This window comes from Cygnus atratus, chromosome 1 (genome assembly GCF_013377495.2).
Source record: "Cygnus atratus isolate AKBS03 ecotype Queensland, Australia chromosome 1, CAtr_DNAZoo_HiC_assembly, whole genome shotgun sequence".
Taxonomy (NCBI): Eukaryota; Metazoa; Chordata; class Aves; order Anseriformes; family Anatidae; genus Cygnus; species Cygnus atratus.
In genome coordinates, this window is record NC_066362.1 from 119,137,142 (window position 1) to 119,242,818 (window position 105,677).

At 37.8% G+C, this 105,677-nt stretch overlaps 2 protein-coding genes across 2 annotated transcripts; one reads left to right on the forward strand and one right to left on the reverse strand.

Annotated features, from left to right (window-relative positions):
• Window positions 1-2,702: 2,702 nt before the first annotated feature.
• Window positions 2,703-32,306, reverse strand: OTC (ornithine transcarbamylase). The gene is made up of 10 exons (XM_035542211.2): window positions 32,230-32,306; window positions 26,358-26,496; window positions 25,688-25,769; window positions 19,331-19,418; window positions 13,841-13,994; window positions 7,003-7,125; window positions 6,616-6,669; window positions 6,357-6,506; window positions 5,138-5,275; window positions 2,703-3,107 (listed from the first exon to the last, which is right to left on the reverse strand). The coding sequence occupies exons 1-10, from the start codon at window positions 32,304-32,306 to the stop codon at window positions 3,048-3,050; spliced, it is 1,065 nt and encodes a 354-aa protein (XP_035398104.1). The 3' UTR covers window positions 2,703-3,047.
• A 2,674-nt stretch (window positions 32,307-34,980) lies between these two features.
• RPGR (retinitis pigmentosa GTPase regulator) lies at window positions 34,981-80,717 on the forward strand. The gene is made up of 15 exons (XM_050716537.1): window positions 34,981-35,106; window positions 36,801-36,926; window positions 43,546-43,638; window positions 45,827-45,889; window positions 47,471-47,629; window positions 49,121-49,270; window positions 58,054-58,212; window positions 70,562-70,717; window positions 71,248-71,372; window positions 72,956-73,138; window positions 74,074-74,239; window positions 75,541-75,644; window positions 77,261-77,326; window positions 77,960-78,028; window positions 78,369-80,717. The coding sequence occupies exons 1-15, from the start codon at window positions 35,031-35,033 to the stop codon at window positions 80,715-80,717; spliced, it is 4,044 nt and encodes a 1,347-aa protein (XP_050572494.1). The 5' UTR covers window positions 34,981-35,030.
• The last annotated feature ends 24,960 nt before the right edge of the window (window positions 80,718-105,677 follow it).

A 105,677-nucleotide genomic window follows, 5' to 3' on the forward strand; every position in this document is an offset into this window, starting at 1 on the left:
CAAGTGCCAAAGCATAATACTCTAGGGCCATTTGAGGTGCTGTAGGTTGTCTTTGCTGGCCACCAGCTCCTGCTCTAAGTGCCCCACCAGACTGTGCCACATCTGCCAGGCCTGTGCTCGTGTCTCCGAGGCCCTTAGATGTCTGAGAAGGCCGCAGCTGGGATCAGGCTTACCCTGGTCACCTCAAAGCCAGGTTTAGTACCAGCCTTGGAGCTGTGGTTAGTCTTTGGACACCAAAGTCAGTGTGGGACACGGCACACCCGCACTGCCGGTCCATGTGTGGGGTCTGACCCGGGACGGTTGTCCAGGTCAAACAGAAGGGTTTTTGGGGAAGGAAGGTTTTGACTACCAGGAACCAGGCATGAGCCTCTGTGTAAAAAGATGGAGAAAAAAAAAAAAGAAAAAGCCTATTCTTCAAGTGCACTCATCAATGAAAACAGCACTTCTACTGATTAAAGCATAATAAATGTAACGAAAAACACTGTAAGCTATTAGTGACTGCTACCTGTTATGCATTTGTTTTAAGCCTTTTGAATGCTGATAACTTTTTTTTTTTCCCTACAAAATATTTCCACATTATTGCTGTTTCCTTTACACACTGCATTTGCAATCATCTCTTGTAAATTCGAGTAGTGAATTCAGAAGTCTGGACGGCATAATAATGGTGCCTTGCGCGCTACCACGCTGCAGTCCCACAACGATTAACCTGCACAGGTGGATTAAGCCTCACAGAGCTGTTCTGATGCCAGGGAAGCGGTGCACGTCCCTTCAGGCAGAACAAGAAGCCTTAAGGGCACCGTATTTCTGGGTCCCCGCAGCAGAAACGTACATGCCTATTTGGTACCAACCCAACGCCTCCAGGAAGTGTCAGATCTGCTCAGCATGCACTGTGCAGACAGCCTGCACATGTTCAGTAAACCTGACCTGCAGGGGTGTGCCTGGCTCCCAGCACCCAGACCGTATATTGCACGTGCAGAAATGTCTAGTAAGCTCAATGCTTCTACAAAAAGCTCAGTTGTTCTGCATGTGTGTGCTAAGTCCACCCAGTATTTCCAAAAAGTATCAGGACAGCTGATGGTGTGAGTAGTTTGTCCAAGACAGATCAAGGACTGTAAGGACTATCATCCTTTCCTGCAGATCGTCACAGAGGAATAGAATCACATGAAATTAACCCACTGGAAATGCTGGATTCCATTGCTCATGTGCTATGCAGCAGATCTATCCATGTGTTTTAAAAATGTCAAGGGGATTCAGATGTCTGGCATCCTGCTCGGATTCCTAAGTATAAAAAGAGTCTGTGATAACCCAGATGCATATTAGCTCTAATCAGAGCACAGAGAAGTGAAAGAGTAGAAGATAATTCTTAATCTGCTCACTGAGAAACAAGTAACAAAACAATTCTGTTATTTTAAATCGGCCAGACTTCACTGATAGCATATTAGTCAACATAATTAAACTGATATTAATATCTTTTTGTGAGAGGACTAGCCAAATGAGTTGTCTTGCTTTCAGCACTAAATTCAGGTTAGTAAGGATATTGACAACCTAAGCACTTAGCATAGTTCAACGGTTCCAAAAGGACCAAACACAGTTTTAAGTGTCTTGCTGAACTGGAACCCAGTTCACAAAGCAGGATCTAATACAGCCAGATATATATTGTATTGCATGCATTTTTCTACATATGATAAATTGTAAAGTAAAATATTGATTTCTAGAAATTACCCTACTCCTCCATTCGTTCTGCAGCTAGAGTTCTGCTGAGGTGTCAGTGATCACTGACTTGTTGAAACACTTGTAGTGTACTGATGGAAAATGTTAATTTTAACAAGAGACACACAAATGCTTGCAAAAACCATGAATCAATTATAAGATAAACAAATGTACTTTTATTTTCATTTTGGTGTTATGTGTGGCCCAGCAGGGAATTCCAATTTTGAAATTAATTAAATAACGTTTTGCAGCTGATCAGAAAATGGAAACCAATTTGCAGATTTTTAAAAAATCACAGACATTGTTCAAGTATTACCGTAGGAAACACACTGACATATTCTTGAAACTAACTAGCGATAACAAAGAAGGTGTTTTTTAATAGTGCACAAAGCTTTAGCTGACATACACACACATCCAGCCATCATAAAAACTACAAATGTCATGAATCTATTCACTGCTGAGAGGGATTAGCTGAAATGTACACCAAGTTACAGCACCAGATGAAATGAAACAAATTCTTTCCACAAAGGAGCTGTACACAATGCCATCATATGCCCCTTGTTTTTCCTTAGAAAAATAGAGTTAGAAAACTTGCTTCTTTAGCCAAAATTCTGTTTAGGGAGTGAAGATCTAGGGGAGATGGACAAAGAATGAACTGATTCCTTCCAGCCGCATCTCTCTGCATCCAGCTCTGTGGAAGCTGCTCTGTTCCAGTTCTGCAGCAGTATTCTCCCGTGCCAGCCCACAGGAATGTCACGGAGGAAGATAATGCTCTCAGGGTCTCTATATTTCCAGTGTCAAAGAGTAGAGGGATTTGGAGGTTAGCTGGAGGACAGAAACAGCAGCCAAGGCACCCACGAAGCATGGGCAACCAAGGCCAACAGTAAAGCATCGCTGGTCTGCTCACCCTCCCTGAGATCAGCAATTAAGTGGATCAGTTTTGAGAGAAGTTTATGTCTGTCATACTACACAATGCTAGTTCTAACAGAGCTACAAAGTAAATAGAAAAAGAAAGAATGAAAAAAAAAAAACAGACTGTAATATGCCTCTGATGCTGGTAAAGCCAATCATTAAAGAACAGCATTGGAAATTTTTCAGTGATGCTGATCATTAGAAAAGGTACACAGCTTAGAGGCTCTAGACGAGAAGCAGCTTTTGGAATGGCATTTATTGTCTCAAACATTTTCACAAATGTAATGCAATATTACATACTTCAGCAGAGCTAACCACACAGTTTTATTAAAGAATCATTCATTGCCTCAATCCTTTCTGAAGAAGGTAGACGATTTGTGGACCAGAATATTCTGCCATTTTTTCTTTTGGCTGGAATCCAAGCATCAAAATGTAGGTTTTTGTAGCTGTGGTGAGTAATCCGTCAGCAGGGAAACCATGACAGCCTAGAGGAGTAAGAAAAGAAAAAATCCAATCACATTGGAAACAGATACTCCATAAAAATAAATAAGGGGAAAATATTTTCTAGCTCTAAGTCTTGTGTTGAGAGTTATTGGCCTGACAAAAAGTGCACGCTTAGATTTATTTGCTAGAATTTCTGATGATGAATCAGGAAAGACCTGAAAATCACTTAGGATGTTCTGTATCACAGCTGGTAGGTTTTTTCAGTGCAGACAAAATATATTAATGGACAGCCTAGCAGAAATTCAGACAAAGCACATTTAGACCAAAAGCTGAGGCCTTTTTGGTGTGTTATACTGTATCCTCAGCTACTCCTAGGAAATGCTGTAGGTACCAAAACGGCAGGTGGGCTTGCTTGCAGATTTCAGTAGAACTGCCATTAGCATCAGCAACAGTCATACTTGAATAAGGGCTTCAAAATTTATCCCAGCTTAGCTATACTTTCTGTGGTAAAACATGGAAAATACTCACTGAGGTTAATCGTGTGTCATGTACCCCTCCTGCTTCCCCCCTAGTATTTGATACACGCTCCAACAAACCCTTGGTATGGCCATGAACTGAGAAACGGTAATGTCAGCTAAATAAAATAGTGCTGAAGCAGCTTTGCTGTCCTCCCCGCACCTGCACGCACAACGAGCCCCTGTGCTTGCTCAGTTTTGAGAAGGTATTACCTGGTTCACACTGTCGTGGTTTCCCAGCAATTTCTGACTGTGCATTGTTCTTCTGGACCAGGATTTACAGGGGCTGTGCTCTGGCTGCCTGTCTTTCCTTTCCCCACAGCACCGCTCAGTGTGGCAGGTAGACCCAGGCACACGGTGGGGACTGAACACGCAGCTGTGCAGCCCCCCACTGCTGCCCATTTCAGAGCTATGCTCAGCCCTGTTCGGAATTACAGCTGAGCAAATAATTTATTTTTCAGTTTGCTAGCTGAGCTGAAAGGGTTAGAAAATAAGGTATAAAAAAAGCCCATGCATTCTTTATTCTTTAGCTTGATAAAATACTAGTATGACACTTTTCTTACCCAAACAAAATGTATAGTTTGAACCCAAAGTAAAGGTGTTTTTTATTTGTTTGTTTTAGAGTCATTAAACAGTGTAAAAATAAAATAAAAAATATGAGCACTTTTCAGAAGTTTAAGGCCTAAACTGTGCACTGAATTTAATACAAATATGTTAATAATTTTCACTGTGTCCAAAATCTCATGTTTTTGTACATACAATACTCAGCCACTTACTAATTTAAAGCACATCTAGAGTTCATCTGAGAGCTATGTTAATGCCATTTCTGTTTTGTTTTTCATCTCAAAGTTTTCGCTAGCTTTTGTCAACATGATGGTTCTAAAGCCACCAATAAATAATAGGCTACTGAGATCTGGCAGCAATTTTCTGAAATTCTAGGAATGCTGAGAGGAGTTATGGTTTACATTAAGTGCCAAGCGTCCTCTCATGGTTCCCATGGATCACATAGTATCACACACACCATAACTTTTCAGGGTCCTTCAAAGTTTTGCTCTTGCGGTGCTTTCTCAGGGAAAGTTCCCATTGGTTTCAACGGCAGCTTTTCTTGAGAAAAAAATGCAGAATATCTAGCACCATCTGCTTTAAGTGTTTGGGAAATTGTAGTTTGTAAGACCAGTCCCTGGGACCTCAGCATTTAACATGTTTTAAAATGGAGCAGCAAAGTTAATCATTACTGTAAACCTAGTGATTTAAATGAAAAAAATAAAATAAAATTACAGTTTATACTTTAGGTTTCACTTAGTGATAAAAACTGTGTCAGGCAACTGCAGACTATTATCAAAATAGGTCACATTTGTGTCCAGAAGTATTTAAGCTACAAATATATGTTGCCTACAGTCAAAACCGTGATGTGCAGCGGGGTGCATTTGAAACGTGTATTAATATTTATGATTTATTGAGAGACCATACTGAATCCAAGCCTGTACAGTAAGGCAGGACAGAAGGTGACCTAACCTCTAAATCATGTTATCTTCCTTTATTATTTTTTTTTTTACCATAATTGTCCATTTTCTGTTTTCTGCCTCCTGGAAAACCAATGATCTTGGAGAATAAAATACTTCATCATCAACTTCTTCAGGTTTTCTGGGTAAACAATGTAAAAATGTCCAGTTGGGAGCAGCAGATTTCACAGTCTGTAGATCAAAAAGAATAAAAAAATCAAGATATATGCTATTACATTAATGAAATCTTTAACTGGTAAAAAGGTTAGCAAATTTTACATTAGCTCCCATTCTAGTGACTTTGATGATGAACTCAGAAGAATTCCACTGACATCAAAAGAATTGCACATCAGTGAATACGGTGGGAATATCCCCATTCAAGTCAGCAAGAGTTCGGTGCTGCTTTCACAAAATCCATTTTTTTACTTCTATTTCTCTGGCTTTAGAAGGAAGTAAAAACTCTAGTGACTTAGTGGATCGATAAACTGCAATCTGTATTTGAATGTCACACAATAATATAATACTAATGATAATTTCAACAAGAACACATTAAACCATGATTTAAAAGGCTGTGATTTTTTTTTTCCTTTTGATATCGTCACTCATAATATATTGATCTAATATCAATAAACAACGAAGCTTCAAGCCAATTCGGAGACATACCCATTAATAGTATTTTATGAACTTACGTTAAAATACAGTCAATTAAATCAGTAATTCTATCAGCAAGGAAAACGTCCTTTTTATCTTGAACAATTAATGGTTTATGACTTCACATTATGTCTGTTTTTATTCTGATATGCACTTCAACTAGATGATTTTTAAAGACATTTATTCTGTGCTTTATACATTGACAGATAGACACAAAATTGCCCCCGATTATGCCCAGACTATGAACTTTAATAGTTAACCTGTGAGCTGCTCATTTTAAATAAAATGTAAGGGATCTCTTCTGATGGCAAAAAAAAAGAAATTCAAGGTTAGGAATAGTTTTTTTTTTTATATATATAAAAAAGTAAAGGATTAGCTCTCCTGCACTGGTTATGTTCTGGATTTAGATCTCATTGGGAGGCTCTGAGAGAGGCCAAGCCATGTGAAGTGTACATATTAACCCAAACCTTGTTATTTTTGTGAGTTTTCAAGCTGGAGTAAGGTTTGCATTTTTTTTCCATAGCTCCACTCAAAAACACACCAAACCCATGCTTTATTGATGTTGATTCTTACAAATGCAATCTGTAAAAGGATCAGCCGAAAATGAAATCTGAATTTTTACCTGCATTGTAATCTGATAACCTTGAAATGCCTTTAGTCTTCTTTCCTTTTCCTCTTCTCGCCCCATGCTTATCCATGTATCTGTAACTAAGACATTGGCACCATTTGCAGCCTCCAACGGATCTGTTGTGAGAAGCAACTTGGTACCATACTAATGTGAATAAAATAAGGAAGATCAGGAAATCACAAAACTTCAACTTCATTTATAGCAAAAATAAACTATTCAAACTACTATGATAGGTTGTTCCTTGGGCTCATACCTCTTTGGAGTATTGTTCAGTTATTTTCGTTATTCTCAGATCTGGTTCAAAGCCCTGCCAAAAGAGATGATAGATAACATGATGGAACATACATAAGATCTTTAATGATTATTAACTCTGCTTAGAAAAATACTGACTGAACCATTTTCCTTTGGAAATGCCACGTTATTCAGCACTGTAAAGCTTCAGGACATTACTTTGATTTTGTTGAAAGTTTATTTTGGGGATAAACTGGTAGAAAGTATTCCAATAAGGTAAGGAAAATGTATTTCAACAGTTACAGAATGAAATACCGATACATCATTTAATTCTTTGTTCTAAATTGATTCTTGTATCTTGTAAAATCAAAGGTTTGCCCTTCTTTCTCCATGCCCACAGCTTTCTTACCTTGGGCGTTGCAATACGGAGATGCATTCCTAGCTTTGCAGCGCTCGTCATGATGGAGTGGAGGACGTTGTTTCCATCCCCGATCCAGGTGATGGTGAGTCCGTTCAGACCACCGTAGTGCTCCTGCCAAATGAATCACACGGCCCTGGGGTTACGCTCCAGGAGAATGGAGCAAGATGATGACGTAGGGAGGGGTGGTTGGTTAGATTGGTCTGGTGCAAACAAAGACTGGCTGCCTTCAAATACTAGCTGCTGTCAACGTGGGATTATAGCTGTATGGAGACAGTTCTGATGCCAGAGATAGCACTCCTTCCAGCCTTTCCCCAAATTGGGAAAATATCCCTATATTCAGGCTTGCTCCAGCTTCTCTGTCTCCACACAACGTTCCCTGCAGTGGCCATGCTCTTAGAGTGCATTTTAACTGATCTAAGAATTGCAAAGAGCAATTCTTTAAAAGCAGCTGTGGCCTACAGGATTTGCTCTCATGTGCAGAGCCAAAGAATGCAGTGGTTTTATTAGAGTGTGGATTACCATAACCTGGAAAAGCACTACAGTGCTAACTGTAGCTTTACCTGATTGCACTCACAGCCTGTACATGTGCAGCTACTCTGGCCCTTAGACACCAACAGATAAGGTCTAAGGAGGAACAAGAGGACCAGCAGCACACGTTTCCAAATCATGACAATTTGAAGCCCGTCAGCAAGGCTTGTTTTAAATAGGCATGTTTATAGGTACTTGAGTTGAGACCAGAAAATGTGTAAAGATATAACCAAGTACTTCTATATGCCTGCTCTGTACTACTCCACCTCATGACTCGAAAGGCTGACGGCACAATGCAGAGCCTTTTAATCTTAGTTCAAAACTGGGCCTTGATGCTATTGCCTTGTATTAGCTGGAAGCCAGACAGTGTTTCAACACTTTGTATGACATGGTTCAATGCTTGTCAGAGAGGATAAGCACCCACATTGCAGAGCTGTACTGACAGGATACCTCGCAGACAGGCTCAGCAAAGATGCCAAAAGGCTGAACAGGAGAAGGGCTGGAACTGCACCCCCCTCTCCTGGCAGCAGCTTTTCCTAAACAAATAATTGCAAAGTTGTTGCAGAACAAACGTACTGTCATTTCTGCTAGTGAGCACGATTTTGAGTCAAAAATAGTAGCATCTGAATGATATTAAAATGCAGTTGAAATCTAAATCTGAGTCCTAGGCTGCCTACAGTTTAAAAGCTAAAATTATCATATCATGAAACTATAGCTTTTTGATTTGTAGACAACCATAGGCTCATGGGCAGAGCTGTGATGCGAGGGCATTTATGGGAGAGCAAAGCAGGACCTTGTGGACATGGAAGTTATTTTAGTAGAACAGCTCTGCAAGTCTCTAAGCGTTGTTCAAAATCCTTCCACATCTCCTAGCAATGATGTTCCTAGGAGAAGGCCAAACTGAGGCATTTCTTTAAGGAGTCGTTTCCAGCTAGGGGTTAGCAATAGCTGAGACACAAACCCACAGCTAGGAGCAAATGAGACAACCCTCAGTTCTTTTGATCTCACTATTTAAAAATAGACATCACAGCCTGTAATGCTCAAAGCCCTGACTAGTGAGTCACAAATACACTGCTATGTTAAATAACCTCCACCTTATTACCAGCTGCTACTCTGCATTAAAAGAAGCACAATGCATATTAAATACTTTTCTCTGTTTTCCCTAGCTACTAGCTGTTATGGATAAAATACAAAATACTGGAGATGTCTGTATAATAACCCTCATAATCTGCACTGCAAATTGCAAAGCCACCTCTGCCGTGACTGCTGCATAGAGTGGACATAGCTGAGCTAATCTTAATGAAGACGTTCAGCTAATGGAAGAAGTCATAGTCAAGGCAGAATCAAGCTGTGTGCATGCCAGTGGAGCCTATTTTACGTCGTGTGCTAAGCTTTGTGCTGCTGCTGGTACACTACTGCTGCAGTTCCTACCTCTTCACTTAAAGCCAGCTCACATGACTGTGGCTGTGGTGCTTACCCTCAGCGCACGCATGCTGTAGGGCATCCTGTATTGATACATCCTCAGCGTGCAAGAACGTGAGAAAGGTGAGAGGGTTGCATCAGTCATAACCAATTAACGCAATACAAAAACTACTGTATATGAAAATGCATTTTGTTTTTCTATTTTATAGCACATGCTTGACCAACTACACAGAGGAAAACCTGCAAAAAGTGTTTTCCTATGACTGTAATTATCAAGGTTAAACCAGAATATTTTCACCTGGCCCTCTGAAGATACTTTTCCCCTTGTATCACTCCCCAGTTTTTCCAAACTCTGTTATATTAATGTAGGCATTTTACTTGATTGGCTGTTCTGCAGTTTCTCTTTATATTTGGGACCTGACTTCAAAATATTTAGACTTCTGGTAAAACCACAAAACAATATTTAGAAAATCTAGAGTCCTTCTCCCTTACGAGTGACTCTTTGGCAAGCTGACTGCTGTTTCAGTGAAACAAAACTCGGTTTTGCTATTCTCACGAAAAATCCCTGCTAAATAATTAATGCCAATTTTACAGTCAACTTTCTCACCCTCATGCTTCTTCTGCTATGTTTCATTCTGTTCTTCTCCGTGGTTGCAGTGTATCAGTGCACCAAACCACGGGGAAAAAATAAGCATGCTCAACAGTATAGCGCTGTTGTATTTTTAGAGATGACTAACTAATTAATTAATTAGGGGCTTTCATGTCTGACTCTACGTGGAACTGCTTCCAGCAAGGCAGAAACTCTGACACCATTATAAGTTCCTTCTGAAACATTCGGCCTCAACGGTCATAACAGCCCTCACTTAAAGCAAGCTTTTGAATGATGAATCAATATTCTGTCAAAATTTTAAATGGAAAGCAGAGGATAGTCAAAGCTTTAGTCCTTTGGGAGACAGCGTGATCTGGTAAATAAAAACCAGGGCAATCTTGGAAGGCACGTGCTGCACCAGTTATTTTACTCCTACCTTGGTGTTTGGCATGGTCATTGAAACAGAGTGTGTTCCAGAGGATCAGTCTGGATCTTAGCTGGGATTTCTAATTGTTAGAATAATGTTGATGATGGTGGTGATGAATTTGAAGATTATAATAATTTGAGCTCTTTTGGTTACAGTTTGAGGAAAGATTGAGAATACACAGCAGCTCTCCAAACAGGGCGATGCTGTTATTTGTTGCACTATTTGAAAAGGAACCCCTGATGCATTTGTTATGCTAAACATTTCTTTATGCCAACCATTTCTTTCTGAAAAAGAAATTTCCCTTCAGACCAGTGACATAAAAGCTAGTGGCATATGGATCCACTCTAATTACCAGTCTGGCCATCCTGCAGTCAGCTACAAACTAGCTGATTTGGCCAGTGGCATTAATATCAATTGAATCAATGTCAATACCTGGTCTGTCCCCAGAATACAAATTGTGTGATGCTGCCTGCCAGCCAAGCTTCGCAGAACAGAAATTGAGAGCCACAGCTTCTGCCCAGGAGACTGAGAGGCAGTGGGTGGGCTCAGGACGTGGCTGTTGTGCCTCTTCAGCACAGAGAGGGACTTAAAACGGCTCTCCATGTGCACAGCAGCAGCACACCAACTTGTAGTCTTTAAAGGCCAAATCCCCATGCTCTCCAAATCAGCTTGCAAAATGTTTACAACCATTTCGAGTGGGTTATAAGTCGAGAGAAAACTCAGCACAAATGAATTTTTTAGAAAGAATGCAACAGGTATGGTAAGAAAAACAAACCTGTTGGCATAATAGAGGACATCAATACTGACCACAGCATTAACGGGGAGAGCCCACGTAGATGGAAAACCCATGAGGGGCTCCAGGTTGCTCAGGAAGAAGGCACTGGGCAAGAGGATGTTGAACCTGAAGGATCTCACCCCAATACTCATGACAGTTTGCATCCTGACAAGAGCACCCTCAATACAGAATGAGAAGGAGACAGCCCCAGTAATAAACCCGCTGCATTGTCTGGGGAATGGGCTAGAATATACTAAAAAACAAACACACCACTAAAATGCACCTGTGAAAAAGGAATCAGAAGCCATAAGCAGGAAGACAACCTGACAAAACAAACCGGGAAACTAGGCAGAGGAAGTGCTTGAAGAGGATTCAAGAAAGAATCTGGAAAAATTAACAGGATTTAGAAAATGGAGGAATAAAGATGTGCTAAACATGAAGAGGGCCAGTATGTGTGTAGAGCTCCAGTGGCAAACACCAGGGGAGAATAAAGAAGAGAAAAAAAGTACATTTTGGGTGTGTACTGACAGCAGGGAGAGGCCAAATACAGGCAGGAAAGTATTTACAGAGATAAGGAAGAGACGTTTTTAGGAGAAATCAGCTGCATAAATTCTGTAGTTATATGTAAATATAAGGCTATCAGTCTGTGTCACTATTGTATTTTGCATGCATGCATAAATCAAATAAATTGCTTTTGCATTGCAGAAAAGCAGTCTGAATGTTATATATGAACTTCTAACTGATTTAAAGAATCAGTGGTGCTATTCAACATCCCCATATTAATCTTCTTGCAGGGAGTGCTCAGATAACATCTTCTTACCCTGCAGAGAATCCCATGAGAAATTTGATTGTGGTAACAACTAGACCCTGTGGCTCCCACTTCTTCAAGTGTTAATGCTACTTCTGTGAACTGGTAAAATTCATTATACGAGTGAAACGCTGTTTTATTAGGTGCTGTAAGACCAGCCTTCTTCACCTCGGCATACAGTGCGGAAAAGAACAAAGGCAGCAGAAGGGCAGAAAGGAAAAGAGCACACAGTGCCAACACCTGCAGTGCGCTGTGGGGAGCTCCCTCCCTGCCTGCCCCCTGCCTCCTGGGTAAGAAAGCAAGAGTGTAAAGTGCAGCATGCCCTCCGCAAAGTGGGCAACCATCCAGCTGCCCTCTAGAGATCTCCTGACAAACTCTGAGCTAAAGAACATGCTGGAAAGGCCAGGGGAGAGATGGGAATGGTTGGAGGAAACAGTGCTCTGCTATCAGGTTGACTGGGAAAGTGTTGTAAATTTTAAAATGCTTCCATGGCTGTCCAAAAGCAAAGTCACTCCTGGAGATCTCAGTGGGTGCTCGGTTTATCACGATACCACTTCATATTGGATGTTTCTTTTGCACGAGCATCAGCTGTCACAGCCCTGTTTCCTCATCATGTCAAATGGGCAGGGACACTCACTCCAAAAACCCCCTCCCTCCCCAGTGCTTGATGTAACAAGGGCAGCGACTGCTGCTGCTGCTGTCCTGAGTATTCAAACCAAGGGAAAGCCCACCCTGTTTGGACATGTTCTACCATGGCTGCCCTATTCAGGGACACGATAAAGGAGAAGCTAAGGATGATCAACAGGGCATCTACTCATTCTGCCAATCTCAACAGGTTTCTCCTGAAATCAGTGGAGAAAGAGACACAACTCTAGAGGATAACTGAGATGCTCAGCAGCCTCCCTTCAGTGACTAGGGATGGAGTACAGAGCAACAACACCGATGTTTGGTGCCGCAGTCAGTGGCATGAACTATGCAGGATGAAACAAGATTTTTTGGCAGAGATGCCAACAGTTATGGAGACTAGGAGTCATGATTACTGGTGAAACTTGCTATTCTCAATTGTTAAAATGCTAATAACCAAGGTGTTTGGAAGACAGAACCCCCCCCCCCCAAAACACAGTGATAATATACATCAGTTTTACAACTGCACAGTGTTTAAATAAAAAGATGATGTATAGTGTTTGATGACGTTCTCATTATGACTTACCATCTTACATAATTTTAACAGCTCAGTGTAGCTGGCTCAAAGTAATCTCCCACATGTAGCATATCCTGAGGTATGCAAAGCATTTTAATCTCAGTTTCACTTTTCTTATTTTTTTTTTTGCTAGTCTCTTCAATCTTAGTATTGGAAATTGTAAGAAAAATAGTAATCAAAGTAACAAAGAAGTATTTTCACTAAACATATGAATGGTTCAGTATTTAAAGTTTAAGGCATGAATAATTTGTTATTTCTCTCACTAGATCTTTTCCATATACCAAACATCCTGTAGTTTGAAACACAGCTGAATGAATCAGGAAATTATTCTAACCCTCCTTTTTTCAAGCAGTGTGATTTTTATTCATTCAGAAAGCAAACAAGGTCAGAAGAGTTCATCAGCGTTGTCAACCAGCCCTGCAGTACACCAATATTTTTTAATAAGCTAGTTCCTCAATTGATTGTAAAACAGCATAGTCCTTCTGTTCACAGATAAACATCTGGCATTCTATGTGTAAAATGTCATCCAGCTGTCAAACCAAATATTTCATTAGATTAGAGCTACAAAATATGATCTTTGTTAACTGTTCTTTGATGTGAGCAAAGTTTAAATAGGTTTATGAGCCTGAACATTGGGGATTTGCACTGGTAGCATTAACTGGCTTTTCAAAGTAAACTTGAAGCAATTTCCCAATATATGGATAATGACTCCTCTTACATTGTTCATGGGTTAGGGCAGCATCAAGAGTGAACTACTGAGTCTTTCAAAGTCAGTAGCAAAACTTCCATTAGCGTTGGTTAAGCCAACATCTCACCTTTACCTTAGTATGTAACCCTCCCTGCACATTTTTTAAATCGCAGCCTAATTCCAATTAAGTACTTAATTTTATGCTTAACTTCAGTACCACTACAGCGGGTAGGACTAAGTAATTGTTTTAAATTAAAAAGATTCTTAATTATATTCCTGAAAAAAGATCTCTTAAATAACGAGTGTCATGTAATTACCACTTAGAAAAACCTAGGACTAAACAGTTTGAACCTTTCCCAATATTATTAAGCAGGGATTATATTGTTACCTGAAGAGTTAGGTAATCAGCTAAAATCTGTAGAGGATGATATAAATCGGACAATCCATTGATTACTGGGATTGTGGCTTCTTTCGTCATTAGGTCCAGATCATTATGTTTATAAACGCGAGCCAGGATTGCATTTGTCATACTGGACAGCACCCTAGGGGACAGCAGAAGATATCCAAGTCAAACATAATAAATACATCCCTTTTGCACCCTTCAATGTGCAGTGCATAAATATTAATGAGAAGTGGTAATGAATCAATTTTTTTCAGCTGTCTGAATAATGTATGATGCCTGCATAAAGCACTTAAATGCAGATATTTAACAAGCTGCTAATAAGCAAGCAGTTTTACTTATTAACAGACTATAGCAAGTAAATGAAAACTACTGCTGTTTCTCTTCAGCTTTTGATTGTAGCTACAGATAGAGCATCAATAAATGTTAGGTTACGTTAATAAATGAACTAAGATAAGAAATTGCACAACAATGTAATACTTGAAGAATTCGATAACTTTGGAAGAGATAAGATTTCTTGAGTCTTTCATCGAAGAACAAATGTAGTATTGACTGGATATTACAGTGCCTCTGTATGGTATCTTGACCTTTGTGAGGATCAGGACTACAGATCTGTCTTAGATCACCACAGTCGTTTACTGGTTTTAACAAACATGGGAACAGGAGGCCAACAATACCAGCCTGTTCTTCCTCCTATCTATATATCTGTCTATTGACACTCATGATATCAGCACTAAAGTAATGTCCAAGTTGGAAACTCATTATATGGTTAGGGGCATGCAGGATTCACTGTGCCACTCCGGCTTTAGCCTCGTTTGCCAAAGTGTGAAAGACTCAGAGATTAGCATGGTGGATTAGCATAGCATACTCTGTGTGCTCTGAATTCTTTAGATAAATTAAACATGGATTGTGGCTCTGCGTTTCTGTTTTAATCAAGCCCTGAAGCATGACTTTGAAGTAGCATTTTGTGTGCTTTAATGTTATCTTTAATAGGACCTTAAAACAACAAAAAAAAGAAGAGACTAGAGAGAAGACTATGAAAAACTGTTGCAGTATTTCTTTCTGATTAGCCAGAAAGGATTCTGATACCTCCTCAGGTGGAAATATAGCTGTTAATCGCATGGCCTTTACACAGACAAATTTCCTGATGAAGTCAGTAACAATTTTTTTTCTACTGACATCAGAGATTCCTTACACAAGCAAAACTCTTATAAAATGTTACAAGATTCCCAGTAGAGCTCTCTCTGAAGGAAAGGCTGCTGATAGCAGCCACAAGTGTAAAGGAGGAACCGAACAAACTATTTACTGATTGTAAGCTATTGGAATACCATGTGACTATTTCTTCCTGGCTCATGATTTCTATTATTTTGTTTGTCTGTTTTTTTTTTTTTTTTTTTAATTCTAGCTTGGAGTATGTGACTTCAGAAAACCTGTTCTGAACTAGCCATCAGAGATATGATGCATGACCTCTGTTGTTAGCCATCTAATAGGTGTCCACCCTAAACAAGAAATATCTAGTTCCACTTCAGACAAGGAAAAAAGGCAATCACATTGAAAAATTGCCCATTTATCTTGGACATTTTATAGGATACTAGGTCAGCTGACCTAACTGCTCCTACCTCACATGACAGATAAAGCATTTCAAGAAGATGGTTCCTTTACAGGGTATGGCAGTAGAGGAAAATCAGACATAATCAATGACAAACTAGTGAATATTGCTGCATTTCCATCTCTACCCCGTTGAAAGTAGGTACTAGAATTATTGGGCTCTTACCAGGAAGACATCAGACAGTTCTTTTTCCAGCATTTCTAGATATCATATCTTATAGGAGGAAGTCCAAGTGGAAACTGGGATAATCTTTCATGCAATCAAAACCAAATTTAATTCAGCCAAAAATCTAGACCTCTTCTGAGGAAATGAAGTCTCTTGTAAGCAAAACAATGTAAAGGAAACCATGTAAGTCTGGAATTGCATAGTAAAAAACATCTGGTTAGAAAAGAGTCTTTAGTGAAGATGAAGTTTTGGAAGGTGAGGGGGAGTAAGCATAGGTTTATCAGGTGATTTTGCATTTGATGGAATTATCAAGGTTCCTATGCTATCACCAGCTAAAAGTTTTTGTTTGTTTGTTCATTTGTTTTTGTTTAAGACTGTGAGCCTATAAACTTAACCTTCAAAATCCCAAAGCTTGTAAATATGTGAGTACATTGGAATGCTACTTATGAATCTTTTCAAAATAAGTTTATTTCTACCTAGAAAAGCTGTGAAGTTTTGCTCAGCTGTATCCCCTATGGAATTCAAAAATAAACACAAATAAAAATATGTCTTTTGATGTTATCTCTGAACTTTTTAACCCAACGTTGTGATTTTAGAGCATTTGTGTACTTTGGGGGTAAAATATTCTTATCCAGAGTTTGGAGTATTCTATGTATTTTTTGAAAGTATGTATCAATTCAAAAGGTTTAATTTCCTGAGAAGACTACTTCATTGTCATTGATAGTAGTAAAGAGGCATGTTGTAGACTTGTTCTTAGTAAGAAGTAAACCCATCCACCATAGATGGAGAGATTCATCCCCTGATAATGCCAATGGACTTGTAGAACCGTCCTAGGAGCTCTTTATTACTGCCACTGAATGTTATGGCTACTGAGTTATAGCGGTGCACAACGGAACTTTTCTACACTGGAAAATACAGACGCAATACTTATATTTCATTTCACGTAGTGTATCAGACATGCTAAACACTGAAAGGCTTAGAGCTCCTTAATGGGTAGTAACTTTTTGCTACTGTGTCAGTGTAAATGTAAATGTGTTGTGAAGCATGGAAGAACTGTATTATAACCAAGCAATAAGTCACTAAAAATATGTTCACAGCAGAAATGCTTTCAACCCTTACCTTCAGCAATTATAATAAAAAACGTGGACTTTTATAACTCGGTGTCCCCTTTGCTTTAAGTCTCAATCTTAAGTATTTCTAAGGCCTTCAGAGCCCTAGACACAAAGCTGTAAATATTTTAAATACCCTCTGGGTTTACTACAAGCATTGTTTTTTTATTCTCACTTTAACTGAATGAGGTTGGCATGTCATCCTTCATTCACAAGATATGCCAAGGAATTTATAATCATGTTGTTCTTTTGGGTAAACTACTCAGTCTTGATTATGCAAAGTCAATAATAATTCCACTAATGAGAGCAGGACTGAAGCAGAGCACTTGGGGCTCCGTAGTGACTTGGGAAAGCCTTCTCTCCACTGTCATAGGCAAGTGCTGTGACTCAGCAGAGCAGAAAAATCCCCAGGTCAGGGTCTTGAATAGCATTTTGACCTGGAAGAGGGGAGCAGTGACAGAGAAAAGGTGGGGTGAGAGCTTGCACAGGAAGTGGGAGCTTTCTCTACCAAATGGGGACTCCTCTGGAATGGCTGGAAGATTTGCTTCTTTCCACCTTTTGCCTTATTTCTTGTAGTCTGTCCATCTTTCCTTTTCCATTTTGCTTGTGCAAGCAAAGGTCATTCAATATACTGCAAACCAAAGATCTAATGGCCCTTTATCACCCTATTTGGGAAGAAGAAAAAAAAATAGTCTACAGAAGACATGTCCTTTTGTGGATTAGAACAGGACTGGATTTGCTGTAGGGCTGGTGCGTGAACGACAGAGAAGTTCCAGACAATGGCCCTGCGTGTCTGGTGGGATGGTGCTTGGAGAGGTTGTTGCAGAGGATCACTCTATAAGGGCCCTGACCACATCCTTCTCCTTCCTGGAGGTTGAAACGAAGAAGAGGGGAAATCCTTGGAGAATAATACTTCCACCACTTAGGGGGAACTATCTTTGATATGTCTTCCATTCACATTTAACATGACATAGTAATTAAACTGGGGCAATGTGCCATGATGTATGAAGAATTTCTTTTGAGGGGACGTGTTTGAATCCCCTGGCAGTGCAGGAGCTCTACTGAACTGGCCAGGTGGATGCAGTGAGGTGGATACCTCAGACTTGACTGTTAACTCTCAGATTAATTTGGTCCCTTTGTAGGCTCATGAGTTTCCACAATTTTTGAATCATTTAAACTCATAGTTACTAAAGCAAGGACAGTTTCACTGAAACATCGAAATGCTATAGCTGCAGCTTCTTGTGATATTGGCAGTTATATACCTAGCAGGAAGTCAGCATTTTCACGCCTCAAGAGACTGAAATTTTGACTTTCTACTATCAACACCCATCTGTCCTCCACTTCAGCAGCTAAAGGCAGGAAATGAAAATTTTAAACATTCTAATGTTTCATATTTTTCTTACATTTTCCTTGGGTTTTCTCATATAGAGAACAGCCACACAGTTCTCAGTCTCTCCCACTAGACCGTGAAGACTGTAATATACAGCGGGGCAATGGAACCTCCGCTGGCTGATGGCATTTTGACTTGAGCCTGACAAACTTGACACTGCATATCTTTCACCAGAACAAAAAGGATCTTTCAGATGCTACTAACATTTCAACAGCTGAGCCTGAGAGAATCAACCCCAGGCTGCAAAAGGGCGTCCTAGAAAGAAGCACAATACTGAGGCTGGGTGAGTCTTTAATACATGGAGGGCTCTGAAAAACCGCAAGGGCATCTGCAGAAGGTAACCTCATGTTCTGCCTACTTTGAGCTAAGTTCTTTCCTGCTAGGGCAATGGGGATAGACTGCTAGCTACCCATTCCTGTATGCATGTGGGACTTAGCATGATTAAGATCTTCCACAGGTGCTGGTAAGAGAGTGATGCCATAGCCCAGCCTCCAAGCAGTCCTGACAGTGAGTATGGCAGTGGAGGAAGGCACATGGCATCAAAAATTTGCTGCAAAGTGTTGGCCAAGATCGGTGCTGCTGAAAGAGGGGGATCAGAGTGGCCTTCAGTGCTCCCCCGCAGGTAAACTAAGGTTCACCAGCAGCTACTATAACTAGGATAAATAAAGTCTTTGTTTTCTGATTTTGTTTTTTTTGATTTACCAGTCAGCTGTACTTCTATCTCCATGAGGAGCAACAGAACAAGAAGGTTCTAGTCTTATCTGAATATATGTGCCTTTATCAGTGGAGCTGGCCTATGAAAGTTTGTAATATGTTTCTGTTTGTGTGACTGTCACTCTCGTTATCACTCCATAACCAAAATTCAATAAAATTATTTCTTGTTGTGAGATGTTTTGGAGAGCTAGAATGGTTGGACTGATCGTGTACAGAACTATAGTTTCTGTGAGCTGACCTGTAAATACTTAAGAATTTGGAGTGCCTTCTGACGTTTTCCATAAAGAAAATATTAACTTATTAACTTTGAAAAACCTGCAAGACAGGTTTCAGCCTGATCAACTACTTCCTTAAACATTAATGGTGGAATTTGGCAGTGCTAGGTTAAAGGTTGGACTAGATGATCTTAGAGGTCCTTTCCAACATAAATGATTCTATTATTCTGTGATCTACCAGATATATAGTGATCAGTCAAGTGACATCTTACCAACCTTGCTGTATCTGTGAGACTCTCGTTAGTGCCCAGATGAATGTCTTGTGTTGTAAGGAAAGATGGATGTCCTCCAAGGAGAGCAAATCCTACAATGAGGACAAATAAAAAAAAAAAAAAAAAGAAATTAAACACCAGCACCTCATACTTACAACCAAGATTTCATGCAAAAGGTATTCACAGCAATGAAACAAAAAGTCAGCAGGGCATCCAAATGTTTGAAATGCTTAAAGTTGGGCACCACAAGATGCAAATAAGTGTGTTAGAATAAAACTCCTCAAATATGATGCTTTGCTAAAATTCCTGGGCATGAGATCTGATCTGTTTTCACAGGATCAGTCATTCAAGCTGCAAGGCTACATATTGTTGAAATATGTGGCTTCCTGTTAAGAGTTAAGTAACCCATTCATCATGCTGAATTTCTACGACGTCTACTTCAAGAGACTTTGCATCATAGAACTAGAAAGGACCATCTGAGTCATTAGGTCTAAGTCCACATCCTTGCAAGAAGTTGCAAGGATATTCACTCAGATAGAAGACCTTAAGTCTCCTCATATACCATTATAAACTTAAGCTTGGTCACAAATAACCAAGTGTCTTAAAAACAGTGATGTGACAGGGACAGAAGGAAAGATCTCGGGCACTGTCAGTATCTCTGCACCCTGCAATAGTAATGAATTTACAAGGTGAGCCAAAGAACCAGATGGATTAGGTCTGAAGAATGAAATACATTCCCAAACAGGAAATCAGGGAAAGACTTGAGCATCATTTAAGAATATAAAACACTTTGGGAAACTGGACACTATTTTAGACTGACAAATTTCACACTAAGGGTAAATCTCAGGTTCCATCATGCCTTATTTCCATTGCACCACCAGAAGAAAGCTATCACAAGCAATCTGCTGACACAAACATAGAAAGAAACTGCTTTTTTTTTCACCATGCTCAAGCCTCCCTGCCTTCACCTGGTTTAAGTGCAAAGACTCCTTACACTGAATCTCTGTGTAAAGTCCATCATGGCCATGATGGCCATCGTCCATGGGGAGGATGGGCTCTGAGGGGGGTTGTTTTATAAACTTTCACAAATGGTTTAGCACAGGCCTAGCACAGGACACAGCGTCCTACCACTGGGAAAGTATGAAGCAGAGGATTTGAACTGGTCTGTAGGTAGCCCTGTAAGACATTTACTGTGCAGTGGGAATGATTTTCCACGTAAAAACAACTCCCTGCTAGTAGAGAAACTGTCAGGGAGGTCTTGCCTTGTCTCTAATACCCACGATGGAGGAAATTCTGGAGAATCCTGATGTGGACACACCAACCTTGTTGAGACAACCCCTCAGAGGAGTGAGCCTCTACGGTGACAAAAAGCTAGACAAAAGCCCAGATTATTTTTATTGTTGTGAAGAGAAAGGCTGCACACAGCACAGAAGAGCAGAGACCCCCTTCTCTACCCTAATGTGATCTCTTGGAAGTGCTAACATTTTCTACTGTTATTAAAATAAATAAATAAATTAAGAAGCAAAAAGATTAAAAGCTGCTTGGGCTGGTTGTAGCCATTAGATGGCACTGCAGACATCGTCAGGACTGCAGCCTCAACACGATGTTTGTAAAGGCACGTCAAAGATTAAAAAATTGACCCCACAGCTACTCTTCAAAAATGATCAAACCAGGAATGAACACTGAAACCTTTCACAGCTAAAACCAAGCAATGAGGTTCAGGCTGCAGGTGTGGGCCCCACAGCTGGGCCCCTAGCACAGAGAAGCCCTTATTAAATTCCGTCCCATGCGGGAAGCAGGGTTGAGGTGAGGTCCTCCAATTCGGATCAGTTCAGCCAGTCTTTAGACTTCAAAATGAAACCTTGCCTTTTGACTGCCTCAATTTCCCTAAAAGTAGTATTAAAAACAATGATGCTCCAGATCCCACCTGCAGGGCAACTCTCTGCTCCATCCATCCAGTGTATATTCACTTTTGCTAATGGGCCTGATTTTACTTTCCCTTTGTCGTTATTAAGAATTGCTCCAAATCACAGTGAGACTGGATTCAGACCCAGCAAACTTTTAAGAACGAAGCATCACTTATTCTACTGTTACTATTTGCTATTAGAGAAACATTATCAATATGTTTGTTGCTTCACCCTTCTTTCTTAGTTATTCAGTAGCCTTTTTGTATTAAGGCAGGAAAAATGTTTAGGTTTCCCCAGATCCTTTCACCTCCTCTCTGCTTAGCCACAAACACTGTATTTATGGGAACGTGCATGCAAACTGGTGCCTAGACATTACAGCCTGTTTATTCAATGCTGATTTTTAAGTCAAGATCTCTTGGATGAAAAGTCATATGTAGTAACTTTTCCTGACAGATTTCTTGTTTGTTTGTTTAAAGTTATATATGATTATGTCAGTGATTTTTCCAGGAAGTTCCACACAATATAACAGCTCTGCACTTCAGGCTTCTAAATGAGGAACTACACTTTGGTAGATGTTTCACAGTCCAGGCAGGCTCCCATGGACACGTTCTGTTTTCTGTAAGTGATGCCCAAGTAGATAAAGAGGAATCTGGCCATTTATTCAGAATTGCCAGGCGTCAGGCAGCCTAGTCAGATCCACCACCTGGAGTCTGTGTACATAGCAGAGTCCTAATGTGTTGGGTTTCTGCTCATGAACTGGCCATCTGTGCAGGGCCTGGGAACATATTTCCATCCAAAACTTTCCATCTGTAAATATAGGAGCTCTGTGCTCTAGCTGCTGTGTAGTTGCAGGGGAAGTATCCATGCTTTAGATTCTTCCATCCAGACTACTGGCAGGAAAAATAACACAAAACAAAACAAAACTTTTGAAGATATTCAGCAAAAAGCACACTCCAGAGTGCTATGTTAAACTGGAAGATCTAATCCTCTTTGTTGTTGCAATCTGGTTCTATCCAAAGCCAATTGCTAAGTGTTTATATGGATCTCGGTATCTTCAACAAACCACAGTAAATGTTCATACTGGAGAGACAGAATACATTATTATCTCATTACCAAACTTCTTACTACTGTTAGTTTTTAAATAATGGACAGTTTTATACCTCAGGCTGTGGTATTATTGATTCCACTTATGCAAATGCTTTTACTTAGCACGAGTTCTGGTGGTTGTACAGACCTGGGTTAAATTTCCATTCCAGCCTGTCGCTGCTACATTGGGTAAGTGGGCCAAAAAGAATCCTCTTGTTCACACATTGGATACACATTTATGGGGCTGCCTTGCCATCACCAGGAGCCATATACCCCCATCTTCTCAAACTCAAAGGAAGGATCCTGTTTTATATTTCAAGACATCTAGATTTGGATTTGTTAGTTTCCTCACTGCCAGGATGCCTGCCTCTCTGCAGGATGTACAATCTACCAAGTATCTTTCAGTTTAGACTGATAACAAAGAATGTTTCTAGCTAACAATTACAGAAGCATTCCTACAGCAGAAGCCTGCAACCTGATAATCATTTTTAAAGTGACCCCTCTAACTGGAGAGTGAGCTAAAAGAGTGCTCTTGCCCGCTTTGTAATGTAGCCAAGCTAAATAACACTAGCCACTCTAATGAAAAAGCATACTGTATATTCCTGCCGTGTAATATCATCCCCACTACATTAGAACATGCGAAGTGATGCAATTATTTCTGTGACAGTATGTAGTAGCCTTCAGGCATGGGCTTCATCTTCCCCTCACCCCCATGGTAGGAGGAGTGAGTGAGCTGGGAGTAATTCCGATGAAGCCAGTGGCAGCAAACCTCTATAAACCTGTCAGAACCTTCTGTATTTCAGTACAGAGGGAAAGAAGGTACACAGGGATTTTCTGCCTGCATTGTTCCAACTCTATTTTTTCCTTCTGACATACTGTCTGCATTCAGTGTCTGTGAAATGATGGGATTTATTTATAATTTGTTAGCTAAAATGTAACTTAAGCTGTTTATTTTAAGAGTACTAGTGACAAACAGAATATTTTACAACAAAGCTATAACACAAACAGGGCATTCAGCTTTATGCCATACCTGAGGATGTTTATTTTACAAGTAATATACGACCATGTGGAATACTTTTGTTTTCAAAAAGTATGCAAGATTTTATACAGAATGGGTATGAGATTCTGACTGCAAACAAATGACATTTACCAGTATAATAGCACAGATGTCACATTTCCCAATATAATAGCCAGTGGTAGCAATAAATATAGTAGGTGTTGTAAAACTGGATTTACTTTACCAATAGCCTATGGAAGTTATTTGTAGTTCTTCATCAAACTTACAAGACCACTACTATTCTGAAAATGGTAAAATAATATGGGTTTCAGAAATATGCGTTAGGACAAGATTACATTTGTTCAACAGGGTAAAGGGACCATGGATTATGCCACAGGGACCTATACATTATTCAGTACAGTCCCAATGCCGTAAGAATAAAATATTTTAGAGACACAGTATATTGGAAAAGCAACTTCAGCTGTTCTGTTCTATTATAAATTCACGTTTATTTGTTTTTCAAGAATGGAGTTCTTCAGGGGCATAGAGACAGCAGGACTTTTGAAAAGACTTCCACAGTGTTCATATATGGCAGCAATCTTCTAGACACTGCATAGAGCAGATATTGCAACCAGCATTTTCCAAGTTTCTACTCCTTTAAACCGAAACACATTGATTTTTATCTAATTGTTCCTGAAAGTTGCAAAGTTTGTTCAGATCAATCTGATCACCAGAACTTTGTCCCACAAGTGACCTCTTTCAACATCTTGAAGGTGCAGCTTTTGGGAAAAGCTATTTAAGATGACTCCTCTATTTTATAAGCAAACATTCCAATCCACTTCAATGTACACTCCCACTGGACATAAGAAAATTGGCAAGAAATTAGCTTATTCAGTGATAAGGAACGCATGTGACCCCACATTGTTTTCAGCTATAAATTACAAGGGACAATTTGTGTATGTCAAAAAGTAGCTGAAATATATAGTTTCCATAGACAGAAAAAACTCGAGTCTGCCTTTGAAACAAAGTCTTAGGCTTAGTGGACTTAAGACCAAGTAACTGAAGGTGTGAAGATAATTCACAGAAGTTAAACTGCATTAAACTCCCTTGTGGAAACTCTCACTCAGAAACAATTTGGTTTTATTTCATTGGAGCTTAATCCCCCGTGGATGATTTTATATGCATTAGCTCCCATCCTTAAGTTAATTCATCTGAACTTTCCTGAGCTTCCTTCTTCCATAAGCCTTTCAAAGCCAAGGACTAAATAGTGCTTCCCTCTGAATACAGAAGCAAGAAGGATAAACAGATTCAGAGAATTCACGATTACCTGCCATTATAAGTACGGCAGGCAACAAGAAAAAGGCCTAAAAACTCCAGTATTAAAAGGCAGGTTGCCCTTACAAAGAGGGAACGCAAGTTAGAAACACATTCATAACCCCTGCTTCATCTAGAGAAAACAGAAAGGAACAAGTCTACATAAAGACCAGGATGAGCAGGTAAAGGGCTGTGCTAGACGATATGAAGGCAAACTTAGAAATGCTTGCAGATGACCTGTCTTCTTCCTCCTTACATTATTTTTACCTTCTCCTTTACATCTTGTAAAGAAATGTGAATACTCAACAAGTTTTCTGACCCTTAACCTATGAGAAGCTTCTCCTTCCCCGATGAGTAAAAATGTACCCATAAGACAACCACCAATTCACAGTTATTCCTGGTTTTCTTGGTACCATGCAAACACATGAATAAACTATTTCAGTAGTCCCACTGACTTCAGAGCAACTACCATGTAAATAAAGATATGCGTTTCAGTGTTTGCTTTAGTGTTTTTTAGGACTGTATCCTAAAAGAATAGTGTTCCAGTGCCTTGTCTTATTAGCCTAATACCATGGAGTCTCCATCAAGTTATCTTCCCATGTAGGTAATCATGTTAAATTTCTTTTTTTCCTAACACATATCAAGGCATTACTGTGATTCCCCATCTAAACACATACTCTGAAATGTGACAATGGTAATTCATAACACATTAGAAAGATATTTATTAGAGCTTGCACAAGATGTAATTTGTGATGCTTACTAAAATTTATGTTGGGAAATATGCATATTGGTGGGAACTTACATCGGAAACGTTCACTTTGACCTGTTGCTTTATTTCTGGTCTATCATGTTTTGGAATGATCTGGTGAAATTTCAGTGGCCGTTAATATGCAAGGTGAAACACCATTAGCTATCATTCTTTTCCTATTTTTGCTTTAAAATATTAGGTGTCTCTTAATTAAAAAATGCTAGATACGAAATTATGTAGTGCTTTTCAGTGCATACTCACAGTAGAAAATTTCAAATAAAAGGTGACTGTGCCATTGCTCTGATATACCTGTTTCTGCAGATAATCTTGTTCTTGTACTTCTCTTCTCAAAAATCATGGCCAAAGCTTTTCCTTGCATCAAAGGTAAGTACTGGAAAACAGGAGTTGAAGGCATTTCAATTTTATAGTCATTATCAATTTTCCACTGTGAAAATACTTCTTGCACATTTTAATTCAGCATTAGAAAATTAAAACTTTTTTATTTTTTTTAACCATAACTTTATTCCTCTGCCCTTCAAGTACATCTAGCAACAGAAAAGGTTAAAGAGAAAGATCTAATTCTAGGGGCACAAAGACACTGCATTTGGCACCCAAACTGATTTCCCATTAAGGAGAACTGTTACTAATTTTATTCCCATGCAATACAGGGAACTGTCTTCTATTTCCTACATTTAGTGCTGCATATACACCATGTGTACATGGATAGGGCTGGCCAATAACGGCCAGCTATGCAACACTGCTTAACTTTTTCATTTGCAAAGTCCTCTGCAGTATTTAAAGAATATCTCTGAACATTTTAGCGGAACATTCTTTGATCTGTAGTATGTGGTTCACGGTATTAAAGAGCTTAGGTGATGATGTTTAGGACAAGCCAGCTAAATTGCTGGTTCCCGATATCTTTCAAAACAATATTTATTTCAACATCTGAGTGACCTAAATGTCATTTGGAGGATTTTACCTCTCCTTTGTGCTTTATCCTTTGTTTCAAATCTGAAGCCATCCACAGCAAATGCTTCAGTTCATCAGCTGTGTAGTTCTGTAGAGTAAGGAGGTCGCGACCTTTCAGGCTTACATTCATTTGAGCTGGTGGCCCACGCCTGTGTCAAAAGAACAAAAAAATATGCTTTTGTCATTTGACACAGAATTGTACTCGTGTTAAAGCCAACGAACAAGTAGCTGAAATCTCTCTTGCTCCCCTCATTTGACCCAGCTGGATCATCTTGATGGAGTGCCTTAACTGGTTTCAATAACTTCTGTCATGCTGGCACAACATGCCACAGTGCAGTATACTGATCACCACAGTAACAGCATCTCAAATTGTACTATACACCGTACATTAGATGTAGGTTCTTTTGCCTTCTGATATGTGTATGACTTGACTGTGTGCTGCCTAATCAAATAAAGCCAAACGCGTCGCCACAATGGCTTACGAGGAGAATGTAAAGCAGCTCTTTGGAGCACAGAACATTGAGGAACTGGTCTTGGTGTTCTCTTTCCCTCCTGCATGTTTTGTGGTTGGGTAAGACACCTGCCATCCTCCACCCCCATATATACATATTATGGCATTTTTATATATGTCTTTTAAGTACTCATGGCACTGGGGATGAGGGTAACCAAACTGAAAACCAACAAAATAGCCATGTGCTCTGGCCCTTCTCCTACCACACCAGACATTCAGAACACGTATAGTTTATTTACTTAGGAAGGGTACAGTACCTCCAGCCAGATTTATGAGTTTTGAATCACGTGGAATGGGATGTTTATAATCACCCACAGAAGTTTCACAATATAATTTCTGTTATTTTAGGTGAGGTGTATTAATGAAACAGTTGAGTCTAAGCCTGTGTTTCCTCTGGTTTAAGATTAAGAATAGAGTGACAGATTATCTCCTTTTCTGGCACTGTATCTACAGCCCTCCTTAGTGTAACACAGATTGCACCGTACTCTTGCTGAAGTTTTGGATGGGTGCAAGCTAAACATATATTTCTTTTTAACAAAAGGCAGCATTTTTAAACCGATCTGATGGAATGGAGTACAAAGCAATGCAAACAGCTGCTTCTGCAGCTACGGGCTTTGTATTTCCAAGTAGGTTCCCCTTGAGCTCACCTCCGAGGCCAGGCTTAGCTACACCACCTGCCCATTGTCATGCTTCTGAGCCCACAGTTAGGAAAATTCAGGAAAATATACTGTAATTTCTGTTCATTCTTCTGTTAATCCCGATGAATAAAAGCTCAGGTAGTGGATAGGCCTATGTGGCTTCTAAAGATTTTGGTGTTGGTTAAATCTGAAGGAATGGACTTTTTCTGCAGAATTCTGTTGTACAGGCTCAAATTGAAAGAGAACAGAGAAGACGGCATCTCTTAAACTAATAGTACCAAACATTATTACTGTTAATTTGACAACGCAGTTAAAATTGCATGACTTTTCAAATCATGTAGCAGATTTTTTTCCTTTAATTGATTGTTGTGTCTTTTCTTTCTGGAGACCCTTAAGAGTTCTTTAGATAGACATTAAACCACCACCATTATTAAGAAGACATTTTTCCACAGTGAAAAGGATTATGTGTAACAGCAGAAACGTGGAGAATATTTGAAGAAGTAGCACACGAAATACAGATGCCCTGGAGATTAATTTTGCTGGAGCTCAGTACATGCTGTCATATATCAGGGTAATGTGCTCCAGAGATCATACAGACGGCCAGAGGATCCACCACTAAGCTAGCTGAGCATAAAGCACCACAGAGGTTCCCATCAATGTCTACAATCAGTCTCTGCACAGGTCCTCAAATTGCAGAAGGGCTGGACTTCTATGAAGCACTGTTCAGATTAGTGAATGGATTTCTTGCTTTCTAAGTTTAGAGTGATGTTGCCCATGTATTTTCTTACAGTGATACTGAAAAGTGATTCTTAAGTGAAATGCAATCTGAATTGTATGCATGACTTCATTAATACATATTTGTCAGTAACATTTAAAATAATAACGCACATTTCCAAGACATAAAGACTAGTGTTCACACCACTACAATCATTAGTAAAATAAAGTTACATATTTTTCTCTAAGTGTTATCCTTCTGTCTCTATGCCTGCCTCCAAACTGAAGTAAACAACTGAGAAACAGTTAGCAAGTGCCAAATGCCACGTTTTTGAAACTGAAGTGGGTATTACAGAGCTAGCATAATGCTTTCCTGTACTTCTGTATTTGATAGGTGCAGAATAGAATATACCTGGCATTAGAAGAAAGGTTGGGCATTTATGCACCAGGTAGCTTCCACCATTGCTTGAAAAACAGCCTGCCAAGGTATGCTATTGAAATCCATTTCTGTGAATACCAAGGCTCTAGCTTGATATTCAAGCGATTGGATATGACTTCAATATGTGCATTCTGAAGGAAATGTAGTTTAATGAATGTGACCTTTTAAAAAATATTTTTTAAGAAGAGGGATTTGCTGCTCTGTCAATTTTTGGGGAATGAAAAAATACTCATCCTGTTTTAACATCTATGCACTTGCTTGCTGTTTGGTCATTCTATTCTCCTTCACTGCATCATTTCCAGTCACAGAACATGCCAAGTTGGAAGGATCTCAAAAGGATCATCAGGTCCACAAAGGACCACTCAAAAATCAAACTCAGTATCCGAGAACCTCGTCCAAACATTGCTTGTATTCTGGCAGGCTTGGTGCCATGACCTACAGAGCCTATCCCAGTGCCCGACCACCCTCTGGATGCAGAACCTTTCCTAACACCCAGCCTGACCCTCCCCTGTCCCAGCTCCATGCTGTTCCCTCGGGTCCTGTCGCTGTCCCCAGAGAGCAGAGATCAGCGCCTGCCCCTCTGCTCCCCTCGTGAGGGAGCTGCAGGCCGCCATGAGGCCTCCCCTCAGCCTGCTCTGCTCTGGGCTGAACAAACCAAGGGACCTCAGCCGCTCCTCATACATCCTGCCCTCTAGACCATCATTTTCGTAGTCCTCCTTTGGACACTCCCTAATAATTTTATATCCTTTTTATACCGTGGTGCCCCAGACTGCACATAGTACATGACGTGAGGCCGCACCAGCACAGAGCAGACCAGGACAATCCCTTCCCTTGACCAGCTCGCAGTGCTATGCCTGACGCACCCCAGGGGATGGTTGGCCCTCCTGGCTGCCAGGACACACTGCTGGCTCATGTTGCTGTCAACCAGAACCCCCAGATCCATTTCCACAGGGCTGTGCTCCAGCCTCTTGTTCCCCAGTCTGTGCATACATCCAGGATTGCTTCATCACGGGTGCAGAATCCTGTTCTTGATCTTGTTAAATTTCATACAGTTGGTGATTGCCCAGCCCCTTCATTTATCAAGATCTCTCTGCAAGGTCTCTCTGCCCTCCAGGGAGTCAAGGCTCCTCCTAATTTAGTGTCATCTGCAAACTTACTTAGTAAACTTTTGAGTCCTATGTCCAGGTCATTTATGAAAACAATAAAGACAACTGCCCCTAAAATGGAGACCTGGGGTATGCCACTAGTGACTGGCTGCCTCATTTAAATGTAATCTCATTTACTATAGCCATTTGAGCCCAACCTGCCAGCCAATTGTTCACACATCATATTATGTATGTCTCTAGCTGTATGCTGTATGTTCTGTCCAGGACACTGTGAGAGACATTATTGAAAGTTTTGCTGAAATTCAAAAAGATTACATCAAATGGCTTCCCTTGGTCAACTAGGAAGGTAATAAAATAAAATAAAATAAGATAAAATTAGTTAAACAGGACTTTCCCTTTGTGAACCTGTGATGGCTATAACCAATGACTGCACTGCCATTCAAGTGTTTTTCAATAACTCGCAGAATAATCTTCATAATATTACTAGGCACGGAACTGAGACTCACAGGCCTGTAATTACCAGCATCTCCTTTCTTGCCATTCTTGAAAATCAGGACAACATTTGCCAGCTTCCAGTCAACTGGGACCTCTCCAGATTCCCAAGACTATAGAAAAATAATTGAGACAGGTCTCGTGATGATACCAAACATCTCTTTGAGTACCCTGGGATGAATCCCATCAGTCCCCATAGACTTATATGTATCCAGATGGATGGATGCTTTTGTTTCCAGTCTTCAGTGCTGCTGCTCCCTGAGTTTCTAATGGCAACCTACAATTGCTTGAAGGGAGTTACAGAAATTGCCTAGTCATAACCTCCCAAGCAGCAACATCTGTTCACAGGTCTTGTTTTACCACTTGGCACCACTGAGAAGTGTATTGAGTAGTATCTACCGCTAACTTCTGCACGAGTAGACAGTGAAACGCTAAAATTGTTTATCCAAAAAGGATTTGGAATTACCATCCTTGGAGATTTTCAAGACTTGGCTAAGCAAAGATAGCTGACCTGATCTGCTATTGTCATACTACAAGAAAGTTGGACTATGGATCCTTTCCTGATCAATGTGTTCCCATCATGATTCTGCTTTATTGCTATGACCTTCAGAAATGTGTTCTCTTCCCTTGTCCCCAACCTCAGAAACAAAGGCAGAAGTGGTCAAATGAATTGCAGTTAAGGGGCATGAGACAACAAACCAGAGTTAAAATATAACAGGCAGAAATGCAAGGTCAAGCAGTTGCATATTTCCTTCTGAGCAGGGATAGAAATTACTTTGGATTACTAGCATATCGATTGATATATATTACGTTATCTTGTGATATCAGCCATGGTGTGCTTAACTTGTAATGTTCATAAGACAGTGGTGACTGATAGTTTATGCCAATGTTATGATATAGTGTAAAAAAATATATATGACAACATTATACAGGGAGCTTAATAAATTTGATGATTTTTGAAAACCAGGTTTACTGGGTTTACTGCAGTTGTTTTCCACACCTGCTTTTCTATCATCGCTGCTAAACAGAGAAAGTTCCCACTGATTACCAGCAGTGAAAATCCATAAATCCATTGAAGAAATTATCACCCAGGCTTCAGGACCACTCTAAAACTGTCACAAATAAACCAAAGAACTCAGAAAATGTTTGTGTTTCATTTGATGTAATGTAGAAATTACACATAAAAATGCCATTGCGTACTGGGATTTCTGTTTATATGAAATTCCTGTATATTGCTTTCTAACACTAATCATTTGTTACAAATGCTGCTAATATTATTCATATTGACACCAACACAAAAACAGATAGATGTGGCATTAAGTTTCAGGTCTTTAATTTTAACTTGATTCTTGAGATGTGACAAGCATTAGAAACAGCTTACTGAAACAGTGTCATAGAGGTACTTTTCTGAAGCCATAGGGGAGGGGAAAGTTGATGTGGTTGAAGAAAGAATCCAAGTGAGGTTATGCAGATGGGTCACCTTGGTTAATTTTGAATCCCGTATCACATAATGCTTTTCCTACGTGCCTTAAGTGTGCACAGAAATAATAATAACAAAAAAACCCCACACCATCTCTGAAGCTGATTCACCTTGCAGCTTCAAGGAGATAATCCACACTCCCCCTTCCCCTCCCAGTACTGATCATGATAATTGTCTAAATACATAAGGATTTCCCATGCTTTATTTAGATATTTATCAATTACTGTACCTGCAGAGCACACTGAACTCAAGAAGAAACATTTTTTCTTGGTTTTGAAGCTAAATCCCATGGAAAGAATTAACAAGATTTCACAAACATAAAAAGGAAAAATCCTCCAGTCTCATAAAGACTCAAAGCTTGCTGCCTCAGAAGGCAAAAGGGCACTAAAAATGCTAGCAGAAGCTTATATCTTTCACTCCTCCACAGAATTCAATTGCTTTTGTCTCCAGTTTTCTGATTAAATGTCACTGAATGCCAGACAAAAGAAAAGGATTAACTTACCAAACATGTCGCAGCAGATGCTTGTTGTTCCATGTTAATTTTTTAATATGGAAAAAGCTCCTCAAATTAAAAAGCATCTTCCTTTCACAGTAGATTTCTCTCAGTCCTAAAAGCAAAGTTAACAGAAATGAAGTTGTGTGAAGCAGCCACTGTGCAAACGAGGATACTATGAAGAACAGACAATCTTATCTTCGATTTTTCCAGTCTGGGCCAGGCCTGGTCAGGGCTCATATTGAATCTTTTCCTTGGTTAGATAAAATTCTACAGATAAAGACTTTTCACAGGGTCCATTGCACAACTCACAGTTTGTGCTCTTCTGTCTGGGACCATCATATTACACCTTCTGTCAATAGCATATCGTAGCAATTTCATGTTTGTCAAATATCTGTGCAGGAACATGTCCTAACAGAGGAAAAAAAAAAAAAAAAGCAAAAGAAGAATTGTTATGGCACAGCAAGAACAGGGCGGCTTGGGGCTGGGGGCCAGGCCTATAGGGCTCCCGATGGGGTTTAGCAGGGCAGGGCCTGGCAGCCAAGGCCCATCCCACTGCCCCACCAGGAACAAGGTAGCTGGTGGCAAGGGGACAGCCCCAGCCCTGGCACCAGGCACCTCTGGAGTGGCCAACTCCATGGGGCTACTTGCACACAAGGTGAGCCTCCCGCATCCTGCTGAGAGGTGGCTGGTGGTGGCTGCTCATCGTGGCGCGAGTGCTGATCTCCTCTCCAGAAGGGACAAAGTGAGATCTGCATACCCAAGGGGTGGCAGGTCTGTGCCTCAGGTTAGGAGGGCATGAGCAGGCTGATAAAGAACGATTACTGAAAGCCTCTCTCCTCTTTGAGCTGGCAGGAGACTGACCCTTGACACCTCCTTTCTTGAGAGGCAGCAGCATTCAGCTTCTGAGTACATGGTCAGTAGAGGAGCAGGGTCCAAACTGCCTTTTTTGTTGTTTTGTTTTGCTACTAACAGTTCTTTTTTTTCAGAGAAAATCAGCACATACACGTACATTTGTTAAATATCGAAGATTCACACTCAAGCTGTGATGCCTGATTACAACACATTTCTCACGGTACAATCACAGCTTACCACGTTTAGTCAGTCATGACCAATGTAATTAATATAAACTAGGAGCTCTCCTGAGTTTTCAAGGATTCCATGGGGTTTACCTTCACAAAGGGGTTGCCTTTCAGACCTTAAAATTAACGTATTCCCTCAACAAAGTACAACAATACGGCAAAGTTATATTAATAATATCATGGAGTGAAAGGGACAGATTTCTTCATTGCTCCTCAAATGTGAAAATAAAAGCAATATTCATGAGCTGAATGTGTTACCACTTACTAACTAGCACCACTAAAAAGGCATCTGAGGGACTTTGCCATAAAAACCTTCAGTGCTGAATAATTTGAGGAATATTGTTAGCTATTAGGGTGTTAGGGTGTGCAGGGGGAACATCATTGCTTTAAACTCTGTCTTTGGTTTAAGACCATTTTAGCTGATGATTTTAAGCGTTAAGAACTGAGAAAGGAAAAAAAGAGAAAGCAACACATTCAATCCAATTACAGCAATTGAAATTCCAGTGGTATTCACAAGGTGCAGTCTTGAAAAAGTCACAGAAGACATATAGCTTAATAGACCAGTCAGGTTCATATTCATATTGGATGACAATATCAATATAACTCCTTTATCCTAAGCTACTTTTCTGTCTATCAATACAGATTTACACTACACTATTTTATCTACACCAGTATGTTTCAACCCATATACTCTTATTGTTGCATTTTAAATGCCAGGGCCTGGAATACAGAATTCCCAAACCAATGCCCTTGCTGTCTGCTTCAGATTACAACTGCAGTCCTTTGTGCCATGTGGTGGGCACTACAGCCAAGAAGTGTCTCATTTGTGCCCTGGAGAGGGGCTGGGTAGGTGCTTGACAGGAAGGACACTGCAGTTGCTCCCTACAAAACAGGAATACTACAGTAAAGGAATGGGCAGACCTTTTCCCACAAACCTCAGAGACAGACAGTGCAAAGGGAGAAGAGTCCGCAGCACAGCTGTTATTATCTAATTATCACTGGCTGAATGGAAGATTGAATGTCTGCTTGCGTACCCAGTCAGAAAACTTCAGAGGGACAGCTCGGTGAAGCCACACAAGCCATCAAACAGAAAAGAGTTCTTTCTTAGGACAGCAGCATCCTAGTGGTGGCAAAATAAAGATTCTGAATTATATTCTGTTTATGTTGCCGAGGGATGCCAGCTCAGGAGACTCAGCAAAGGCAGTGAGTTTATTAGGGGACAGGTTTGGCTAAGCTGGGAGCTCAAGGCAGAGTCCCCACACAGATAGATGTCTGCTTCACGAGCGAGTCGCAGGGACAGGCCACAGGAGGAAGACCAAAATGTCCCTGAAGGGAGGGTGCAAAGAGGACGGAGCCAGGCTCTTCAGTGGTGCCCAGTGCCAGGACAAGAGGCAGTGGGCACAACCGGGAGCCCAGGAGGCTCCCTCTGAGCACCGGGCAGCCCTTCTGTGCTGTGCGGGTGAGGAGCCCTGGCACAGGCTGCCCAGAGAGCGGTGGGATCTCCTCCTTGGGGATCTCCAAAAGCCGCCTGGGCACGGCCCTGGGCAGCCTGCTCTGGGTGGCCCTGCTCGGGGGGAGCGGCGGGACCGGAGCCACCTCCCCACCGCCAGCCGTCAGGGGGCGCCCCCCGTCCTCCATCCCGGCGGCAGCCCCGGGGCGGGCGGTGCGGGGCGGCGCCGCTCTCTATGTCCGTTGCCCGTGGCAGGCCCGCTGTTTACTTCCGTCCGCATGGGGCGCGGGGCCGAGCGCCGTCCGCCCGCCGCCATGGCCGAGCCCGCCGGGGAGCCCGAGCTGACGGTGCCCGGTGAGTGCCGCCGGGCGGTGGGCGGGTGGGCGGACACACAGACACAGCCGCTTCCCTTCGGCCCGCTGCCGGCAGGGGGGACCTCGCCCTCCTGCTGCTCCGGCCCCGAAATATATATATTCATATATATTCCTATTAATGTTGCTAAAAGGAAAATGAGCTGGGGAGCTCTGCTTTGGCGTTAGCGCCTAACAGATCGCAGTATGCGTGCCTCGATATACAGCTCGGCTGGCTGGCTGGGGATTAAAACCCGAAACAAAAATCACATTTTCAGATACCTGCTGTTGGCATGTCTGTGAGTGTAGGCTTATCTGCGTGAAAAAAGGCACGAAACAGAACGTTAAAGCCTTGAGTTTGTTTGCAGAAAGGTGTGTTTTCAATAAAAGTCAAGCAGCTGAAGGGGCAGTAAATACAATTCTGTAAATGGTTGATGAATGTGGTGCATAAAATCACATCTCACCAGTAATATCGGAAACTTTTATGTTAATCATTTCAAAAGGAGTGTCAGATTTACAGTTCAAGAGAGAGCTTTGGGTTTTGGAGCTGGGGTGCAGACCATTGATGCAAATGAAACATTTCAGTGTATATATTTTCAGCAAAAGCAATGGTATTATTAAATTATATATACTTCTACAGAACCAGCCTAGTGTTCCTCTGTGTGTTACCATAGCCTATCAGTTAAAAAAAAAAAAAAGTCTGCAAAGAATAGTTGTGTGTGTCCTTCCCCCCCCGCCCCCCCCCCCAAGTGTTTAAAGCGCAAGGTTTGACATCTTTAAATAGGAGGCCTAATTTTGCTTTACTGCGCTGCATGGCAGTTTGGCAAATGATTTAACTTGTAAGTTCATTTATTCCCCATAGGATGAATGTTTTCTGTGTCGAGCCAAATGCTTGACAAAATGCTTGACCAAAGGGTGAATGAATAGTTAACGTTGTGCGTTTTAAAACAATGGTGCTGGCACTTTTAAAAATGGAAAGAATTGAGCAAACCGATTACAAGGGAGGAAGAGCTGTTTGGGTTTCATTGTGGGGTGGGGTTTTTTTGGGCTTTTTTATATCGTAGTCTTATGAACAAGGACAGTTGTGGCAACCCATGTTTTGAAGGCTGAGGGTTTTGATTTTAGGGGGCCATTTTTAGAGCACATGTATCTTTTCAGATGGGTGAGGAGGAGTGGTCAGTTTGGAGCCTGTCACCTCTTTACAGTGTGTCTCTCTCTCTCTCTAATCCAATTTGGAAAACCTGTTTGAATTCAAGTATAAACGTAAGTGAGAATTCTTTGTCTCGACCTGCTTTCAGGATGAGCTTTTGATTGTACTTTTTGGGGGCAGTTTGTCAGAGTTCTTTTTTCTTTATGCATCTAGTAATTTTTCTTAGGGGGTAGTGATAAAGTACATTGTACTTTCAAATAAGTTTGTGTCTTCAGAATACAGTGTATCATCAGCAGTATCTGTTCTTCTAGGAAATTCACGGAAGCTAGGAAGTATCAGAAGGACTAAAATCTGAGCCTGAAAATCAGATAGTCTTGATGAAACAGAATGGAAAAAAAATACTTCAGCCACTATTTTATTTTTTTATTTTTTAAGGAAAAAGATGGGTAACTAAAATGTGCAATTGGATTAATAGGAAATGACTATTTTAAAATGTCTGAGGAAAAATTTATATCCACTAAAATTGACATTTTTTTTTTATGTTTTAGAATCAGGTGCTGTTTTCACGTTTGGAAAAAGCAGCTTTGCAGAAAATGTTCCTAGCAAATTCTGGTTCAAAAATGACAAGCCTGTACATATATCATGTGGAGATGAACATACTGCTATTGTTACAGGTCAGTATTGGAAGTGGTGTGTATGATAAAAGGTTATACATTTGGACAACTTGGATTCTTATTTAAATTCTGAGGTAATACTTGAAATGTGGAGAGGAGAGGGAACTGTTCACACTGGGTCTGTTGGATGCCTTTGAAGTTAACAGGAGTCAATGAAGGTTTTCACAAGACATGCCCAGGAACTGTCATGAGTGAATCTGTAATAACTGAATGTATCATGTTGGATTTAAAATAAGCATGACCTTGTTCAGCTTAAATGTTTCTTGTAAATCTGATCGTGTCCAGTAGACAGTCTTCAGTATATAGGTTTGTATTGTGAAGTAAACACGTGTGTAAGTAAACAGTATCTGTTGAACTCAGTCAACGAGTTCACTGGGAATCTGCCTGAAATGATAGATAAAATTGTATCTCTGAAAGGAGGTTCTGCATTATCAGTTAACTGTCAACTGAAAACAACCCTTGAAAGAACAAGTCAAAGAACTTTAGAAAATCCTACTAAAATCAGAAATAAATTGCAAAAGCATTCAGAGAAGCTCAGAAGCAATACGCTGAACCGTCATTATTGATGTCCCTTTTCATTTCTTTGAAATGCTGGAAGCAATACTCATCGGAGAGTTCATTCAGTTTCTTATGTGAAAGAGACTGCTCCTTTGTGATGAAAACATGTGTTAATTATGTTGACAACCACCTTCAGATAGATAATCAGACTTTTTTATCATGAAATTCCTCCTATGCATATTTTCAGGATGTTTTTTATCGAAGTACATTTATTCCTCATCAGGACCCAGTGTTGTATCTTTGTCAATGCTCATTAAATAATTTCTCAAGTTTTCTTTTTCCCCGCTATGTCCCCAAGCAAAGTTGAAAATGCTGGATTTTTTAGAATGAACAGTTTCAAGCATGGTAGAAGAAGATTATAGATTTCATGGACTGCAGAACAATTTGAAGTAAAATTATACAATGAATTTTTCAAGCCTAACTTCATAGAAGATGAATTATGCATGAATAGATTATGTTTTGAACAAAACTTCACACTTTTTTGTGATTGAACCCATTCTATTAAATTGCCTGTTGCATAAAATTAATCAGAACATAACCTAGGGCACTGTGAAATTTTCCTCTTGACTTTTTTTAGTATATCCCTTCATATGCCCACACCCAGTTTGAAATAACACTAGTATTATTCTCAGTTTCAGAGTGGTCAATTTAAATTGCCTCCTTTAACTCCCTCAGCATGTGCTTGTGCCAGCACTGTTACACTAATCAGCAACAATCCACTAATTCCAGTGTCCCTGTGATAGTGGCCACTTGAATAAAGCTTTTGAAGAAGTCAACTTGCATGGGGTTGCACGTAGCGCCATTTCTGTACATCTCTTTCCCCTCCTCCCTGATATTTTAACATATACTGCATATTTTAAAAATGGTCTCCCTAGCTGGCCTTTGCTGTGGTAGTGTGCAGATAAGTCATGTGGGGTACTTCTAGATAAGATCATCATTTTCTCAAAGCTTTTGTAGAGAGGGAACTGTAGAAACATGAATTAAAAAAAAATAAATCTTTGATATCAAAAGTTTTTTTGGGACATGATAAAGTAGAAGCAAAAGTGAGGGAAAAATAGTGACCAACACTGAACAAAGGGATTGAAACTGCAGGAGTCATACAAATGGTAAAAAAGGAAAAGAGAAAATCTTTGTCCCTCATTTTTTCTTCACACGTGCATGCACATGTGCACCACACATTTCTGCCATTAGATGGAGTTGGATGATACAGTGGAATTAAAGCCCTTGGTGAATGACATTGAACTGCAATAACACCTGGAATAAAAGAGCCACAGAAGTGCATGGTGGTAATGAATTTACTGAGAAGGATGCGGACCGTGTAGAAAAGCGGGAGTTCCTTGAAATCCATCTAAACCTGACCTGGAAGAAAGAAAAGACAAACATCGCTGAGGAAGGGAAGGTGTCTCAAGCAGGTGTGTACTGCATGCTTCATACTACTTTCAGTCTTTACTGGTCACAGTGTTTCACACTCCTTTATTTTCCACCCCCTGGAAGAGTAGAGGGAACTATGTATTTAGGGGACAGTGGGAATATGAGGTAGATTCAAATCTGATAGAAATGCATCAGATTTATATTAAAATGTGTCAACAATCAAAACTGTCACGCAAACTGACTCAAAACATGCCTTACAGCTGGTTTTGGGCAGGAAAGACAGCGACATCTAGTACTGAATGTTGGCTAAATGCAAATGAAGAAAATGTACAGGAAGTAATATTCAGCATTCAGACAAAATATTCAGAACATTTCAAATACTTCTTTCATCTAATCCAACATCAGTATTTCCATATGACTTCTGGGGAGAAAAGTGTAAAGTGAATATAAAAAAAACTATTCTTTGCTTTCTAAGTTAGGATTTTGAGTCCAAAATAAATTGCATTTACATACCATGGCTGTATGTTGGAATCTAAAGAATCAGCGATAGTTTCTTGCTGACGTTGAGTTGGCTTGTTGAGCTAGTCAGGGAAACACTTCTTCCTCTACTTTTGGAATTTGGGATTGAATTTTTGTATTTCCTTCCTCATTTTCTTTCTGCCTTAAGCACAATCTTGACTAAAATGTTCAAGCAGTTTTTTTAAGCAGTTGTCTGAACGGTTTGCTTCCGGCATCCCTTGTAATATGTTTAACAAAATTTCTTGCCCCATTCCTATATTTTTTGGCCCAAGAACAGTTCACTGACAGTTCACTCCCTGCATCTTTTGTAACTGTAGGCTTTGTGAAGGAATATATTCATCCTCTTGGGAGCTAGTATGAAGTAAGTGACATTAACCATATTTTAAGGATCTCTTCCCAGTACCTTTCTATTAATAATTTTATTTTCTACAAACCTCTTAAAGTTAACAGCTGTCTTATTGTTTATTGGCCTTAATTAGAGTATCCTAGGCAGATTGCCCACATTTGATCGAAGAGACCGATCCAGTTCACAAGGGGGAAATGGTGATGGCGGAAAACGTATCTTCTGGACTCAGAGCTCTGGAGAGAATTGAAGCCCCCGGTGCAAGAGGGTAAAAGGAAAGAAAGAAGTATGAAAAGGAAAAACAGGAGTTCAAGGAGGTTCACGCAGAAGCACAACAAGATAGTATGCATATAATTTCAAGTTAGGTAAAGCATTAAATATTCAACAGTTTACACAAAAGAGACATTGGAATCTCTCCAGGTCTTTGGACTTAAAACTCCATCTATTCTTTCTGCCTGCTGGCAGGCCATCAGAACATGACTCCTGTGTCTTTTGCACTCAGCTGTAAGGGGAAAATGAGGAAGATTACTACATGTTTGTGTTAGTTTTTTGATATGTGTAGGAGCAAGCAACATACTGTCCTGTTTGTGTTTGTATGACGCTAAATATCCTAAGCATGACTGTTCTTACTGCTCAATAAAACTTTTGAGAATATTGTGACTTGCCTAAGAAAATCAATGTCATTCCCATTTTCATGAGATGTATTTGAATTGTATACGAATTTCAAACGACGTGTTAAGAGTTTATTAACAAAATAGCACAAATAAATACAAAAAAAAAATCGTGACGCCTGGCATATGATACTCTGTCCAAAATACTCAATATAGCCTCTTAACAGAATCTCATAATGTTCAAAGTCTGTATGTACTCTCCCCATTTTATCTCTGTTCCACACTAATACCATGTAGAAAGCAAGGGGTAAAATGCCTAAAACGTAGGTGATAGGGATGGATGGATGGCTGTTAATATTATGAAGCATGTAGAGTATTTCAGCTTGTACTCCCCAGCTGCTGAATAATGCCTATAGCCAGGCTTCATGAACCAGGGCTGCACATGACAAATGGGGTTCTAAGGAATCACAATGATAGTAGCAGCCACCATATGGGAAATCTCCTGGTTAGTACCCTCTTCCTGAAGTCTCTTACAAAATCTGCTGTTTCAAAAGATGTAAACATCTTGTTGCTTTTGTTAATAGCTCGGAGTTGGTGTAACATTGGTGATGTGCCAATGCATAAATACTTTGGAGAAATAGCCTAGTCTTGCATCAGGAGGAGGGTGAAGACTGATGTTTGGTGTATGTTTTCATCACCAAAACAGTCCGAGTAGTCCCTTTCTTAATACCCTGTCGTATCCCTTCTTTTGCCCAGAATCGTAATCTTACTGTGCTGGACCAGTCTTCTGTCTGCTATTCCATATGGCATATGGCCTTGGGCTGCATGTATCTGCACCAAAATGGATACAAAAAGACAAGTGCAATCAGAGTTTTAAAGGTTTCGAAATGATCCTTACCTATTTGCCTGCTGTGAAAGTAGTTCTCACTTCAGTGGATCTGTGGTGATGACTAGAGATTACTCGGTACACAGTTACAAAAATAGGGCATTTTGCATGCAAAATTCTGTAGTGTCTCCTGGCCAGTTTTGATGCCGTGTTATGCCCATTCTAAAACCTGGTCTGGTATAGGGACCCAGAAATGTTGCTTCATTACAGGCATTTGATATGGCTTCTTTGTAGTGCCTTAGTTTTTATTCACTGTCTGAATTACATACGTCTCAGTTTTCTTATTTTCTGTTACACTAAGTCTTGGAAGCCTGAAATTATAAAAGGCTGTCACTCAGCTGGTAAAGAATATATGTATAAAAAAATCTTCTCATCTGTTAAGCTTCTTGATTTATAACGCAATGTCTGAGAACTTAAAGATTGATACAAGAAAGAGCAGATTATAGGATTAAAAGCATGACCTGCTGGAATTCTGAATAGATAAAAAAGGATGTGATTAAACTCAATTATGGTGACTTGGCATCGTGTTCCCACAAGTACTACCATCCTCACAGGCATTTAAAAAGTATAAAGTAGGGATACAAAGTAGGATGCCATTTGCTAATAAAATTTTCTCTGTCATGGTGTGTTTTGCCTTCAGTGACACACCTCTGCATGTGTTTTGGTATGGTTGCATTACCAAAATTGGGATGGTGTTATAAATGCTATTAGTAAAACTTGGTAAGCGTTGCCTTTACCTCAGAATTTTTTCCCTTTCAACTTATTGGAAAGATGTAATATTGACACACAGCCCAATATTCCATAAATTGTGAAATCTGACAATTGGATTGAGACTTTGGTTACTAGTTATGTTTCATTTTGAATATTTTTTTTAATTTGTGGTTATATTTGAGAAAATAATTGGATTTTTGTAACAGTATTCTTGTATTTTAAAAATCTCCAAATCATATATCAAAGTCTCTGTAAATCACATTCAGAACCTTCACAAGGAACCTGTGCTACTGAAGTACAAACAGCCATAATATTTTGGCATTGCGATGTGGAAATGTGTTGTGCTCATGTGATAATTGATGGCCAGGGTAACTGGGAGTTTATTTACATGACAGCTCCGTGATGGAATCTAACTTACAAAGACCTGTAGAGCTGGAGCAAAAGTAAACAATCTTGTTTTAACAGTTGTAAAAGGGATTTTTGGTTTTTGTGTTTGTGGTGTTGGGTTGTTTTTGACAAATCAGATTCTATTGTTTGCAAAGACTTATGTTGAAGGAGGGGTTTTATCTTTGGATGTGAACTTCAGAGCTTTACACAAGGTAATAGTTTAAAAAATTAAATGAAATGGGATTAATTCATTTTAAGGTATTGCTAGTAGTGAGATTCGGCAGTCTGATCTGCATGGCTGATGAAAAAAATTTTATCTGTTCATTTACCATCCTCTTAAAACAATGGACTGTTCTGAATTGCAACAGTTCACTGTTGGTAATGGTCAAATCTGCAAATTCAATGATATGTCATAACAGTTTCGGAAATAAAATTTTAGCATTATACCTGTTGAAGATTTCTAATCTAATGTTTTCATTTAGGCAAACAAAACTCCCTGACTTCATGGTGTTTTTATACATTTCTTCTTTATATACAGAGTACTTTGTTAATCCATGATGGAAGATGCAGAGAAGCAAAAAGGCTCTTGTAGTAGGCCTAATATGTCCAAAACCCATACAACTTGTGCACCTATTTGAAAATGTATCATAAACTATGTTCTATAGAAGCGCAAATTTGTAAATCATTTTAAGAGAAGAAATTTAGCAGTAAAAAAAACAAACAACCACCATTCCTCCCCAATAGAATATTGAATATTAGAATTGAATGAATATTAGAATTTTGTGTTTGTGTTAGTTATATAGCTGCATTATTCATCCCTGTCTCTGAGGTAAAAAGTGTGCGTGCTCAGATAAATGTATTGTTGTTTTACAAGTAGCCCTATAGTGACTGTGCTTCCTGTGCTTCCAGGGTCTGTCCAAGAGTACACTTTTTTTATTTTATGATGAGTGCTTTATCCGTGCTGTAGTTAAAGGAGAGGATGTCTGTTCTGCTTTTTTGTCCCGTCTTCTGGCAGGGGTTTTCTTACTGGATACGTACACAATGCAATTACTACTCTTATGTTGAAAAATCACAAGGATAGTAATTATTGCTTACACTTAGGTATGGAAGTGCCTAATTTTGAATCTTCCGTTATAAAGGATAAAATAAATAGCATAGTGTGTGAATGACCATCTCATCTTGTGTGAGATATTCAAACACTCATATGAATTCTAACCGTTCCTTTTCTTTCAGGGAATGGTAAACTTTACATGTTTGGCAGTAACAACTGGGGCCAATTAGGACTAGGATCAAAGAATACTGTCAGCAAACCAACATGTGTTAAAGGTTTGTTTAATTTTTCTTTTGTCCTTTTGAAAGGTTACCCTTGTGAAAATGTGCTTTATAAGATGCAGTTCCAGAGTAACAGACTCTGATTTCTTTACTCATCATGTGTAGCATATTACTGCATAAGCTCATAAAGATAGTTTAAAAGGAAACCTGGCTACTTTTCCTTCAGTTCCAGATTCTGGGTCCTTTTGTGTCTGAAAATAACTTCAGATACATAGAATCCAATCTTTTTTCATCTTTTTAGCAAGTGTAAGATGTGCCTGAGGAGGCATAAATGGAAATATATTTGTATGAAGTGTAGAAAAACAATAAAATGAACGTCCATATTCCTTCATATGCTGTAAAATGTTTTCTTTGCATTCTTTTATCTTCTGAATCTTTCCTAGCCAGTTCTATCTTGTCAAGCAAAACTAATACTTTCTTCCCTATCCCCTTACTTATGTCAAATCAGATCTATCCCATTAACACATTCCTTTTCACATTTAAATGTTTATCCTCATCCTTTCTGTGAGCAGATCGATCTGTTAGTTTATTGCTTGAAAACAAATTACTGTGTTTGTTCAAGCTGTTTTCTTCCTAATTTAGTTTATTCCAGTATTCTTTATCTGCTCCTCTCTCTATTTCACTACAGAGGGAGAAAGCAACTACTCTTGGGTTCACATCTTCTGTCAGCCATGTGAGAGATTGATTCTTACCTTGGCTTGAATGGATTGGGTATCAAGTTTTGTTTTATTGTCAGATTGCAATGGAGAATAGAACAAACAAACAAACAAAAAACAGAGAGATGACAGCAATTCAAAAGAGACCTGGTTACCATTGAAAAAAGTCACAAGGGGGTATCTTTCCTCTCTTGGCAGTAGGCAGCAGGAGAAAGACCTGGAGCTTTTCTCACTAGCTTTCAGACATCGGTTGGCTCTGGGAATGGGGTTGCAAAAACACATTTCAGTTTCTGCTCAGGGCCAAGTAGTTGTGGCTGCTCATTTTCTGACAAAATAGTTCTGGAGTTTAACTGGAGACTAATGGAATTGGTTATGAAAAACTGCCAGCAATGTTGTCAATATTGCATGGCTCATTGGATGTGATTGATTAGCATAAGTGGGAGGTTAGGGAGCATGGGCTTCTGCTGAGCTTATCAGGCTGATGTAGGAGTCAGTGGTGGGATATAAAGCAGCAAATTAAATTTTAGGAAGAAACTAATATTGGAAATACTATGGTTCTAAACTGGTAGTAACAGTAGATGTCAGGTAGGATAAGTAGGATTCTGAGTTTGCACAATTTTTGTTTGTGTCTATATGATACACCAGAGGGAGTTCAGGCTTAAGTAGGTAGATTTATTCAGTATGAAGGAGAAGGGAGTTAAATTTGAATGTTACAATGCTGATGAAGGTTGATTTGGAAGGACTGAAAAGGTTTTTGTGAAAGGGATGATGGTTGTTGCCTTTCTCATGGACCAGTGCAGTGGAAAAAAATACATTATGTAAAAATAATGTTGTTTTAAGAGCATCATGAGTATCGTATAAGGTAAACTGGTGTGGCCTGACTGCATAGAAGATATGCATGGGTGGGTGGTAATTGAGCTGATATTAAGTCAGGATGTTATATGCAAAATCTGTTATTTTAGGCAGTAGTCCAGGTAAGATTGCCCTTACCAGTTGTGAGTTTAGTGATTAATAAAAGGTCAGTACAGAGCAAAAGTCTAGCAAGAAAGTAGCTGTGCATTGTGAGGGAAGGTATGTTTGACGGGACAAAAAAAAAAGGTATGATTTTAAAGATTTAAAATAGTGGAAGAAGTGAAGGAGTGAATTAAGAACAGTATTATTAATGAAAACTGAAGAAAGCTCTAAGCATGCATTTTGTACTGCAAGTTGATGTATTCTTTGAGGCGTATCCTGTAAATGGTAAATTTTGTGGAATGTGGCATTTGGATACAGTAGTCATCATCAAGTTATCCTGAGTATAGCAGCTATAAGTTTTTAAGATACGTTTGCTTTCTTCTCTTAGGAGAATCCTGTTTTAATAAGTCATGTGCTAAGATCAAATGGCCAACTAACCTTGTAATCATTCTCTAGGTAAAAATAAGAAAACAACACATAGCTTTCTCTAGAGCATAGAACATTTTGTTGTTAAACCAACTATCAGACTGTTCGTAACTTTTTCTCTCCTCTTCTTTGCCTTTACTTAATAGCTTTAAAGCCAGAAAAAACAAAACTTGCTGTTTGTGGAAGAAACCACACTTTAGTTTACACAGGTATGTAACATACTATGTACATATTGAAGGTAGATTATTTCTTTCGTTTTAATGCCAAATTACATTGGTAGCCCCATGAGTGTTCAGGAAAGAAAAAAAAAAAAGCTAAGTGAGCTGTTAAAACTTGTTTCTTGATATCCAATTCTTTGAATACTTGAATTATTCTGTGCAATGAATTTAAAAATAATGTTGTATAGGAGTTCACTAATAGTATAGAGATGAAAAAATTTGTTGCCTGCATTTGAGGTGTGGCTAACAATTACCAATATTAAATTTAAGTCCCTTATAGGTATGTTTTTATATATCTGTGCTCAAATTTACCTTTAACAAGGTACGTATCTTTATTAGTGTGAAGTTTTGTATTTCAGTAAAGATAGTAGAACATTACGTTTTGAGGCCTTCAAAGTTTGTTGCATTTTAGTTAGACAAGGTAGTCTGCAATTTCACTGACAAGTTACTTTACTAAGATATAAATAAATAAACTTTAAATTTAAATTGAAAACAAATACATTTTTAGGGAGAGAGTATACAGGGAATTGATGCAAATTACTGTCACGGTTCTAAAAGTTGTGTAATGGAATAGCCATCTTTGTGGTAGCAATGCTGTAGCTTGCAGTAATGTGATAAAGAGGTTTGCTTGTTTATTAGGGAGTTTACATATGTGGAAACGGTGAGCATTGTAAATAGGCCTATTAGAATAAAACAGAACATTTTAATAACAGTTGAGTATGCAAGACTGCACAAGCATAAATATTAGTCACTTTTAGTGTACACTCTGGCTAAATAATTTGTGACCTTTTATATAGCATGGACCATTTGTAAATTGTATGTTAGTTGCTTATCACATTTGTGTCTGGATTTGTGTTATTAATGAGCCTTGGCTTTTTCATCGTAGATAAGCACTTCAAAAACGAAACATACTAAAATTAAAAATATAAATTTTGAAGTTCTTTTAAGTTAAAGATATCAATCATCAGCTTTAACTTCAATTTTAAGATTCTAAAACAAAATAAAAGCTAGTTAATGAAAGTGATTTGAATATTAAAATGAGTAAAAGATTTCTAATAAAAATGTAAGTAAAAATGTATTTCATTCCTACTGTTCCAAACTATCAAGTTTTGTATCTCTTGAATTTATGTGCTAATATGACTTTAATTTTCTTGCCTGTGACATCATTCTCCATTTTCCCCATGTTTTATCTTAATTAAACTATAAATTCTTTAGTGAAGGAGCTGCTTCCAGCTGTTAGGGCCACAGGTAGTAATTTTATGAGGACTCTTGCAGAACTTCAGGTAATATTTGCTTTTCAGATCAGCCTCCAAAATGATTGGGAACACACTCAGTTCACAGACATGTAAGGCCTATCGACTATTCCGATCTAAATGTGTGCAGGAAAACCTCCCTGCTAATTACAACAGGAACATCTGGCGTCAACTGTAGAATATTTCAGGGGTGTAGACCCCGACTTCTCTGTAATGTTTTTCTATAGAAAATTAAATTACTTGCTGCAGTTTCTCTGACTTCTTGCCACTGCTGAGAATATCCTCATTCTGTGTATTACATGTGCATTTCTGTATGCAGAAAAAGGAAATGTGTATGCTGCTGGAGGTAACAGTGAAGGTCAGTTGGGATTAGGTGACACAGAGGAAAGGACCACGTTTCATTTAATTAGTTTTTTTACCAACCAGCACAAGATCAAACAGCTAGCAGCTGGATCATACACTTCAGCAGCAGTAACTGGTAAGAGCAACAGCTAATAAAATCTATTTATGTGTGTTCGAGCCTGGTGTTCCAGGGAAACATTTATTCCCTCTCTCTGTCTGCATGTATGTGTATATTTTCTATGCCTCCCTGTCTTCTTTCCCCAGTAAACCTCTTTCCTTTTTTTATTTTTTTATTTTTTTTTATAGACAATTGCCTATTTCACACAATGTGGTAAAGGGTGGCTGCTGAATAACTTGTTAAAATTTTTGTGAGAATGGAACTTTTCCATGGGCAATGGCCTGCAACGGGTCTCATTCTGTACTAGTTAAAGAATCTGTACAAAGGAAGGACAGTATGAATACTCTCAAATGGGAAAAACTCCAATTAATTTCCGGGGAAGCCAGCTGCAAAACATGAATCTAACAGAAACGAAGTTTCTCTAATTCTACTTCTCACTAAAGTTATTTTGGTCTGCTGGTACAGGCTACACAACAGTGTAATTACTAATTCTGAGAGTGGCCTAACCTATGACTCCAATGTGAAATTACATGATCATGACTTGATGAAGTCTACACAGTTATAATATATTCAGCCATAGTCCTTTATTACCCTGTAATTTCTCAAGACTTGTTGCAAAGCAACTGTTCTGTACCTGTTTAGGATAAATTATTGAGGCTATGATTTCAGAAAGGGACAGAGCAGAGGAGTATTTAAGAAAGATGTTAGCCTGCTTTTCTTTGGTTTGTATTTTTTGTGACAATTGCGAACATTCTCATAAGATTTGTAAATGAACTTTGAATGGTTTTAGTGCCAAGCAGCATCTCAGTAGCTGTGTGTATGATAGTTGTTTTATTCACAGCTTATTTCCCACCAATAAGAAAAATGCAGACAGAAGGCCTTATCTCTTCTAGAAAACTCTTGAGATTTTTCACGTTGTTCACTACCTGTTTTTGCTTCTTATTGCTGCCATTGGTCTTTGTGTCACCAGAGGCTGGTCTTAATAAAACTGGAACAGCTATTGTGATAGTTGAAGTAAAACAAGATGAAGCTGGGCAATATAATAACCTGTGAAGAGAACTGAAAGATAAGGAAAGAATAAGGGAGATGAGTACCAAAGTCAGAATAGAGAATACGTTTGGAAGAACAGGAAGGTGGTGACGTGCTACTAGAAATGAGAATATGCCTCCAATTCACCATGATGTTTCGATGCTGACCTCTGGCAACTGAATTGTCTTACACTCTCAGTCTTCCTCTTTTTGAAGGAATGTTCTTGTACTGGTGCTATTTATGGTCTAATATCAGTGGATCACTAAGTGTTTTGAGTCACTCTTGAAAAGATTAGGGAATACCCTCATACTTCAGACTGTTTTGTTGCATTGTGTTAAATATCACTTTATGTCCCTGAGATAATGACGTTTAGTGGTGTTGTACACAGAGCTTATGAAATGCTTCTTAAATAGGTAAATTAACCTTTTATTAGTGTAGTTTTGCTTTGAAATCTGTTAACTTTCCGTGTCTTCATTTTAGAGGATGGGCAGCTCTTTGTCTGGGGTGATAATTCAGAAGGTCAGATTGGCTTGGCCGATAAAGCTTATGTCTGTGTCCCTTGTCAAGTGGATGTTGGAAAACCCGTTTTGTCTGTATCCTGTGGGTATTATCATTCTGCCTTGATAACAGGTAAGAGGATGAGATAATGGTTAGCAGAGACAAATTACTGGTTCTCAGATTGTTTTATTGGTAAAGGTAGTTAATAAGACATTCATTACTTTTGAAACTATACAGGCCATAGTTGTTACGAACTGTTCTGTGAAAGAGAAAGTCATCTGTGTGGTTTTGTATCACACTGGGAGATTTTATTGGTGAGAGGTTCTCTAAAACGTGGTACCGTTTCACTTATTTGGAAAACTTATATATAATCTACTCTGTAATTGTTTATTATTATTGATTTAACAGTCCCATGAGAAAAAATTGCAGTAAATGTTCTGCATATACACAATGAAGGATATTAGGAAGAATGACTGTCATACATAATTTTATTTTCATGAAGGTTATGACAAATGTAGATTAATACTATGGTTTCAATAATCCAGTTTTTCTTGAAATTACACTTGCTTGTGTGATGATCATCTAGAAAATGCAAATATTGAATAGACTTACTATGTTTTGAGGTAAAATTAATCTCATTTACTAGCAGTGCAACATTGTCGTCAAAGTTTGATGTTATGTCTTATTCTTAAGTTTTTAAGTCAGTTAGGCAATATACATTGCGAGGAGAAGCATCCCTACAATGAGTTGGTGTCTGTTCTCCAAGCCATCTCTACATATTCCCACCTCTTTTTTTCTTAACAAAGTGGTGATACCACTCATTTTTTAACAATGCCCATGTGGTTGAATTTATCAATCAGTATGGATAGTGTTAAGCGTGAGCAGCTATGAATTCCTCTCAGCCATATATTAACATTATTAAGCTTCACAGTATAGCAAATTAGAGTAAGAGTAATTAAAGATTTTGAAGGATCAATAGTTTTGATTGTAAAGCCTTTAATAGGTACCCAGTAACTACTCCATCAACTTGATAAATATTACTTTTCCACATAGAATATCTACACAGCTCTCTTGAGAACATGCTGTTAACAGAATGAGAGCTTCCTACGGTGTCGAGGTATTAATTAAGTGTTATGCTGGTAGCATGCAACTTTTACTACAGATGCCTTATTACAATAAATGAACAAAATACCTCTGACTGATCAGGAGCTCTTTACCTGTTGGGAAGTCTACATCTTCCTGAACTTGAAATAAATGAAAAAAAAAAAGACCCTTAATTCAAGGATATAGTAAGAAGGTCTATATTTCTGCCTTAGAGCCAAGAGCTGAAGTTCTGACAAGATCACGATGGGATCTGACAAAGCTCTCATTAAAAGGTGGGCTGAGGGCAAGCATCTAACAGCAAGGAGATAATAGTGTGTGCCAGGTTCTCTGAGGAAGTGGAAATTGTTAATGGAGGGGCATAAAGAAAAGGAATTAGGGTAACAACTGAGTGAGAGAAATGGATCCACTTAAAATATTAATAGGAAGATAAGCTGGTTATCACAAGTGAAAATGAGGACTTGTTGAACCCATTACTGCTTAAACAAGCCTGATTGTGGGACGGGAGATCTTAATTTTTAGCCTCTAGTATCTGGAAATCCTGCAAAAGTTGAGCCTGACTCTACCTTCCTGAAACTACTGGCACACAGATGACCTTTTTATGGTGAAATGAGAAATATTTTTTGATTATTTTCCTTTGGGAAAAAAAGAAATTTGCAGAAAAATTATTTTCCTTTGGGCCCTTGCAGTTTTCTTTGACTGATATTGTAAGTAGCATAGAAGTTTAGTGTTGGGCTTTTTAGTGAAAAAATCTTCTGTTGCACAGAGTTTAAAAACAGCTCTACACATTTAATTTAAGCGGACCGTAGTCACACATTTTTGTAGTCCTGATGCTAGCCATTAATTCCTAAGAATCTGGAAGTTCTGCAAGCTGAGCCTAAGTACAAATATAGCTACCTTCTTTTTCTTACAGCCTACTTAAGAAGGCACTATGCTGTTACAAGGTTTTGTGTAAAAAAAAAAAAAAAAAGGTGATACTTTTATTACTGGTAGGATTCTTTTATTCCTTATGGAAGAGACTTGCTTGTAGTACTTGCTAGACTGGCTCAGAACAGTGGTTCATATCCTCAGTAGTCTGCCTCTGAGGGGTAGTAGAACATAGCAAACCAGATAATTATGGAGTATCTGGAATATTCTTATAGAAGAGAGATATGAGGTTTTTTTCTCTAAATTGCCATTTAGTCATTGAATTATGCTTTAAATTATGTTTAAAAGTTTGTCTAGCACAGGGGGCTTTCCATATGTTTTGATTGTATGATTTTATCATGTACACTAGAATTTAAAGTTGTTAGTGGTGTTTTTGATACATAATTTTGGAGGAAATATCTGGAAAAAAACAGTGATTCTGTATTTCTAGGAATTAAATTTGAATAGTTCAGGTGGGTGTATAATCAATATTAATTCCCTCAACACAATACAAAGGAATGTTTTAGACTGTGATTGCTATTACTATGAAGGAAATGGAAGAAACTGTCACTAGCAAACTTTCAACACCTGTTTTGCCAGTTATTACAGTACTGTATAATTACCACATTTTGTCTTTTTAAACATGACTTGTTGTTTAAAGAGCATCAAATAGTATACTATCTTTAATAATAAAACATGGTTGCAGGATGTAGGACTTGATATATGTAGCAGGGTTGAACTGATGACCTTGTCACCATATGGTTCCCTTTCTTAATATATTTGCAATTGACATAAAATGTATATTGGCTAAGTGGGCTGGTAGGATCACAGACATGTTTGGGTTAAAACATACGAGGTGGTTAATGAGGACACACTAGAATACATAGCATGGTCACAGAGTGCCCTCTCCAGGTCAGGATGTTCATTAATAAGAGACAACCGAGGAAAAAAAAGTTATATTGTATAGATTTGAGCTTTTTTTTTTTTTTCCTTTTTAAATTAAAGATGTTATTTCTTTGAAACAGCTTTTGTTTAAGAAGATTGTTTAAGTAGGTTCAGTAGGAATACGTTTTAAAGTTCTTAACTACCAGAAAAGTACTATGAAGTACAGTAGCAGTCAATGAAGAGTGTAATCTTGATGCAAACCTTTTAGTAAATAGAAATATGTTTTTATAGAAATTGTGGTATTTGATCATCTGAATTTGTAATTCAATTGTACCAGAAAACTCCAAAGTTTTTCTTATCTACTAAGTCTTTTTGTGGACATAGGACATTAGCTCCCTGTATTAGCAGTATCTCTCAGAGAAAGTAACAGAGAAAGAAGTAGCTGAAAGAGTGTAGCAACACTTTTTGAGTCCATTTACAGATCTTTACTTGACTAGTCTTTGGCCACACTCACTCAAGAGGGAACAATTTTTCGGAAAGTGCTAAGCTTGGCAAGTGTCTATAGCGTCATCTGTCCGCTGAAGGAGACGTAGGGCAGGAAACCCAGATATATATAACCACTACTGTGGTGTCTAAAGCAGAGTCACATTCTTGGAAACAGAAAGGAATTGAACATATTAGACGTCTTCTGATGCTTCTCCTGCCAGAACTGTTAACTATAAGCAAGGTCAAAGTAAATTCTCCTTGAGAAGATACCTTCTCATAGAGAGATTTATGGGTTCCCCAAATTCCTTCCTTATATGTAATTTACAGTTGTTTTTAAGGACCAATTTTAAAGGTCATCCATTCCAAAGACTTCCATGCTTAGAATTTCAGTCTGTGAGGAGGTGTCAACCAATTTAATCTTGGAAAAAATACTTCATTTTTTTCTTTATTTATTCAAGAGATCATACAGTGATTCAATTCTTTTGTCTCCTGCCATCAGCCAGATCTCATCTCTTCTGTCTTATACAGTACTCACTATCTTTGAGGAGCAATGATAATTTTCTATTTCCTTGTTGCTTGTTCATTTCCTTGACATGCTCCTGTGACCTGTGTTTAGTGATACCAAAAACATACCACACTAGGAAAGTTTAATATGTGAGAAGACTCGTTTGAGAGGAAAAAAAATGAATAGCCAGGTTCCATGGACTTATTTTGAACAGAATGTCCTTAAAATGCAGATGCGCTGCACACGTATAATTGTACTGAAAATTTATCTGAGTTTGACTGGATCCTATTTACGTTTTATCGGTATTCTTCATAATTTTTAGACTACAGTTTGCCTTAAAGGGTTGTGTAATGTATTCAAAAATTGCTTTAGTAAATGGGTTTATCTTTGTTAGCTGGATTATTAAGTTTAAAAAATGTAATAAACTTGATTAGTTTGGGAAGTCAATGGAAGCTTGACCATTTGAATCTCTAATCCTATTAATTAGATTGTGATTGGATTAATATTTACTGTGCAGTAGTGTTTTTAAAAAAATGCTGTGGTGTCTTCAAAGAGAATTGCATTAGTAGTTAACCCCTAAGTGCTTTTTGGGGTTTATGAATTTGTTTCAAGAAATACATGGCAGATCTGAGAATATTAAGACGTTAATACTTACCTTCCAAAAAATGTAAGTTTTGTTGTTGTTTTTTCTTCTTGCAGTCCCTAATAAAATCTTCCAGTGGGAGCATTGACACCTCTTGTTGTCAATGGAATGGTTTGATTATAGAAACTCTGACACTACAATTAATTCTTTTTTTTTTTTTTGCTGTTACTTAGGCTAGTATTTCAGAATTTAAAAAAATGCTGCTGCACATAACTGCAAAGTATCTGTTACTGAGGCCTGTTCAGAGTGTTTCTGCACATAGGAATAAAGATCAGAATTAAAATAGAAAATCAAACTGAACAGAGAAGTCTAAACACATTACATAGTTTAGAAATGAAATACACTTCTCAGCAGCTGAGATCGTCTGCCGTTTCTTTAAAAAACACATTGAAGTGACTATGAAACACCTCTTAGAAGAGTGTGGAAGCATGCAACAGAAACATTTCTGCACAGATATGTGCAAATAAATGAAGTGTTGTAACATTATTGGTGTTATTTTAAATGGTTTGTGTGAAAATGTCATTAATGAAAGAAAAGAGAAAATGTCAGGAATGAATGATAAAATAAGGACAGGCAGGAGGATGTGGTTACACCTCTGATGATGGTAGGTAGGAAATACAGCTGCTAACCTGATTCATTACCTTGCCAACGATAATGTGGCTCTGTGAATACATTGTGGTGGTTACTCTTAATAACCAGACTCCTGTGAAACCCTGCAAGAAACTTGACATTGAGTGTGGTTGTATTATTGTTATTTCCTGATTGCATCTGTGGTCAGGTAGAGCATTCAGAAAAGACAATTAGTCCAGTTGCTGGCCTTAGCAGCCTAGAAGCATGGTACTTGGAGACTCCATACCATAGTGAGAGGCAGATGTAATCTTGAAAAACTAAGAACCCATATAAAACAATATAAAATAGTTTGGGTGTTTTTTTTTTGACTAAGGCAGAGGCCAAATTGGGTAGGTCTTGTGAGCTTTAGATATAAATATTGTGCCGTCAAAGTTAGGTTCTAAATTTTTGGTGCAAGTGCTGGGTTGCAGCTTTGCACTGAGAATTGGGACCAGTTTCCATTTAAAGCAGGAATTTGGCTTTTATGAAAAATGGCCTTTTCACAGTCGTTGTGCTTTGAGTATGGGATACATTTTTTTTCCCCCAGAATTTTTAAGTTGATTGATTGATTTATGAATTTAAATAGATTTGAAGCTTAGGTATCTTAAAAAATGCATAACTTTTTTTTTTTTTTAATTTTTTGTCCAGAATGAACATTACTATAAAATATGAGACATGCTTCAGATTCTCCCTATAAGTAAAATTCATTGAAAACCTATCCTCAGGCTTCATTTGAAGAAAATACTTCATAATTTAGATCTCTTTTTTTTTCTTTTCGTAGACTACTGGTAACAAAGGTAGCATACATCTTAGATCAGCATGACGGCTCCAGAATTACTTCCTGTGAGAGGATGTGAGGAGAAGCGCTGTTTCATTAAAAGACATGGTAGTTTAAGGGTTTTCTGAATGCATCAGAACCCTTCTTGACTTCATTGCTCTCCACAGCTTCCTGAGGAGGGGAAATGGAGAGGGAGGCATCAGTCTCTTCTCACTGGTAGCTGGTGACAGGACGTGGGAATGCCACAAAGCTGTGCCAAGGGAGGTTCAGACCAGATATTAGGAAAAATTTCTTTACAGTGAGGGTGGTCAAACACTGGAAAAGGTTTCAGTGAAGTGGTTGATGCCCCGTGCCTGTTCATGTTTGAGGCATTTATTTGGATAAGGTCATCAATAATATGCTTTAACTTTTGATTAGCCAAACAGTTGGACTCAATGATCTTTGTAGGTCCCTTCCAACTAAACTAAACCTACTCTACTCTACTCTACTCTACTCTACTCTACTCTACTCTACTCTACTCTACTCTACTCTACTCTACTCTACTCCATTCCATTCCATTCCATTCCATTCCATTCCATTCCATTTTTATGGAAGGTCCTGGCAACGGCGGTCTCAGTGCTGCTCTGTGTGTGCACCAACTGCTGTAGTCACTGTTCAGCACAAATAGTTGACTCATGCGCCACAGAGGAAAAAAGAAAAAGTGTCACTGGCAAAGACTTTGCCAGGAAAAACACTTTGAATCTAGTTTATCTATTGGAATATGTCAGACAGCTTAAATGAAAACATGTTAGTAACTAGTCATCCCATAGCTACACGTAGTGAAGCTGTAGTTGTGCTACTTGAAATTCTTGCTCAGTTTTTATGCATGCAAAAGGAAGTTTTAAATGAGTGTGTTGCCAGAGTAAAAGTCAGGAAAAATGAATAAAAAAGACCCATTTCTAACTGACACCAGTTTTGACTTTCTTATCCTCAGAATTAAAAATTCAAAAAAAAATCCTTTCCTGCCTTGGCTTGTAACACTCAAGTTTTAATAAACCTCAGTTCATTTTGAATTATATTCTTCCATTTTTATTAACTTGATTTTGATCATTTAGCTAATCTCATTCACTTTTTAGAAAGCATATATAGCTTCATTTTTTCTACTTTACATTTTGATGCATTAGTTTAATTTTAGATCATATTTTCTATTTCTATGTAATCTTATTTTTCTGGTCATTGTCACTAACCTTAAATTCCCAAATTTTAAGTTTTGGCTGACAAAGTGGAATGAAAAGTAACAAACATAGCAGCTATGCTAAGAAAAAAGGCTAACATAAAACTAGTAGTAAGTTTGTTTTCTTATTCCCTGCTTATGTTCAGTGGAGAGAGTGGGACTTCTCTAATGAACAGTTCTGAACACATAAATAAGGCTTCAGCTTTGAAACACTGCGAGCACATCTATTTTCAGTGTCATTGGGGAAAAAACAGCATTTCTAAAGTTAATTCAACTTTAATATTGGCAATGAATTTAGAGCTTTTGCATACGAATCTCTCAAACATTTGTTGTGCATAGTACAATAGTAATGCCTCTGAATTCTGTAAAAGCAAATTTGTGAGCACTAAATGTATCTCTCTAAAAGCAAAAGTACATTTTGTACAGAAACATAAATATACACGTTTCCAAAAGTATTGTAAATGTGTGCTTCTGATAACTGAGCATTAGTAATGGAATGTAAGTATGTGGTTTGTTATTATGTGGATTATGTAAGTGTAGCTATGTCTTCAAATTTTCCTTGAGCAGACAGCTCCTACATTAGTCTAAATGTTTAATTGTCTTGGACTAGCTCCATGTGAGAATTCTGCTTATCCATGTGCAAATTAGATTAAAAATTAACCAAATTAGATTAAACAAAATAGTGTGTGTTGATTTTTGCAGGGTAAATATTTTCACATGTAAACTTTGGGCCATGATTTGCTAAGAAGATATTATTCCATAGAACTCATTTTTCTCTGGAGTGGAGAACACTCAGCTATTAATTTAAAGCCATTCATGACAGTAAGGAAACATTTCCCAACAAAACCTCAGTCTGACCTATTAGAATAGTGGGAGGCCCATTAGCACAGAAAATCAGAAATGTAGGTAAAGGTAGGAAGTAGATAAATTGTAAATATAGCAATGGAAAATACATTTTACATGTTAGTTCTTTAACTACTGTAGAAGGATGCTATACTGAATAGTACTTTAGGAGAATGGTGCTTTAGGATCTATATTGAATGGTACTTTAGACTTCCATAGTAGTGAAAAATCAAAAGAGGTAATTGGAAAGATGAAGCAAAGGAAACTTTGAAAGTCAAATAAGTTACCAAAACTTTGGATTGAAGAGATTTTGAACTGAATTTGTAAAAAGTCTGGGTAAATGAGAAAGCTCTTCTGGTATCATTTTCTGGCAGATCAGAAAGAGGCTGCAGGAATGTATTTGAAACAGTTTTGTCTCAGTATTTTTTCTGAACTTATTTCTGGTGGAGTTATTGCTATGGAACCACTGTTGTTGATCTATAACTCTTCTTGTCTGGACTTCATGCAATTTCATATCATTTACTCAGCTTTTTTATTTTTTCTCTGTATCTCACAAGAAGAAAAGTGTGTATTTTCCATCAAGATTTTCTGTTTTAATTGAGACTATTATGAGCAACTTCAGTTGACATGAATACTGATTACAGAAGGAATAATAACCTCTCTGACATGGGATGTTTATTGTTTTGTTTTTCCCTGGCTATATTCCTTGCAGGCAATGGTTCTTACCTTGTGAAGAAGGTGGTGTTAAAGTTTAGCTCCTCCAAGTCCCAGCAAGGCATACTAATGCACATACACAGCTATATGGACATCATACAAATATGTTCAGTTGTCCTGTAAGGTTCATATACTTTTCTGTTTTACTGACTTGGGTCTGCAGCTGTCTAGATGATCCAGACTTGTTTCTGAGTGCTTTGTGTGAATCCTCTTCTCTTCTGCATTTTCACAGGAGATGGTGAGCTCTATACTTTTGGAGAACCTGAGAACGGGAAACTGGGATTATTGCCTGAACAGCTGAAGAACAATAGAGTCCCACAGCCTGTACTGGGAATTATGGAAAAGGTTAATAAGGTTGCTTGTGGTGGAGAACACACAGTAGTGCTTACAGGTAAGGTATTTAATTGCCTTTTTACAGCCCTATAACTTAGTAATCTCAATTTGTTTTAAATAGTTTACATCCCGCTGTAAAGTAAGGTTCTGTAGTGATGCTAACCAGAAGACCATTGTATATAAGGGAGGTAGAAATTCACATGATGGTTAACCTGAGTAAGTGCAGGCTTGCGCTGTGCTGTGCTATCCCTTTGCTGGAGGATAAACTTTGCAAGCTAATTGTGACAGAAGAGCTTACAGGCAGCGCCTACTCAGTACCAATGGTTATCTCACCTGCATGCTCTTGCCTTTATCTAAAACTTCACATTCCCATGTGAATGTCATTTTTATTTGACATTGAAAATGATGAATTGATTTTTTTTTTCTTGTAAGAAAACCCTGTAATAGCTCAACTGACCAAAACAGGGTAACCTTTCTGTGGATGGAATCTGTGTGGCATACTGTGCATGGTCGGAGGCACATTCAATTCCATGTAGCTCAGGTTTCCCAGCATATGAAGGGATGTAAGATTATTTGTACTAATCTCTTTTTTTATTTATAGTGTTATCCCCAATAAATAGAGTTTTAAGAGATACTTTACAAAGTCTGAGTGCCTTTCTTACTGGGATCCTAACAAGCTAACACCTCCTAGCGCAAAACCTATGATCAATGTTTCTTTCTTCTGATGAGCTTGAAATTAGTGTTGGGAGTGTGGGGAGGAAGTCTTAGATGAAGTCTTCCAATCTGTAGTAAATTTAAATGACCCAGAATATGCGGTGTTTAGAAAGTCACTTTTCAATTAGCTGTTGAAATAGCAAAGAAGTTGCACAATCTAATGGATGCCTAGACGGATTAAATATCTCTTGTAATACAGGCAACACCTGTGACTTCAGGTGAATTCTGTATTAAGGTGAGCAGAATCTTTCACATGCATATAAAACTAGTACAGATAGAGCATATTAAACATATCATACAAGTATATAAAAATCATTGAATAAAACTGTGATATAGTAGTTCACAGGATTGAAATTATAGTACTTGGAAGATGAAATATGGTCTATATTACTGTTTTAGAAATCTTTTTTAGCACATTTTGAAATATCTCAATCAGCTGATTTGAATGGGAAGTTTTCTCAGTGATTAGAGCTGTTTCCACCAGTTACAGAGGGTGTCAGTGGGTGGCATAAAATGGCATGTCTCACAACTTTGAGGTGATGCCCGGTACGGTAAGTACCAGAGAAAATGATAGTTAACTACTTTTTTGTGCATATAAGAAATAATTTTTAAAATTTTGGATGAGTGAGTGAGTAAAGGAAATAGGATGCTATACAGCACTTAAAACACACCAAGAATGGTAGTGTATTTCTAGAAATTTGAATGAGAAACTCAAAAAAAATATTATTTTTAGTATATATTTGTTTGTCATAATTTTATTTGTTGAAATGCATTCATTGGCTGACTGTGCCATTGGCTGATGGATTCACAGTACGCAAAATAATGTTATGGTTTTAGGAGGTAGGAATTTAGGAGGTTCATAGCCGTTGTCAGAACAAAAATTCCTACCATTTGGCCTCAAAATAGCTAAGTGTTTATTTTAAGTGTTATTTTATGTGTTTTAATTTTATTTTATTTTTCGTCAATATGGAGGACTGTTTTAAACAGAAAAAAAATTATAAGTAATAAGAGAGAAAAGCAATGTCTTTTGTAATCAGCTGTAATACACAAATAGTAAAATGGAAATTTGGAAAGAACAGAGAAATAAGTTAGATCCTTATTATTACATTGAATGTTTCCAAACAGTCTGGACCTAATGAAAATTCAACCTGAACAACTTCAAGAATTGAGACTCTTAGAAATATGCAAGGTTTTCTTGAAAATTTCAGAAGGATGGATGAGGGGTTTAAAGACCCTGAAAATTACAGATCAGTCACTGTAACTTCTTTAGCTGTGTAGAAGTGTTGAGACAATTAAACAGCCTGTTCATAAACAACTGGAAGATAATTCAGACAAGTAAGACCAATACAATTTCCTTCTATCAGAAGGTAATAGCCACTATATCTTATTATCTTTTGAATTTCATGAGGCTTTTCAATAGCTTTTAATGGATTCTCTGGAATCAGGTATGGAACTATAGAGGACTGCACATTGCAAAGAAGATGGCCATATAGTGCTGTTAGTAGTAACATTGTAGATATGTAAAAAGAAGTTGCCTGTTGTGGTGGTTTTGCTCAGCTGGGCAGCTGAGTTCCACCACAGCCACTGTCACTCCCTCTCCTCAAAGGGCAAGGGGGAGAAAGTACGATCAAAAGGGCTCAGGGGTTGAGATTAACAGGGAGCTCACTAAACAATTACCATCATGGGCAAAACAGACTCAGTGTAGGGAGATGAATATAATTTATTACCTATCATCCACCCTCTTCTATGTCCTCACCCTGAGCAGTGCAGGGGAGTGGGGAATGGGGGCTGCGGTCAGCCCCTGACGCTTCGTCTCCGCCGCTCCCTCACGGTCACTCCCTGCCCCTGCTCCACGTGGGTCCATTCCACGGGATGCCGTCCTTCCCGAACTGAGCCTGTGGGGGCTGCCCACAGGCAGCAGCTCTTCAAGAACTGCTCCCACACGGCTCCATACCACGGGGTCCATCCATCCCCCAGGAGCAAACTGCTCCAGCACGGGTCCCCCACGGGCGGGCGGCAGCTCCCCCCAGACCCCCTGCTCCTGCGGGGGCTCCTCTCCACGGGCTGCAGCTCCGGCCCGGGGCCTGCTCCTGCGGGGGCTCTCCATGGGCCGCAGCCTCCTCCAGGCCACATCCACCTGCTCCCCGTGGGCTCCTCCACGGGGGGGCTGCAGCGTGGAGATCTGCTCCGTGTGGGACCCATGGGCTGCAGGGGGACAGCCTGCTCCACCAGGGGCCTCTCCCTGCACAGGCCGCAGGGGAACTGCTGCTGCCTGCCTGGAGCACCTCCTGCCCTCCTGCTGCACTCACCTTGGGGGCTGCAGGGCTGGGTCTCACTCCTTGCTCTCCCAGCCGCTGTGGAACAGCAGAGTTTTTTCCCTGTCTTAAATCTGCTGTCCCAGAGGCGCAAACATCACTTACTGGCTCGGCTCTGGGCAGCAGTGAGTCCCTTTGGAGCCTGCTGAAACTGGCTCTAATCTAACATGGGACAGCTTCTGAACTCTTTTCACAGAGGCCACCCCTGCAGCCCCCCTGCTGCCAAAACCTTGCCATATAAACCCAATACATGTGCAAAACCACCAAGTTTACATTCCACTGCGTGAAGGACTTTTATGAGTTCTGCTGGAACAGTGTGTACATTTTGATCATTGCATTTTTGAAAAGGCATAAAATGATTTGGAGATTCCATAGTGAAACAACAGGGATATCAAAGGTTAAGAAAACATACCCTGAGAGGAAAGTTTTAAAAAAGGGAACTGATTAAACTAAGAAAGAGAAAACTAAGGAGAGACATGGTACCACTTTTCACTGGCATAAATTCCTCCTTAGAAGGAAGGTAATCAGTTGTTCTCTTTGTGGGATCTCAGAGTAGGAATCTGGTTGCAACACAGGTTAAGTTAGACGTTAAGTAGAATTTTCCATCATAAGGATGGACACATTTAAAAAACTGGGGCATCTCAGTGATTGTGGTATCTCTGTGATCAAAGAAAAAGTAGTAGGATGCAGGGAAATATGGAACAGTCAGTCTGCCTTCTCCTTCAGAAAGCGCGTTATGTTTTTCTGTAATCTGCTGGCATAGTTCTTTCCATGTTCCCATTACAGCCTTTCTTGTGGCTGTCTTGTTTTAATCTATTCATGTATCTTATTCCTGGGAGCCTCTGGGAGCTTCAGTAATTCAAACAGAAGATTCTTTCCTTCTTCTTCACCTTTCCTGACCATCCTGTTTGAGTTGCCGTCTGCCTGTCAAAATTTCTATTCATTGGATTTAATAATTGTAAAATACTATAGAAGCAGGAAAGGGGTGTTTGACTTTGCCCACAGATGATTTCAAAATTATCAGTTTTAGCTTTTATGAATTCCACAACTGTATAGCATGCCTGTAATTAATCTTGTATCAAAATGCAAAAGCTATGAAAACAAGTAGGTTTTGTAAGTCCTTAAATCTGTATTTTGGAAATGCTAAGTAGTCATCTGTTGTCAATCTGGCAGAGTGCCTTCAAGGTTATGAAATCAAAGTTTCTAAAATATAAACTGAAAATCTATCTGGGGGGGATTTTAAGTAATTTGATGTGATATTGTACTGCAAGTCACTGGAGAGAATAAAGGTGGAAGTGATGTGCTGGAAATAGTTATGTGTAATGATGAGACAAGCTGCAAGATTCTGGGTAAATCAAAACTCCTTTGGGAAGAGTATGAAGAGGAAACAACAGTAGCCAATCCAGGAAATAATGCAAGCATTTGTCTACATTTCAAAGGCTTTGTCTCTGTTCTTTCACCAACATACAGTCTCACCCTGGCAGTATTCTGTCATAAAATAAATTTCTTTACATGAAATCAGATTATCATTATTAGGAAAAAAATTACCATAAATTTAAAGCTAGCAAATATATAAATCCTAGCATTATTTTATGGGTTATAAAGTGAAGTTCAGCAGAAAGAATTAGATTATCATTATTGATTTTTTTGACCATAAATCTCAAACCAACCAAAAGATATTTTGTTTTAATGGTATTTCATGTGATAAAATTTCATTAAAACAAATTACTTCTACAGAGATTTTGTAGGAAGATGTAGACCTGGATGATATTTGCATTATAGTTAAATCTTACAGGAGATAAAAGTAGAACGCAGAGGCAAACTATAAATGCCAAAAAAAATGAAGAAAACACCATAGTAAATCAGTGTCTGGCTATGTAAGATTTATTTGCCTATGGAAATAGATGATATAATAGAAGACACATAAGAAATTCAGTGCTGGCTTAGCTGTCAGTTGATGATCAAAGTGCTGAGTGCCAGTACTTCCAGTTGGGTCAAGAGAAGAAGAAAACAATATCCTCTGACAAAAATGCGTAAAGATTGATAGTTGCTGTAATAAGAGTGAAAGGTCAGATAGAAGATTTTAAATGTAATTCAGCTATTATTATTCAGTGCCTAGTAATGTTATGGAGGCGATTATTCTGGGAGTTACTGAAAAACACTTGAATGACAAGACAGTCATTGGTCATAGCCAACACAGGTTCACAAGGGGAAAGTCCTGTTTAACTAACTCAATTTCATTTTGTGACAAGGTTACCCACCTAGTTGACCAAGGGAAACCAGTTGATGTAATCTTTTTTAGATTTTAGCAAAGCTTTCAATACTGTCTCTCACAGTATCCTTATAGAATCATAGAATCATTAAGGTCGGAAAAGACCTCCAAGATTGTCTGGTCCAACCATTCCCCTACCACCAATACCACTAGTATCATCCACCACTAAACCACATCCCTAAGCACCAGGTCCAACCTTTCCTTAAACACCCCCAGGGATAGTGACTCTACCACCTCCCTGGGCAACCCATTCCAATGCCTGACTACTCTTTCTGAGAAGAAATGTCTTCTGATTTCCAACCTAAACCTTGTGTGGTGGAACTTGAGGCCATTTCCTCTTGTTCTAACTCTAGTTATTTGCAAGAAGAGGACAACCCCCAGCTCCCCACAATGTCCTTTCAGGTAGTTGGAGAGAGCAGTAAGGTCTCCCCTGAGCCTCCTTTTCTCCAGACTTAAAAAAAACAGTTCCCCCAGCCGCTCCTCACAGGACTTGTGCTCCAGGCCCCTCACCAGCTTCATAGCCCTTCTCTGGACACATTCCAGGGCCTTGATATCTTTCTTGTAGTGAGGGGCCTTGTGGACAAAACATCCAGCATACAGCTAGACAAGCATATAATACGGTGGGCAAACAATTGGCTGACAGTTGGAACTCAAAGGCCTATAATAACTGAGGTTACATTTAAATGGGGGCAGACAGTCACTAGTGGGGTTCCCAAATACTCCGTTTTAGGGGCAGTTCTCTTCAGTGTTTTCATTAATCATTTGGACACGGGACTCAAATAACTAATACTAAACATGCTAAGTAAGTTTGCAGATGATACTAAATTAGGTGTTGACTACCTCAACAGGGGAGAGTAGAGGGGCCTTGCGGAGAGATTTTGACAAGTGAGAGGGCTGGGCAATCACCAACTGTATGAAATTTAACAAGACCAAGAACAGGATTCTGCACCCGGGTTGAGGTACAGACTGGGGGATGAGAGGCTGGAGCACAGCCATGGAGAGGGATCTGGGGCTTCTGGTTGACAGCAAGTTGAATACAAGTCAACAGTGTCCCCTGACAGGCAGGAGGGCCAACCATCCCCTGGGGTGCATCAGGCACAGCACTGCTAGCTGGTCGAGGGAAAGGATTTGCCTGGTCTCCTCTGTGCTGGTTCGACCTCACCTTAAGTACTGTGTGCAGTCTGGGGCACCACGGTATAAAAAGGATATAAAACTATTAGAGAGTGTCCAAAGGAGGACTATGAAAATGATGGTCTAGAGGGCAGGATGTATGAGGAGCGGCTGAGGTCCCTTGGTTTGTTCAGCCCAGAGCAGAGCAGGCTGAGGGGAGGCCTCATGGCGGCCTGCAGCTCCCTCACGAGGGGAGCAGAGGGGCAGGCGCTGAGCTCTGCTCTCTGGGGACAGCGACAGGACCCAAGGGAACAGCATGGAGCTGTGTCAGGGGAGGTTCAGGGTGGATGTTAGGAAAAGGTTCTTCAGTGACAGGGTGATTGGGAACTGGTGCAGGCTCTATTCGGTCATGGCACCGAGCCTACTGGAGTTCAAGAAGCATTTGAACAACGCTCTCAGGCATACAGTTTAATTTTAGGTAGTCCTTTGTGGAGCCACGAGTTGGGCTTGATCATCCTTCCAGTTCAGGGTATTCTATAGATCTATGATTCTATCATTAAATAGGCTACAGCTATGAAATTCTGCCTCAGACACTTTGAACAAAAGAGTAAAGTTAATAGAAATATCTCAAGTGAAGGGTGCATTGTCAGTGGTGTTGACATACAGAAATTTTTCTGACTCAAACTTATGAAAAGTATTTGGGAAACAAGCTATATTGGGCCACTGTAATCATTTAAAAAGTGAGTGTAGCATACATGCATTTTAGGCTTTACACCATAAAGTCAACTTGGAATACATACTGGAGCATATGTTGCATCCTGAGATGAAGTGGTGTGACCACAAATTCAAAATTCTGAAGAGAGGTATAGCTTAAAGAGCCTGAGAAACATTTATATGTCTTTTAAGCTTAGTTTCTTAAATTTGTAAATTCCTAAACAATTTTGAAGAAATCCTGAATTTCATGTCATGTACAAATGGGTACTATTTGGCTTGAATAACACCATGTATGCTGATACAGTTTTCATATTACCAGGGTCTTTCCAGTTTTTCAGGGTGTGTCATTTCAGTCTTAAACAATAAGGAGTGAGTATCTGGTTATTGTATATTCTTCTGTTTCATCTATCTCATTTAACATAGGAATAAGATAGGAGCAAATGTCATAGGGAGAAACTGTTGTACATCTTTGTTCATTTCTTGTCATCAGTTCTACTTAGGGATCATCAAATTAGAAGAAAGCATAATCCAGTTATCTTATTGAGTATGAGAGAAGTTTCTTCCTGACTCTCATGCATAATTAGTCTATTCCAAAGCACTTCATTTGATTTCTTTCTTATGACTGTCTTATCTACTCTATTGGTAATTTTGCAGGGTAAGAACCATTGTTATCTGGGTTATTAAATCAAACTGCTGTTTGGAATCTCTCCAGCAATGTATTGGAGTAAATGGTAGAATCTAGAATGGAAAATAATTAATGTTGTGGTCTGAAATTCCAAAATGGGAAACTTTTTTTTTTCTAGAGAACAAAAAATTAAATATCACTATTAACTGATAACAGTAATAAGGGGGAAAAAAGGAAAAGAAAATTAAAAAAAAAAAACACAAACACTTTTTAAATATACAAGGTTTTAGAGATTTTGAATATGGGATTGGAAACCATCTTCTCTACAACTCTTACTGTTACTTCTTCCTTTAATATTTGCATTCGTTCTAGAGAATAAATAGAAGAACAGTTGCTGCAAAAGTTTTCTCTCTTTGTAGCAGCACAAACTTACTCATTTCATAACAGCCTTAGCAGCCAGTTCATGAAGATCATATCCTCATTTCAGGTGATTTATTTCATTCAGACTAAAAAAACTGTTATCGATGATTCTTTCAAAAGCTTTCTACCAAAAATGAAAGCTGTTGGTACCATCACCTTCAAAAGAAACGAGAGCGCAACAATCCCGAGTTGTGTACTTTTTCAATAAAGCCTTTTAAAAAGTAGCATGAAAGCAACTTGTGAATCTAGAAGTTGGAGAAGAAACATGATTGGGAGTGGCCTCAGTATCTTTTTTTTTTTTTTTCAAATGATGACAGATCCTCTGGGAATAATCCGCTCTATAAAAGGATGTATTACCTCCTTTTATTCTCTGAAGGGAGGGAAAGCAAAGATATCTCTTCAAAGGAAAGAAGTAAAGCAGTTCTTGGAGAATGGGTCACTTGACATTACAATACAACACATTAGTGTGTTAGCATATAAAATGATGGATTTTTTATCTTCTGTTTCAAGGTCTTTTAAAAAGAAAAGGAAGTCAAGATACCCTTTTGAAAGAGAATGAGAAGGATGAAAAAGCTATACCTTTTTGTGACAGAACTGAGAGACTGTTCAAACTGTATAGGATTATCTAGATTTTTCAAATAATTCTTAAGTCTGCATACTACTGATACTGAAATCTCCAAATCCAATTAGGAGCTGTGGTAAAACTGAGTATTATGTCAACAGCTGATTTTTACAGTAACATTTTTCTGTGTAAGCTGTTCAAAAATAAAGCTATAGTAAGACTGAATAGCCTATTGACAGAGTAGTAGTAATAATGTTCAAGGGAAATGAAGACATATGGAGATTCTGTGAGCATAACCATTTCTGTTATTCTTCTGCAGGTTTTTAACTTTGTATGTAGCCTTAAATATGTAGCGAAGAATGCATGGATCTTGGAGACTCTTGGAGCTCCCTCAGTTCTTTCAGCAAATAGCGTGTGTTAAAAAAAAATCTGAAAACTATACATTTTTTGCCTAGGACTATTATATTTATAGTGACAACTGTCATTGAGTTTGGAGAGCTGTTATGTACTCCAGAAGAAGCTTGTAGAGGTGGTTGGTGTCCTTTTGAACACAGTGGGAAATATCCCTGTTCTTCCAAAATAAGAGATACAGGAAGTAAAGGAGAAGCAATCCCAGCACCCAAGAGGCCAAGACAGGACTTGGGCTCTTTCCCCTGCGTGCTGTTAACAAAGCTGAGCCATCCTCATGCTTCAGTAAAGCATTGGAGGAAAAGGTGCTCCCTGCATGCTGTTGCGGCCCTGTGTCTTTCCTCTCCACTTATACCACTCCGGTACTGTCTTGACCATTCCACAGGAAACCACATGAGTTAAAAAGCAAAAAAGCAACAACCTGGCTTACTGAGCTGAGCTGTCTTACTGTGTAGCCAGGTGGACAGAGGATACAGTGCAAGCAAGAGAGAAGAATGGGGAAGTGACATCTGCCCTTTTGGTGGTGTTTCATCTAATCATATCATTGTTTTATCTAATCATATCATTGTTGGGACTGAGGACCGTAAGACGTCAGCAACCATGGGACTGTATCCCCTTTTGTATTCATGTTGTCAGCAATTTCATTTGCAAATTCAAGTTCAGAATGGAGTTCAGCTCTGTCATTTTCTCACCAAGTCTGTGTGTGAGATTGCTTTGCCACAGACTTCTGCTTATCCCCATTTCTGCTAAGTGGAATTATTACTGAGGTTAGGCCTCGCTTATGCACAAGAGATGAATCATTTAAGAATGGTGCAAGGTTTTTGTCTTTCTGTACCTTGATAAATGACTAATAAGCAAATTTTAGGAGGAGCTAAATTTAGGTGCCTGTGGTATTTAGAGGTAGAAGAGAAATTCATTCTTCTTATGAAGGTACTCTAAACTGGTTTTGGATTGATCTCTTCTCCTCATTGTCAGTAGCAATGCGGGAAGAAAATAGTATCCTGTACTTTTGAAGTTAACATCTCTAAACACAAATGCCTTTAGAGGTCTCGCCTGTTCTATGAAAAAGGCATTGCATATTGCAACCCAAGATTAAAGATAATATGAAAAAACTCCAGCTTCACTCAAAATAATTATGTGAATCAGATAGAGCTGTATATTTTGAAAATTACAAGATCTTCTGTTTTTCAAAGAAGAAAGTCAAATGACATGCTTTTAAATAGGATTTATGGAATCAGCCATCCTGAGAAAGCCATTTCCTAAAACGAAGGTAAGACTTCTCCACTTCACTTAGAGTGAGGTATCTTTCAGGAATCATTTATTGAATCTTATCCAGAAAGTCAAAATGTCACAGAAAAATTCAGATTTTTTTTAAAGATCCCCAAAGATGTTCAGTGCTTTCTTGCACTGAAATTTCCAGTAGAGGGAGCTTTACTATTACATTTAGTAGAAAAATGACTTTACTGAGTATTTTGCATCTCCAATCTAAAATAGTGAGAGACCTTTTTTTTTTTTATGATGTAAATTCATGACATCTTTATATGGAACAATTTTGAAAGGGGCAGAAAGGTCAAACTGTTTTCTAAAAAGAAAATTTCCATATTTAGTGTTACAGTATTTCATCATGGTTCCTTTGAAATTGAAGTTTTGTATAAAGCGGTAAGTGTGCTACTATGGTGGTAATATCAAATCTGGTCCATTGTCTGCTTTCTCTTTCCTTGAAGGTAGTGAAAGATTAGTTTGGAGTGAATGGTAACATAATTTGTTTTTAATATTTCTGTGGTTTGTTGCTGGTCCAAGAGCAACAGCAAAACAGTTGCACAGAATAAATTACTTCTGTGGCACTGACACTTACTTGGCTATTCCAGTGGCCTTCTGTCCTTGACTCCAAGAAGTGCTCAAAAAGGAAAGATTCTCCTTCGATTCTTTTTTTTACACATTCAGATGTAAATGCCTATACCTGCCTTGTTCTTGAAGATGCTGAGGTTTTTGGTGGGATGGCATCCGTGTGGCAAGAGCAGGCATGCTCTGCACTGTGTTCATAATAATGATGTAAGGATATATTGCTCCCAAGTCACAGTTCTTTTTGCTTGACGTAGGATTTTTTTTTGTCCTTCCCAATCCTTCACAGATTTTCATTAAGTTTTCACAAGTTTTAATTACTATTTTTCTAGCTTTTCCTTTGTTGCCTACATGCAGAAAAACAACAACAACAAAACAGAACAAAACAAACAACTAAATAAAAACAAACAAACAAGCAAAACCACCCAGGAAGTAAAATTCCAAGAAAATGTCTTCCCAAAAATACATAGTCTTTGAATTTCTCTTTTCATGCATCACCTCATCAAGATTTCTAAGCTTCACAGTCATCTCCTGTTGTGATGGAGTGCAAGGGATGGACACACCAACAATCTTTATTGTCTTGGAGAACATCACATTTTTTTTCCTGGCACAGACAGTCCATTAAATGGAAAAAATATAAATGTGGAAAGATTATTATTCTGTAACAAGATAACACAGTTATAATGTTCTCTGTATTTAATGCAGGGTTGATTCGGTAGCCAAAGACAATACTGAAACCTCTTCTGTTATTGTTCCAGGATCTTCTTCCACACATATCAGTTGTGTTTTAAAGAGGTCTATTCTATTACATTTGGGGTCATACAGTATATATGTAGGTAACCAGAAATTAAGATTAGACTATTGTACTTGAAAATGCACTAAACATTGTGGTCTTGAGATAATTGTGGTGCATAAACTCCCATAACATTTTGCATTGGCTAATATTTTGTGTACATGTGGTCTGTGGATTATTTGCAGTTACGTTAGAAATATTAAATACTGAACCATTCAAAATTATATTCTGCATGTTGTTGCCTCTTTTCTATTTTATTTTGTAATTAACTGATAAATTTAATTGTTTAAATGGTATTTTTTTTAATTGATGAAACAGTGCTTTTTGATGCTGATGTCATTTGGCTTTCATTTGGCTAATGGAAAGCAGGTTATAATATATCACAGAATCACAGAATGGGTTGGTTTGGAAGGAACCTTAAAGGCCACCTGGTTCCAACCCCCTGCCCTGGGCAGGGACACCTCCCACCAGGCCAGGTTGCCCGAAGCCCCATCCAGCCTGGCCTTGAGCACCTCCAGGGATGGGGCATCCACAGCTTCTCTGGGCAGCCTGTGCCAGGGCCTCACCGCCCTCTGAGTAAAGAATTTCCTGTAGCAGCATATTTATTGTTAACTTTGCCTGTACATTTTCAGAGACAGATGTATATACTTTTGGACTTGGACAGTACGGGCAGCTGGGACATGGCACTCTTACTTTTGAAACTTCAGTACCAAAGTCTGTGGAACACTTGAGGAGGCGTAAAATACATAATGTTACATGTGGGGAAAATCACACTGCTGTAATAGCAGGTATGTATGTGAAAAATTCAGAAATGCACTTGTAGCTTCTCTGTGCTGTTAAAGCTTTTGTTATAAAATGAGTAGTAGAAGAAGGCATTGCAAACTTACTGGTTCTAAAGGTTAAGGAGTTAGTGACAAATTCAGATTCAATATTAGGAATTTCAGATTCACAGCCATGCATAGTTGTGTATACAATATCTCCTGGAGAATTGTAACCTCATAATCATGAATTACTAACAAGTATGCTTGTTTAGAAGCCTTTTTTTTTTTTTTTTTTGCTATACAGTTTCAATCCTATTGTTTCATTTTTTCCCCAAATGTCTAGACTAACTCTAATCTTAGCCAGTCCTTTGTCTGAAAAAATACGTACTTTTAGATCATATTCATCTGTCGAGAATCTAAAAATAATTGTTCAGTTTTTGCTTTGGGGAGAGAAATATTCCTTACTTGCATGGCCTGTTACTTTGTTTGTAATGGTTTTGTCCTGTTTTTCTGTTGAATCTTTGCTGTTAACAACATCCTTTTTTTTCCACATACAGAGAATGGCCTCATGTTTACTTTTGGAGATGGACGACACGGCAAGTTAGGCCTCGGAGAAGAGAATTTTGCGAATCAGTTTGATCCCGCTCTATGTTCTAATTTTTTGAGTTTCACAGTCCTTTTGGTAAAACTTTTTGTCATGCTTCTCAAACATCAAGATGTTTAGATTCTTATGAAATGTTATTAATGAGAGCTGAAATCTCATTATAGAATGATTTTTTCCTGCAACATTTAATTAGTAGATAGCCTAGATAAGGGAAGGCTCAGGAATAATCTTATCAATGGCTATAAATACCTGAAGGGAGGATGTGAAGAGAACGGAGCCAGGCTGTTTTCAGTGGTGCCTAGTGCCAGGATAAGAGGCAGTGGGCACAAACTGGAGTATAGTAGGCTCCGTCTGAGCACCAGGCAGCACTTCTGTGCTGTGCGGGTGAGGAGCCCTGGCACAGGCTGCCCAGAGAGCTGTGGGGTCTCCCACCTTGGAGATCCTTAAGAGCTGTAGGACGTGGCCCTGGGCAATCTGCTCTAGGTGGCCCTTGTTTGAGCAAGGCATTGAAGCAGGTTAACTCCTGAGGTCCCTTCCAACCCTAACCATTCTGTGATTCCATGATAACACAAAGGGAAACACAAAAAGGACATTGTTTTCACTTATCACACTATACATTTAGTTTAGAATGTGTTTCTTTGGACTACACATATAGGCTGTTTTGTGGGATTTTATTCAGTAGCATTGGGCTATAGTGTTTTAGTCTGTAAAGCTGGTAGTAGCCTATAAAAGAAAATACTTGTTTCTTTTTGCTTTTTTGGCAGTTGGGGCGGGGGGGCTGAGGGGGACGCTAAATCTTCTCTGAAAACACCAGAATGATATCTATTTAAATATCTATTTAATTTTAATGATGATTTGTACAGTGGGATATTTGTAAAATCTTCAGATTTTTATTTTATTTTTTTTGCTATCCATATGGGATGAGAAAAGAGAAGTACTCTTTTCTTTTAAGAGCATTATTTTTATATATTTCCTGGGGTTTTTAAGAAATAAACATAACAGAATTGCCAACATCAGAAATGCAAACATCACTCGAGGTTGAGCAAAATTTGAGACTTAAGTACATGGCTTTCAGTTCTGTTTGTTTACAGGACATAGAGTTTAAAAAGTTTTATCAGAAGTAAAGGTCTTAAACTTTTTTAAAAGGGAAACCTCTGATCTTCCAATAACAATACCTTGTCTATTGGAGGTTGTAGGACTTTGCATTACATTTTGTGGATATTGTAATAAAATGCCTGCGTTTATATTACTGTAGTTATCTGTTGCCTACATTTGGCTCACTGAAAATAATTAGCAACAGTCCTTTAAAATAAATAGCATAAATAGTCCTTTAAAACAATTAGCAATGGTCCTTTCAAAATCAGTGGAAATATTTTTGTTTTCTTCTGTATCAGTAGTTTCTTAGCCTTATCTAATGTGTTGTTGAATACAAATATATTGTGTGTTAGTGAGGAAAAATGAACATAGATCATTACTCATTAATAATCATAATTATGTACTTTTATTTAACTAAAGTCAGTAGCAACTAGATTTGAAGTAACTTAGTATCTCTTGTTTTGGTTTTCTTATGATCTAATTCCCTGGGGATGATTATAAGAAAATCAGATCCTTGTGTTGATGCTTGCAAATGAAATAATCAGAACTTTGTTTTGGTGCTGTAGGTGGCTTGTGGTGGTTGTCACATGCTTGTTTTTGCTACTCCAAGACCTAAAGAATCTGAAGAAATACTCTTAGAAGATTTATATGAGAGCCGTTTGATTGCTACTATCTCTAACATGAGTGGAGAGTCACTAGTAACAAACACCTTACAGCTAACATCAGCACGAATGCGACGTCGAGAGAGGGTAAATAGAGATGTTGAGAGTTGCCATACTTTTTGTGGGAAACAGACACTTTTTAAACTGAAATAACAGCATATACTCGTCAGACAAATATATCTCATTCAAATATGTGTTTAATTTTAATGTATAAAAAGAAGAATGAATATCCACCCTCTTCCCAAAATTGATGTAGGTAAAAAGATAGCTATTGGCCAGATTTTACATGTTTATGTGAATGAAAAACACTCAAATTGGGCTTGTATTTTTTTAATTCTAAAATACGTATTCTGTTCCTTTGCATTTTTCAAAATATCTTAGAAATACAATTAAATAAGCAAGAATCTGACTCCTTTTGATATTCCCTCTGAGTCCTTGGATGGATTGAGCAAGTTTATAGTTTATATGTTTTCAAAGAGAATCTCTCACAATCATCTTAAAATAATCTTAAAATACTGTTGCTACTTGCAACAGTGTTTCTTCTCCTTTATTTCCAGCTACATATTCTACGTGATTTCCTTGAGCAGCACAGTGAGATGGTCATCTTACTGTCCTCTCTGAAATCTAGCTCCACCACAAAAACACAAAAGAATAGTTTTCCTTTATTTTGTAAAATTGTAGCGATGCTTTGGATCATATACCTCAATGCAATTGAGAAACAAGTATTTTTATTTTAAATAAAAATCAAATTTCTTTTTCTTCTTTGTCTATATTTTAAGACTACTTGAGATTATTGTGTAGAAACCATCTAAAATATCCCATTGTACAGCTCTCCAATTTTTAGGACTACAAATAATCAATATGTTCAAGAAATCAAGTTTATACTTGTATAACAAAGTTACAACGCTGTATCATCAAATGAAGGAAAACACCATTCTTATGTATGGGAGGTTACTTATGTTTAATTTTTGTACCCTTACCTTCAGGATTTTCTCAATATATGCTTTTTTAATCTTCTAAAGGAAAGGTCACCAGAACAGTTGATTCGAATGGTACGAACTCTGCCTCCACTGGGAGAACACTTCTTAAAATCTTCATTGCATGTGTCTAGCAACACCAGCCCACTCTGTTTTTCTGCAACAAGTCATCCTAAAGCTGTGCCTGTGGAGGAGAGACACCATGAAAAAGGTGAATTGTCACCACATTTTGCTACTCGTTTCTGAGAATTACGTAGTTTGTTCTTCATCATTCATAAATGAATGCTCAGGTTGAACACAAAAGAAGGCTCCAGTTCAGCCTTAACTAATGAGTGTTTGGCAGAATACAGGCACAGAAGTTGAGAAATATGTACAAGAAATGGCCTCAAACTTGGTTCATGTTTGGAAAATGTGCATAAAGATTTAGAGAAGGGATGAGTGAAAGAAAAACAATGCTCAGATTGTGGTTCCTGTGCTTATAGAAATACAAGCTTATAGAAATACAACTTTATAAAAAGATCAGTAACCACTTTCTCTGTTGTCATGATGAAAAAGAATTACAGAGAAAAAGTGATTAGGAAACATCTTAAAGACTCAGGAAGGTTTAATGGAGACCTTGGTTAAGAAAAGAGGTATACTAATTCATACAGGAGCTTTCTTCCTCCATTGGAAATGAAAAGTACTGTTCACTTTCTGTTGTCTAAGATAATAAGGATTTGGAATATCCTAGCTAATGCCAAAACCTGGATAACAGTGATTGATACTGTGCTGGACTTGTGCACAGGTTCTCTAGAGCCGTACTGGAATTATCTGAGTTCCTCGGGGTGTGTGATTTCCTGGAAGAAGGAATGCTGAAAAGTGCAGAATGCAGCGTTTCATGTAAAAGTTAGTTCAGATTGATCGGACAGTCAAATCCAATTTGACAGTAATTAACTCGGCTAGAATAAGATGATTATTAGTAGAGTTGCTAGCATGTCCATAGTGGTTCCAGGAAAGCATTGCAGTGAAATTTGAAGTGCATTTAGAGTCTTTTGAGGTCTAAAACCTAGGGTTTTGTGTGATAAGAAACTAGTCATACACCTAATGAACCTGAAAATGTAGGAACATTTTCATTATGCTGTGTTGGAGTTACTAAACTCACTCTCCATCCTCTACACAGGTAATGTGCAATGTAGATAATATGACTGCAGATAATTTACTCTAATTGCTACACTATTATTGAAAGATTACCCAAAAAGAAAGGTTTGTCCCACGTAATGTTTACCCTTTGAAAGCCTGTAAAGATGGCCAGAGATTGGCAGTGCACTGAGGCTAGATCTTTGAGCTACCATTAATGTTAATACTGATCAAAATGAGGTGGAAGTTTTTCTGCTGTGTCTTAGGTTGGGAGGATGAGGAATCTCAGAACTTCAGCCCAATGTCAGTAAAATATCAGTAGTCTCTCTTTTACAAGAGTAGGCTGTACTGCTTGATATATATCACTTACTCAAATGATATTTGTTTACCTTGAAGAAAAGAATCATCAGAAAGATGAACCTAGTGAAGGCTCTGCAGAAGATTCAGATAATGAAAATAAAGACAGAAACCTTGGAGATACAACTGACATCCTAAATATGGTAATATATTCCACTAAAGTATCTGTGAGTCGATTGCTTTTGTGCAGGGGGACAACAACGCAGATAAGTCATGTTTCAAGTTCTAGTACAGAACTTTTGTGTAGCCCAGAACTTCGTATGTGACATGAAGAAGTAATGACATACTATTAAATGAGCATGCATTTAATGTCATCATTATGCAATGAAAATATTTATTTTCATTTTCCAAGTGATGTTGTATTATGACACTGAAGCATAACCACAACCCCTCCCAACACTTTAGCTCTGGATATCGGAAAGAAAAGGAGAAGAGCATTGGATACCCCATAGTGATCTCTTATCTCTGAACTTTTTACAGGAATGATTAGTTGTTTGTACTTAACAAGTACTTAGTAATTTAACAATCTGTGCATACCGTATAAACTTAAGACTTAGAAAACTTCGTTTACAAGAAAAAATTGTTTTCAGATGTGATGGACAACATGGCTTTAATTTACTGAGACATAACATTGCACACTTTATATGCTAGACTTCTTTCCCCTTTTTATTTTTGTATCTATTATGAGTCAGTTTCAAAACATAAGAAAGAAACAGTAAATTTGAAAAAGAAGATCCAGCATTTTCTCAGGAGTCCTTTTTCTGAAGAAGTCTGATTGTCCCCTAGAGTGTTGGTAGCTGGAAAATTAACAGTTACGGTGGAAGATGGTGCTGTCTAGTCATTTCTCTTGTTCAGATCTCCTTTTGCCTCCTCTGACCTTCAGAGGAGCAACTCACTGTCCTTTCAGCCAAGAACCAGATGACCTGAAAAGGCAAATTACCTGATCCCTTTCCTTCACTAGAGAAATAATTAATTTGGCAACTGTTTTAAAGAGGAAGTGCCAGTTGATGCAATATGCTTATATATATGAGAACAGAAACAAAGCACTAACCTTCAGGTAGTGAAAATCTGCAGCCCGCATAATATTAATAATTGTCTGAACATAAGAATCTGTGAGTTTATTAATTTTTTAATTAAATAAACTTCTTTACTAAATGTATGCTCCAAAGAGGTCCTGCCTTCCTGATGTCTGCAAGAATGTAGTTAGCATATAGAAGTAGGTATAAGTTTCTGTTAATCAAATTTTCCTCTACTTGTTGGGGTGCTTTAGCATTTTTAACATGTATGAAGGTGTTTACTGGTTAGATGTGTATCTAGTGACAACACAATGAGAAATCAGTGAATACTAAGTTTAAAATCAGTAGTTTAATCTCTAACTCAGGGATTTTTAAAGTGTTTTTTGACTCAAAAGTTATCAGCTAAATAAAAGCAATAGACTAAGTGCATATAACATTTAGAAACCTAATCTCTAGACAATCATTTACCTATTTTCCTTACTGAATGAGACTGGTAAGGATACACAGAAACCTTTTAAAATGTTATACTGCATATTTCCTTTGAAATAGTGTGAAGATTTGAGTTCCTTTACAGAAGCCGTAGCTTTCATTTAACTAGCAATTTAATTGGCAAGCATGAGGCTTGAAAAACAGTCTAACGTTCTCCAGTGAAAAAGTTTTTTGAAAATGTTGATACGATGTCGTTATGCAACCCTTCTTTACTAGTTATATTCATTCTTTAATAGAGATCTCATTCTTTGCAGACACATGTGATGAAATTGAATTCCAGAGACCAGTCCTTAATACTATCACCAATCCAAAAACAAAAGGTACTGTAACTAATTATATACGTATATTTATACTCATGTTTAAAAGATTTTTAATCCTTGTATTATCCATGTACTTCATTGTTTTGTTCTGAGTTTTAACAAAAGCTAGGCAAATTTTATAGGCCTTCTCTTGCTAATATTAGGAATATCCAAGAGGTAAAATTATAAAAAGCTAGCTGAAGTCAGGGAGGATTTGTGCAGGCACACAGAACTCATATGTCCAGAGCAGTTTGAAATGAGAGTGTATAGTACTCTCCCAGTCTTAAGGAGCAAGAGGCTATCGTAAACACTTTATAATTTATTCCAGTAACATACATGTCTCCTGTTTTCTTGATACCAGAATAGTTTAACTGATTTTTGGGACACAAAACAAGTAAAGATTTTATTTACAACAAACAAACAAACAAAAAACATTGTTGAATATATTTAAAGGACCAATAATACTGGTCTTAATTATAAAATTAAAATATCCTGAAATTATTATTCTGCTTTACTCCTAAAACGATAACAGTGTTTCAGCATTTTGGTATATTTCATTATTGTTTCATTCTACATTTAAAAAAGATTTTGCAGAATTTGTTAAGTAAAGGTAAACTTCAAAGCAGAAAGACAAAAAATTTTCAAACTTAATAGAAAAAACGTAACAATGACTGCATCAGAAGATATCCCAAGGGGACAGGTGGAAAAAGGTGTATGAGAACTGTTATTCTTTCCTTCTGTTTACACTACCTCTCTCACAAATTGCTGTTACTCTAGCTTATGGGATGTGATAGTGGCTGAATAGTTAGTTTTGCATTCACGTTGAGTGCTTGGACAGTGAAAAACAGTATATTTGCCATCAACAGGATGTTATATTCTTCTAATATGTATACATCTAAATTAATTTCATTTGAAATACTCCACCTTTTATGTTACCTTTTGGTCCCGTCACACGAATTGTTTATTTTCTTGTTCAGATGTTTCTGTAGTCTTTCATTTGCTGTCATTTGTCCTTAATGTTTTCCTTCTTTCTTTTTAATTTTCTGCTTCTCATGTGGAATAGAAGAACAATAAAAATGTGAAACTTAAAAGAGATGGTAAGGGTGGGCTGAAAACCATTGATTCTGATTTCATGCAGAAAGGCTCAGAATTAGACTCTGGTTCTTTACAAAAGCAGTCTTCACTTTCAGAGTCACCAAGACAATATGCAGATTTAGAAAAAAGTAGTGCCTTTGTAGGGAAGCCCGTGGCCAAAAAAATTAGAATGAAATGTAAATCTGAGCATGCACAAAGTGTTAGTACCTCGAAAAGTGGTGTTCAACAAACAAAGGATAAATGTATATTAGTGAAAATGGAAAAAGAATATTCAGAAAATCCTGAAATTGCCAGAGAGGAAGTAACCCATAGTTTTCCCACTGAAAAACAAATTCTGACTGAAAAAGCAAATTATTCAGATAAAAAGTCAAAAGTTGTTAGATCTAAGCAATCCCTTAAAATAGATGTACTTCCATCTGCATCCAGTAATCAGCTCCAGACTGGTTTAATTGCAGAAAAATCCAATCTGGTTGAAAATCAAGGAAGTCGAGAAGCAGTAGAAAGTAGAAACAAAATAAAGAATGCTGTTGAAAAATCTAATAAATGTGAAAGAATAGGTGTCAGAGGGAAAGAAAATAATGTAAAGGAGAGGGAGTTTAAAAAAAAGGATCAGATTTTGAAACAAAGAGCAGTAACTATGTCATCATCTTCAAGTGAAGAAAATAGTAACAACCTTACAAAATACATACTTAAAAGTAGGGAAAAAGAAGGGGACTGTTATGAAGGCAGAGAGATCCAGAAGGCAATGAAAACAGTAGAAAATGTAAAAGATTTGGACTTAGAAGAAGAAGTCAGTGAAATTGAAGAGGTGCAAGCTACAAACAACACGAAAGAATATGTAGAAGACACTGATATAAAAAGCCTAAATGAAGAAGAGACAAACTCAGAAGCTAAATCTAATGAAGAGAGAGAGTTAGAAATTGAGAATGATGAGGAATCTAATCAAGAGCAGGAAAGTGAAGAGAGTGGAAAGGGTAAAAGTGAAGAAGAAAATGGATATCAACTGAATGAAACAGTTGACAGTGAAGTTGAACTAGGGGAGGAAGAAGAAGAGACTGAGGTTGAGGAAGATAAAGATGAGGTCTCAGCAGAAAGAGATGAAGATAAAGAGGAAAAAGATAATGAGGAAGAAAATGAAAGAGATGAATCACAGGTTGAAAGAGACACTGAGAATGAGAATGCAAGAGAGGTTGAAGAAAATCATCAAGAAGATAGCACAGACCAAGGAGATGAGAAAGGCAGGTTGATAGAGGAAGAAGAAATATCAAGTGAGGGAGAAAAACAGGATATTGAGGAGGAGGAGGAGGATGCAAAAGACAAACAAACTGAAAAAGAAAAGGAGGAACGAGTTGAAAGTGAGGAAGGAGATGAAGATAGAGACAGGGAGGAACAAAAAGAGGTAGAGGCAGAACAGGAAGGAGAAGATGAAAATGAAGAAAAAGAAAGGGAGAATGAAGGAGATGAGGGTGAAGAGGGGGAGTTAGAAGAAGCGTTGTCAGGCAGAGAAGAGGAAGAGAGAGATGAAGAACAAGAAGAGGAAGATAAGAGGGCTAAGGAGGTGGGGGATGTTGGAGTGGAAGAGGAAGAAGAAGATGGGGAGGATGAAATGGAAGAGCAAAGAGAAGAGGAGGAGGCAGGGGAAGAAGCAGAGGTGGAAACAGAAGGGAAGGAGGGAGAAGAAGATGAAAACAAGGAAGAAGAGGAGGGGGGAAATGAAGAGGAAGGGGAAGAAGAAGAGGGAGAAGGAGAAGAAGAGGAGGGAGAAAAGGGAGTGGAAGAAGAGGGAGAGGGAGCTGAGGAGGAAGAGGGAGAGGGAACTGAGGAGGAAGATGGAGAGGAAGCTGAGTTGGAAGAGGGAGAGAGAGAGGAGGAAGAGGAAGAGGAAGAGGGAGAAGAAAAAGAGGAAAAGGGGGAAGAGGAAGGGGAAGAGGAAGAAGAAAAAGAGGAAAAGGAGGAAGAGGAAGAAGAGGGAGAAGAGGAAGAAGAAGGGGAAGAGGAGGAAGAAGAAGGGGAAGAGGGAGAGGAGGAAGATGAATTGGAAGGAGAAGATGAAGGGGATGAGGGACAGGAGGAAGAAGAGGAAAACGAGGAAGAAGAAGGGGAGGATGAAGAAAAAGGAAAAGGTAAAATAAAAATTGTTAATAATAAGCTTCCACAAAAGAAAAGACAAACCAGGAAACCAGGGAAGACAGAAAGTTCTGCTGTACCAAACAGCTCTAAACAAAAAATGAAGTCCAAACAGCGTGTAGCAAATGGTTTGCATAATTCAGAACAATTTTGGAACAATGTGCTGCCTCATTATTTAACTCTAAAGTAGTATGGACTACTGGATATGCATTTTAAGCCTACTCAGGAAGATCTGGAACTATGGTAGATTGGTTTTAAAATGTAGCCAAAACTTTTTATTATACATATACTGAAGTGCTTATTTCTTGAAAAGGACTGAAGGAAATGTTTAGGTTTGGGAAGCTCTTATGAGATAAGTCATTTGTACAATCATCTTTATCATATATGACAGTTGCTGAGGAAGGAAGATGTGTATGCCTCAGGTTATAACTTCATGCTGATAACATGAATTACACATTGTAATAGTGTAATCTTTGCCTTTGAATCAGATTTTTTTGAAGTAATACATGAATTTTAGTTGCAGCTTACTTGTTAATGTGCCTTATATGAACAACAGTGTCAGTAAATCATAAAAGAAACACATTTTAAAATTTTATTTTTCCATATTCATTCTCACTACTTTTCTTCTGTATATATATTTGTAAAATGTTTGCTTGAGTATTCAACATAAATTAAAGAAAGGCCAAGTTGCCAAATCTGTATGGATCAGTAGATGGGAGGGAAATGGAAAGGCAAACCTGATTAAATGGTGTCCTGGGCTTTTCCAAAGGCCTTAAGGTTGACTTCTTATTTTTGTGTGCACAGTTATTTGCAAAAAGACAAACAGGAGCCTCAGAATTTGGCCTGTATTTCAGTATAGTCAGAGTATATCTGCTTAGTGATAATTTTTGACTATCACATTAGGTGATTTGACATAAAAAATGAAAAAGATTAAATAGCTGCCTACAAAAGTCTAAATTACATTAGTCATCTAACTCTTAAGGTTCCCAAGGAGAGGAATGTAGTTGTTGCAGTGTGAAGTATATATGTATGTTTTCAGGATCAGAACTTAAGCTTCTTCTCATTGGAGGAGATTTGTGTTTTCCCTTCCTAAAAGTCACATCAGTGATCTCCAGAAAGAAGATACTGTAATAAACCAAGAAACTAGATGGAGTAGTACCAAAAGTGGCGTAAAAGTCTAAACTATTTTTGTAAATTACAAAGTATGCTAATATTTCTAAAGCTTCCTTAAAATGCACAAAAAAATCTTAAAAATTATTTTTGTGATTTTGAAATACTGTGCTATTGCTAATAGTGGTTGAACCAGCAAAAGAAGGGAAATGAACTCTTGTCATTCAGCATTGTTAGTTATTACTATGATAATGGATGGTCTGAGGAGATTTTGTAAACAGATCTCAGTATTGACATTCTCTGGAAGAATTATTATTTAAAACTTATTTAAAATGAGTACAGGAGAAGAAAGAAGCCAAAATGAGTAAACATCACTCAATAAAAATGTTAATGGCATCATTATATTGAGATTATGAAACATTCTTAATGTTGTTTTGTAAGATACTGACATTAAACAATCTTTGACACAATGTCTCCTGAATTTATTTTCTATAAAGACTGTGGTAGATTAATGATTTGCCAGTAGATTCTAGTTCAGTTCAACCTTTCCAACTTCAGTCACCACTTTCATGTACCATGTTTGAAGGTAAGATCGATTTCAGTAACATACTGTATGCAATAACTATAACAAGAATACTTACTCCAGTGACTGTATTTTGTTCCCATGAAATTAATTTCAACCTTTGGAACTTTCTGGAATATGTTATGCTGACATGAGTATGTGTAAGTCTTTGGAAAAGGGTAAGTATCCTGATATTGTGATTGAATGGAACATTTTAACAGTTAAATGCACTTCCTAAGAAGGCAGCTTACTCTAGTAATGGAGTGCTGTGAAAATATTTATGTTTGAAACTAACTAGAGTTAAACCGTGTTATTTTATTTCTTAGGACAGATTAGGATGTTACTGTGACTAAACTTAGAGTAATACTGAGAAGTATTTTTATAGACCTAAAACCGTGTTTATAGACCATGGGCATCTTGGATACGATGCCTACTTATTTGTGATTCTGAAATTCAGTCTTGGAAGAAGGCTGTACGCTAAGAAAATTCTGTTATTTCTTATGAATAATATTTGAGAGAGAGAGAGAAAAAAACAAAACATGAGAGCACTTTGAAACAAGTGATTTCAGGTCCCACATGGGAATAAATCTTCATTTACTGTTTGGGTGTAGCTTTTAATCTAGATCCTTAGGTAAGTGGGGACTACTTGTTGTTGCTCTCTTAACACATGCTGGTAGTATAAGTCTTCCCAATGTTTCCCAGGAGTGTAAAAGAAGCCAAGTTGTGGGCATCTCCTCTTCTTTATTCTGTCTGGATAAAAATTCTTTGAAATGAGAACTGATTTTATATTGCTTTGTGGATCATTCCTGTGGTAGGGGAAAAGCAAGAGCATTGCTGCATCTCTTCTGATGGTTTTCCACAGAACAGTTACATAAATTGTACGCTATGCCAATGTTTGGGGGGACTTTGGAACTCCATCAGCATAACTAGAGTGGAATTTTATTTATTTGACTCATGCGGATTTATAAAGCTTGGTAGTTGCAGTTTTATGGAAATTCAGCATGTCCTTGGTATTTACTATAGAAAAAAGATTTATGTGCAGTACTTACACAACATGGCAGAAGTACTCCCAAACTAGTTTCTAGTGGAGAAAAAATCCTGGAATAGAGAGAGAAAACAACAGACATAACTGCCCAGACCAAAGGTCTATCTAGCCCAGTGTCTTATTTCTGCCAGAGGCAACCTGTGAATGCCTGGAAAAAAAAATAAAAATGTGTAATGATACTTTTCCTGTATAATCACTCAGCCTTCAATAATCTGTGCTTCAGAAGTTGTATCTGTTGTATATAATAGCCTTTTTTTTTTTCATGAATTTCTTACACTCACTTTTCGAACCCATGGAAGCATTTTGTGTCTGGTACATGTTTTGGCAAACAATTCTTAGATTACCTTAAATGTTGTGTGAAGAAGTAACTCTCCTCTTTGTCTTGAATCTGGCGTGATACTTTCATTTGATGGCTCTGTATTAGAGAAGAAAAAGAGCATTAATTGTCTCATGATTTATTCCCTCATGGTTGTTACAGGGAAAAAGTGTTCAACTCTGTGGTTGAAACCAAGTAAAGATCAACGTGGTTTATTGACATGTTAATAATAGTTAACCAGCAATCAATGAACTGCACATTCAAGATCAATAGCAGTAACACAGCAGGTACCAACGATACTAGACATCCATAACACGTTAATAAGCAGATGCAAATTTCTGAGCAGCCTTTTGCTGCTGATCTCAGAAACTCAAATCCCCAAATACACCTTCATGAGCACGTTCACAGAATTGCACATAAATACAGTTCTTCTCACAGCAGGCACAAGTTACAAGCACATACCTGATTTTCAGGGGGACAGGCAAATCTATTGCCAAACACCTCTTGTTAGAGATGAGCATGTTCTAGATTTATCGGTACCCAAGCTGCTTCCTTCAATCTGCTAATCCCCATGCTGGTGAGAAAGCACCCCGTAACAACCCATAGACCCATAGTGTAGACTCACGAGGTGTGGGTCTGCTTCTTCATTGTAGCACGTCCAGCAGCTGGCATGCAGGCATCTGGCAGAGAGGCTGTTCTCTCAGGCCTTGAGGAAGGTCCTGGTGCTGGTGTGGGAGCTCGTGGCAGTATCACACCCAATTTTGTCCACTCTTCTATTCCCACTTCCCTCCCCTAATGTCACAAATTGGTGCTTTTATACTTCTTTTCAAGCTGACTCTGATTTTCTTTGGGTTTTCAAAAGTCTCTTTGTTACCATGTAATCCACCCAGTGCTTATTTTAAGCATATTTTGACATTGTCAATTTTCTCTTTGTCAATTTGAGGGCAAATGTACACTTAAGTTTTTGGCATTCAACTTCCACGCATTTACATCTGTCAACACTGAATTTTGTCACCCATTCACTTTATGTAATGAACCCCCTCCGCAACTCTTCACCATCAGCCTTTGTCTTTACTCCCCAGAAAAACAGCAAGCCCTGTGATATCATGGTTCACTTCTTCCCAAATTATTTCTGAGTAAGTTGTACCATAAATTTTCCCTCATGCTTGCAAAATTTAAGCATTTAAATTTTGTCATGTTGTACCTGAAAATATCAAACTGTTCAAATAATTGTTCTCTTTGCATAATTTGTACTGAAAAACAAAAAAGTCTTTCTCCAAACTACAGAAAATACCTAGTTTGGATTAACTATGTTTTGTTCTGATGTCTTATCTGGATAGGTACATCCTTATTCTTTAGTATGGGGCCGTTAGTAATCATGCAGAAAAGGACATTTAGCTTTTGTTTCCATTGCTTTTACATTTTCCCCCAAGCTTTTCTTAGCTAAAAGGTAACTTTTAGCTTATTTTCTCCATAAAGGAATGATACTTTATTGATCTTACTTCTCAGAACAGCAAATTGAATTTGCAGTGTGAATGTAGTCATTTGACAAATGCTTGGCTGAGATACCCTTTCTGGTACAAAAAAAATAAATAAAAATTTAAGGGCAAAGCATAATTTTATATTTTTTAATGCGATCTGACCTTTTTCTTAGGACATATAGACTAGATTTATGAACCGTGAACTCAAGTGAACTTTTGTGTATGTCTTTAATTTTAAAACTAGTTTTATGGGAAGCCAAATCAAGTTCAGAAATACCAGGATCTTCAGACAAAAGAATGTTGTCAGATCTGTAGCCTGTAATAGACTACATGGTATCTGATACACAAGGGCAAATTCTCAGCTCATTTCTAGATATGCAATTCATATAAATGGCGATGTTTAGTACTGTTGCATTCTACGAGCAACTGAGTTAATGTTTTTCTTGCACCAATGGCAAACCATTGTTCTGTCCTCAGTTAAGTTCTGAACATGTTCTTGGCCTGAAGTCGCTCATTGAATTATAATATTTTAATACACTTTTTTGTACATTTTAATGCAGAGAATAGAGGTTTACTTACGCATAATGATAAGATTTTGGTGAGATACCTTTGACGTAAAAAGATTGCACTGCTGAGAGTTACCGAGGCTTTACTTTTCTATTGGAAAAAGACAAAGCAAGTACACATAATCACCATCTTTTTTAAGGATTTGTATTAATGCCCATTGCTTCTTTCCTTGGCAACCTCATGGTATAATCATTTAAATAAATGTTAATATCGTGATCTCAAAAACTTATACTTTGTTATGAAAATATTTATTACCAGTGTCCTGAGTTGTCAAGTAGACTACTTATACCATTCCAGCTTTCACAAAGGTCCCGACATTGAAACATCAAATGTGGCTCTCAGCTCTTTCTGTCTCTGGGTGATGAGTAGGTTACAGGGCAGTCTGATGGAACATCCCAGCTTTAATGTTCTGGGTCTAGAGCATTGTAATTTGTAATAAGTACTCCTCCTTTCGCACAGAATTGTATTAGTGGTTTGTATGAAATGTAAAGTATTTGTGGTTACATATTGAAAGTGAGCTAAACGAAGGTAGCTGTAAGTAGAATTATATATTAAGCAAAGCCTTCATCTGCATTTGTACCTGAGGAGATGTAGATCACTCTAGTGTTGAAGAGTAATGTTTCCCACTTCCCCTATACCAGTGATGTTACAAGAGACTGCTGTGACATTCATCTGGAAACTCAGCAATCATCATCATCGTAATATGAGTTCGGGGCTGTGAGCCGCCCTGGCAGAGGCTGGTTTTCTTAAAAGGAAGTTTAAAATAATTACTTTCATTTTATCCAGTGTCTAGCCAGGGCACAAAATGCCTCTCGTAATTAGAAACGCAGCAGCAGCGGAACTGCTGCAAAATGGACACTTATTGTCATTTCTAAGAAGAAAAAGAACAATGTAAACATTTTTCTATAAGAATTTGGAAAAAATGCAGAAAATGCATCCATGTGTGGACTAATATTCCCAACTTACTTTTAACAGAGTCTTTGTTAACATTAAGAATTCATTTTTTTATGCAGCATAATATCTTTCAAAGACACACCAAATTTGTGAGATAATATATTCAGATTTGAAGCCACTCACATTTCATCTGTTTTGCTTAAGTACCTAGGATTTGTTTTGGTATGCCTTTTCCAAGTGATTAAAAATTAAAGGGTATTTATTTAACAAAACACTCTAGTTCTGTAGAGTTGGTTGGTTTTGGGTTTGTTTATTTGTTTGTTTTCATTTTCACCTTTGAAATTGATATTATTTATTTGTTCTCCAAAGAAAGCAGACTTTTTGGAGAAGATATTGTTTTGTATGTGAAAGCCATAATGTGTCTGAGCTATTTCACATGTTGACTTATCTTGGGAAATAATAAAAATTTCTTCTGACTTGCTGGAGGTAATTCTAGGTAATCCTATCCTTTAGGTAATTCTATTTAAATTATTTTTGTAGTGAAGAGATTAAGTCAAAGTCTAAAACAAACCTGAAAATACAAATGCTGCCTTTTTTAGAAAGTAGTTTTACATTAAGGTTTCATACATTGTTAAGGAGTTGTTTATACTCAAACAAAAATTCAGAGGGGTATCTTCAGTTACTCCTACAGTAGCAAGCTGGCAAGCCACAGACTAATTACATCACAGCCAGCTGAAATAATGTGTAAGGTAATGGCAGCAACAAAGGACTCTCTAGTACTGTGTACTAAACATCGCTGTACTGTTTCTGAGTGATATCTAAAGTCCTGAAAATGCAATCAGATTTATTTTTAATGCAAAGTATGTGTACTGCCAGCCTGTGACAAAAATGGACAGATCTGGGAAAACTTACAGGTCCTCTTGTTTGCTTTCTGGTAACCAAAATATATTGTTTAGTAAAGTATGGTCAGAGATGACTTAGGAACACAACAATGAAAAACGAGTCTGCTCAGTTTCTGTCTACATTGTTTACTATTTTACTCAAGTTTTCTCAGTGACACCGTCCTGTTAGAGGATGCAATTGTAATGTCACAAATAGTATTGTAGTAATTTGATGTCACATATTCATAGTAGTCATTGTATCACTGTATGGGCATCAAATACCTTGAAACATTTTCTTCCATCATATTAGCAAAAAAACACAGCTATCATTAGAGTTCAATTTTTGCTTAGCATGTAGGAACAGAATCTCATGCCTGACATAAAAGTTACTTTCATTTGCTTGACTGTCTACACAGTGTGCAGGAAATTATGAGCTCAGCATTACATTAATATTCCAGGACACTTACATGACAGAAGTCTTCCCGCTTAAGGGACTGTTAAAAGTATCAGATAATCTGTGTTAAATGCTCTTGATATAGAATTATACAATCACCAAACAAATAAAACCTCATAGGATTCCAGATTTTAATCTTCAGATGAGGTATGGTGATGAGCTTTGGTTTTTACTGAAAATTCTTTTGCGTGTACACAGCTGAGCTCCCCTGTTTGTCTTCATGAAAATATACAAGGAAAGCCTAATTTGGCTTTTTGACTGCCTCACTGCTTGTAAGTGAAAGAATAAGCTTTTAAATCTCTCATTTGAGTACTCTCATTTGAATACTTCTATCTTTAATCTGTACAGCTTTTTCTTTAATAATCATTAAAGTGGAAAATACTTCTCTAAGGGTTAGAATAGCTGAGCTAATAGCTTTTCTGTATTAATAGCTACAAAATGAAAGTCCAGTTCAAATTCCTAACGACATGGCTAGCACTGTATGGCTTTTAAGATATTAAGCTTTCACTGTAACCCCTAAATAACTGTGAGGTATGTATCTTAGCCTTATGAAGAGTTTTGTAAGAAAGTATTTCCAAGCACTTCACATTATGTAACTTGACATCATTACAAGATCAATATCAACAAAATGGTGTGTGCCTACCCATCCATATATTTATAACCCACAAAGGGTAAGCAGAATTATTTTTATTGTCTTCTTCATCTATATGTAAATTAATGGTTAACCTTGTTACTTTATATGCCTTGTTAGTAGAATATTAACATAGTGTATTTTCCCAGCATAGACAATTCAGGAGTGACATTGACATGCACTAATGTTTTGGAGGTCTTTGGAAGTTGTAATTCCTATACCTCTTCCTCCTCAATCCTGCATCAAAAAAGAGGGATGGTCTGCAGAAATGTATTTTGTTGTTGTCTTTACCAGTGCTTTACAAAGGGAGCATTGTTAACTCCCATATGACAGCAACTGTGGCCCATATATCAACCTCTATAGAGCTGATATCCATCTTCTATGAGTCTTCTTCTTCACAGTGAAACTCCTTTTAGGTGTGTATATAGTTCACTTTTTGTACTATATAAGAGACCCATGGGATACTTTGGAGCATCTAAAGGTAATAGGCTGGACAGGTAATGGGAGGAATCTGTTCCCTCCATGATTGAAAACTCTGGTAAACAATTTAAATTTGTGGCTGCTTGGCAGAAGGTAGCCAAAGAAGCAGCATGTAGCTAACTACCTCATTCTCAGCTGTCTTTATAATAATCTTCTCTGTGGATTATTAACAGTTTGCTGGACAAATAGAAAGAGAAATACCTGTTCTGTAGACCAGAACTTCCCAGAACTCCCAATTTCTTAGTGGTACACATAGTAATTACAGATTTCTCTTCATTGATAAGTTTTCACAGGATTTGAAAAAGATTTGAGAAGATCCAGATATATTTTGTCAGTGGTTTTGAGATTTTCTTTCCTAGAAACATAAATTGGTGGTGGCAAACCAAAAATATTTTGACTTCTTGAGGAGACTTGGAAAGATACCAGAAGACTTCCCCTTCTGAAATGTTCAATATGGACAGCCAGGCTGCTAGAGCTCAGATTCTGTAAATTATGTGAAACAGTGAAGGCAATATCGAGAAACCTGGTTCCCAGCTGTCGTTTGAGCAAGGTCTACCACGAGACATGTCTTCAAGCTTCACTGTGATTTTTTTTTGGCCAGAGAATGACAAGAGGTGTGACAGCATTATGGAAAAGGTTGTTTCATAGTGCTGACAACTTTTTTGTCCTTGAAGATACTGGAATCTGAGGCTTAAATAAAAGCCATTTCAAGTATTTTTCTTGTATATTCTTTGCTGCTGTTGACTTTCTGTGTGTGTCCCTGACCAAGTCATCTTTTCAGTGTCTCAACTTTAGAATTAAAACTACTGAAGCTATTCTTACAGCTTTATCTTTCCATGACCAGGGAACATAAAGTGAAATAAGAAAATAAACCTTCTAAGGCATGATGATGGAGAATAATGCGGTGTTTACACTGGGTTATATATTTGCTTTAAATAGTAATGTCAAACTATTCAGATATTTTTAATGGCCGGATGGTTCATCTTTTAAAGTAAAAAGGATGTCTGTAGTATGGCATGCTCATCTGTTGTTCACTTACATTGGTAAAAACTCTCCAAAACATGCCTGTAAATGAGCATGTGAAAGTGACAATAATTAAACTGTGTTATCAAGGGTTATAATTCGAAATGGGTTATTTTAGAAGTTGAAAAGATGAGGTGACAGCCAGCGACACCTCTGCCAAGCTGCAAGTATAGTCAGTAGGAATGTGGTCTGTCTGGGAGACTGTTCAGTTTAGCAGTAGGCATCTTCTTGGAGCTCCACCGCACTTAGTTCCATTTAATGGTTTGACTGGGAGCATGACTCGGTTACCCAAACACATCCAGTGTCACTTCAGATGTTGTGGGATATCCTGTATAGCTGTGAACTGGGATCTAGAATGACACTGGGTCCTTTTAAGTCCCACGGAAGGATGTCTCAGATTCCTGGGATGTTTGAGTGGTGTTTGTCAAAGGAATTCCACTGAAGAAAAAGACAGCTTAGCTTTATGCTTTTTTTTTTTTTTAAGCTTAGCTTCCCATGTAGACTCCTACATTTAGGTACCTTTGTTTAGGCTACTAGGAAAAGTTGTTTTGATATTAGAATCCAAACCTAATACAAAAGTTAACCATAAGCAGAACCTATGGAGTAGTACACTGACGTTCAACCATTACACATCTGTAAAAGAACAGTGATTTTTATAGGCATAGGAATCTTGTAAGTTCTATAAGGCTACCGTGAGATATCTGTGTACAGTTTCTGAAATGCTGTAATTACGTTGTCATGGATGCCATGGATGATATCACACTGATTGTGCTCTGTTTTTTCATTCAAGTATACCAAACACATCCATGTTTATGATTCTGCTTACCACAGTGCAAACCCTGTCTACATGATAGAAAAATTCAAGATTGCTGACAGCAAGTTTATACTCTGTTCACACATCATTTTTTTGAATAATGCTATTCTAAGTCCCCATTGATCAATGTTGACTCTATAGGGACACAGAAAAAAAGAGTATTTGTAATGTTGATTTATGTTCCTAACGTTCCTAGCTATTTGGAGCATTTAGATCTGATGACATTTACCAAAGTTTACCCCCCAAAATGGTTCTTCCCTCCTTTCTCTTTTGATTTAGCACTAGACTGTGCTTCCAGGAAGTGTTTATATAAACACCAAGTTCAGCTTTTCTTAGTTACCTCTGGTAGATACAGCTTCCAGCTTAATGAGAATTAAGAGTGCTGCTCGCCATCAGACACGTTATCTGTGCAGAAGAAATGGTCTTGAAAGAAAATATGCTTTGCATTGTTAAATTATGTTTTGAATATTTAGATGAGGGAGAAAGCAGTTGTGGGTAGATAGAAAGCTGGAGATGAAGTGTGAATAAAGGTGAGGCCAGGAGTATGGGTGATTTTTGAGATTGCATTATGTAATTGAACAAGTGAAGATTGGAAGAAGAGCTTTTTCGTATCAGCTTGACTTTGGGAACTAATTTTGATGTGAATATGTCATGACTGTTCAGAACTCAAATCCTAACTACTTTTATTACCTACACTATATAGAATGTCAGCATTTTTGTTGTTAATTGCTTGAACAGTATCCTCATGTCAGCACAGCTAGAGATACTTATATGTGCTTATAAACTGGGATAAATGGTTTTGGTGGTTCAAAGCTGGACAAAACTTTTCTTTTACATTTAACTATCTTTACCTTATGCTTCATTTAGTAGAGGAATGTTGCATAGTGCATACATGTGCTATTAATCTTAAATTTTCTCCAGTTTGCAGTGACTAAGTGGAGTCTCTTCCATAGGCCATTACTTTACTTAGTATCTCTGAAAACTGTCTCAATTTTGAAGGAATCAAAAATAGAAAATTCTTTTTCACAGATGTCCATTCTAAGTAATTCCATGTCAATCTTACAGTCCTCTGGAAGACTGTATGTCAGTATTTTATCTAGTGGAATTATTTTTACATTTTTTTGCAAAGACAAAATCCTGTGCATGCGTTAATTTCTAAACACTTCTGTATTTAATATTGCAGTGTCCTATAGTGGTACCATTGAAGCCTACAGGTAAAGTATACCAGTGATAAATACCACCACTTCCAAAGGAGTTTAGATGAAAACATTTTCAGTTTTTATTGTTCGTTGTTCCTCGGATATACTGATATCTAAGAAACAACCTTTTTCATCTCCTAGAGAGGTGAAAGTTATTTGCTTTTGCTTTCCATCATAGATGTCTGAACATATTATAGAAGAATCAAGTGCATAAAGAGTTTGTCATGTTTAGTTTCCTAACCAAATTTCTCACTAACACAAACAAACGAAAAAATCAAGGACATTTCAAAAAACGTTCACACCCTTCCAGAAACCTGCTGTCATTTTCCTTATCCTTGTTCCAAATGCCAGCAGACAGGATTTTTGCAGTTATTGTTAGTGTTCTTTCGATGACTTTCCACTGTGCAGAGCCCCAGGGAAACCACAGTGGGATCTCCACATGGAATCTTTTTGCACTGCTACTGGGAAACTTCCCAACAGCACACAAGGTCACAGGACCAGATGGTAATGTAAAAATGGCATGTCTAAACAGGATGGAGTGTGTCAGCAGTGCTGTTCAGTCTACATGCTGCGTGAGAAGATACCTCACCCAAATACTTCTGATGCAGAAGCATGCAGCTCATGTACTTTCTGCCCTTACATATGGTAACAGGAAGTTTGGTCCATGCATCGTGAAAGTTCTGGCTGAGTTAAACACTTTTTTAAGGTGAAAGGATCTGTCAAGGCATTAACCCTTGCTTTTCAACATAGGCAGAATTATTCTGATGAAAAAAATTCTTTTCCCCATTTTGAAAAAGTAAGTCATGCAGTGGCAAAGCATTTAAACTTAGCATAACAAAATGTAAGACTTTGTAGTGTAAACATGAGCTAACTCAACTGTGCCCTCAGATAAGGGACATAATAATGCTTTTCTGAGGGCACAGTTCTGAGGGCAAAGTTAGATTTTTGAGAGTCCTTCTTTGAGAGCGAACCTTGAATAAGGACTCCTGTCTTATTTTATCTACCTTAGAACATTTTCTTTTGCATTTTCTTGTTCTTAGTCAAATAGTGATGTGTATGATGAATTGGTGTACGGTTAGGAGCATGATAGCATCGTGCAGCATGCATTTCAAAATTCTTTTTTGGCCATCTTGTCAAAGGAACAAAACTCATCTGGAGATGAGGAGACAGATGAAGAAGAAGAAGGTGAAGAAGATGTAGAAGAAGAAGTAGAAGAGGAGGAGAAGGAGGAGGATGAGGAGGAAGACGAGGAAGAGGAGGAGGATGAGGAAGAAAAAGCAGAAGAAAAAGAAGAAGCAGGAGAAGGAGAAGCAGAAGGAGAAGGAGAAGGAACAGACAAAGAGGCAATGGAGGAAAAATATGAAAAAAAGAAACATCATAGTAAAGCACCTGAGGGAGAGAAAACCAGGAATAGCACAGTGGAAACTGTAGAGGTAAAATCTTTTACTCCTTTTAAATTATTGTCTGTGAAATAATTTGTTTCTTTAACTTGCATTTATTTTAATATAGATATCTTAGAAATGCGAAGTTGTTTGGGGTGGTTTTAGTAGAGGGAAAAATACATAGGTAGGTGTTTATAGTTAAACATTTTATTTTTTAGCAAGTTTGAAAGTAGAAATTTCATTGTTTTGTCTCTCTATAGACAGAAGAGACTACTCAGAAAGAGACCATCATTGAGCAGGGTAAGAGTACAATTCCTAAGAACTGGACCATTGTATACATTCTAAAAATATGTAAAACATTTCAATAAAATAAAACTTTTCTAAATAATCTCTATTATACTGAACAATACAGTTACTGTCAGTGGTTGGCAAAGCAGTTCTTGAGAGAGAATGAAGTTTGAGAGGCAAAAAATACTACTAATTGTTAATGAGTTGCAAGAAAAAAAAAAACATGCTTTTCCCAGTTATGTTTTGGAGGAAGTCCACAAAAAAGACTTTCTCTTGAAAGGATTGTTTTACTTAAAAAGAGCAGTTTTAGTTGTGAAGTATTGGTAACTGTATTATTTCTCAAGCAACTTCTTTAGGTGCCATGTTTCTTCACTTCAGCGGACTAGCTTGTCAGAAGTCTTTTTTATCCCTACCCACCAATGACATTTCCTCATTATGTTCATAAACAGATTATTTTCGGTGGAATGTGGTAATTTCTGAACACTGTGCAAAGATGCTGAAGATCTGAGTCTAGATGTTGCTTGTAGTTTTGAGGACAAGTTAAGCAGGCTGATAACAGATATTCCTTTAGAAAAGCAGGGGAGCATGAAGTTGGCTGCCCTATATGCAAGACAACTCAAAAAAGCTTCTTTCTCTAGAATTTTAGAAATTCTAGGATAATCTGTAATTGTTCTTTTGTAAGAAAAAATAATTGTGATATAAAAAAGATCACTCCCTTTAATAATGAAGAAGCTATGCCATTTATCTTCAATATTATAATTGGAACAGCTTGTGTGGAATGGATGCTTAAATATTTTCCATCATTCAGTGAGCTGGAAGTTTTGGTATTAAGTTCTAAATTGGTATCATTCATGCAGAGAGTATAGGAAAATTGAAACATGGGAATATTAACTCAGTTGGAAACCTTTTCCTTTACCAGAAGATTCTATGGAATAAAGATTAATGCTGAACAATAACTCTTGCCCTAAAAGTCAGCTTTTCCAAATTGGAATATATTTTCAAAATCTGTGTACAAGACATTGTCTTCTGTCCACAAGAGAAAACTATGAGTGTCCAAGTCAAAACATTTTATATCATGTTACTGCCATGTTTATTCTTTTCTGGAAAATCAAGCATTTGGAGAATAATACAAGGGCCATATATAAAAAAATGAAAAAAATAAAAACATTCTTGTCAGGCTGGGCATGAAGTTGAATTGAATACTCTGATTGCTTAAGATCCACATTTTATTTAGTGACTTTTATTTCAAAAATAATTTGAGTAAGAGGTCTTTTTGCTCCTAACTTGCAAGAATTGGAAGGAAGTTAATATAAAGGTTTATATTATTGTAGAGAAAGAAAGCACTGACAATCATACTGTGAATGATTCTTCAGAGAACACTGAGGACCAAATAGCTGAAGGAATAACTGGGAGAAAAAAAGTAAGTGGCCTGATTTTTCATTCTAATTTTAGTAGTGACCAAGAAGGCATTGGTCAGTTATATAGGTGCAGCAAATACCCAAATTTACCTGAACTGCATAAACAGTTACACTGCTTAGCCACCCGTTGTTTCTGTTTAAAATTTGACTGTATTTTGTGATACCCGTGTGTGTTGCTTGCTGTGGAAGTGTTTTTTACTATGCTCTGTCCGTGGATCAAAATGAAACAGTTGGTCATCTTCATATTGGAAGATTGTGTATTAAGCATGTATATCAACATTTTTCTGACAGAGATTGTCAGACATGCAGGCTGGTGCATATTTTATACTTCTACTCCCTGCCCTTAAAATTATAGAGGGCCTTATAACCTTAGATGTGCCACATCCTGGCTATTTGACTCCAATATGTTGATGACAGATTAAGGAAAGAAGAGAAGATGCTCATACTGAAAGCTGAGAGTGATTATAACATTAGAGGATCTGCACTGCAGAATGATGGGATACTACTGTCTATGGACGTATCCCAATATTACAGTAGTGTCATAATCCACTTTAGAATAGATCACAGAAGCATAGAATCATTCAGGTTGTAAAAAACCTCTAAGATCGTCGAGTCCAACCTTTAACCGAGGACTGACAAGTCCACCACTAAACCATGCTACAAAGTTCTACGCCTGTGTGTTTCTTGAAGGCCCCCAGGGATGGTGACTCAACCACTTCCTTGGGCAGCCTGTTCCAATGCTGCACAACCCTTTCAGTAAAGAAATCTCTCCTAATATCCAAAGTAAACCTCCCCTGGCGCAACTTGAGGCCATTTCTCCTCATCTTATCACTTGGTACTTGGGAGATAATATATAGATTTAGGTAGATAGATAAGATATATAGGACCTGTAGCTTAATGTAATTTAATAGCTACTATTATGGAAAAAGGCCAGATATTTGGTATTTTTTGTTACGATTTTTTCATATGGTATCCCATTGTCTTGTCATGTTCTTAGTATGTCTCAAAATATTACAAGCTGCTCTTACCATCAGTTTTTTTTTTCCTTGGCTGTTTGTAACATTGCCTTGATTTTAACATAAAAAACAGTAAACTAGAAGGTAAACTGAAATAGCGGGAACTAATGTACCTAAACTGTATTATTGAGTGATCAAACTAGACTTGGAAGTAGTGGAAAAGCCTTACAGGGGAAGGAAAAAAGTTGTTAATTCTTCAGTGGCAAATGAAAGTATAATGAAAGTCAAATGTGAAATATAGTCAAATAAAATAAATAAAGTTCAAATAAAGTCAAATGAAAGTCAAACGAAGTATACAACCCTATTGCCAAAACATATTTATTAGGGTTGCGTGGTAGGAGTAAATGTGCACCTTGCATGTGGACAACGGACACCTGTCTCATGAAATCCAAATTATTACACCCATCACCCACAAACCTTCAGTTGAGTTGTGTGAATGTCCAGCACATATGTATGCTATAACTGTCATTCATTTGTGACTTGACTGGACTCAGGTGTAAGCATGAGGGTTTTGCCGTGATTTAGGAGGAGGAGAGAGAATGATAAGTCCCCATTTGCAAAGAGGAATATATAGCCAACATACAAACACACACACCAATTGTTACAGATTTAGCTAAGATGAAATGCCTTTAGGGATGGCAGAATTCCCCACTAACTTCAGTATACCCTTTCTATTCACAAAAATCTCTTGCAAGATTTCCTCTCAAAATGGAAGTGTTAGTAAGGAAACATACAGCATTGTACCTGGCAAGTGACACCATAATTACAGACTGAAGGGAACAAGACAACTGTCTTTTAAAAGTAGTCGCGCAAATCTCCAGCACTCCTTCTTGCCATATATATGTTTGTGCTATCTTCTGGTTTTACACCAGCTCACGTGAGGGAGAAATAATGTGAGGCTGAAAATAAAGCTAAGTTATATTTTGTAATAAGGAATGTAAATGGAACAGTCACAAAACTAGAATTTACATCATGAATAACACAAAGCATAAGTAGCTATTTTAAGTATTGTGTTGTTGCAGTAAAAACTGTTTTGTGAAGCTATAAAAAGTTAAGAGACAGTTTTATGACTTCAACTCCTGTTAGGCTAAAAATATTGCAATGTATTTCCTTTATTAAATTATATTTCCTTTATTTTTTATATATTTTCTATGTATATGTAATTTATATATACAATATATTTCCTTTATTAAAAAATGTCTTATGTTGATACATTTGCTGTGATGAAGCTTATAATGGGGAGTTCTCTAAGGCATATACACAGTGGTAAATTTTGCAATAAAAGAAATAGCAAGTGAATGAAAACAAATAAGACATTACTATAATTAGTTTGAAAGTAAGCAACATAACTACACTTTTGATATTTCAAAGAGTTTCTCTGCTATTCCCAGAGTTATTTCTGTTGCCCTTAAAGAATACTTGTGTGATGCTTGACCATCTCATATGCAGAAATCCTCCGATACAAAAAAAGAGATTATTTAATGAATTACAATTTATTATGGAAAAAAGAAAAGTTTTGTGTATGTAACTGATGGTTAGTTTAATTTGGTTTCTTCTACAAGCAAGTATATAAGTCAGTCTGCAAATTTTTATACATTGTTGTAATTAGCCTCGTGAGAGTATATTTGAACAGTGAATGGCCAGTATGTATTAGTGAGAGTTAGCAAGACCAGAAGAAAATATGTTCTATGAAAATAAATCATAGTATTTCTGTCAGTAGAAATGAGAAAAAGTCCATTATCACCTGATTTTGTACAGCATGCCCATAAAAGACAGGTTGTTACTCACATCAGGTTTCAGTGAGGTGAAAGCTTAGGAGTTGATTCTTATGAAACATTGGCTAAATAATTTTTCTACCATGTTTCCTTATGAAAGCAGCAGCTCAGCTAGTTGATCTTGTATCTGTTTCCAACGTGCACTGATTTAAGATATATATATATATATATGCATGTTGAGGTATACTCTACATGGAACTTCTTACATGTTTAGGACCCAAAAGCTTCTGCATAGACTGACTGCTGTGTTTCCTGTTGAACAAAGTCCTTAAGCATCAGTTAACTTCGAGCATGTGTGTAGTCTCATTGACATAAAAAGATATTGTTATTAACTTTAATGGGACACGTGATTATAATGAAGCATATTAAGCATTAACTGCTTTGGGCTTTGCTGATCTGAGCTTTTATTTCTGGCCCTTTTCTCAGACTTGTTTGAAAGCAACACAAATAATTTTGCACCACTTGCATTATTATGTACAAGCTGTATAATGTGTAATTTGACAAAATTCAATCATTTTAATTTATTTTATTCATTTCTGTTACTTTGACACATTTCAAATAGTGCAGCAGGGTGTTTTTCAGTAGCATTTTTAAATAGTCATATTGTTTTGAAAAAAAAGATTTATTTTACCAAGGATAAATCTGTGACCTAAATTGACCCTGTTATATACAAAAGGCACTTTTTATTTTATTTTTTTATTTTTTTATACTCCAGTTTTCCCTGTTTAAGCGAAAGCCACTGACAAGCCAGAAGAATGTATGCAACAGAAAGGAAGATTTATCTGGAAAGCCATTCCAGAGTGAACAAGAAAAAGATTTGTCTGGTGAAGACAGTAAAGATGAAAATCAGAATCATACATTGGAGAATTCCAAGGAAACTGTGGCTGACCAGGACAGAAGGATGAAATCTTCTACTTGTATATTACTCTAACACTGTTATAATATGTAAGAATGTGACAGTCTTAAAGCACATAATGCAATTTATACTTGAAAACAGTTACGAGTTACTGAAGCTGTTGATGGTTGCTTTGATTGATTTGATTGTTGTGATTTTAAACATGCAGACCATTTTCTTGGTATTTATTGGTAATTTTAATAGTTGCAATTGATATGTCTGTCAGAATCTTGCTGGAGTTCTGTGGCCTTAACTGTTAGTGTTGTAAAACAAAATATATTTTTTTATGTGAAAAGTTGAATACAGGCATTTAATGTTTTTTTCCTAAATAACTTTATGCTGTTTCAGTCTACAGAGCACCACTTTTAGTTTGATGCTCTTGCAAAACTATAAATATTTGATGTTAAGATATTATTTGACTTAAACTGGGTGAGAATATTGAAGTTCACATTTTAAAGACATACTTACTTGGTACAAAAGACAGTACACACTTACATGTGCCTCCTTCTGTTTTGACTTAGAAAAATAGCAATAAACACCCTGTGTATTTAACATGTAGGCCCTCATTGAGGAAGTTACTTAAGTATGCGCCTAATTTTGTAAATGGCAGTAGTTCCATTGGAAACGGTACCTCTAACAATGACATAAATATCTAAGTCAGATCCTGCCAAACTGGGAGGTGCACAAACTTCTCATCTCTGAGAGAAGCTGAATGCCTTCACTCCTGCTGAGATCAACATAAAGTGATGGGACTCTCCCCTCACAGAATAAGAGGTGGACATCCTTACTGTAGTTTCAGTTGGATCCCAATGCTATAGCCTTTGAACATCCATACCTTAGTCAGTCTGTAGTGAAGCTTTTCTTACAGGAGAAGAATGCAATATTAGTTATTATGGAATACCTCGTTATTACAAGCAGATTGCTGTGGGCTATATATTCACACTTTTTGCAGGCAACCTGGCTTTTCTTCAGATGGTGATTAGAAAGCAGGAGTAATGAATCCCATTACTGGTATGGATGAGCAGAATCTTTGTTTTTTTTAATTAGTCCAAGAAGCAAAAGTGAGAAACCCACTATTCTAATTACCAGCATCCCCTCTAAAAGAAATCCGATTTCTGAACATTTAGTCTACTAAATAGGAAATATAACCCTTACCCTGATGAATCTGATCCAGTATCTGCTTGTCCCTTACTCAAATATGCATAGTTTTTATGAACATACACAAGCCCTAGGATAAATTATAAAATAAAGAATTAATGCTAAACTGAGTCCTTGTCATAATACTTTGCAAGGGACAGGTGATCTTTGTAGAAAACCTAGGAATACTGGATGTTTGGGTCATGCGTTGCCAGAGTTACTTAAGATCTTTTTGTTTTGAACTGTTACTTTCCTTTGGGCTACACTTGAGTTCTGCAATGAACTGTACATGAGATTTTTATTTTTTTCCCAGCGTGCATTATATTTACACATTTTCTTGTTTTCCTAAATGTACATGTCATTTCTGCTCTGCTCGGATGGCATTGTGAACAGTAAAGAAGTGGAAAAGGAGGGATAGACCAATAGTGCCCTCATTAATTTAAATGAGCTTTAGTTATTTTTAAGGGGAGAAATTCAGTCACAGAAATTATTACCATAAGGACATATACTTCTTTTAAATGTGAACTCTTTAAGAGGAAAATAGTACATTGGAGTGGTAATTACCCTTGAACTTAATGCTACCAAAGTTTACGCAATGGAGTCTAAGCTGATGTTCACCAAAGCTGGTTTCAGGAACTCGTATATTTATCTGGTCCATACCAGATGGTCCAGTTTGCTTAGGAAAAAGCAGCAGCAAATTAATCCATTCAAATGTCTTTTTTACATGTCTTCCTCAGAAATAAAAAAGAATAAACAAGTAAAACAAGTTACATGTACCTGTGTATTAATATAAAACTTTTTTAACAAGTTCACAACCCTTATGATAAAAATGTAAGGTACTTTTATTATGAAAAAGCTTTCATCAAGTGAACAATAACAAAAAGCTGTAGAAACATTTGTAGTATATTTTTCTATAATTTTTTACTTTCCCAAAGATAATTTATATCTTTATTCTTACATTTCACAGTCCAGTTATACAACTGAGATCGTGCTTCAGAATTTCTGGTTTTCTAAAATTTCATCATCGGAGCTACCACTAGGTGGAGTTTGTGTTCCTCGGAGGTGTAACTGTATCGTCCCAGTCTCTGCAGCCAGCAGTTTTCCTTCCCCGGGCCCCGAAAAAGCAGTTAAAGATACTCACTCTATCAATTTTTCTGATTCAGAATTATCTGAAAGCTTTATCTTGTCTGGATTATCTTTAAGGTCCTCTGGTACCTTAAAATTGTTATATAGTGGTATTGGTTTTTTTTAATTATTATAAATATTATTATATTCGTAAACATTTAAAGACAGAAAAATTAAATCACTCATATTTCTGAATGTATATGTAGATGTTCAGTGGGAAAATTCTAACACAGAAGTTCAGGTAAATGTTTGATCTAGAAAAAACACCTTCATATATCTTGCTTACATATATATGAATATATATGCTGATACATAAAAGTGTGTGTATATATACTAAGATATATATACACATATGTATGTGTATATGTTTGTAAATGATCAATAATTTATATATATGACCAGAAGTTACTATTTCATACATATATATGTTTGTTTGCTGATTTCCAGAAGCACAGGATTCATTCATGCATCTACCATTCCTATGGAAGTTTGTGACGACTGAAATAGAAAAGGAGAGAACATGCTGTTCAGGCAGTATTTTCTATACCCAAAGGCTATACTAAAATATCAAATGAACTTCATATAACTTTTTCTTTTTTTCTTCCAGGAAATAGTTGTATAATAGGTAAGCTGTGTCCAACTTTTGTCCCTAAGGAGGGTTTTAAGTCATGTTATTGTCATTAGAGTAGTAGAAATGAATTAATATCATAATGGTAAACTAATGTAAGTCCCAATAATCATGTATGCACAACCTAATCTTATGTGATTATTGATTAACTTAGTAGGGGTTCACTTGAAATGAACTCACGAATAAGACATTAAGTGCCAGCTTTTACGAGTGCCTTTTGACATCTAGCATTTTTTACATTTAGTTAAGTATATCAGAAATGCTTTCTTGCACCCAAAGCCCATTCTGTACTCAATTTCCGTTGAAACTGCTGGCCAGACTCCCTGCTGACTGAGTAAGGGGTCCTTTGTAAAGCAACATAGTTACACTACCACTCCTGATGCTACTGTCACTACTCTGGACATCTACCTCCAGATGAAGTAATAATGCTTCACTTAGATTTATGACATCCGTCTTGCAGCATGGATGCTTAACAACATAGAAAAAAAAAGCTAAAAAAAATCTGAAGTATGTGAATTAGCAGTGGAAATCTATTTGAATTGTCTATTAAAATCCAATACCGAGCAAATGTAAAGATACCCAGGTGTTGGATATGAAAATGATAACCATTTACAGCATCCCTGGGCAATGTTCTCTCTTTAAAATATAAACAATCTGGAAATATCCTAAGAGTGTTTTTAAGAGCTATGTAATTTATACGATTCACTACTCACAAGGGTTACATTTTCACACTGTGTGATATCTAAATTCCTTCAAGAACATAAATAGTTTCCTAGTTAAGTGTGGTGAGATCACTACTAGTGGTGAGAATTGGGAAAATTAATGCTTTGATAGTAGGTCTGCTTTGCTCAATCCCTTATTACTGATCAGGTGTCACTCAAACTTCAACCTATTTGCTTCTAAGACAGTGCTGGAATTGCATTTTAATCACAGAATATAATTACCAGTCTCTTTTTCAGATAGTAATGACTCAACAAAAACATTGCAAAATCTAAATCTGGCTAAATTGCTATTCTTTTATTTATACACAAAGAAATCTTTCATTTTCAAGACCATTCTCATTTTATGTTGAAACAGTTTGGACACAGCTGTTTCCAATCATACTCATCAAAAACTGAAGAGATCTTACCAGTTACAATTTTAAGAGATGTTAGCAGCTTTAAAAAATAATAAAGAAAAACAACAGAGCTTTTGTTCTTTGCTATATCTATTAACATTAAAATATGTATCTTCTGATACACCTCATACTATTCTTGAAAATATTGTACAGTATCTAACTAAGAATCCAATATTCTTTTCCTCCCTCCCCCTCCCTTCTGTTTTGTCACTGCTGAAAAAACTGTGATTCATCCAGATGGAAGGAGGAAAATGCAACTGGTGTTCTTGAAGACTTGCTACGTATGTCTACTACGTATATGCAATGTATGCGACCGACCCAGACCTCTATGTTGAAATTTTATGCAGAAAAAAAAATTTCTTAGTGGAGAAAATGAGGAAAAGTCCTTATGCCATTGCAGGACAGGAGAGCACGAGGCCACCAGTAACTGTGAAGACGCAAAGAGACTTGAGTCAGATCACTGGCATGGGGTGCACCGTGGAAGGATGTGCTTGGGGAAGGAACACGCAGAGAGTGCTGTCCTGAAGAACATTTCTTTCCCCTAAAATATACAGCCAGAGTACTATATTCTTCAGTATTTTTGTCAAGGAGTAAGCCATTAAATGAAGATTGTTGTTGCATGCAAGAAACTGTTTGATAATTATCTGTTATTGAAGCTTATAGAATTTCCATTGGTCTATATCCTTCTGACATTTTTATCCAGTGATGAAGCTAAAAGCCTTCTAGGCTATCCTCTAGTGTTCTGTTTTCTGTCTGTATCTTAAATAATAATAATAATAAAATCTATTAGAAAATATGAATATGTCACTTAAAAATGCAAACTGAGCGAAGTCTCGACAGGCACGCTATCAGCAGTAGAGAAGCCTTTCGCAAGCAGCACCGAATGAAGCACCTACTCCGTGTGAACTGAAGCACATGCTGACTGTGGGGTTTCACAGGCATTTGTTGAGAGCAGCATTACGGTAAGATTGAGAAATTTTGTATTTCATTCCCAGGACTGAGCTGTGTGGGACACATCCGTCTGCCTCTTTCTGGCAATGTCTTCCCCAGATGCTTTTTTGCCTTTTTTCCTCTCGGTGCTGCCCATGCCTCATCACAGCAGCGCCCACCCCAGAACTTCTCTTCCTTCCCATCATCTCCACAGGTCAGTCCCAATCTGTTCTTCCTTTTCCATCCCATCTTTGTCAGAGTCGCAGAAATGTCCCAACACTTGAGTGCACCCAACCAGCCTGCAAGCACCCAGACTGCCCCCAGAGTGGGGGCAGAGACCAAGTTCACGTGCAACAGGTTGACATCCAAAGTGAAAACTTGAGCCCTACGAGCTGGCAGGCAGAAGATGCTGAGAAGAGGGTCTGGTAAAAGCAAACACAGAGCAACAACCATGCATTTCAAACTGTTGCTGCCACTAAACATCACAGGAAAGTCATTCATAAACTTTCAAGAATTGTAAGGGTTGCACAGTGCTACATTACTCATATTTTAGAGCTTTCTGCAGAAAAAAACTCTAAGTATCGGAGCATTCTCGTTCACCAGGACAATTCACCAGGGTAAAAACATGAGTGTAATTGTTTCCTGGATTGGGCCCCCCATTTGTCATCTTCTTATCATGACTAATAGAGTCTTAGCTGGGGCTTCCAAAGCTTAATTACATGCAGCTGGGTTGTTGTTTTAGGCTTGTTTCATTGTTTTCTTATTTTTTGTTTCCTTACCATTCTTTACTAATTGGTGAAAAACTTTAATCGGATTGTTAAACTTTATTAAAAATAGTACTTTACTGCGTTTCTGCCCTCCACCAATAGCTGTTTTTGTATTATCACAGTAACTGTAGTTAAGTTACAGCAATTGTGGTACAGACTAAGAAAATTATACTTCTGTACCTCTATTTAAAAAAGCATGAAAGATGAATTATGTGCTTAAATTAACTCATAGGCATATCAAGAATATATTTGTAAGTCTCCAACAGCACTTAACTTTGCTTTGGGTCTTATTGTGTATTAACTAAGACATTCTCACCCACTTTCATCCTGTACTGATGGCTAATTTTGTTTTTAAAGAGCTTTATTTAATTGGGGACTGCATTTCATTTCCTCTAAACAGTCAAAAACTGTGAATCTTCAGTGAAAATCATGGTGGTTATTTCTTGTGCAATGCCAGTAGTGCCTGGAACTGCAAATAACCACAAACTTAAGTATGTGGAATTTTTTCTATGACTGTTTGAAAGCTGAGCTGAGAAGAAAAATTGACCAAGACTATACTTTCAAATTCAAGAAATGTGACACTTGTTCAATACATTCCTAGTACCAAATCCATTCTCCTATTAAAAGCAAGAAAACGACTTCACAAAAATCTAATTTGTGTTACAAGTTCAGAAAAGTTTTTTAAAGATGTCTTGAACTTATCTTTCAAGCCTCAGTCTTCTGGGTGATTTTGCAAAACTGCCATCCTAACGAAGGCACAGAATAAGGGTTGCATTGCACAGATAAACTCTGGAGCCAAATCCCATCCAAATGAATGCACATCTCAGTATCGCCACGTCTACAAGGCTGATTTCAACCAGTCCGTCAAGGATACGTTCACACTTAGCTATGCTCACACTTGCATCTAAAGCTGAGCTGTAACTCACAGGCTTTGTAAACCGTTAAATCTTTTTGCCTTTCCCAGGGCACCTCGAACACCCCAAGAGCTGGAGAATAGTGGAAAAAGAGCATCCCAGGTGAGCTCATGCAGTAAGCTCTGCAGAAACCCCTGCAGTTGACAACCCAGGCATAGTAAAAAACAGCCGAAAAACATCTGCGGTTAAGCTGTCTGAGCGGGTGGAATGGCACCTACACCATTAGGAACAGCACAAAAGTCATTTAAAAGCTTGTTGATTACTGTGACTCAAATAGGATTTGTGCCTCTACTAATATGGA

Bases quoted from the DNA above. Each gene is read 5' to 3' on its own strand.
- OTC (XM_035542211.2), bottom strand. From the start codon at position 32,306: ATGCTTTTTAATTTGAGGAGCTTTTTCCATATTAAAAAATTAACATGG. The intron at 13,995-19,330 runs GTTGGTAAGATG...GCTGTCCCCTAG, and splicing joins AGTCTCACAGATACAGCAAG to GGTGCTGTCCAGTATGACAA. The intron at 5,276-6,356 runs GTAAAAATTCAG...TTTGATCTACAG, and splicing joins GTTATCAGATTACAATGCAG to ACTGTGAAATCTGCTGCTCC.
- RPGR (XM_050716537.1), top strand. From the start codon at position 35,031: ATGGGGCGCGGGGCCGAGCGCCGTCCGCCCGCCGCCATGGCCGAGCCC. The intron at 36,927-43,545 runs GTCAGTATTGGA...CTTTTCTTTCAG, and splicing joins ACATACTGCTATTGTTACAG to GGAATGGTAAACTTTACATG. The intron at 71,373-72,955 runs GTAAAACTTTTT...TTGGTGCTGTAG, and splicing joins TGAGTTTCACAGTCCTTTTG to GTGGCTTGTGGTGGTTGTCA.